The sequence below is a fragment of the Eschrichtius robustus genome, chromosome 16, assembly GCF_028021215.1.
Source record: "Eschrichtius robustus isolate mEscRob2 chromosome 16, mEscRob2.pri, whole genome shotgun sequence".
Classification (NCBI taxonomy): Eukaryota; Metazoa; Chordata; class Mammalia; order Artiodactyla; family Eschrichtiidae; genus Eschrichtius; species Eschrichtius robustus.
The window spans coordinates 4,867,027-4,988,922 of NC_090839.1; the positions used below are offsets into that span (position 1 = coordinate 4,867,027).

The 121,896-nt window shown below is 47.4% G+C and overlaps 2 protein-coding genes across 2 annotated transcripts; one reads left to right on the forward strand and one right to left on the reverse strand.

Moving 5' to 3' along the window:
• The first annotated feature begins 6,969 nt into the window (after positions 1–6,969).
• Positions 6,970–56,579, forward strand: APCDD1L (APC down-regulated 1 like). The gene is made up of 5 exons (XM_068566069.1): positions 6,970–7,044; positions 47,949–48,087; positions 50,857–51,409; positions 55,487–56,232; positions 56,402–56,579. The coding sequence occupies exons 1-5, from the start codon at positions 6,996–6,998 to the stop codon at positions 56,577–56,579; spliced, it is 1,665 nt and encodes a 554-aa protein (XP_068422170.1). The 5' UTR covers positions 6,970–6,995.
• An 8,586-nt stretch (positions 56,580–65,165) lies between these two features.
• VAPB (VAMP associated protein B and C) lies at positions 65,166–120,671 on the reverse strand. Its single transcript, XM_068565481.1, has 6 exons — positions 120,418–120,671; positions 93,694–93,846; positions 80,391–80,494; positions 76,749–76,829; positions 74,620–74,796; positions 65,166–72,335 (listed from the first exon to the last, which is right to left on the reverse strand). Exons 1-6 carry the CDS (start codon positions 120,473–120,475, stop codon positions 72,177–72,179), a joined length of 732 nt encoding a protein of 243 aa, XP_068421582.1. The 5' UTR covers positions 120,476–120,671; the 3' UTR covers positions 65,166–72,176.
• Between the last annotated feature and the right edge of the window lie 1,225 nt (positions 120,672–121,896).

The following is a 121,896-nucleotide window of genomic DNA, read 5'->3' on the forward strand; positions in this document are numbered from 1 at the left end:
GCAGGGGGGGAGGCTGGCAGCTGAGGACAGGTGAGACCCTTCTCCAGGCAGCTCTTCTGCAAACACCTGCAGGAAGGAGAAGTTAGCACCCGCGCGGCGCCCCGGGGTCTAGGCAGAGAGAAGCGGAGGGAAGGACCACCTGGGTGATGTCTCCTGCCCTCGCTGGGCCTCAGCTGCAGGAAGGGGGGGTCCATGTTTTCCTCTCTCTTTTGCTCATCTTACCTTTTGGAGTCTGAGCATAAAGTTGCAATCACGTTACTGAGTTCATGGTGGGCTAATAACCCGGGTCTGTGTGAGGCCCCTCCTTTGTTGTATTTTGTCATTTTTCCCTCCCCCGCCCCATCTCCATGCCCACTTCCCTCCTCTCCCGCCTAAAGGCAGCCTCTTGCCTTAGATACACACACACGAAAACCTGTGGATGCGGGTCTGTGTTCAGAGCTTCCATGAATAAGCCCTTCTGCTTCCTACCTCTTTCCCGAGACACTACGTTTTCTAGATCTCTCTGTATGGTTGTGTGTATCTGGTTGGTTTCTCCGACAGCATCAAGGACCCCCAGTGCAGTCCCCATGTTGGACAGACATCTAGGGGGCCGCCACTTCCCTTCCCGACAAAGACACTAGGATGAAGCTAAGACAGCCTTGGCCGGGGAGGAACGGGAGCTCAGAGCCCTGCACCTGCCCCCTTCCCATCTCCTCTGCCCAAGGAGGCCCCCACGGGACCATTTGAAAGCCAGTGAGCTGTCCCTCTCCTGAGGCCCTCCCAGCTCCAGCGCCCTGAGTACTGTGCCCTGCGTGGGGTCTCGGGCATGCAGGAGTCACCCACAAATGGAAATGGCCACCATCTTACCAAGGACCACAACCCACCAGGCCCCACGCTGACAGCTTACTTGCATCACCTCCGGAATCACCTCTCAGAGGATTCTCAGTTTTTAGATGATCAGAAAGGCTCAGAGAGGTTGCCCAAGCTCACACACCTCATGCATGGCAGCGCCAAGACATGAACTCTGTCCAACATCAAAGGAAAATACAAATGGAGAAGAAAATCATACATCCAATGTCAGCCAGGCTTGTCCTCGTGTGGTCAGATTCCGAGTGACTGTCATTTTTATTCTTTCTACTTTGTATTTTCCAAAAAGTATATGAGGAAGAGTGTTCATGTTATACTAGGAGAGAAATAATCAACTTTGTGCCAACCATGAACAGCCGTGGCATCAGTTAGAGATGCTGGTTGGGCTGGGGACCCAGAGATTTCAAAAGAAAACCGACCACAAACTTCCCAGGCAAGCGAGCCTGGTGACATGAGAACAAGTGTTTGCTCTTCACTCAGGCAAGAGTTGAAGCATCTGCCCACTATGCTGGGCTCTGCGGCTGCTCATGGGGGAACATATGGCCCCACTTTGGTGAATGAGCACACGTTGAATGCAGGAACTATGACGTATCTCCACAGTGTGGGGACCAGCAACCCAAGGGCGAGTTAGTGGATTAGTGAATTATTACTAACAAATTAATAAATGAGAAGATAAAATCAACAAACCGTTCAGCTTGGGTACCACCCAGAACAACAATCATGACAACTGTAATGGTAGGTCATTCTACCCATCAATCCATCCACCCATCCAACTATCCACCCACCCACCCACCCAACCACCCACCCATCCACCCATCCACCCAACCACCCATCCACCCACCCATCCACCCATCCATCCACCCATCCATCCATCCACCACCCAGCCACCCATCCATCCATCCATCCACCCACCCATCCATCCATCCATCCATCCATCCATCCATCCATCCATCCATCCATTCACCCATCCACCCATCCACCCATCCACCCATCCATCCATCCATCCATCCATCCATCCATCCATCCATCCATCCATCCACCCACCCATCCACCCATCCATCCATCCACCCATCCAGCCATCCAAAATGTGTTCACTGAACACCTACGTGTCAGGTGCTGGGTTGAGCCCTCCAGTGCCCCCTTCCTCCCCACAACAGCCTGAGGGGGCAAGAAGACTGAGACAGGTGTGAGGGCTGGTGGGAGGAGCTTCTGGGCATCCCAGGGCATTCCCACAATCTGCCTCCCCCAGGGGCAGGTGAACCAGGAGTCATTTAGGACCCAGGCAGTTAAGGTCAGGCTGAGGAGCAGGACCTTAAGCCCCAGAGCAGGTCTCATCCAGGCTCCATCTCACACCAGCTGTGTGAACTTTGACTTCCCTCCAGGGAGTCTCAGGGCCTGAGAAGACTGGATCCTGCACCCAGTGCCCACTTGGGCACTGTCTTCTTAATCCTACAGGGTCGTGTGGGCATTATCCCCATTTTACAGAGGAGGAAACTGTGACAGGGTGAGTTGCAGGGCTGCGACCAGATGAGGCCAGGGAGGCACCCAGGGCTCAGAACGTAAGGAGGTGCTCGGCTTCAGGCACTCACCCTGCACCTGCAGAGCCTGACAGCGAGCACCCCTTCAGCTTTCGAGCCCTGGTCCCCTCACCCTGGCCGTAACCCTCGCGAGTTGCTAAGTGGTAGCATTAAGGTTTGCAGTCAAGTCTTCTGACATGACCCAGTGCTCACTCTGTGATAGTTTATTTGATCATTCATTCATTCATTCATTCAACAAAACGTAGTGAGCCCCCATCACACACAAGGCCTGTGCGAGGCATGGGGGGGCGTGCAGGCAGGGAGATGCACCAGTGCAATGGGGGCAAGACCGACACCACGGCAACTACCAGAGGCGACAAATGAGTGTCCGTTACCCTGGGACCATGGGCTTTCCCAGAGGACAAGAACAGTTTCCCCATCTGAGACACAGGGGCGGTAGTGAGGGTCTGGTTGACTCCAGGGCCAGCAAATGTGATGCTCTGTAGGCAGGAACGGTCACCAAGGGGGGGTCCAGCCTGCTCTGATCTGCCCCTCACTTCATCCAGAGCAGCCCCCGCCTGCCTTTCCCAGCCAGGGAAGCCGGCCTGGATGTTTATTTGGTTATTAGATAACCAGGCCGGGGCACCACTTCTTTGATCAGACACCCTTGATAACAAGCAGAGGAAACAGACCATTTTATAGCAAGATTTCGTGGGGTGATCTTATCTTCCCGTGGTGTTTTTAACAGGGACAAGGACGAGGGGGTAGGTGCTTGGCGGAGAGGGAAGAAGGAGGCCCATTCTGCAAAGCTCTCCTATCGGCCCGGCCCCGGACTTTGATCTGGGGGGAGGGTTGGGTGGGAGATAAACACAGAGCACAGAGGGCCGGCCTCCCGCCCACCCTGGACATCTGGCTCATGGCCCTCCCTCACACGGGTTGTGTTTGGCTCCAGCAAAGCCCGCCCTGTGTCCCCCACATACCCCCTGCCGCTCTGACCACTTGGGGAGGGCCCCTGCGGTTGACAACTCAGAAAAGCGCACCTCTGGAGGCCAAAACGCGATAATGCCCACGGACATGACTCACGGCCAGCAGAGTCCGGGCTCAAGAAATATTGGCTTCTCCCCCAAACAACCTTATAATTACTACCATTTCCAGTGTTCTCAGGTGATGGTCCTGTAGGTAAGAAAGGGGTCAGGAATCGAGCGAAAACCACCCTTTCTTCAGCAAAATGTGAGGTCTGGACAGTATAACTTTTTTGGTTAAAAATAAATATCTATGTTTGAAGCCAAATAAGTTTAGCTTCAGTTCCTTCTCTCTCTTTTGTTTGATCTCCTTGTGACCAGAGGGGAGTCTCGTTCAAACACTATTTGTTCATTTTCTTTTTCTGTTTCTTTCTTTTTTTTTTTTTTTTTTGGCCAGTGGTAATGGATATGTAAGGATATTGACAACAACATTGGGATAGCAGAGGAATTGAAAATGCTATACATTGATCAATGGGAAACTAGCTAAATTAATTATACTGCATATACACAATAAAATACCATGAAGAAAGCAAACACATATATAGTCTTTGGTTGAACCATATACCATTCTAAGTGCTCTACATTACATATACTATCTCACATAATTTCCCAACAATACTACTACTATCCCATTTTACATATGAGACAAGAAGTTAAGTAACATGCCCAAGATGACACACATATATATATATTTTTTTCTATGTCATAATATTGACATTCAGTCCAGTAATCCTCCACTGTAACAGCTCCTTTGCTATTTGTTCATTTTCTTTGCTTTTCTTTTTTTTGGAATAAAATCTGCGCTGAACAGGGAGCTTATCTGCCCTTGTGCTTCTGTTTTCTCACCTGTAAAACCAGGAGAGCAGCTCCAGTCGGCCTCGAAGGCCCTTTCCGGCTTCCCCCATCCTTCCAAGCACCACCCACCGGTAGTGTGGGGCTGGGCAGGCACGGGTACCACCTGGAACTCTCAATCTCAACAGATGAGTTTAGCTAAGACTTAGGCATCACTTTGCAATAGTGTTTCCCTGTCATTCCTAAGCCTCTTCGAAGAATGGCTGTTATTATAGAATGGGCTTTCTTGTTTAGGATCTCCAGATTCAGAATGAAGCCAAGAGCACGGTCAGACAGAGCATCCTGTGCAGACACAAGAGCATCCCAGACACAAGCAGGGACTCAGGAGTTCTGCCACCTTCCAGCTGTCTGGCCTTGGGACAGTGGCCCAACCTCTCTGAACTCAGTTTCCTCGTTCTGTGAAATGGGGCCAACAAGACTTTCTACTTCTCATCAGGTTGTCCGGATATAAAGTATACGCATCTAAAGCACCTGGCCCACACGAAGGTCGAAATAATTATCAGAAATTCCTCTTACTTATAAATAAGCCAGTACAACAATTACTACATAAGCACCAGGCTTTGCAGGGAAGTTCCCATTTCTAATAGCAGCACAATAGGTTCTGAAAGTACTGAATCATAACCCCACCTGAGACATCAATGTCACGCCTCCTCCCCGTGCCAAACCATTAATACTCAAAGCCCCATCAGCGACCTGGGACAGCAAAATGCCCGCATTCAGGAAGTCCAGAGAGTACAGCCTCAAACACTCACGGACAGAATAGCATGCAGTGTTTAAAACGATCCATAATTGTACATTTTGAAAATTTAAAGGCACATAATTGCCACAAATAATCACAATTATGCAATTATAAATAATCACCCCTCACAACTCTCCTCCCACCCATAAGTTACCCCTTTCACGGAAACTTAACATGTGGCGCGCGTGCGGCCACTGTCTGCCGGGGAGCTGGTGCCATCGCGGTTTCAGGAAGGCCACCTCGAGTCTCATGCTGTTCTCAGCAATTCACAGAGACCAGAAAAAAGTGTCATTTTCAGGAAGGGAATTGATCGTTTCTCTCACATTTCCATTTGTGTAAGATCACGCTGTGGCCTCATTCCTCTTTGCTATTCTGTTGCCTCCAGAGAAGAGGAAAGCTAAGGACAGCCCAGGGGTCCCCAGTCAGGGGTCCTTGGATTGAAGTTGAAATTGAAAGGCTCCAGAGGCCCCTGGGAGCCTCACCCAAGCTTCTGCTAAGGAATCAAAAGATGGGGTGCTGTCTACCAACCCCCAGGGCCAAGCAGCCCACAGATGTGGGCGGGTGGGTCTATGAGCCCTTTAGAGGGCAGGTCAACCGCCTGGACGTGCACTCTGGACACGGACCTGTCCCTACGTGCCCAAGTCCTCCCCAAGGGGACAATCTCCATCTCTCCTGTCTTATTCTCTCCCTCTCTTCCTCCTTCTTTCTCATTCTCTTATTCTTTCTCCCTTTTCCATTCTCCTTTCTGTCCATCTCTCTCTCCTCTCAGCCTTAATCCTTTGTCCCCGCCTTTCTCTCTTTGTCTCTCTCTCTCTGCCCTTTTCTCTCTTCCCCCTCTCCCTTTTTACTTTCTCTCCTTTCTTGGTTCTACCTTCTCTCTCTCTCTCTCTCTCTCTCTCTCTCTCTCTCTCCCTCTCCCAGTTAAGGACAACACAATGAAAACAGACACCTTGATCTATGCATCTCAGGCCTCCACCCCCATCCCCACACAGCTTTACTTCCGTTCTCCCGATGATCTGTGCACGTAGGAACAATCCAGTTACATTTCTCTAATCCACGTGATTCTCTGTCTCCTCTTCATTCATAAATCCAAGACCTTGGGAAGTCCTCCATCCCAGATGCTACTCCTGTTCTTCAAGGCTTGCCTGCCACGGGGGAGCTGCCTGGGGAGGCCCAGGGCCTGGGGTCGGGGGTCGGGGGGGAGGAGGTGACTGGTTTGGGGGCGTCCCGTCCATCCCCCTCCTCCTCCTCCCAGCTGCCTTGCCTCTGAGCTGCCACCCTCAGCTGACTCACTCAGATGGGAAATGGGGGGGGGAGGAGTGGGGGGGGGGGGAACCGCCCTGGTCTACTCCACACTGTTTGCCCAGATGCTCTTTGGAGCCGAGACGAGCTAATCACAGGGAGCGGCTGTGGGCTGCGGGGCGCCCCAGGTTGGCCACATTCACTGCGCTCCTGCACTCGCCGGCCTCCAAGTTGACGCAACTTTTCCAAGAGTATCTGTAAGGCCTGAATAGAAGCCTTGGGGGTCTGAGGGCCCAGAGGGCGTACAGGAGCTTCCCCTGACCCCCTCGCCCTTCTAGGAAACAGCCTGGATAGGGGTGCGCTTTGGCTGGAGGAGCGCACCGCACCGTCTGACTTGTCCCGGACAAGAGTTTGAGGGAGGCCTCCCTGCTCGCTGCAAAGACCTGGCGGGGAGGCAAGAACCCGGGCACGGAGGGGGGTCGACTGGGGGTTCTGAATGGCAGGAGGAGCTGCGCCAGAGGGCTGGGCGCGAGACGCTGCAGTGCGCGCAACGCCCGAGGCTGTCTCCACCTCTTCTGGCAGCTTGGACCTATGAGTGCGCAGCTCGACTTACAACCATCAACAGCCCGGGAGGTGAGCGCGTGCGAGCGCCGAGGGGGGCGCAGGACCCTCGCCACTTCCTCGCAGGACCCCAGCGGGCTGCCGGAGTCCGCTGCCACCGGACGACCGCGCGCCCACGCCTCCTCTCCCTGGGGGCCGTCCTGCCACCCCGACGGGATGCCCGCAGCCATGCTTCCCTACGCTTGCGTCCTGGTGCTTTTGGGAGGTAGGTGCCACCCTCCCCCCACCGGTTCGCCGCCTAAGGTCGGAAGGGAGGGAGCTGCCGTCTGAAGTTCCTTGGGGCTTCTTGGGGACTGCTGTATGCGCCTGTGAACCGGGCCGGCGATTCCGCGCTTTCCGCTCTCTTCTCCAGCCTCACCCGGCCAGCACCTGCCTCACCTCCAGGCTCTTCCTGGGCCCTGTGTGGGGTAAGCCGGTTCCGGCACCACATGCACTCCCGCTGCAGGCTGACTTCCAGGCACTCGGAGCAGCTCCTGGTGCCGGGCCCTGGGGTGGCTGGGACCTCCAAAAATATTCAGGAGGATCCCAGGCCCACTGAGACTCCCTCGGCAAGGTACAAGCTCCACGTCACTCAGACCAAGGCTACAGAATCTGGTCTTGCCCACTGAAGTCCTAGACCTGCTGGGACTCAGAGCTATGTCCTGCAGCAGAGCTGGGGAAGAAGTTAGGGGAGGGTACAGTGACCCTGGGCCCTCCCCTAACTTCTGGTGCCCAGCAGGCCTGGGCCGGGGAGGCAAGGGACCACAGGACCCCTGGTAGAGGAGACAAGTGCCATCTCCAGGACTAACTGCTGTCCCGCTGCCTCTTCTTAGGGCGTAGGAATGAACGAAAGTCTGCAAATGCCAGCTGCCCCTGGTGCGCCACCATTGGCAAAAATGACAATGATGACCACAGTGTGCCAGGCTCACCCCCAAGCACCCCCACCTTGTGACGGGTTAAGAATTCTGGCCCTGGAGTCAGACCACCTGGTTCCAAAGCCCAGATCAGCTTCATATCAACCTGTGTGGCCTTGGGCAGGCATGTCCATCAGCTCTCTTAGACTCAACTTTCTCATCTGTCAAATGGGCTCACCAGATCCTCACCTCTGTCTGGGATTACTGTGAGGATTTCAAGGAGAGCAGGAGAAGCACCTAGCACCTGCTTCCTGGCCCTGAGGCGTCAGGTCCTGCAGGAAGACACGCTGCGCAGGTACAGCCAAGCACGCTTTACTCCACTTACAGGCAAGGAGCAAAGTCAGGTCTCCCTGCAGGCGCTCTGCAATCAGCCCCGAATTTCTAAGCAAGATATTTGAAGAAGAGATGAACGGGGTCTGAAGGAAAGTGGAGGGAAGGTGTGTTAGCAGTTTGAAGAGCTGCAGATACATCCACCAAAAGGGGACATTTATCTCAGGGCTGTGGTGAGAGGTCACACAGCCGTCCACCGTCATGGAGTCCTCCCTCAGAGCAAAAATAGGCCACGGCAGCTCTGTGCCAGGACAGTAAGAGTGGAAGGAAGGGGGCGAGGAGAGGGTGGCTGACAAAAGAGCCTGTGTACTTTCCTTTTGGGCACGGAGCTGGGAAGGGGAGAAGGGGGATGCTGTGTCTTCATCTCTCCTCCACCTCCTCCCCGGCTGTTCCATCCCGTGGGAATGGGACAGTCCAGCGCAGTAGGATAGATTACCCCAGAAACCTGCAGTCTTGGTCATCACGCAGCGCTGTTGTCCTTGGCAAGCCCCGAGCTTCTGTCATGCCAATAAAATCACTGCAAGTGTAGCCTCGCGGCTCGTTCTCCGGAGTCCTGCTGCTTTGCTCCTTGGTGACCTTTCACCACCGCAAGTCAGACAGATTCCACAGGAGAGAAGCCAAGAGTACCCGGCGGGCCCAGGCGAGCGCAGGAGGCCGCTGTGGAGCCCGTGATTCAGACCCAGACGCTAGGAAGGGCGCCGGTCCCATGCGGGCTGCCTTCAAAGTTCCCTGCTCTAAGCCAGGAACCATTTTCCACTGAACCCTTTTTCAAAAGTCCTTTTCACCACTGGCTGTATCACCAGGCAAGAGGATCTTTGTGCTTTAGCGAAAGGAAACAGAACCCCGTTAATCCTTCAGATACTTAGATAATTTGGGTACCTGAGCTGAGGGAAGCCTGAACTTCACGTCTCCAGGTTCACAAACTTTAGGCACACCAACGGCCCCAGCGCGGGAACTCACCTTGACACACACACACACACACACACACACACACACACACGCACCCCAGGGTTTCTCAGCCTCGGCGCTGCTGATGTTGTGGTCCAGATCCTTCTCTGCTGGGCGCCGTCCCGTGCACTGCAGCATCCCTGGCTCCACCTACCACATGCCAGTAGCCACACCTCCCAGTTAGGACAACCAAAAATGTCCCCAAACACTGCCAGATGTCCCCTGGGGGCCACAGTTGTCCCCGGTTGAGACTCACTGGTATGGGCAGATCAAATTCAACTGGTAGCTTTTGAGATGAATCTGTCAAAATCACCGGGTCGGATGGATTTTGTTATTCTTGCTCTGAGCAATCAGGAAATCAAAGGCACAGTTGGCCCAAGAAAAACAACACAATCTAGGTAGTTTCTAATTTGGATGTTGATTTTTCCCATTTGTCCTCTCTCCCTCTTGTCTCTGAAAATGTCCTCCCTGGGGATAAGAGGAGCTAGGCTGTGGGTAAGCGTGGTTAGTTACCCGCTGGAGCAAACCCTCCTCAAAACCCTGCAACGCCAGATGTGTCTTGTGCCAGTGCAGTGGCTTCCAGCTTTGGTTCACTCCTCAGCAATTTCTGGCTTTTAAAAATCTCCTTACTCAACAATTTATGCTTGAGGGAGAAAATGAAAAACCACAGCTTCTTTTTTTTCTCTCATTTGTATTTTTTTTTTTCTAATTTCAGTCCTGCTTTTATCTCTAGCCATATACTTTGCAATGGCAAGTTATCATTTAGAGACAGATTAACTAGAACAAAATCACGGGCCATTCCATAATAAATTAGTTGTTGATATGGGGGCTCTGTTTCAAAACCAAGAGTAAAAACTGGGGAGAAAATTAACTTAAGTACACTCGTCTGAAAAATCAAAGGTGAAAAGAGGTCGGTAATTGTATTCATTATTTAAAACAAAGAATTTTGAACAGAATCTGCCCCTTGCTGCTTTGTGAGGCTCACGTTGTAGACAGATCATCATGGCCAGCTGTTTCACTTATGTTCTGACCGAGGCTGGAATCTCCAAATTCAAAACAACCAACTCAAGGCTAATAGAGCAGCTTCCTTGATTTCCAAACCATCTGGATGGCAAACTAGTAAGAAGCTACATGTGAAGAAGTACTTGGGAAATGTATTGGAAGTTCACTATGTTCATGAAAACTGTAAGCCAGAATGAGCCCCTGGTAAGACTTCCAAGATACAGTGCTTCACTGCCAAAGTCAGCCTCTGAACTTGAGGGCATCTGAGCTGAGCTGGGGGGACTGTAGGGAAGGAAATGAATTCTGAAGTTGGCGCCGGAGGTGGCCATGAGTTGTGGCCAGTGGTGGTGGTGTGACCGTCCCTCAAATCAGAATGGCTTTCAGAAGCCCTTTGTGCAGAGCCCGCCCCCGACCCTGGAGCTGGGAGTGCAGGTGTCCTGGTGAACAGGATGTCCCAGAGAATGTCAGGCCTCCCAGCGGGAAGGGCAACCAGTCCACTAGGCATTGGGACACCGGGGAGGCAGGGCTGGTGCCCACCCAGGACCTCCACCTGTGCAACGGGAGGTTGCCTGGTCTCGGCTGAATCTAACGCATGTCTTGTGTGCTACAGAGAGCTTGAGAGCAGCATCTTGGGAACTGAACAGACCTGGGTCCCATTTTAGCTTTGTCACCTATGTCCCCATCAGTGAGTTGAGAATGGTGATAGCTCCACCCTCAAGGGATGATCGAAGGGTTAAATGAGATGTCGTGTGGTCAGCACTGGACACCAAGAACCTTGTGACCCCTCCCTGCTGTTAGTGCTGAGAGCTGGACCCTGCACTCGACTCTCCAGACCCGGACAAGAAAGAGGCAGGTCAGGGCTCTCAGCCAGGCGCCAGTTCAACTTGAGCTTGGGTGCGTCACTTCCTGGCCATCTCTTTTTGGTGGGTGCTGTAATTTCTTCCCACTCTGATGTTCCGTGTGTCCTCAAGAACACCATGGCTAGTCTAATGATACCGACAACAGCAACAAAATTAGCAACTGTTCCTATTCAGCGAACCAGGGTCAGCCCTCCTTGTACACCATCTCCTATAACCCTCCTCCAGCCCCAGCTGTCAGCCTCAGTTTCCTGACCTGTGAAATGGGAAGGGTGGCCGCCCTCACTGCTGGGGTCAGACCTGTCTAGCAGAGAGGGGCCCAGGTGAGTTTCCGATCAGAGAATGCGTTTTGGGGGCCTTGCTGTGTATGCGCCACTCACTGGGGGGAGGTGCTGAGGACCGAGGAACAAATGGGGCAGCTCCTGCCCTTGTGGAAGTCGGAGTCAAACAGACAATGAAATCTCCAGCGAGCAAGTAATAACAATACGAGAGTGACGAGCACTGTACAGAGCAGGTCTGGGGCATCTAGCCTGGGCTGGGAGGTTAAGGAAGGCCTCCCTGAAAAGGCGAAAGAACTGAAACTTGAAAAAAAAGAGGGCTGTTTAACTAGAGGAGAAGGAGGAAGAGGAGGGACATCCAAGGAGAGGAACTAGCATGTGCCTGGATGCGAAAGAAAACAGCCACATGTTCAGGGACCAGAGAGAAGGCCGCTGAGGCCGGTGAGGAGGGAGTGAAGGTGCAGAGTGTGGGCGAGGTCAGAGGTTATCAGGGGCTCAATCGTCGAGGGCCATGGGGCCTCGGAAGGAGTCGGACATTATGTCAAGGGTGATGGAGGGTCCCCTGAAGGGCTTCCCGCAGGGTGCGGAGGGGCAGGGGATGCCTCACTGAGAAGTAGTGAGTTCCTCACCACTGGAGCCTTCCTAGAGCGAACGGGATGATGGTGGGTAGCACTGGCTAGGGAGTTGCCTGCATTTGCTTCTAGCCCCGAAAGCCTCTGATTCTAAGGAGTCCCACCAACCTCCTAGTACAGGACATGGGCTTTCAACTGTCATTTTGGCCCCCCATAGACCCCCCCCTCAAAATTGAGTGCCCAGTAAGGATACTGGTAATGGTGATAGGCTACACTCACCAGCATTCAAGGTGTCCAACCATCCCGGGCTCAGTGCCGCCCCTGCTTCAGCACTTGAGGCAGGCTCTGCCCTGGTCCCCATCTTACAGCATCCCCGGGAGGAGGAGCAGGGTGGGACGCACAGCCTCTCCCCAGACACCTCCTCTAGGTCATTACTCTGGCTCATTTTTCCTGGTCTCTTCTCCTCACCACGACCATTAGCATCTAATCAAGGCGGTCAGCCACCCTCAGGGGCATTTTGCGATTTAAAACACTTATATTCTATCAAGATGTAGGAGGTAAGAAAGTCCACCAACTAGAGTCACTTATGTTTTATGGGACTCAGTCCCAGCCAGAGCCTCCGTCCAGCTCAGTGGTGTTCACACCTCGGCCTCCTCCTTTGAGCCCCTGCTCCTTGGTCCCCATGTGACCCTCATCCCCACACACTTCACAGACAAGCTTTCTTCCTCCTCAGAGAAGATGTCACCAGCCACCTTCTGTGACCAGGACACAGTCACACTGTGTCCGCCTGTCCATCCAGCCACACCCCTTTCCACCACAGTCTCCACACACACACATGCTGTTCCTTCGGCTTAGAACGCCGTTCCCTGCCCCTAGCCTCCCCTAGCCTCCCCTTCCCCTGCAGATTTGGGTATAAATTCCTAGCCGTGGAACTGCTGCAGCAAAATGTGTGTGTCAAATTCTTCTACCAGCCTTCCTTCCGAACGGGTTGCACAGTCAACAACCCCCATGGATGGCCTATGAGAGCCCCCATTTCCCACATCCTTGCCAACCCTGGTCATGATCGTTCTTTAAAAATCTCACCAGTGGCAATGCTTGGTTGTTTAGACTCGCATTCCTTTAATTATGAGCAAAGAGGAACGTCTTATCTGTCTTACCCCTTTCATTGATTTTCCTGTGAGATGTCTGGTCGTATCCTTTGCCGATTTTTATATCAGACTTTAAAACAACTTTTCTTCTTATTGATTTGTCAGTGCTCTTTATGTAGAGAGGAGTAGCTGTCTCCTGTATATGTTGCAGTTTTTCCCAGCTTGCCGTTTGTCCACCGAAGCTTCCTAAAAGAGAATTTACTCATTGTTCCTCGTTTCTTTCATGTTTACTCCATTGAAACGTGCAGAGGCACATGGGTTTTAAGCTAAATGTGCATTTTTTTACCCAGGAGGAGAATAGATGGCCAGATATGCTTACCATAAATGACCATATATGGGGTCTGTGTGTGAGAGAGAAACTGACTTTCCTCAGAGGGAGAGACACAGCCCAAGCGCTGTGCTAAGCACAGCATCAGTGATACCCCGTTTGATTCTTGCAACCTCCCATGCCATGGGCACCATTTTACAGAAGACGAAAGCAAGACCACACACCCAAGGTCATCCAGCCGGCAAGCCCAGGGGCTGAGATTTGTGGGCCCCTCCTGGGGCAGTTCAGCTCGAAGTTCAGGCAAGGACCTCCCTGCCCTGCTGCCGGTTTGAAAGAACCAGGGTTTAGAGCCAAGTCTGGGCACCAGGAGATACAGGCTCTCGGAGGCATCTGGGCTGGTGGTTTACATAACACGACTTAATGGGGAAGATTGCAGCGCAGAGACCACAGGCATGCTAACAAGAGCAGCGTTTTAAATCCCCAATTAAATGTTAATCTGAGAGTTGTTGAAGAGGGAAGGATCCTAATGGTCCATCTGCAGAGACCGCAGAGCTGGCTGGGCTCTGGAATTCAACTTCCCATGTTCAAATTCCAGCTGCTCCACTGACTGCAAATTACTTAATCCTTCCGTGCCTCAGTTTCCTCCTTTGTGAAACGACGTCTACCCCAAGGGGTTGCTCTGAGAAATAGGTGTTACTGTCCATGTGAAAAGTTTAACACAGTGCTAGGCACACAACAAGGGCTTGGTGATGTCGCTCACATCGTTATTTTCTTCTATGTTTTTTAAATTAATCTATTTATTTATTTATTTATTTTTGGCTGCCTTGGGTCTTCGTTGCTGTGAGCGAGCTTTCTCTAGTTGCGGCGAGAGGGGGCTACTCTTCGTTGCAGTGGGCGGGCTTCTCATTGCGGTGGCTTCTCTTGTTGCAGAGCATGGGCTCTAGGCGCACGGGCTTCAGTAGTTGCGGCATGCGGGCTCAGTAGTTGTGGCTCGCGAGCTCTAGAGCGCAGGCTCAGTAGTTGTGGCACACGGGCTTAGTTGCTCCGCAGCATGTGGGATCCTCCCGGGCCAGGGATCGAACCCGTGTCCCCTGCATTGGCAGGCGGACTCTTAACCATTGCGCCACCAGGGAAGTCCCACTCACATCATTATTAAGGTGACAGGACACTGCCCTGCAGGGTCCAATCTTGGGATTATCCTATACTACCCTTCTTAGGGGTGGCTGCAAGGCATTCTGGGACATCAGGAGTGTGGCCGGAGAGGAAGGGTCAGAAAGGGTGGTGACACAGTCAGAGGAGGATGGGGGCGCAGAGTAAGAAAAGGGAGTCAGAAGCCCAAGTCCCTGCTTCCAAAGGCGTGCGGGAGCTTGGGTTGCCTTTGTCTGGTAATGTATCCAAAGTGCCCATCTGGTGGGTGGGTCAGTGTCATGCATTTCAGGAAGTCTGTATTTGTGTCCCAAGGCTACTACTGTACAAGGTACCACAAACTAGGTGCCTTAAAACAACAGAAACTTATTGTCTCACAGTTCCGGAAGTCTGAAATCCAGGTGTCAACAGGGCCATGCTTTCTCTGAAACCTGTAGAGGAGAATCCTTCCTTGCCTCTCGTAGCTTCTAGGGTTTGCTGACAGTCCTCGGCTTTCCTTGACTTTAAATGCATCACTGCGGTCTCTGCCCCTGTTGTCCCATGGCTATTCTCTCCTCTTCTTATAAGGAGACCAGGCATCTTGGGTTAGGGCCCGTTCTACCCCAATATGATCTCATCTTAACTATTTATATCTGTAACATTCCTATTTCTAAAAAAAAAAAGAAAAAAAAAAAGGTCACATTCTAAGGTACTGGGGGTTAGGACTTGAACATATCTTTTTGGAGGATGCAATTGAACCCATAACACCTACTGTTGTATCTGAAGGGCCCACCCTGCTGGGTGGGGTGGTACCAGGTGTTTCTGGGAAGAGGAGATTCGAGAAGTTATGGGATCAGCCTGTAATTGAGAGGTGAGTGGGACAGGACCAAGCCATACCCAGGGACCTGGGAGGGAAGGGAGGCCAGGAGACCAGAACCTAAATACTCCCCATTAGGCAGTGACTTAAATAAAATTTGAGGGAATTATGAACCCACAAAAAAATTATATATCTAAAAAACATTGAATGATGGGAAGATATTTTGGGCATAATGTTAGAACAGAAACCCAGTGTATGTGCATTTGATCTCAGTTATGTTTTCATGGTGGAGGGGGGCATCCTTACCTTTTAAAATACAGACAAAATCATATGAAATGGGTGGTTATTTCTGAGAGGTGGGATTATGGGTGATTTCTCCCTTTGTCTTTTTATGTTTTTTTCTGTACTTCCTATAGGATCCATTCCATCTGGGGCTGGGGAGTCCAAGGAAAGGGGCTGAGTTTGCCCCAAATCTCCCAGATTTGCACTCCCGCACAGTTGCTAGGATCTCAGCAGGAGAGGTTGGTTAGAGAAATGATGGAGGCTGGGGCCTGTGAAACCTGACCCAGCTGCAGGGCTGGGTCCTGGTATCAGAAGTGGGATCAGCCCCAATGGCACCATCTCTCCTGGGCAGTAGAGATGCTCTTAGGCAGGCAGGTGTCCTGGGTGCTGATGTGAGGAACAGCAGTGTCCCAACCATTCAGATATTTAGACAGGAACTTGTACCCTCCTTGCTGCAAGGAGAGGGGGATGCCAAGGTGCCCTGTGTCCAGTCAAACAGACAGGACTTCAGAAGAGGGAACTGGAGTCCTACTAGGGTGGCTGAGGCCAGACCATAGCTATGGATGGATCAATATCATCGACAGCCAACATCCACTGGGCACCTGCTCTTGTTCAGCACTGTGGGAGCATTGTATTATTTCTTCACGATTGCCTTGCGATTTGGGTACCGCTGTTATCACCATTTCACACCTGAGGAGATGGAGGCCACTGGACTAGGATGCTTCTGAAGGGGCAGAAGCCTGGAAAGACTGCAGCCCGGGGGGCTCTTGGTTGCTCAGGAACCGTCCACAGCATGTGAGATCCCAGCCCCAGTTAGCGCAGAACTCACGGCTCCCTGGTGGCCCTAAGGTACTGACAGTCTCTCCACACAGTGAGCCCAGGGCCAGGAGACCCACCACCCATCACACAGAGGAAGCAGGGAAGGTGGAGTCCAATGCCGGGGAGATTCATTGTGCTACCTGTTGGTCCCATGAAGTGGGACCAAAGTGGAGCCTTTGCCCCCCAACTGCTTCTCAAGTCCTCTTCTGCTTGAAGCCAAACTGCAGTGGACAAGTGCTGGGTTTGCCTGCCTAGGTTCCATGCTCCCTTTTTCTGCCAACAGCAAAGTTTCCCTTACTGGCTCTAATCCTGGAGGACTTGTCAATCAAAGTGCCTCCCCTCCACCTGGGGCATGAGTCTCAGGCCGGGCAAATAGCTATCCCCAGAGCTTAACGTGCACTACAATACTTGAGCTGCCCTCCTCAAGGCTTAATATTAAATTATACACAAAAAGGGAAGCAAAGCAATAGCTCACACCCAACCAATCTTTCCCAAAAATATGCATAAAAACAAAGCACAAGACATAGATGTGTTTAGTTTGGAATTACCAGTGACCACAGCAAAACGAAATTATTTGTTCTTTGAAATGTACAATTAGAGTTGTTTTAGCATGTGTTTTTGGTGGCTGGGTGTGGTTTCTAGATAGTTTGAAACTGAAGTCTACTGTTTGGCCCGTCAGCTTTAACCCAGTTCTGATGGGCTCCACTTTCCTTTTTTTTTTCTTTTTTTAAAATTTTATTTATTTATTTATTTATGGCTGTGTTGGGTCTTCGTTTCTGTGCGAGGGCTCTCTCTAGTTGTGGCAAGCGGGGGCCACTCTTCATCGCGGTGCGCGGGCCTCTCACTATCGCGGCCTCTCTTGTTGCGGAGCACAGGCTCCAGACGCGCAGGCTCAGTAATTGTAGCTCACGGGCTTAGCTGGCCTAGTTGCTCCGCGGCATGTGGGATCTTCCCAGACCAGGGCTCGAACCCGTGTCCCCTGCATTGGCAGGCAGATTCTCAACCACTGCGCCACCAGGGAAGCCCTCCACTTTCCTTAACAGCAAACCACAGGTACTGAAATGAAAACCAACTTGCCAGGGGGTGAGAGTGCCTGGGCTTTTACAACTGATGTTTGGACTTACTTTTTCTTCCACAGTCTTACAATACTTTTGCATTTCATCTGCCTTTTGCAGGGGAGGTCAACTTAAAGTAACCATTGAAATCTCAGAAAAGGTAATAACCTTGTGATTGAGCAACTCGCTGCATTTTCCTGTAAACCCCACCCCAAGCTTCCAGGGACTGCAAAATGCCTGTTTGGGGCAATTCCGAGATGTATCCATTTCTGCCATTGATGGTGATTAGGGGCAGCCTGACTTCCTGAAAAGTCAGAGTTCCAGGTTACGTGTAAAGAACTAAGCCCAGTCCCATTCCGGGCATGCATTATTGCCGTGGACAGGGGCCCGGGGAACAGAGATTAGGACCCTGAGCTTCCAGAATCCTGTAAGGGCTTCAGCGGAACATGGAATCACTTGGAATCTGCGTATTCGTCGCCAGAGAGCTTCTCAGTGTGTTTGAGGCCAGAGCTGCTGGAGTTCATTATTAAGAGGGTGAAACATATTCCCTGTCTACACAGATAATTTGCTCAGAAAGCTCTTTTCCTCTTTTTTTTTTATCCCACTTAAGTATTAATACAAAGACAAACTTCTCTCTCCTCCAAATTCTGATTTAGAAGAACTAAATGAATGAGCGTGCATTTACTATGTTTTTACATAACTTCCTATCATTTCAACTCAACGATGGAAATACTTCTTCATTCCAGTGTTCTTCAAGGGGCGTTCAGTGGGTGCCAACAATGTGCCAGGCACTGTTCCCCATACTGGGGACACAGTAAGGAACAAAAGGGGCCTGGCATGGCCCTCGTGGGGCTGGCATCTAATCGGGCGGGGGGTGGGTTGGGGGAGCACAGACAATAAATAAGAAAACAAACAAACAAACGAGAAAACGACTCAGGGCGATAGCGCTATGAAAAGAAGAAAAGATAGTGACTGGGAAGGTGGGGTTGCCAGATGAGGTGTCCCTGGAAGGCCCCTCCAAGGAGGTGACACTGAAGCTCGCTCCTAAAAGATGAAAAGGAGCAGCCGCGTGACGATCGGGACGAAAGGAACCTGAGTAGGGGCTCAGCAGGTGCAGAGACCCTAAGACAGAAGGCGCTTTGGCCCGTGTAAGAAACTGAAGGAAAATCAGAATGTCTGGGGCAGGAGAGAGCGATGGAGAGCCAGAGAGGTGGGCAGGCCGGCTCACGGGGCGCCTGAAGACCTCGGGGGAGGCTGTGGTCAAGCTGAAGTGCTTTGGGAAGCCAGGGGCAGGTCTGGGGATTCAAAAGGCTCTCTGGCTGCCGAGTGGAGGATGGGAGGCAGTGGTGAAGGCTGGGGTGCACTGGTGGAGATGGGGAGAGGTGGGACTATTTCCAGGTATGCGTGGAGGCAGGAGGGTCAGGACCTGTCCGTGGACTGGACGTGGGCACCTCAGGGGCTTCCTGGGGCTGCCACACAAAATACCACAAACTAGGGGCTTAAAACAACAGAAATCTATCCTTTCATAGTTCTGGAGGCCAGAAGTCCAAAGTCAGTATATCGGCAGAGCCATGCTCCCTCTGAAGGCTTAGGGGAGCCTCCTTCCTGCCCCTTCCAGCTTCTGGCGGCTCCCGGTGTCCTTGGCTTGTGGCCGCCTCCCTCCGGTCTCTGCCCCATCTGTACAGCATTCTTCCCTGTGTCTTCTGTGTCTGTGTCCAAATTTCTCTCTTCTTCTAAGGACACCAGTCACTGGATCTGGGCCCACCCTCAGCCAGGATGACCTCATTGATCGCCTCTGGGAAAACCCGATTTCCAATACCACATTCACAGGTACCGGGAGTTAGTTAGGACTTGATTGTATCTTTCGAGGGGGACACAATTCAACCCAAAACAGGGGATAAAGAGATGACTCCCGGATGTGTGGTCTGATATGAGGGGGATGAAGGGACCTGGGGAGGGGGGATGGAGACTGTGGTGGTCGGGGTGCCATGTACTGTTGCGGGGTTGTTCACTCTACAAGAAGGAAGTGCTGTCTGTGTCCCACAAGGCTGGGTAGGAGGCGGACAGCCGGACAAGGGCACGTAGCGGTGGCCTGCAGCCTGGCCCAGAGCTCGGGCTCCATCCTGAGGCCAGTGGGGAGCTTGGAGTCCAGCCCAGGAAGGACACACTCGGATCCACGTGACACCAATCTCCCTTTGACAGCCATCTTTATTTAAAAGACGTTACGTGTAACGTGTCCTAGCCTATCTATCCTATCCTTTTATTTAAAAGCTAAAATAGGGCTTCCCTGGTGGTGCAGTGGTTGAGAGTCTGCCTGCCAATGCAGGGGACACGGGTTCGAGCCCTGGTCTGGGAAGATCCCACATGCCGCGGAGCAACTGGGCCCGTGAGCCACAGTTACTGAGCCTGCGCGTCTGGAGCCTGTGCTCCGCAACAAGAGAGGCCGCGACAGTGAGAGGCCCGCGCACCGCGATGAAGAGTGGCCCCCGCTTGCCGCAACTGGAGAAAGCCCTCGCACAGAAACAAAGAGCCAACACAGCCATAAATAAATAAATAAACAAATACTTCAAAAAAAAAAAAAGCTAAAATATTAGATTTTTTAAAAAAAATCTTTGTGTGAGATGGAAATGCCTGGTCCAAAATAGGCGCACACACAGAATATTTGTTGAAAGAATGAATGGGAGAACGGAGCCTGTTGGTAATGTGAAGCCAAGGGGGCGGGAGAGGGAGTCGAGAAGGCTTAACTCTGTCTGAGGCCAGAGAAAGGAGGTCGAAGATCCCAGAGGAGAGAGGGGACGGAGCTTGGAAGAGGAGCTAGAGAGGGGGGTCTGGGCCAGGGGAAGGGGGGCTCTGGAGCACAGGAGGACCCCACACTCCCAGGTCACATGCTCTGAGGACGTGGGTTCTCGCTGTCTTGGGGATGGGGGTGGGAGCAGGGCTGTCACCCCCCGGAGCCGGAGAGGTAGGGTCCAGGCCAGCGAAGGCTCGGCAGGGCCACCAGGGGGCGGGAACAGAGCTGATTAAGAAGGAGCCACGGGTGTGTCCAGGGGCAGCGCTAGTCCCCGCGCACGTCTGGGTCTTTCCTCCAGCAGCTCTTGGGGTCAGTGAAGGTGGGTCCAGCAACTGAGCCTTAAGAAACCAAATGGCCGAGGTCACGGCTGCCAGAAGGCAGGCAGCACAGGAGCTGGGGAAAGCAGAGGGCGCTGGCTGATGTGGGAGAAAATCTCTCTTGGCGACGGCAGGCATGGCCAGGGCTGTGGTCTGTCGGTGGGGGGGGGGTCTCTCCCGATACCCATCCTCCCTCCTCTCTGTTCTAGAACCCTTATTTCCACTGGGCGCTTGGTCGTGCAGACGGCGCAGCCTTCTCCAGCCTCCCTGGCAGCTGGTGTGGCCACGGCTTGGGAGGAGAAGTGATGTGTGAGTAACAGGAAGGGCACGCCCGCCCCCTCTCTCCTCACCCTGGTAGAAACGCAGGCCTCCCAGGTGGACACGGGACGGATGTGCGACTCCAGAAAGTGGGCAGAGATGTGAGAGTGGGACCCAGGGCCTCAGTGAGGAAAGAGCAGTGGCCGGTGGCTGGAGATGACGTCCACCAGGAGGTGATGAGTGTCAGGGGAGCCCCCACGGACAAGCGGCTTTGCCCCTGAGGAAGGAGGAACCATGATCTAGAAGCAGCATGGGCTTAGGACCTGCCACCAGGAAGGCTGACATTCAGGTGGAGACCAAGGTTATCAGGCACGGGAGGAAAGGGTTTGGCACAGGACTTGGGTGGCCAGTTTAAACGGACACCCTTAAACTTCCTCCTTCACCCCTGCCGGCCCCTTAAAGCCCTCTTCCGGGTCAAGTGTGTCCCACCAGCTTCCACCTGACCAATGACCTTTCTTTTTGCCCAAGGGCCAATTCAGGATCACCGAGGATGTGAACGGAATCCTTTTTCCCTTCAAGAAATTACATCCCCGTTAGTCAGGAACGCAATATCTGAAGCTGCTCTTAAGCATCCTTTAACAGGTCCCCAGTTACCGAAGGGGTGCGTTGCGGAGGCTGAAATTTCAGCCGCATCACAGCCAGCCTACACCAGGCCTGATTATCGTGCTGCCCCCTGAACAAATTTCATTATTGAGCAACACACTTTCGAAGCTAGTTTACATTGTCTTTGCTTGGCTGACCTTGTAGGCTATTGAGTTGGAAAATGTGGTTTGTATTGTAAGGCCTCTTAATAATTTTTTTTTTTTTTGAAACGAGGGACTTTTCCATTGCAAATGAGACAAAGAACACCATATTTAGCACAAAGAACGCCTCCATCTATTTTGAAACATAATTTTCATTAGCTAAGTTTTTCACTGTAAAGGGGATTTAAATTTTATTCTAAAAACAGTCTGCCACCCACCCACCTACAACGCATATTTATGTATATTCCTCCATAAAAAAGGTCTGGAAAGATACTAATAATAATCGTTGCAGCTGGGAAGAGGGAAGGATGTTGAGGGGGACTAAGGGAATTCTGCTTCTCTGCCACACTTCTTAGTAATGCGGGGTGAGCCGGGGCAAGTGTTATGGGTTGAACTGTATCCCCGCCCCAGGATTCGTATAATGAAGTCCTAACCCCCAGTACCTCGGAATGTTACCTTCTTTGCAGAAAGGGCCTTTACTGAGTGATGGAGTTAAAATGAAGTCATTAGGGGGGACCCTGATCCAGTATGACCGGTGTCCTCGTAAAAAGGGGAAACGTGGATGAAGGCTCACTTACAGGGAAACGATGTGAGGACACAGGGGAAGACCGCTGTCCGCAAGCCAAGGAGAGGGGCCTCAGAAGGAACCGACCCTGCAACATCTGCTGTCCCTCCATCTGGGACGTCCAGCCTCCAGAGCGTGAGAGAATCCATTTCTGTCGCTTAAGCCCCCAGAGTGGGGGGCCGCGTGACACCACCGGGACCTAACACAGTAAGGCACGGCGGGTCCAGCGTCCTCCCCCGTGAAGTGGGGCGTCCAGGTTGCCCTGAGCTGGACACGGAGCCTCGGCGCCCCAACTGCCTCCACCAGCCTCCACCCAAGCCGCTCTCACGCCGGCCCCACCCCGCAGCCCGGAATCAGTCCCGCTGTCTGCACGCCACGCCAGGCGGTTTTGGAGGGACTGTGACCATCGGATCTCACGCTGGCCCGGCACCGTACCCCAGTTCCCCTGTTCTGTCCTCAAAAGGCCCCCTAGACCTCGGCACTGCTGGCCAGCCCTCCGGAGTCCCCACCGAGATCCTATAACCCCCCTCAGGGGCGTCCCCACACTGGCCCCCGCCCCCCTCATTCTCCAGGGCATCCAGGCCTCCGCGGGGCTCCTCCTGGGCGTGCGCTGCCCCAGGGCCCACCCCCCTCCCCTCCTCCCCCCTCGCCCCTCCCCTCCTCCCCTCCTCCCCCCTCGCCCCTCCCCTCCTCCCCTCCTCCCCCCTCGCCCCTCCCCTCCTCCCCTCCTCCCCCCTCCCCTCTCCCCTCCTTCCCTCCTCCCCCTCCCCCCTCGCCTCCTCCCCCCTCCCCCCTCCCCTCCTCCCCCTCCCTTCCTACCCTCCTCCCCCTCCCCTCTCCTAACCCCCTCCCCCTCCCCTCTTCCCCCTCCCCTCCTCCCCTCCTCCCCCCTCCCCCCGCCAGCTTCCTGGAGGCCCAGTGAACCCAGCCCCCAGGCCTGGCCCACCCAGCCTTCCCGCTCTGACACCCCTCCTTCCTCTCCAAATACCCCTCCTCTGTCTTTTCACAGGCTTCTGCCCCTCAAATCAGCACCAGCCACACAGGTAATTTTCAATTTTCTAGTAGCCACACTTTTAAAAGGTAAAAAGAATGAAGTGAAATTATATAATTATACATTTTGATTCATATTTAATGGTAAACTTATTTAACCCAAGAGATCCAAAATATGGCCACACGCAATCAATATTTTAAAATTACTGAGCGAGTTCGCATTATTTTTGAAATAATGTGCAATAATACTCGAAATCTGGTGTGACAGCACATCCCATTTTGGACACAAAATTTCCATCAGAAATACTCGAGACAGCCTTCCCTGGTGGCACAGTGGTTAAGAATCCACCTGCCAATGCAGGGGACACGGGTTCGATCCCTGGTCCGGGAAGATCCCACATGCCGCGGAGCAACTAAGCCCCTGCGCCACAGCCACTGAGCCCACGTGCCGCAACTAGTGAAGCCCGCGCACCTAGAGCCCGTGCTCCACAACAAGAGAAGCCACCACAATGAGAAGCCGCGCACCACAACACAGACCCAATGCAGCCAAACTTTTTTTTAAAGTATAAAAAAAAATACTCGCTATGTATTTAGGTTTTATAAAATTTACAGTTGAAAAAGACATGCACGCACTTACCCAAGTGGTTCCAAAACCCAAAAGTGTTCTAATAACTGAACTGAATTTTAGTTTTTAAATTTAATTTAAAATCATGTTTCTCAGAAAAGGGACATTAGGTAAAAACGAAGAAAATCCGAATCAAGTATGGACTTTAGTTAATAATGATGTACCAAGATTGGTTGCTTAATGTTATAAGTGTACTGCACTCATGTAAAATGCTAATAACGGGAATGGGGCTGGTGTAGACAGGGACTCTCTGTACTATCTTCCCAAATTTTCTGTAAATCTGAAACTCTCCTCAACTCTCCTCAAACTCTCTCCTGCCGTCCCATTCCTCAGAGGGCCCCCGTGACCAGATCTGTGAGTTCAGGCCTAGTAATACACACACGCAAGTTCACATAGTGACTTTTGTTTTTCACACGGTTTGCAGAGCCTACTTTTTTGCTTCACGCAACATTAGATCCGAGTCTTATTAACGACGCCTCCTCAGTGCCGCTCATAAGAAGCCCCTTCCCCCCCTCCCCGGCCGCCCACCCCATGCACGGCCTTGCCCATCCTTGCCCGGAGGGGTCTCCTGCTCCTCCACCCCTCTCTCCCCTGCAAGCCCTGTGTTCCCTCAGTTGCACCTGCTCGGGGCAACTCCAGGGCTTCTGTGCCTCGGGATATGGCCGCCCCTGCCCGAGCCCCAGGGCCTGCTCTGCCCAGACAGAGTCCCCCACCTGTGGACCCCACCCGCTCTGCAGGCAGAGCTGCTCTCTGTCTTCTCCTTGCCTGTCCTCAGGGCCTTTGCACGTGCCGCTCCCTTAGCCTCAACTTATTACCCACGTGTCACTTCCCAAAACTTCCCTGGACCCGCAGGCTGGGGGATCCCTCCTCGCTGGTTTTCCTCTTCATCCCCCGCACCATCGTGTCGGGGTTTTTTTTGTGACATTTCATCCCTGAAATGATGTGAACACCGTCTGTACCCACCCACCCACCCAGCACAGCACCCGCCCCCGTCCTGGGCACCCACCTCCACTCCCAGGCCAGGCAGTGAACCCCTCCGGGGCACAATCGGTTTTATTCTCTCCCACACCTGACCCGGGGTTTGGTGTAGATTCTTGCTAATTGCATACACTAAAATTTCTTTTCAGGATTCAGAAAATCAACCTGAACTCATTAACCTCAGGGAGAGTAGGACTGAATAGAAATGCCCCTTGCCCTCCTCTGCTCATAAAAATATTCATAAAGCGTGAGCGTGGCTACAGCCCGCCGCGGCAGGCCCAGCGCTCAGCTCTCCGCCATCCTGTCGTCTGTGCTCACGCCCCACGCCGTGAATGACTGATGCGGCTGCATTAGCCCCAGGCTGGGGAAGAGGAAACAGAGGTGCCCACGAACACGCAAGCAGGGACCCCAGGACTGGGGGTCCTGGCTCCTGCGGGGGCTGGTGGAAAACAAGTAGGCAGCGCCCTGCTCTGCAGGTGGCCCCGTCCGTGCCGAGGAGACTGGGGGACCCTTAGCCAGGGCGTCGCGTCACAGCCCGGCGTTTCGCGTTCTGCGTTGCAACAAGAATCACACACGTGGACTGAGACTTTCCTACGTGTCAGACACCTGAAGTAAACACTTCACCTGTGTTACCTCTTTCTGCATGGCAAGCCTCTGAACAGATGAGGAAACCGAGCGTCTGGAGGTGAAGCACCAGCCTCTCACCCAAAGCCACCTAACCCGGATTCCAGCCTGGATCTGTCTGGTCCAGCCTGGGCTCCAGCCACGGGGCACGCCGGCCATGGTCCCTGCCTTTAAGGAGCCTCGGCACAGGGGGCTGAAGAACAGGTGTGTGCTGGGGGTGGAGAAGCTCCCCCGGCAGAGGCCTTCAGCAGGAAAGTGACACACGTGCGTGGTTAGGTCACGCAATGTGACTCCAAGGCCCTGCATTGCCTTCCTAAGGCCACGGCCCTTTAACACACTGATCTGCAAGAGGGTGTGGCTGTGGGCATTCACACAGGGACCCATGCGGGCTGTAGTGCTCTGCTCTCGCTGTCTTGAAATTCTTAATGCTTTCTGAACAAGGGCCCTGCTTTTTCCGTATGCACTGGGCCCCGCAGTTTATGGAGCTGGTCCTGGTGGTCAGTGTTTGTGCATGAGTCTGGCAGGTGTGGCACCAGGCCCAGCAGAGGTGTCCCAGCCCTCCCTGAGCTCACAGTCAGCTGATGAGGCCTGTGATCCCCAAGTGCCCTGATCTGCACTAACAGCGGTCAGTGCTGGGAAGGTAGTGACCAGACCCCCACTGTTCCCTGTGGAGGCAGTGAAGGGGGGCAGCAGGCCCTGGGGGGCACTGGAGGGCCCCACTTGCAACAAGGTCACAGGGAAGTTCTCACTAAAGAGGTGACATTTGAGCTGAAGGATGAGAATGAGCTGGAAGGTCCCAAAAGAGCATTCCTGGGCCAGGGAACTGCCAGTGCAAAGGCCCCGGGGTGAGTACAAGCTGGGCATCTTAGTCATTTCAGGCTGCTGTAACGAACACCACAGCCTGGGTGGCTTAAACCACAGACATGTCTTTCTCTCAGTTCTGGAGCCTGGGAGGCCCAAGATCAAGGTGCCAGCAAATTCCGTGTCTGCTGAGGGCCCTCTTCCTGGTGTGCCTTCTTGCTGTGTCCTCACAGCACCAAGAAAGAGGGGGCTCAAGACTTCCTCTTCTTATGAGATCACTAATCCCATCCTGGGGGCTCCACCCTCATGACTTCATCTAAAACTAATGTCTCCAAAGGCCCCCACCTCCAAAAGCCATTGCACTGGGGAGCAGGGCTTCAATGTTTGAATTTGGGGCAGGCACAAACATTCAGTCGTAGCACTGGGTGTGACAAAAAGTTGACAGTAAGTCAGTGTGTGTGGTGTGCCAAATGCTGGCAGAAAAGAAGAGAGAGCAATCTTAGGCAAAGACTGGATTTGTAGGACTTGGAAATGGGAAGGGTTTTAAACAGGAGGGTGACTTGCTCCCATGTACCTTCTTATTACATAATATTTGATAACTATGAAAATATATGTACTCTGAAGTATAACATAAAATGGACCCCTGTGAACCCATCTCTTCCACCAAGAACCAGAACACTGCCAGTGTCTTTATCCACCTATATCTCTTCCCTTCCTAAATTCTGTGGTTATCTGTTCCTTGCTTTTTTCAGGGTGTGTGCACCCTGAATGTATTTTTTGGTGCTTGCTCTTGAGCTATATAAGTTATTATGTGCTGTATGTGTTTTTCTGCACTTTTGTCACTCCATATTAGGTTTCTAAGTTGTGTGTGTGTGTTGTTCTATGTGGCTGCACGTCATGCATTTTTCACTGCTGTGTAATATTCCAATATGTAGAATGCTGCAGGTTATCTTTCTGTTCTTTGGTCTATTCCATCTGTTTTCAATTTGGGGCTATTATAAGCAAGGCTGTTACAAACATTCTTGTACTTGTTGCGGGTACACATGTGCAAGAGTTATAAAATCTGAGTAATGATCTATTAATGGGTTAGGAAATCACACTAGAGGACCCCAATCTGTGTGTTTTCCTAAATGCTTTCTTTTGTTATTGTTAGAGAAATATTGATTTTAATTCAACATAATAAGGCAAACTCTAGCATCCATCCATCATCTTTCAGCCTAAAAATTAGCAAAGCTATTGAAACAAGGCACGATTTTTTCCCATACTTGTTACATGGCTCTAGTTACCAAAAGAAAAATTAAGAAAATGTTAAAACCTGAAAAGAGAAGCCTGAGATTATTTTTTAAAGTGTATAAAACAACTGCCACAAAACCTGTCAACCTTGTTACTTATTCTACAAAATAGCACCAGTAAAAAGGGCGTGGATGTCTCATAGTGAGAACCAATACTGTTTCCCGAATCCTCCATTTCCATAATTTGCATGTGCAAGTGCACATGTGTGCATGCTCGTGCATGCATACATACTGGGTGTTGATGTAAAACAGATTTCTGACTGTGAGTCACAGAAAATGTAAGCCACTGATCTCATGTTGTAAACTTTTTTTTTTTAAGTATCATTTTAACTTTATTTTTTGGCTGCGTTGGGTCTTCGTTGCTGTGCGTGGGCTTTCTCTAGTTGCGGCGAGCGGGGGCTACTCTTCGTTGTGGTGTGCGGGCTTCTCATTGCGGTGGCTTCTCTTGTTGTGGAGCACGGGCTCTAGGCACACGGGCTTCAGTAGTTGTGGCATGCGGGCTCAGTAGTTGTGGCTCGCGGGCTCTAGAGCACAGGCTCAGTAGTTATGGCGCACAGGGCTTAGTTGCTCCGTGACATGTGGGATCTTCCCCAACCAGGGCTCAAACCCGTGTCCCCTGCATTGTCAGGCGGATTCTTAACCACTGCATGACCAGGGAAGTCCCTATAAACTTTTATAATGTTCATTTACAAGAGTGGTTTTACAAAGCAGCAGCCTTCCCACTAATCTTCACCTACACTTGCTATTTTTGGAATTCATAATTTTTGCTTATCTCATGAGTGTAAAATGTTACTTCACTGGGCCTTACTTTCCATGGCCCTGACAATTAATGGGCTTGAATGTCTCTACCTAGCTTTATTTACCATTCTGTTTCCTCTTCTGTAAGATACTGGCTTGTGTCTTGTGCCTATTTTTCTATTGTGTTGTCTTTAAGATGTTTGGGACTTCTTTACATAGTCTGTACATTAATCATTTGTTTGTTCTGTGTGTAGTAGGTATCTCCTCCTGGTTTGTGGTTTTCCTTTCATTCCCTTTGTGGTGTCTTTCCAGTAACAGAAGTTCCTAATTTTAATGTATTTATTAGCTTGTCTCCCAGTGGTAACACTTTTTGCATCTTGTTTGAGAAATCCTTCCCTATCCTGAGGTCAAAAAGATATTCTTCCACATTCTCTTCTAAAAGTTTTAGCACTTTGAAATTTACATTTAAGTCTTTTATCCATTGGAAATTGATTTGGGGGGGTTGGTGTGAGGAAGGGGTAGAGTTTCTTTTTGTTTTCCCTGTGGATAACCAAGCAGTCCTGTCATATATCAAGCTTACAAATTTCGCGGTCAGTATCTGAGCTCTCTACTCTATTCTTTTGGTCAATTTGTTTACCTCTTCACAGAATATACAATGTTACAATTACTCTAGTTTTCCATAAATCTTGATCTCTGATACAACACTCCCCCATCCCTTATTTTTCTTCACTTTCTGACACCTATGCTCTTTCATATAAATTTTATAACCATCTTGTCAAGATCCTAAAAGAATAAAATAAAATAAAAAGTAAAATAAAATAACCTGTTGGGATTCTGACCGGAATCCACCGTACCTATGGATCAGTTTGTAGAGAAAAGACATCTCTTGATATTTCCTACCCATGAATATATCACTTCATTTATTTCTATCTTCTGGAATGTCTTTCAATACATTTTTATAATGTTCTCCAAATATGTCTTGCTTATTTTTACGAGATGTAGTCCTAGGTACCTTATACGTTTTACTACTACTGTAAATGGTATCTTTTCCCCTCCATCTGTTTGTTGCTGTTATAGAATGTAATCTACTTTCTTACATTGATTTATTTTATCCAGACATCTTGCTAAACACTCTTATTGTTTCCAATAACTTTTCTGTAGATTTTGACTTCTCTTTGAAGGTAATCATATCATCTACAAATAGTGACCATGTTATTTCTTTTCTAATCCTTAAGCCTTTTATTTCTTTTTCTTATCTTACCCGCTAGGACCTTCAGTAAATGTTGAGAGTAATTGGCATCCACTGTGATAAGCATCTCTTATTTCTGATCCCAACAGTTTAGTATTTCACTATTAAGAAATATCATTTAATGTAGGGATTTTGGTAATGCCCTTAATCAGCATAAGGATATTTAAAACTATTTCTCTTTTGATAAGATTTTTTAAAAATTGTGAACGGGTGTGGATTTTATCAAAAGTTTTTTCTGCATCTATGAGTCATACATTACATGGTGTTTCTCACCATATGTGAACGTGGTGAATGACATTTATAGATTTTTCTAATATTAAACACGTTCGCATTATTGTGATAGACCCAATGTGGACATAATGCATGACCTTCTTATATACTATGTATTCCATTTGCAATATTTAAAAAAAATTTTTTTTATTGGAGTATAGTTGATTTACAATGTTGTGTAAGTTTCAGGTGTACAGCAAAGTGAATCAGTTATATATATACATATATGTATATACATATACTTATATCCACTCTTTTCTTTTTTCAGATTCTTTTCCCATGTACTCATACAGAGTATTGAGTAGAGTTCCCTGTGCTATACGGCAGGTTCTTACTAGTTATCTATTTTATATATTTGCTAATATTTTATTTAGGATTTTTGCAACCGTGTCCATAAAATGAGGTTGTCCTGTAATTCCCCTTCCTCACACTGTCCTCAAAAGGCTTCAGGGTCTCTCTCTTGTGAGGGCCCTTTCCAAAACCGGGAGGAGGGGCAGGACCCTAGCAAGGTCTTCACGTGGACATCCATTTTTGTAAACATTGGAAATGTAAGCTATGTTAACATTAGTCATTTAGGAGACAGTCTCTTCCCATTCTTTCGCTGGTCCTTTTCCCTCTGACTACCTTCTATCACTGCCTCTTGCTGTGAAGTGTTGGAATGACCACGGGCATTCAGGGATCCAGCTTAAGGAGAAGGTGAGCTGGGAATTCTTTTATTTAGTGAGATGTGTTCTTGTGTCTCGAAGCCACTTCCCTGTGTTGTTAAGTTATCACTGGCTGAGCAGGTGGGTGGCTGGCTTCCAGGAAGACTCTAGCCTCTCACTGGACTCCCTTCCCACTGTCAGGACATGAAGGCACATGTCCTGAAGGTACATGAATTTGTCCTCTGGCACCAGTCACCAGAACCACAAGGGTAGAGAAGAGACAAGACATGAGCTGCCCAGAGCTGGAGCTAATGCAGGAAATGTTGTTTCACATCTCATAGCTTACAGGTGAAAGAAACTTAACAGAGGTTTTCCAAAGCTTGATTACAACCCGAAAAATGTATGACATTATAAGGAGCTGTGGAGCTAAAAAGAAACATTTCTAAATTATCAAAAGCCAAAAATACATTCAATCAACAAAGGCGAAAGAAAGACTGAATGGCCTTTCCGTTCTTGCCATAGAAAAAGAAAATACAAAGTCTTTGTCTTATAAAGAGGCCACTGAAGCCTATACAACCCAAAAGATGCAGGAAGAAACTGCTGTAGAAGATTCAAGCTGTTGATTAATAAAAATAGTATGTTCTGGATTTTGTAATGTGTGTAATATTTGTCGACTGTATAAAATTTGTAATTTCATATGATTTTTTCCCATTCTCAATCAATATGTACTTTTATGCTAATTTTGAATTTTTGTATAAATTTGCACCCTTTTTCTTCGGAGGGTCTCACAAGTTGAATAACCTTCAGGCTCCACAAAACCTGGATCTGCCCTGGGTGACAAAGGACTCACAGAGGAGCTGGAGGGGAGGGGGCCCTCTCCTCTTGCTCTTTGGAGGAATTTATGTAAAATTGGAATGATCTGTTTCTTTAGACTTTAGTGGAACTCCTCTGTAAAAACACCCCGGCCTGGGGTTTTTATTTGTTTGTTTTTTGTTTATTTGGGGGAGTGACAGTGGTAAATTACTGTTTGATTTCTCAGTTATAGAACTATTCTTGTATGTATGCAGGATCTGTAGTTATGTCCCCTTTTCATTCCCAATATTACTACTCTCCCTCTCTTCTCTTCTCTCCCCATCCACCCACTGTGCCGCTCCGTTCTTTCTTTTTTCTGATCAGTCTTACCAGAGGTGGATCCAATTTATTGGATGAACTTGGGCCTTGTTGATTCTGTCTTTCGAAGCTTTGTTTTCTACTTTATTAATGTCTGCTTTTTTTTTTCTTATTATCTCTTTCCTTTTACTTTCTTTAGGCTTATGCTGTTTCTCTTGCTCTAACTTTTTAAGTTGGATAAGTATCTTGAATGTTCAGACTTTATTCTTTTAAATGTAAGCCTATGAGCGTTCCTCAAAGTCTTGCTTTCTTCACATTTCACGTGTTTTCATAGGTACTATTTTCACTTTGGCTTAGCTCTAATTTCTGTTTTTTATTTTATTTTATTTTGATTTCTTCATTGAGTGGTTCAGAAGTATTTTAAATTTCCAAACACAGGATTTTTAAAATTGTTTTTTATTTCTGACTTTTAATTTAGTTGCAGAAGTATCACCTGTATGATACCAATTCTTTGAATTTGTTGAGATTTATTCTATGGCCTCATATAGAGTCAGTTTTTGTAAATGTTGCATGTGTGCTCAAAAAAATGTGCATTCTCTAATTGTTGGGCACAGTAATCTATTTATATATAATTGTGTATATACTTACACAACACACATACAGATGTACACACATACAGGTATATGTGCACACATGTGTATAAAATGAATTACGTCTATTCACTATTTTTTAAGTCTTCTGTATCATTGCTAATCTTTTGTCTGCTTGACCTATAAATAATTGAAAGGGTTGTGCTAAAATCTCTCATTATGATGATGGATTTTTCAATATCTCCCTATATGGCAATTTTTGCTTTGTATATTTTGATGCTATGTGATGGTCACGTCTTCCTGGCAGATTGGAGCTTTTATGGAGAGACCTCTATCCTTAATAATGCTTTTTATAGTAAATCCTATTTTATCTGGTTTCAGTTTTCTTTTATTTTGTATTTGGTAAGGATTTTCAATCCTTTTACTCTGACCTTTCTGTGTCTTTAAGCTTCAAGTATAAAAGTAACATATAGGAGGAGTTTTAAAAATCCAATTTGATAATGTCTGTTAACTGGCAAGTAAATGAGATTGTTTTTATCATATTTTTGTTTTCTACAAATTGTGCTTTTTATGCTTTTTTCCTACTTTCTTGTCTTTTTTTAAAATAAGGTGTTTTTTTTTTAAAATAAGGTTGGGTTGTACTTATTCCTATTACTTTTTTTTTCTTTCTTTCTTCGGATTTAGAAGTTATATGATACTTCTATTATTTTAGTGGCTACTTCTGAAATTATACCATCTTAATATCTTAATCCTTTTCCTGATAGTTCAAGGAGTTTAGAACATTAACCTAATCATTCCTCTTCCAAATTACATGCTACCGTTTTCCAGTATTTTAGTTGATGTCCTTTTTTTTTAAAAACTCCACAAAATTATAGATCATCAGTTTATTCACTTTTTTTGATTAAATTTTCAAGTTCTTTGCTCATTATGCCTTCTTAAAAATCAGACCTTCCTTCATCACAAATTCCTTTGCATAAAATATCATTTCATATAGTGGTAAACACTCTCAGTATTGCTTATCTGAAAATGTCTTTGTTTCATCCTTGATCTTGAAAGGTTGTTTGGCTGGGTACAAAAAAAGTCTAGCTTGATGGCTCTTTTCTCTTCTTTTTCTCTTTGGTGCTCTGAAGATTCAAGTGTTGATTTATTTTTACTAATCCTGCTTGGTACTCACTGTCCTTGCTGGTACCAATATTTGGTGTCTTTTATCACTTCTGGAAAATTATCAGACAATTTTTCTTCACCTATTGCTTCTCCTATAACTTTATTTTCTCTCCTTCCAGAAGACATTCCTTAGGCTTTCTCACTGTAGCTGCTATGTCTCTTAACCCCTTTTTTAGTTTTCAGCCCCCTCTCTTTCCTGAATTTTGGGTAATTTCTTTACATCTATTTTCCAGTCCACTAATTCCCTTTTCAACAGTATCTAATCTACCCCATGATCTAAGCACTAAGTTTTTATATAAACAATTATTTTTTTTATTTCTTAAAGTTCCATTGATTCTTTTTTCAAATCTGTTTGGTCATTTTTATAGGTTCATGTCTGTTGTTCATTTTTTTTAAATTCCATATTTTATTTCATTAAACATTTCATACATACTTTTCTTTATTTTGTGATAGTAACTGCAATATCTGATGCTCTTGGGATGTAAGCTTTTTATTTCTGCGAACTCTTACTCCATAGTGGGTTGTTTACTTGTGTATTTGGTGATCTTTAATTGGAAACTCATGGAAAACTTTGGAACCTAAAATGTTCATGCTTTTCTCAAGAGAACATTCATATTTGCTTCTCCCAGGAGTCAAGGGGCACTAGCAACCCCCTAAATCCTGGTTCCCCACAGCCTCAATGCTGACACTGACTTTTGCTCTCAGGAGAGTCTCCACAGATCCCACTTCAGCTCATTTTGGGGACCAGGGAACTCAGAGGCTTCCCTACTTTCTGGAAAATTATGCTTTACATCAAATCTAGTTGTGCATAGGGAGGGTGTCCCTCAGAATATTCAGACTCACACTGCAGAATCAGGATGCCAGTTTACATTTTCTAAAGATCACACTTGCTGCTCCATGGAGAATGGATTACAGGGGGCAGAGTGGATTCTGGAGAAACAGAGAGGGACCAAGGTCAGTCTTTCAGGTGAGAAATGATGGCTTTACCCAGAGTGGTGGCAGTGAAAATGAGCAAAAGGGTATGAATCCAAGTGGAGTATCTGCTTAATAACTTGTGCCTCTTTATTTATAGGTATTTCACAATCACACACAAAAATGTGTGTTTGGCCACAAACTTTCATCAGCTTGTAATTTCTCTTCCATTGTTCATATGTTAGATTTGCAAAAAGTGAAAAGTTTGATAATATCCAGTGTGGTCAAATGTGTAAGGACATAGATACTTTCCTATACCATTGGTGGACGGTAAATTGAAACAGCATTTTTGGAGGGCAATTAGGTCAAATCCATCAAGATGTTAAATGCACATACAATTTCTTTGTATGACACCCACAAAACTTATACCAAGCTACATTAAAAGGATGTCCAACATATTGTTGTATGTTTAAAAATTGACCACAATCTAAATGACCATCTACAGAGGATTGGTTAACTAAATCAAGATTCATCTGTATAATGGAATACTATTTTGTCTTTTCCACAAAGGGATAAGTCTAAGATGGAAAGATATCCGTGATAATTTAAGTGTAAAAAGCAAAATGCAGAACGATGTGTATAGAAAGATTGCATTCATAAAAAAATTTTAATAGCCAAATAAAAAACATATACAAAACATATGCAGAGTTCGGCATGAATGCATTTTCTGGGAGGATGCACAAGAAACTTAAAATGATTCACTTCGGAGGGAGCAACCAGGGCTTCAGGGTAAAAAGCAACTTTTGCTTTTCATTTCACAACTTTTTTATACATTTTGAAAATTCCACTGCAAGCCACATATTGCTTTTGTTTGAAGAGATTAGCCTGTTTTTATTGGACTCTTCTTGATTAGAGCACCTGCTTTCCCTGGTTATTACATCTCCTGTTTGTGCCACTTCATCATTTCCTCGGGTTCTTCCTTCAAAGACCGTGAATATGTCTTAGTCCCTCCAGTCCTAAAAGGCCAACCTTCCTCAAAGATTTCCAAAATCCATTATTAAGTTAAAAACATAGATTTCCTATAATATACATAGGACAGTCCCATTTTTGTTTAAAAAAATTGAATAAATGCAGGTATGTGTGTGTGAAAAGAAAAGAAGTCTAGAAAGATTTATTCATTCATTCAGCAAAAATTTATTGTGTGCCTGCCATGGGTCAGATATTGTTGTGGAGATGGAGGTTCAAAGGGGACCAGGGTCCCTGTGCTCGGGCTCTCTTGACAACCCAGACTCTAGAATCCAGAGGGTAACATGTACCAGCAGGTTAATGGCAAGGCACTTTGCATGAGGCAATGGGCGTGAGCTTTTATATCACCTTCATGCTTTTCTGTATCTTCTGATTCTTTTTTTTGCCCTCTGTATGGCATGAAAGAACTTATATAAAAATAATAATTAAGCCATAAAACACAATCTATCGCTTTGGTCTTGTCTCTCTTCTCCAAACCCCTATCTCATCTGTGCAATCGTTGAGACACTGATACTAAAACATTTTTCATTGTGTATCTGGATATCAAATTTAAGTGGGCATCTTGTGTTGTATCTGCCACCCTACTTATGTACAACCTGCCCCCTGGCACTTCTGCATCTCCCGGGGTGGTCCTCCTTGGCCCCTGCCTGGCCCTTCCCGTGGGGCTGCTTTCCTTGGGATTCTGCCTCTGGCTGACTTTACCCTCTGTCCTCGCCGTGCGTGTGCCTTGTAGACAGATGTGTGGCCCCAGCCAGCTCCTCATGACTGGCTCTTCCTGGATGGCCTGTCAGCTCCTCAAATCGCACACCCCCAAAACGCAACTCTCCCCAGGTCTCCATCTCAGGAATAGCACCACCAGCCCCCCCAGTTTCCTGGCTGAGAACCCGCATAGCCACGACACCTCCCTCCCTGCCTTCACCCCACGTCTCAGCAGCCCCAGGCTGGCTTTCCCATCTCCAGTACCTACTGCTCAGCACCCCACTTCCCCAGCCTCGCCTCCACACCTGGGATTTGAGGTGGTCTCCCACGGGTCACCTTAAGCCCCACCTTCCCCTCCGCGACATCCACTAGGTCATCCTTAACACAAGCCAGCAGGGCCTTAGCGCCTTGGTCCCCAGCCACCCGTCATTGTGTGCCACCAACAGCAATTTGGCCACATCTGATTGCTACTGTCCTATAATTGGGTCAACGTTTCTCTCCAAATCAACGAACTCGTTTTCACTTATTTTTAAAGATAACCTATCCTTGTATGTTTTAGCCTCATGCTAACAAAATCCCAGGCTGGATGTGTCAGTTATCCAGCTGAGTCGAAACAGACATGTAACTATTCAGATGTAAACTGTCCATCACCTACGCCTGCAATCACCGGCAGTGCCACCCAGGTAAGCACGGGGCCCCTGGGAAAGCACTGCCTTTCAAAACGTCCACCTGCTCTCCGCCCCCGCACCGCACCGCGGCGCTCCCTCTGCTTGAAGCACACTCCCAGCTCCCCCGTTGGTGCGAGCAGGCCTCCCCTGCAGCTCCTGCCGCTAATGACCTCTGGCTCAGCCCGGCTGCTGGTTCACACCTCCCTGCTGCCTCCTCAGCCTCTGCCCGAGCGCCCATTACGGCTCTCTCCACCTGTAAAGCAGCTCCTAGTTCCTATGACTCTCAAGGAGCCCGAGGGCGGCAAGGCTCCTCCTGGCGGCCCCCTCCATGTCCCTCCCTTCAGCAAGCCGGACCAGAACACCTCCACTAATCCACTGGGTCCTCACACCGAGCCCTCGGGGTTGCCCTGGCTCAGAGCATCAGGCCCTGAGCCCTTGTAGAAGCATCTTTGCCACCCCCGTGGTCAGGCACACGGTAGGTGCTCTGTCGTGCAGAGACCAGGGGCTGTGTGTGCCTTTGGAAGGAGAGTGGAGTTTCCAGGTAACAGGGCTGGTTTGCAGTTTGGGCCTTTCCACCGACCGATGTGCGCGATGGAAGATAGACACTCTGAGAGACTCCTTTTCGGAGCCTCTGTTTGCTCGTCCGTAAAATGGGGGGACAATCTCAATACCAACCCCAAAGGCTCGATGTGAGGACCCAGTGGATAAGTAATCGTGGGCTTTGCAGACTCTAGAGCTTCACAGAAATGTGCGCCTTATTATTAGGATGGTGACAAGATGCCCGATGACTAATCCACTGTGCTCATCCAATTAGCACTGCTGCCGTCCCCTCGGTGAGCGGCGTGCTTTCTCCCCAGGATAAGAACGCAGCCATCCAGGGTCGCAAGGGAGGGCAAGAATTACAAGCCTGTTTATTTACCGTTTAGGAAGCCGGCGCATTTTCCTGTACCTTGTCTGCGACACTTAAGCCAATATTTGCGTCTTTGGGAATTCTATTTGTATGGTAATTTAAAAATAGGGTTCGGACTTACAGCCGACCTTTCTCCCGAAACTCCAAAAGCACATTAATTTTCTAGACAGTAAAATAATGCCGTAATTAAATATTACCATTGCTTTTAAAATAAAATCCGGTAACTCCCAACAAAACGGGTTTTTCGAAACATGATGTAGGTTTTCCCTCAAAATCGCACTCTAGGGAAATTCCTTATTTCGAATGTATGGAAGAGACCACGAACTTAATCTCAACACAGTGTAAGAAAAAATGACTTGTTAAATTACAATAATTTCCTCGCATTTCAAACCTCCGTGCCTTCTGTCATGGCTGACCCAAAGGCCCCCCTGCATGCGTGTTTGGGGAAAGGCCCCAAGGAGCCAAGATGGTTGGTTTCACTGTCGATGAAGCTTCCCAGATGCCCTTTCTTGTGGTTCCAACCGGAGTGTTTGTTCTGCGTTGCAAACTTCTTCGAAAGAAGAAGGAAAGGAGGCGAGGCTAGGTGAGCCCGTGACCCTCGCCCTTCGGTCTCCAAATACGTCCTCTGTGCAAGCGGAACCCAAGACCGCCCACGTGGAAGGAAGCATGCGCCCCGGCGCTGGCCTTCCAGGGGCTCCCTCTTCGCCAAAGCCAAGGTGAACGGAGGGAGCCCGGAGGCCCTCGGCTGGAGGCCGGGTCTGGAGGAGGTGGTGCCGGGTTTCACCCGGGGCCGCCCAACCGCCCCAGCCAAAGCTCAAGAGGGCCCCCTTGTGGAAACTCCCGAGAACAGCCCCGTAAGTGATGCACTTCCCCCAGCGCTGGGGCTGCTCCCCGGACCCCCGCCCCTCCCCCCCCCCCCCCCCCACACACACACATCTCTGCGCAGCTCTCAGACCCAAAGGCACTCAATGGAGACCGACAGACTCCATTCCTGCTCTCTTCGAAGCCTGAATACTTCTGTGAGACAAGAAGGCTCTTGGCCCCTCCGGGGAAGACGTGGTGGAGAACCAGTTCCTAAGGCCCCATGAAGAGTTAAGCTCCTCAAGCTGGCGCCCCAGGATCCCTACTCCTGCGCCCTTTTCCGGGAGTCTTCACCGCGATTACACAAACGTCTTGTTCTTCTTGAATGTGTCAAAACCTTGGGATTACCTCTGCCAAATTCCTGCTCTGTAGAACAATGGGAGCTTCAGTCTTCTGCCAAGAGAGCGAAGAAGGATTCAGTCCAACGGGAGACTTCTAGACACACGTTCTGTTTAGCAAACACTGACTTGTAACTACATCCCTCAGGGCAGGCACCAGAATGTTCCGCGAGACCCAGCCAGGTTCAGAAGCCCGGAGAGATCTCACACTCTTATCTCTCCAGACCCCAACTCCCCCTCGCCGCACCCCTCGAAGCACAGGGCTGAACGTTGGTATCCATGGAGAGCACTGACCAAATTTGGTATAAATTAGGAACATCTAAGGGGCCAACATGCAGATCTGGGAACACAGGCACTAAAGCTGAGCGAAGGAGGCCTTGTCTCCAAGACACCAGAACATCTGGGTGAAAAGGGAAACACTTCCATCAATCACCCTGATGCCTCGGCTATTTGGAAACAGCTGGGCTTTGGCTGGAATTTTCCAGTTTTCATCTGGGTGGAAGCCCCAGCCAGAGTGAGGAATAATTAGCATTATCATGGGGCTGAGGGAGTTTTGATGTGAACGGTTTTTGTACTGGAACAATCCTAAACAAACAAACAAACAAACAAAAACTGGCTTATGAGCCAGGCCTGGTGGGCTAGACTTTTTGTCTTCCAAATCCCCCATTCCTTTCCCATCCCGTGAGCTGTGCGTTTCCACTTCCATTAGCAGGAAATGCTCAACACAGGCCGCGGGGAGATAGCTACGCGGTCAGCCACTCCCCTTGACAAAATGTTTTCAATTTTGGAAACACAAACATAAAACAGTCCCCTTCTCCAAGTGGGACCAATTAGGTCCACCTTTTCCACCGACCCCCCCTGGTCCAGCCCAAGCTGGGACTTTTAACCCAGAACGGGGGAAACAGTGACAAACCAAGCTATGTCCCTTCAGTAGCCTTTCAACACACTGACATCCGAGTCTGAGGCCCTCCTGCGCCTCAACGGCTCCGAATCTGTTTTTCCGGGCACATGGTCCCTCCAGAATTCCTCAGGGCAACTTTAAACTCTGAGCTCACCAAGCAAAAGAGGGCACATGTCACAGCCCTGGGATGCTGCAGGGCTGGGAAGTGGTGTGCACTTTTTTCTAGAGCACACCATTTCTGAGTTTCCCAAGAATGCAAAGTCCATCCTGCCTCAGGCCCACGCCCCAGCCTTGAAGGCAAAGACTCTCAGATTAGATGGATAATGAGATTCAATTATGGCCAAATGAGGGACATATGAGGAATGTGAAGGCCAGCCATCCACACCAGAGGGGACGCTTAGGCTCCTTAGAATTCAAAGTTTGTCTTCATATTTCTGTGATTTGCTGGTACTGTCATAGCGTGCCAATCTGTAACCCTCTCCAGGGAGTTTAAACGGAGACTCTGCGTGCCTTTTGTGCAATGGCTTCGTTGGAAAGCACATCTTTTGCTGTAGCAACACAGTGACAGCTGCCATTTCAACAGCCGGTTTCTGAAGCTTGTTGGCGAAACATTCTCTGTGCGCTGTTGCACGCCAGCCCATCTTGATTTGTAAAAGGCGGCCGCCTCTAATCAAGAGAGGTTATTTTTTTGGGTGGGGATTTTTATTTAAATGTGCATAAGCTTCCAAGTACAAACATTCTAGGTGAATACCTCAAGCTAAGGATTTTGAAACAAACCAGAGGGTTTCAGACTTTTTTTTTTTTTTAAGCAAGAGAACCCTTTTTTCAAAGCAGATCCTAATTAGCCCCCCAGTACATAAACCAGAGCAAATGGCGGAGGCTGCGGGGGCTAAAGCAGAAGGCGGGAGGCCAGAGTCCCACTCACTGGGTCTCCCCTTGTCTCCTGAAAAAAACACCTGTGGGCTTCAGAAACCTCTGATGCAGCGAAATTTGACACACACACATCCCATTCTTGAGCTGGAGCTATGCTTCCAATACAGCAGCCGCCAGCCACATATGGCCCCTGAGGCCCTGAAATGTGACCCATCTAAATTGAGTTGTGCTGTGAGTGTAAATATATGCCCGATTTCGAAGACTTGTATTTGAAAAGGCATATAAAATATCTCATTACTAGTTTTCGTATCTATTACATGTTGAATTTATACATGTTGAATGTATTACATATACTATTGGGGGCTGGATAAAAATATCGTTAAAATTAATTTCACCTGCTATTTTTTAGCCTTGTTAATGTGTGACCCACAGTCTCTGTTTATTGAACAGTGCCGTGGAGCTAGATGGAGCCTTCCTTGGGGGTGTAGAACCATATCAGGGTCCTGGTTTGGCTGGGGCAGGTCCCAAGGGTCAAAAAGGCTATAAGGCCAAGGACCCAGCATCAGGTTCTTATGCCAGATCCGGCCCATCCTCAAAACTCTCGGCAGGACTTGATGCTCAGACTTAAATCTCCCTTTGCCTACTTCTCTTTCCTCTCTACCTGCTTGGATCAATCAGGGTCCCCAGCCTGCTGGGAACTCCCTTACTGACTACCCTTTCACCCTCAGCCAGATTCTTAGTGATCCCAACAGCTACAAGCCTTCTCTTTCTCCACTTCCATTTCAAGCCTGACCCTAATAGCCACACACATGATGGAAATCACCAGCCAATTTTTAGGAGGAGAAACCTCAAGGGGGTGGGAGAAATGTCAACAAGGAATTCATGTGCATTGGTCTTATGGAGCACAAGTCATTCATTCATCCATTCAACTAAAAGTAGCAATCACAACTAGCACTTACTGAGTGTCTACTATGTGAAGGCGCTGTTCTAAGTGCTCTCCATGTATTGACACAACAAATATTTATTTAGCATCCATTGGGCACTGTGCTAGGGGCTGGGAATCAGCAGGGAGCAAGAGAGATAAGGGCCTGTCCTCGTGGAAAGGAAAGGAAAGGAAAGGAAAGGAAAGAAAGGAAAAGGAAAGAAAGGAAAGGAAGAAGAAAAGGGGAAATGAAGGAAGGAAGGAAGAGAGAGAGAGAAAGAAAAGAGGGAAGGAAGGAAAGAAGGAAGAGCGGAAGGAAGGAAGAAGTTGAGGCACCTCGGGTGACACCTCAGTAGCAGTGAGCACCCAGCACCTACATCTTGGTTTCTAAATACTATTCTCCAATGAAAGGAACCAGGACTCCTTGGAGAAATGGCTGATTCCAGGGCTGGGTCAGGAAAAGTACAAAATGAGCTTGGAAGATCTTCTAGTGCCAGAAAATGAGGACATGCTCAAAAAAAAAAAAAAAAAAAAAAAACCAAAATGACAAGTGCACGTAAAAAGGACCCAGGAGCTAAGTCGATGGAGCTCCCAATGGCCAAATCAGGGACAATTTGAGCCACAAAGTAAATAATGACAGCAATGGATTGTAGGCTATAAAATAAATATCCCTGAGTTCATACTAAGACAAATAATAATTGAATAAAGAGATAAACAGGGAGAAGGGACAGTGCTTCCTTACAGCAAAATTCCAATCAATAAATCGAGAAAGTTATAGATAAAACAATAAAAAATAAATAAATCCAGAAAGAATGATGGAACTAGAAAATGACCATTTGGAAAACACCACAGTAATAACTGTTGTAAGTAAGAATCGTCAATGTTCGTCAATAGATGCTAAAATTAGTGGGGGGAGTATAATGGAAAACAAGATATTTGCATGAGCTCTAAGTATATCCCCATAAGATAATTATTAATTACAAAGAGGAAAGGAGTAATTTAACAGTGGAGAAACCTGGCAGACACCTCCTTAAGCAAGTGGTCGAAGTTAACATCACCAGCGTTGGGACAAATTGACATCTCGGTACCTCCTGAAGCAATGACTGAGAGGGGCAAAACATTGCTTCCTTGGGGTTCCTGCCAAAACTGCCCAAGCTGAATTTAATCATGAATAAACATCGGAAACCCCCAAACCGAAGAACACACTTCAAAATAATTGGCCAGTACTCTTCAAAAGTGTCAAGGTTGTGCAAGACATAAACCAAAGAAGCATCTCTGATTGAAGGATGCTAAAGAGACGTGACAACTAAGTGTGATGTGTGATTCTGGATTGGATCCTGGACCAGCAAGGAGACGTTACTGGGACAACTGGTGAAATCTGCATAGGATTTGTAGACTAATTCTAACATGGGATCAGTGTTAATTTCCTGGTTTTGATCATTGTACTATATATCTTTGCAAGATGTTAACCTTTGGGGAAACCAGGTATACTAGAGCTCTTTCTACTGCTTTGGCAAAATTTCTGTAGGTCTGAAATGATATCAACTTGAAAAGTCAAAAAATAAAAGTAAATAAAAAACAGCAAGCAGGTAAGTGAGAGAGGTGATGAGTGCCGCACAGGCGAGATGGGAAGGGGAAAATAGCAGAAGGGAATGTTTGATGTCAGCCTGCCAGGAAACACCGATTATGCTGAGACCCCAGTGAGTGGGAAGCACCCAGCTCAAAGCAGAGGGAGAGGTGCTCTGGCCGAGGAACAGCACTGCAACGGCCCTGAGGCAGGAAAGAGTTTGCTATTCATCCCTAGGAACACACAATAGAGAATTATGGGGGGATCTGATGTATGGCCCTGGAAAGACAGGAAGACAACCGATGTTGAAGGGCCCTGGAGAGCATAAGGAAAAGCATGGAATGTTACTCCAAGTGTGTTAGGAAGTTTTTGGCCATTGTGTAAATTTCCTTTGAGACACTTACACGATTCTTTGAAATTATAATCCATAGTGGGACTATTTGATTAATGCCAGCCTCTCCGAGAGAACAGGAACTCCAGCCATCATGTGCCGCTTTACAAAGGCATGTGACAGCCATGCAAGGTTCATGTGGGGGAGGAGTAGACGGACAAAGGTTAGGGTGCTGGGAGACCTGGGTGGCCCTTGGTACTGGTTGTGAATTGAATTGCGTCCCCAAAAAGATATGTTCAAATCCTAACCCCTGGTACCTGTGAATGTGACCGTATTTGGAAATAAGGTCTTTAACAGATGTAGATGCAGTCATATTGGATCAGGGTGGACCTGAATCCAGTGACTGGTATCTGTATAAGGGAAAGAGAGGGAGGTTTGGATACAGAGCTGCAGACACACAGAGAAGAAAGATGGCCCTGTGACAACAGAGGCAGAGATTGAAGGGATGCAGCTATAAGCCAAGGATGCTTGGAGCCCCCAGAACCTGGAAGAGGCAGGAAGGACCCTCCCCCAGGGTCTCAGGACAGAACGCGGCCCTGCCCACCCCTTGATTTCAGACTTCTGGTCTCCAGACTGTGAGAGAATAATGTCCTGCTGTTTTCGGTCCCCCAGTTTGCTGTCCTTTGTGGTGGTGGCTCCAGAACGCACAGCCATGAGGGGAAGTGAGGAGTTAACCTCTGTCTCTCCCTCTTCGTTCTGTGCACCCCCCTCAGGCTATTGACCACATTTACTTATTAAATAGTTACTTATTAAATATTATTTACTTAAAGTATTACTTAATTTTTAAAAATCCAGTTCAGACCAAGCCCCTTTTAAAACTCAGTCTTGTCCTTGGCAATGTGGGCTGTGAGAGCACAATTTTGCTACGGTAACTGCAGCTGCTTTTTAACACCCTCTAAAATCGATGCATAACCACTGGAATAAGAAACGCTCACCACTGCACCTAAAATCACCTGGCACACCTCCCAGAACCTCAGAACAAGCCAATTAGGATAGGGGGGGGAAAACCCCCAAAAAACAGTGCTTTTCTTTTGCTTTTTGCCCCTAAAAGAAAGGTATCTGAAGACCTGATTATTTCTCCATCTGCTCTGGCTACAAACCCCATGTCCTTTCTCCACCCCTCCCACCCCACTGCCATTGATTCAGACCTACGCTTTTCATGTTCTTTGAAGAAAACACGGATGGTGGACCTGGGTGTAAATCTTCTCCCAAGGCTCCATTTTTCACCTGGAAAATGAAGATAATCACGTCCATCTAATAGAAGTGTTGTGAACAGCAGATAAGAAAAGTAGATAAGAAAAGGGAAGTAGATAAGAAAAGGGCAGATATTTTTTATTCCACTTATACAAAATATCCAGGATAGGCAAATCCATAGAGACAGAAAGCAGATTACTGGCTGCTAGGGTTTGAGAGGAGAGAGGCGTAGAGAGTGACTGCTAATGGGTATGGAGTTTCCTTTTGGGGTGATGAAAAATTCTGGAACTAGACAGAGCTGATGTGTGCATAGCCTGGTGAACATCTTAAATGCCACCGAATTTTAATTGTATGCTTTAAGATGGTTAAAATGGTGACTTTTATGTTAGGTGTATTTTACCATATTTTATTTGTTAATTGGATAAGAAGCATCTGCCTGGGGTAGGGTGGCCAAGTCTCTCCACCCTCTGAACCTCAGTTTCTTCATCTGCAAAATGGGGGCATTGACTGAACCTGGACCATGGACAGTTGTGCAGATGACACCTGCTGGTCCATAGGTATGGCCGGCACCTGGAGGCACTCCATCAGTGCACTGACAGGCTGCCTTCCCTGGGATTCCTGGGTGAGACAACCTCCGCTCAAGACAGACTCCAAGGTCTCCCTCCCCCCTAAGACCCCAGGCAGGTTCCACACGATGTTTGCCATGTAGCCTGCTCCTGGCATTCTAACTCATGATCATACAACAGGCTGGAGCAGATCATATTTTAAACCCCAGTAGCCTGGTCTGAGCAATTCGACGCTCTGGATTTAATTCTGCAGGTAATTTGAACGATGCGATCTAATTTCAAATGTCCTGCTCTTATGAGTGCCAAAGCAGCATAATTTTTAATTAGTGGGTAAACAGTAAATAATGGATGGCGGTAAGTGGACACCACTGTTAATTAAAAATCCATGGTTGATAAAAATCAATTTGGCCCACGCATTAAACTCAGTCTATCAGGTCCCCAGGAAAAGTTGTGCAAGCCGGCCCACGGCATCATCTGCTTTCAGCTGTGGCTCCCTGAGCTCCGACTTTTCTAGGGGAGAAAAGAGGGAGAGAAAGGAAAGAAAATCTGTAAGGTACCTCCAAAGCTGGGACTGGAAACATTTCATGTGTTCATTTCTAATCGGTTGGCTTCATTTTTGCAACCTTGAAGTTGAAGCTTCAGCCGAGAGGCAGTGTCACGCTCCGCTCGGGTTTTTACAAAGAAGGGCTCCAGTTGTGTTTTGTGTTTTGCATGTACATGTTCTGAATATGGTGAGATTTCACCGTATCTCTTTGTCTCCTGACTTAATTAAATCCCAATTTCTCGCAGAAAAGCAAGACAAACTAAAACACACTTAGCGGGAACATACTATCTCAGGATTCGTGTCAAAAGCTAACGTCGTGAAGGCGACATCTCTTCGAGGTGCCTTCAGAGGGAGTACCGGGGGGAAAGGCTCGTTTCCTTTTGAACAGAAAACATTTCCTCAAGAAACCAAGCTTTGTGGAAACAGCGCCAATGTCATATTCGGGGCCTGTTCACGGTTTTGCTCTGAGACATAAGCTTGATTTTCCTACCAGGCAAATAACACACACCCCCTTTTGACCTTTTTCTTCCCTTTGCTCCCATCCATTCCCCAAATCGACACTGTTTTATTGTCAAGCTTCACTGACAACCAGTGATGTTCAAATTAACCCGCAGAATTGGATCCAGGGGACCCAGACGGTCTGGGTGACGTTTATTTCAGGAGCACAAGAAGGCGGGAGCCGTGGGCGCGGATGCATGTATGTCCCAGCTCAGGATTCCCGACGGGGCCATGCTGGGCGTTTGGCCCAACGTGGATGCCCACTTGTCCACCCCAACATCCTGGCTCTGGTCCCCAAAAGGCTAGATGAGCCCGAGTTAACACAGAACCACTCTTTCAAGCCTCCCCTTGGCGTGGTCTCACTGCAGAATGGCCCTGAGAGCCCTTGGGGCAGCCCAAGTGCCCAATGTCCGTGGGGACACCACAGCCCTGGTACATTGGTTGTTTATTTTCATCTCTCTTATTTGGCTGTTTAAAGCCTATAAATCAGGTGTAGGATACAGCAGGAATATACAGGGACCCAGTGCTACACAGGATTTTTACTCATTCCTTCATTCAGCCCCTTCCCCTGCCTGCAATGCAAAAGGAGCCATGGCTAAGCCGTCGGGCCAGAGCCGATGGCCTGGCTCGAAGCCCGGCTCTGTCACCTGGGGCAGCCTGGGCCCCAGGCCAGCTAAGCCCGGCTCGCCCAGCCCGTGGCTCTACCCATCAGAGGCAGCGGATGCTAACACCATCTCCTGGGGTCACTGCAACGGTGAGCTAACGTATACAAATCTCAGATAATATAATAAAAATGCACGGAGCCGGTCCTGAGTGAACAGGAGCCACTGATGCCGCATCGTGGTCCCCGTCGGTGTCACTCCAGTTTTCGCAGCTGGTCCCTGGGGACCCCGAGAGTCTCCCGGTGAGACCCCAGACCTCCAGGAAAGTGAGGAATCCACTGTGAGAGGCCGAGGCGGGCAGAGAGTTTGGGGGCCACGGGCCCCATCAGACGGCTTCCAAGGGGCAGGGCGGGGACCCCAGCCTCCCTGGCCGAACTGCCCTTCCTGACCCGGACGGGACCACGTGACTGTGTGCTGGGGGGTGGGCGGCAGGGGGCATCATTCGTTCACTCCTCACTCAGCCCACACGCCCTCCTGGGCCTCCTGGCCCGGCCCAGCCGGCCTCTCCAGCTGCCCGCCATCTCCGCCAGGCCCCCGTGCCCCCCGACCCACGTCAGCCACAGGCGTGGTGGGAAGAAGCGCCCTGGGAAGGCCTGCTGCAGGAGCGGGGCCGGCGGGTCGAGGCGGCCGCCCCTGGGCGCAGCCTGTTGCCGTAACATTTGGATGCTGCCCGTGTTCACCGAGCTTCCCATACGTCCCGCCATCTGGGCTGCGTCAAGCCCGACTCGCTGAGCGCGGATGACAGTTTCTAGGGGAACCGCTGCTCTTTAGCAGCTGAAGGCCCTGGTGGTCTCACCTCTGAGCCGCTCCTAGAAGTGAAGATCCCACGGCCAGGCCTGGCTTGTCTCCACGAGACGAGCCCATCTGGAGGGGGCGGGGACCCCGGGCCTGCCCCACCGCTCACAGCCTCCTCCCCGAGGCCTCCGAGCCCTCCCCGGCCCCGCTGCTGGCCTCACGCCTCTGCCTGACCCCACCACACGCTTCCCGAGCGAGCACCACGGTGAGCCGGCGCCGGCCAGGTCCCACTCGTGGGGATGGACGACACCCGGGCCTGGCACCAGGGGGGGACCATGAAGGGAGTGGCCACGAGCGGCGGGTGCAGGTCTGGCTGCTCCAGGGGCAGAGGTCAAGCAGAGCCTGGGCTCCTGCTGGGAGGGGGTGCAAGTCCCACCGTCCGGCTCCTCTGAGTCCAGGCTGCCTCCCGTCCCGGGTGCAGGGCCCGGCGGCACTCGGCCACGGCAGGCAGGCGCGCAGAAGGCAGATGAGTCCCGAGGCTGACTCGAGGCGCCCCGATCTGGGGAGCCCGTTACTGGCCGGGCAGGTGAAGAACCAGGGTGTGCTGGGATCGCTGACCCGGGTCCGTCTGCTTTGCAGCCCACTCTGCAGAGGCAGCCGGGATGGCAGGGGGTAGCCGCCTGCGCTGGGGACCACACTGCCAGCAGCTCCTGCCCAACAGAGCGCCCGTCACCGCACTACTGCCCCCACGCCTGGACGGACCCTGGATCTCCACTGGGTAAGACCCTGCTGAGGTCACGCTGACCACAGGCCCCTGGGCTTGGAGGCTTCACCCACCCTGAGCCTCAGTGTCCCATATCTGTGAAATGGGCACAATTCGTCCAACTGTCCAGAGGCCTGCCAAGCACGTGCTTGCTTGTCGCCCTCCCCAGAGTGAGCCTGGCGGGTCGGGACTGTGTCGGGCATCCTGCCCCAGCCACAGACAGCAAGTGGATGAAATGCACTTGTTCCACACGTTGAGCACCTGCTGTGCAAACACTTACTGAGGAGCTACTATGAGCTGGGTGCAGGGGGAGCTGCGGTGGAGACAAGCCCTAAACACAGAAATAAGTGACATAAACTTTTGAGATGGTGACAGACATAAAATGGAGGATGTGAGAATGAGTGGCCTGGGAGGGCTCTTTCGAGGGTGGTCACCGAAGGCTTCTCGGAGGTGGTGACATTCGGTCGAGATCTGAAAGGAGGAAGGAGTCAGCCATCCAGGGAGCCAGGGGCAGAGCCAGGCAGAGGCAGCAGCTGGTACAAAGGTCCTGAGGCCGGAAGGAGTAGGCCAGAGAGGGCCCAGGGGTCCTGCCTGCCCATCGAATTCTCCTTCTAACCTGACAGGCTCACCTGACCTTTCAGAGGCCCCAGTGCTGCTCTGGGGCGATAGGCGTGCTCTGCCCTCATCTGTGGGGCAGCCAGCTGGGTCCTCACTCCCAGGGTCAGGGAGAAGGAAGGCAGTGTCCTCCTCCACACCCAGTACATCCCCTCCTCCCCGGCCAGCCCCTTGGGCCAGTCCCATTCTGGGGTCAGGGGCTGGACTTTCCATGTCCTCCACGCACCTCCCGAGGTCAGGGAGAAATCCAACTGCCAAACATCTGCTAGCGCACTGGGGGAGGAAGGGGACTTGAGTTCTGCAAAGATGCTCTGGATGCATTCCCAGGCTCTGCCCCCTCCTTGACTCCACAGGCCAGGTGGGATTCATGCACCACTGGCCGGGGTCACTCTGAGACAGAACTGAGACATGGGGAGGATGGGGACTGGCTGCAGGCTGTTCCTGCCCCAAGACAACAGCATTCCAGATAGTTCTAGAAACTTCCAACATTTTCTTCCCAGAAAGTCCCCCATTGTACCCTTCAGACAGGCTTTGCTGTTTTCTGGGAGTAGTGCAGGGAAAGACCCAGAGTCTGGGAACCACCGAGCTGTCTGGTGTGACCTGCTGCATTCCTCTAGGCAAATCTTCCCACCCTCGGGCATGTGAGTCACCTCTCTCCATTTGTAACTACTGCCTGTACTGGTATTTCCTTACGATTTTTCTTTAAACCAACTTGCTTTTGTTGGTGTAAATATATTCATGCATTTTTTACAGCTTTATTGGGGGATAATTGGCATACTGTACACATTTACAGCACTATGATTATTTTTAAAGGAAGTGTAACATCACTATGGCTATGGGGAGCTGAGCCACTTGCCATAAATAGGAGGTAACCATAAAAAGAAAGTCAATGAAAGCAAAACAACATCATTAAATTTTCACCTGATTCGCTGCCTGCCTAAGGCCCTGAGTCTGTTCACTTTGGGAGAAAAGGGAGATTGGTGTTAAAGACACATGAACTCCAACCGAGACTCTCTCCTTAATATAACCAGAAAGACTGAAAGAAAAGGGTGAGCGAGAACATATTTCTCCTGCTCCTGCAGCGCTGGTATGAAACATTTCCCTGGTTAGCGTAACACTGTGCAGGGGGTGCCTGCCTGCTCTTCTTCCCCGGGAGCTTGTCCACCATCCACCCCAGCGGAGCCCCGATGGGAGAGTCCCAGAGGCTTCCTGCCCCCCAGCCCAGGGTGTGACTGGGGGTCTAGGAGTCACGGTTTCATCACCAGCAGAATAGGGCCTGGGGGGTCAGGGCCAGCCTGACTCCTGGCTTTGCAGATAAAGTTTTATTGGCACACAACCACGCCCACCAGGTACATACTGTCTCTGGCTACTTTAGCTCCAGAACCACGATCTTGAGTAACTGCCACAAAGACAGAAACACTCATTATCTGACCCTTCACTGGAAAAGTTCGCTGGTTTAGATCAACAAGCCCGTCACAGATGTGGGTGAAATGTGGTGGCAGGGGGCCCATCCGCTTAGCCAGGGGGGAGACAATGTAAGCACCCATCATTCACGATTCACTCAGCGAGGACCAGGGTTGGGGGGTCCAGTGTGTGCCAGGCCCTGGACCAGGTGCCAGGAATCCAACGGGGAGAGAACAGGCAGGACCCTTCCCCCGGGAGCTCAGAGCACAGGGCCCCCCAAATGGTGCGAAGGAGCCCCCGTCTCTTAAGCTCCTCCCAGGTGCCACCACTGTGCTGGCTGCTTCCCGGAAACCCTGACTGTGGATCCTGGGCCTCCGAGTCCCAGAGGAAGGAGCCAGGCGTTATCCAGGCTCACATTCCTCAGGAGGGACGGAAATGGGATTTGAACCCGGGTCTTCTGGCTGCAAAGCCTGTGTGTTTCTTGGGCCAAGGGGGATCCATGGGACCCACGGGGAGCCGGGCCAGGAGGGGGGATGTCCGCTGAAAAAGGCATTTGGGATGGCGTGGAAGGAAAGCTTCTGCTGAGGCCACAAGGCAAGTGTGGAAGGCCCCCAGCCCCCAAAGTGGGGCTGAGATCAGTTGGGGAAACTGAGGCTGCAGGCTCCCAGCCCTGAGCTGAGGCCTGAAACAGAGGCTGTAGGAGGGGGATCCCGGGGCAAGGCTGGGGGACTCACTGCTCTGCCCAACTCCCCTCTGCCCCCGCAGCTGCGAGGTGCGCCCAGGACCCGAGTTCCTCACCCGCTCCTACACCTTCTACCCCAACCGCCTCTTCCGCGCCTACCACTTCTACTACAGGGACCCCTCGTGCCGGGAGCCCGCCCACTCACTGCTCATCAAGGGCAAGGTGCGCCTGCGCCGCGCCTCCTGGGTCACCCGGGGCGCCACCGAGGCCGACTACTACCTGCACAAGGTGGGCGTCGTCTTCCACAGCCGCCGCGCCCTGCTCGACGTGGCCGGGCGCCTGGACCAGAGCCCGGCCGGCCGGGCCTGCGCGCGCCGCCTGCCCGCCGCCCGGGCCTGGCTGCCGGGGGCCCTGTACGAGCTGCTGGGCGCCGGGGCTGAGCGGGACTGCGCGGCCGCCCTGGGCTTCACCATGCACGAGCTCAGCCTGGTCCGCGTGCAGCGCCGCCTGCAGCCCGAGCCCCGGGCCGCGCCCCGGCTGGTGGAGGAGCTCTACCTGGGGGACATCCACACCGACCGGGCCGAGCGGCGGCACTACCGGCCCACCGGCTACCAGCGCCCGCTGCAGAGCGCCCTGGTGAGTCTGGGGCACCGGGAGGGTGAGCTCTGAGAGCCTGTGGGATCTGTCCCTGCCTAGGGCCCTCTCTGCACAACCCCCCTCCACCCCCCCCACCACCGCGACCCGCACTGGTCTGCTTGCCTCAGGACCTTTGCACATGCTCTTCCCTCCGCTCGAAACATCTTTTCTCAGGTCTGGGCAGAAGGAACTCCTGGGGAGTCTTCTGGAGTGTGGTCCTCCTGACATCCTCCTCGTGCACCCGGCAGGGTCCCTTCCTGCCCCTGCTATGCACGGGCAGGTCCCCCCTCCCTCAGTCCCCGGCTCAGATGTTCCCTCCCATCCCCACTCTGCACGGTTCCCAGCACTCGGCACACTCTGGGCTGCACTGTCTGTTTACTGGCTGACTGCCTTCTCCCAATAGCACCCGTGGTGGGGGGAGGCCCTGTGCCCCTCCGTGTCCCCACACCTGGCCCAGGGGCTGGCACACGGGCTGGGCCAGTAAATGTTGGTGAATGAACTAGGCGGGCAGCTCCTCCAGAGCTCTGCCAGGCGGCCGCACAGCCCTCGGAAGGCCCCTCTCGAAAGCTCCATGTGGACCCACTGTTACCCTGGAGCCGGCGGCACTGGGTGCTCCCCGTCATACTAACATCAGGCGGAGCAGCGCTTTCTCAGACTCTGATTGTTCTCAAGATGCCGGCACCTGGGCATCTTCTTAGAAAGCACAGTCACGTTCGCGGTCTGGCCTGGGATTTTGCATTTCTAACAAGCTCCCAGGTGGTCCATGGACCACCCTCTGGGCAGGAGGCTGCAGTCTAAAGGGAGATGCCCTCTCTTTGAGATGTGCCCACCCCAGAGTGAATTTCACGGAAGTCAATTAACCTAGACTTTAACTTAAAGACATCACAAACATGCTGTCCTGATTTGGGGAAGATCTAATAGCCCTGTTTTGTCCGATGAGCACACAGGCAAAAAGAAACTAAACCTCATGTGTGTAAAGTTCTCCTGGCACATAGCACAGAGCCTGGTGGGCAAGACTAGGGCCTCGTGACCACTCCAGTGAGTCTGGTGAAACCCCAGGACCCCTCCTCAGAAAAATATTTGTAAAAGCATAAAATAAAAGACATGGGATTTAAACAGAAACCAATTCTATTAAAAGAGTTACCCAAGTCTTAAAACACTCTGAGGTGGGAATACTATGAATGGGAATTCTTTATTCTCCCTATTGCAACGTAGCAATGAGTGTAAAGAGTGTTCCTAGTATCTGCAACACTGTTAATATGAGACCGGCCACAAAGCAGAAGGTTCCACCGAAGCTACAGGGGTTTGTTGCCCACATTCACAATGAGAAGAAACTTTTGATTTTAGGATGAGGTTTGTAAAAATGAAGTCGAGGTTAGGACTCTGGGTCTAGGCTGGTCTGACGTCCATCCTTCTTGGAGCGGAGAAGGCACTGGTGGTGGGGTGATTACCGGCACCCACCACCTCATTAGGAGGGCAAACTGCTCTGAATGCAGAGAGAACGGACCCCAGGGCACAGAGGATGACAATGTCACGTGTCCCCAGGCCAGGCTCTGGGGCTGCAGACTCCTGCCCTCCCGCTGCCTGACCAGCCAGGGTGGCCCATGCAACCTGCAGTGCAATTGCCAAGCAGAACATACAGGACCAGCAGGGCCAGATGTACGGATGTTAAATTACATGTTCACTCACCAACTGCCCGCCTCCGCATGAAAAAAAGAAAAAGGAAGATAATTTCACAGAAGGATACGGTGCAGATAAACCCCCCAAGTAACGAATTAGTCATTACCTTATGCTCTCCGGAGCCCAAGCCTTGCCCACAACCCAAAACCAGATGGTAAACGTGAACATTTTTAGAAGTTAATTAATTTAAAATCAATTTGATCCCCAGATTCATTGCCTGGATATAGAATCCTAATCAATCAGCTAACGCTCGACCAAAATCATCGAAGCCTGGTGTCACCTCTGGGGGTTCATTAGAAACTGTATGTGCTGTTGGTATAACTTTATATAACAGGTTTAAACCAGTAAGAGTTTGGCTTGCACACAAGTGTGAATTCTGCTGGCTGGGGCCTTGTTTATTGACACGTGCAACTCCGGACCTGTGCACAACGATGCCCGGAAGGTTTTTGATAGAGACAGGTGCTTTCTTCCATCCCCTTCCAGAGCGTCAGAGAAGGAAACGCTTTCTCTCTCCCTCTCTCACCTTCAAGTCTTGCTAGTTCTCCGTTTGTTTCTGCCATGCAGAAAACTGCTCGCCCCAAATTACCAACCAGCATCCCCAGATGTCCTGTCTGCAAAAGATATCTCTTTTGAGGGAGAAAGGCAGCCCTGAGATTACTGTGATGTAATGCACTATGTCCTGTCAATACACATTAGTGTAACAACAGTTGGAATGTGGGTTAAAATGCCTAAATTAGAGGAGACTCTTACCAGCCAACATTCCAATTAATTACCTGCACTCCAGCTAACTACCCAGCTTTCTTGCTTCTTTCCGTCACAAACCTTTCTGTAGCCATTTATTAGCATTTCCAAGTGCCTTCTAGTCCTCTGGGTCAAAATCCCCCAACCAAAAATAATATCGTTTTCTGTATTATGGAAAAAAAGGCCACTTTAGGTTCATCATAGAAATAAATAAGAAGAGCTTATAATGTAGCAATCCAAAATAGAAAAAAAAAAAAAAAAAGTCTGTTCTCAATCGTCCAATATTTTCTTTCTAAACTAGAACTCCCAAATGCCCCCTTGTTTGGCAAGAAACTCATCCAGCAGCAATCTGTGGAAATCTTTTGTTTTTTGAACAAAAAAAAGTTGGAGCTGTTTTCCCAGCTGGGGCTTCAAGATGCCTTTCCCCTTCCCTGTCCTGTGTGCACCCGTGGCCCTGGGTGTCCTTCTGGAACCGCAAACGCTGGGGATGCCTGCTTTGACAAGTGGCTGTTCCAGGACATTTACCTCTCAGAATGATGCTCTGAACTAAATTCTGGGCAGCAGCTCCCTTAAAAAAAAAAAAAAAAAGTCTGTATCTGGTTTCTTTTTGGCCTGGACTGAGCTTTTTCACTCCAAAATGCAGACTGACTACTCCCACGCAGTTTGGTTTAGCATCTGCTTCCTGTTGACGTGTTTTACTGTAAACCCAGCTCATGAGAATTTATAAGACAGGGGCAACTGTAAATAAGGCCAAAGCGAGAGGAAAACAGCCTCGGGCAACTGAGGACTGTGCCCGCACCTGACAGTGCAGAGGGGGCTGGGTTTCCGATTATAAATAACACAAGCATGAACATCTTTGTGCCGAATCTCTTTGCAACTTTTCAGCCACGCCTCAGCACAGACGCTCAGCAAGGGGGTGCCAAGGGCATGAGAATTTTAGTGGCTGTAAGGCAACAGTGCATGAAAAGTGCTCAGCGCGGCTCCTGGTCCTTACGAAGCACCTAAAAAAGAATGAGTTGGGGGTGGGGGAAGTAACAACAGGCAGGAGAAAGACAGTGAACATTAACGGTCGAATTTTGGGACCAAGCAGGCCGGGTGTGGGAAAGGACAACTTCTTTCAAATCCCAGGACACAAGTTCCATCTCTCCTTCCTTCGTTTGCCCAATACACCTGCTGCGAGCAGGTACTGTGCTAGGCCCTGGGGATGGAGCAGCCACAGAGAGACAGCCTGGGCTTCCTGGAGCTTACTCTCCAATGAAGGGGGAGGAGTGGAGCGCAGAGGAAATGGGGAATGACACGTCCCTGAGCACTAGAAGGGGCTGAGGCCCACCGCACAAGGGGTGGTCGGAAAAGGTCGCTCTAAGGCCTCTGAGCTGAGACTGAGAGGTCGGGAAGGAGGCAGCCAGGCTACGTGCCGGGGGGGGGGGGGGGGGGGGGGGGGGGAGTTCCAGGTAGAAGCAGCAGCAGGTGCAAAGGCCCAGAGGATGGAGGAGCCGCCTGAGGTCCACGAAGAGTGAAGTGGCCGTCCGGGCTGGAGGGGGGGGGGGGAGTGAAGGGGTGACGGGCGGCCGGGGGCGGGACCCCGAGCCAGCCCGCCGCAGGTGCACCCTGGCTTCCCCGCCTCGGACGTCACCGCCTTCCCTTTGTCTCTGCCAGCACCACGCCCGCCCCTGCCCGGCCTGCAGCCTCATCGCCCGCTCCGACGAGCACCACCCGCCCGTGCTGCCCCGCCAGGCGGCCCTGCCCCTGCGCCTGGGCGGCCGCTGGGTCAGCCCCGGGTGCGAGGTGCGCCCCGCCGTGCTCTTCCTCACCAGGTTCTTCACCTTCCACGCGCACAACCGCTCCTGGGAAGGGTATTACCACCACTTCTCGGACCCCACCTGCCGGCAGCCCACCTTCACCGTTTACGCCGCCGGCCGCTACACCAAGGGCACGCCGTCGGCCAAGGTTCGTGGCGGCACCGAGCTGGCGTTCCAGGTCACGCGAGCCCGCGTCACCCCCATGGACCGGGTCACCACGGCCATGCTCAACTTCTCCGAGCCGAGCAGCTGTGGCGGCCCGGGGGCCTGGTACCTGGGAGCCGAGCGGGACGTCACGGCCACCAACGGGTGCCTGCCGCTGGGCATCAGGCTGCCCCACGTGGAGTACGAGCTCTTCAGGATGGAGCAGAACCCCCTCGGGCAAAGCCTGCTCTTCATCGGACAGAGGCCCACTGACGGCTCCAGTCCCGACACCCCGGAGAAGAGGCCCACGTCCTACCAAGCACCCCTGGTGCTCTGTGACAGGGTGGCCTGGGGCTCCTCCAGGCCTCTGCTGCAGACGCCCGTCGGCGGTGGGGGGCTGGGTCCCCCAGCGGCCCCGCTCCCCTTCCTGCTCCTGGTTGTCGGGCTGGCCTTCCTCCAGTGGCTATGAAATTGGTCTCTGACTTCCAGACGGTGCCTCAGGACACTCGTCCGACCCCGTGGACTCCCTGCTGGCACAGACCCCTCCACCCGTGACTGCCCTGGACAGTTACACAGCCCGGCCTGCGTCCTAAGTGGCTCAGCACCTGAGTTTCGACAGCACCTGCAGAGTCTACACCGTGGCCAGCAACTCGAATCACGACCACAAACTCGGGCATCGCAGCAACGTCAACGGCTCCGAGTTCCTAAGTGCTCGCTCCCGACTCTCCTGGGCAGCGCGCGGGCCGGCGCCGGGGAGTGGACCTCACCCGTCTCCCTGCCCGACGGCACCCCAGTTCCCTCCCTGAGCCCCTGAGATTCAGTGAAATGGAAACACGGTTCTGCACGCGCGGGCTGCCACTGCTCTGCTGAGTCTGTGGGTTGTTGTTTAAGGATTATTAAGTCGGATTTAGCCATACAAACTGAAACCCGAGCCATGAATTACAGATGCTGCTTCGGGCTCTCAGCACGTCTCAGCTCGCTGGCGGGGGGCTCGTCTCTGTGGGGGCAGCTCGGCTTTCTTGAGTCGTGACTGCTGGCGTTCTGTCTGCGCCTGCCTATGCTCCTGCGAGTCAGGCCTCGAGCTGTCAACACCGCGAGCGGCTAAATCCAGCCCTCCCGGGGCCAGCAAGCAAATAAAGGCGGCCCCATCCACACCAAACCCCAGCGTGTGGGGCTGGCGGCCGGGGTCAGGTCTTTGGAGGGAAGCAGCGTTTCCAGCCTTCGGAAAGTAATTAATGCTAATGACAGCGGTGACACTAATGTGCTCTGTAATTAGCCCTGCACAGGCGTCCTCTGTTTTCAAGATTCCCTGTGCTTGGCTGACAAGGAGGGAGAGAAACCTCCGACACGTCTTTGGGACCATCCTAGGGTCAGCGGGCTACCCGGCCACATGTGGAGGAGGAGGGAGAAGAGGGCCACACCTCACCCAGCCGGCTCGCTGCAGTGCTGATGTGCTGACGTTCCCTGCTCAGGGGGGGGCTGTCCCCGAGGTGGGGACAGGCTGTGCCTCTCCAGGGACCCTGCCTGTGTTCCCAGGGCCTCGTCTGTACACTGTGAAATTACCTGGCATCCTGGTGGGCTCAAGGGTTTCTGGGATGCTGTGCCGACGATTCACGCCCTCCTTCCTCTGCCCGAACCCTGTCTCTGGCTCTTATCACCGATGTTGAACAACAGTTGCCTGTGAAGCTAATGGTGCTTTCAGAGGGAAGCCCTTGTCCTCTGTTCGGCTGTGTGGGGTTCAATCAGCCCGCTGAAATTGCCCTAACTTATCTACACAGCCTTCTTAAAACAAAACAAAACAAAACAAAAAACCCACCGAGTTAATATTCTCTGTAGGTCTCCGAGAGCTATGAGTGTTCGTGGCATATTTACCAAAGTACAAGAAATAATTAGATTATTTACAGTCTCAGACTGCATCGGGGTGGGCGGTGTGGCAGTGTTCCTGGTGGGGATGAGGGTGGGTGGCGGGAACACGTCCACGGCTGAGCAAGTCTTGTATCCAAGGCTTGAGGCAGCCATACCACCATTTATCATCAAATTTGAATCTTTTAATAAAATTAAACAGCCTGAAAAATGTTCCTGCTGGTTATTAAAGTCAACCAAGGGGATTATGGTTCTAAAGAAAGGAAGTGAAGTGTCTTGAGAGAACGTGTGAAAGAGAATAAAACAAGTGGAGGTAAACCCCAGCTCTCTCTGTTATGCACCTTCACTTCACGCCACTGCCCTGTCCTAATTAAAGCTCTCTGGGGGCTTCCAGTGCACACAGAATAAAATCCCAGGTCTGGCGATAACCTCCCCTTGCCCTGGCTGCACTGGGGTTCCTTCTGTTTCTTGATCACACCAAGCTGTTTCCTGCCTCAGGACCTTTGCATGTGCCACGGCCGCTGCCCAGCACCTCTCCCCCCGGATCTGCAGAGGCTCAGCTCCTCTCATTCAAGTCTCAGACCACATGTCACCTCCTCAGGGAAGCCACCATGAGCATCCCCGCACCCCCACCCCGAAAAGCAGCCTCCTTTTGCCGGCTGTCCTATCTATCCATCCCATCACTCTGCTTTATGTTCTTTATAATGCTTACTGATCACTGTCTGATTTATTCATGCTTATTCTCTGCCTCAAGGGAAGGACTGAGTCAGTCACTGGGATCTTTTCCAGCAGCTTCAGCTGTACCTGGCCCACGGCAGAACTTCAGTGAATACAGTTGGCTAAACCAGGTCGTTGGTGATCCTGGTTAACCCTTGCCAGCGAAGAAGTCACTGCCACGTGCCCGGCATGCCTCCCTCACAGGATGCCCCCCAGTGCAGGGTGTGACTCTGCAACTTGCAGAGAGAATGCAGGCTCGGAGCAGACAGGGACCAGCCCGAGGCCTCCGAAGCCAGGCCCCAGAGCCTGAGAGCTGAGCCTCCATCTCGGGGTGTCCCTCTGGGGCTCTGGTCCCTGGCAGGGGTGGGATTCGTGACTGTATTTGGGGAAAGCAGTCCAGAGCTGCTTTGTGGGACTGGCTGAGCCTCCCCTAATTAGGAGGCCCGTGCTCAGGAAGAGAGAATGCTCCTGGCCCCACTGACTGGACTGAGGCACCCTCCCATCCCCGGCTTCTCGGTTCTGGAGCATTTGGTGCTGACAGAAAATCCCAGGCTCTTTTCTCCTGGGCAAGAAGCCATGCTTCCCAGACTCTAGGCTCCAGGGAGGGGTGGGTTTGGGGTCCGAGGGCTGAGGGGACTCTCCCAGGGATGGGGACCCACCTTACTGTTAAGTCTGGACCCTCCACATAGAACCCAAGATAGCTTTAAGCAGAAGAGGGGAAAGTAAAACCCACAGTTCTAGTTCAAAACAAAACAAATGTTCTCCATTGTATGTTCAGTCACGTTTAAAAGGAAAACAAAAACAAACACAGAAACAAAGCCATGCCGTTTGTAATTTCATAGCACAGGCTCCCAGGAGGGTAAATGAGTATTTTTTTTGGTTTTTGTTTGTTTTTAATAAAAAGTTTAAATTGTATACAGCTCTCAGAGGCCCATTAACAGATGCTGGTTATCAAAAGAAGTTATTTCTTTGCTTTCTGTAAGCGAATGTGTTTCACCTCCCAGTGGTGCTGCTGGCCCGATCGACGGCTCACGGTGACGCGGGCTATGCCACACTGCCCTGGTCCCTGGGGCCGGTGACTCAGGCGGGAGCCGGGAGGGGCGGCGCTTCCTGCTGCAGGAGGGGCCGTGGCCCAGGGGGGGAGGGGGTGGACCTGGGCAGCAGCATGTGACCCCCAGTCTGCCCCTGATGGCCTTAAGTGACAGCCAGCCAGTTCCTTGTCACCCATAACCCCCATCAGACGGATGTGAGCATGGAGTCAATTACCTGCCAATACTCCTGAGGACTCAACCTTCTCAGCTTCCAGGCCAACCCTCCTGCGACCCCCGGATTCCCCGGATCCCCCTTTTGCCACCTCCATCCTCCCTCAGCCCCAACCAGGTGGCCTCCCTGCTCTCTGGAACTCGGTCCCCCTCAGGCTCGTTGCCTCGGCTCCCCCCTCTCCCTGGAGTGCTCTGCCCACCAGGGCACCCTTTTAATTCCACCACAGCAATTTTCAGGGTCTCTAGTACCCTATTTGTTGGTTTCCTTCTTTCCGGTCAGCCTCCCTCATCTACAGCACGAGTTCCTCGACAGCCAGCCCTTGTCTGCCTGGATCCCCGGTGTGCCCCCCGTGTGTGGAACGGAGCCTGGCACAGAGTAGGGGCTCAATAAACACCGATTACTTGAAGGAATGCTCTGAGACCTGGCTGGAAGTACTCTGAATTCAAGCATCAAGATGATAGCCACATACTTTAAATAGCAGCTTGGAATTTTGATTTTTTTTTTTTTTTTTTAATAAGATGGACAGAGCACACCTCTGTGATCTTGAGGATACCTGTTTTCTGCTAGCCAGGCTCTCTCTAGGAAGGACATTAGGGACTGCTGTCCCAGCATAGGGGGAAACACGGCCTGACACGGGGTCCCCCGAGAGTCCACCTCAGGTTTCTCGCACTTAACAGAGGTCAGGGAGACTGGGGCCCCTCAGCCTCACAGACACACCTAAGACTCTCCTTCTCGCTGCTTCAGTTTCCCCACCAGCAAAATGAGTTGAAACCTGGTAATTCCTGGAGCCACCCAGCCTCAACACCCAGAAAGCCCATAGCTGGCAAGTGAATCCAGAGGAATCAATGATATATATTCTAGGAGAAATGGCTTTAAACCAGGAAACTCTCAGTGAGGATGGGTCTTTTCTCAGTGATGTCATATTTATTTCCTAAGGGCTATTAATTAACAACTTACTACTCTTCCGCTTACATTTGGTATTTTTTTAATCCTTCAGGAGAAAAAAAGTTAACACACAACTCAGGTGGTTATTGCTTCTGTTAAAATCAGCCATGTCAGTTTAATAAGACCTACATATATTGACTTAGCACCTACCATGAGCCAAAGACTACACTGGGTGCCTTGGAAGGACGGTCTTCCAAACTTCTGGCTAAAGTGGTCAGGTAGAACACATGCTTTTCCCTCCAATTCCTTCTGAAGTCCCAATAAATTACAGGAAAAGAATTAAAAGTCACAAAATCACGCAGATAAACAAAAAAAGGAAAAGACAAAACAGCCAACAAGAGATGTCAGCAAAATTCTGGCATCTGGAAAGCTGATGGGCCACTTATCATGGACAGCAGGCTACAGAAAGCAAAAGAAAAGGGCTGGCAGGTTGGTCAGAGGGGTAGAGCTCAGAAGCATGTCTACTCATGCTCTGAAGGCTTAGGAATTGGTGGCCCAAGGCACCTCAGAGGCGGGAGAGCAGTGGGGCTGAAAACAGGAGGACCACTTGCAAGTCTGTAAAAGGAGTTTTGCCCCCAGATTCTCTCCCTAACCCCTCTAACAACCAGCAGTTTAATCAGGGGATCTTGGTACGTGGAGACCACCCAGGGCAAGGTCAGGTATGAAGCTGAAAATAGAGGTAGTAAAGACAACTCTACACATGAAACAGTGAGGTTGTACAGTCTCTTCCTTCTTAAGAGATGACGGCCGGACTAGTGCTGCCAGGAAGGAGACTGTAAGATTCCTCTTTAGAGAAATGAGCCCAAGGTAAACCAACTACAGATACTGACAGCTAGACATTCCCCAAAAAGGTGTCTGTTAGGTCCCTACCCAGTTAGCTTTCATAGAAACCCACCATTCAACAAATCCCACCTTCCCCCATGCAGCTTCCCGTCAGCTTTTTAGTGCTTCACTAATAAATACCTAAGGATGGTCAAGGATAACCAGGCATTTGAGAAAACCTCCAAAATGACAGAGACACAAACCTAGTCCAAAGTGAGTAGTAAGTAGTAGATAATGCAGGAGATAGAACAACAAAAACTATACTTTCCTCGGTGAAAAGAATGTTAACCTTTTAAAGACCACAACCATTTTTTAGTCCCTCATATAGAACATCAAAATGAAAGCTTCTAGAACAACAAAAGAATGATAATATCCGCAGTGAAAAGAAAATTATATATGTATCTAGCAAGAGCAGGGTGCTATAAACAAATAATAGTAAGTGGAAAAGAAAGAATTCTTGAAAATGATAAATACGTTAGCAGAAAAAAAAAAAAAAATCAAAAGAAAGTTGGAAATTAAAGTTGAAGAATTTCCCCAGAAATAGAAAAAGGATCAGGAATTAAAATGGCCTTAGACTTCTTATGGGCAACACTGGAAACTGGCAATCAGTGAACAATGCTTCAAAATCCTCTGCATGATTGCCAACCTTGATTTTTATACCCAGTACAGCTATCAACCAAGTGGGAGGGCAGAATGGAACACTTCCAGAAATGCAAAGTTCTCAGAAAAATGATCTCCCACGTACTCCTCCGTCAGAAACCTGCTAAAGGATGTGCTCCACCAAAAGGAGGTAGTAAAAGAAGAGAAAGCTAGAGATCCAGAAAACAAGAAATCCAACCCAGAAGAGAACAAAGGGAGTTCCCAAGATGAAAGAGAGGGAAGAGCCCTCCTGGGATGAGAGCTGTGCAGCAAGCCTAGGAAGCCGTCAGCCCAGAGAGTAGCAAGAGAATGCAGAGCTCCAAGGAGGGACCTTTCTAAGAAAAACATCACAGACTACCCGATGTGCAAATGTACTAAAGAGAGTTATACTTCTGCCAGAGTCTGGGGCTGAATTTATCATAGAAACTAAGCAAACAAAGCACCGAGATTTAGTTACTCCAGGGGGAAAAGGACTGTGGATAAAAGGGAAATATAATCATAGAACATACAAGGCAGAGCTGTGAACAATACTTTAAGTAGTCTTAATCATGCAAAAGGATACCGGCACAGCCAGAAATGATGACGTAACACTCTGAGAGGGACAGGGAAGGAGGCTCTGCTTCAGACAGGGATGGAGAGAAAGGTTAATGGAGCTAAATCCTTATCTTCCTGAGAAGGAAATCAATAGATAGTATCTAGACATGAAAAATCAAGAAAAAGTAATACAGGCACACTATTCAGAAATATAGAGGTTGATACCCAGAAGAAATTAGTGCTAAAACGGCTGCCTCTAGGCGATGGAAGCTGGGAGTGATGGGGGTGTGCTGGTGTTCATTATGAGCCTATTACAACTATTTGGCTTTTTACACCATGTACACAAAATGCTTCGGTTAAAAAACAAAATTAAAAATACCACACGACCAAATCCAATGACAAAACCTAGAACATCCCTTCAAATTGCTCTTAATCCAGTGAAGGGACAGAGAGTTGCGGGGGCAGGGGTGGTGGGGTACGGAGGGTGCCGTAGAGCAGGCAGTGCCAGATGATGAGAGAAGATAACATCTTCAGTCTGCAAAGTGGGCTTATCCTCAATGTCTGATACTGAAGGGAAATACCCAAAGTATGACAGGGCCACAGGGACTGGATAGCTATTCTTTGATGGTTTTATCTTTACTAATGGACGATACTCCTATGTTTTGGAATCACGTTTAGGACTGGCAACGTGACTGCAAGGAGGGGCTTAAAATATAACAGTAGGTCTTGGTTTGACTTTAAAGAGTCCTGCCTTGCATACACATTTTCCTAACATTTTCTTAAATAGCATAAAAGTACATTTTTCCAAAAGTCCGTAACACTAATTTTGTATTTCTCCAAAGTTTTGCTATTTCTCTGCTTCTTTGACGTGACCTTAGCAGTTAAACGTTGCTAAGAAACAGAAGTTCTACTTGAAAAAAAAAGGAAGTCTAGACTCCGAGTACAATTTCCGAGGGTATTCTCAGTTTCTGACGGGGCATGCCACTCCCGTTACAGGACCCTGGCAGATTCTCAGGGAGATTTGTCTTCTAATGCACTAACGAAAGCTCATGGCAAACTGGTGTGGTTATTTCCTCAGAATGGCACCTTTTGTGGTTAAAAAGGCCTCTATTTCACAGCTTGGATTTTAACCCTTTAAGGATTACCACCATTTTCAGTCCCTCTTACAGAAGCTCCCTAGGGACTGGGAGGCTGAAACATCCCACCTCATTCGCATCCTCTGTGGACTCCATAGTCAAAGGACCCCAGGAAGGTGACATGAGATGTCTGGACTGGTGCAGTAGTGAGGCTGCTAATGCAGGTCAACAGTCCAAGCTCAACTTGTTGGCCACAAAGGGTGATCTCCTCCCCCTGCCCAATCCACTTCTATACCCTTTGCTGCACGTGATTTTCCTATTAGTAAAATCATGTATAGATTCCTGTTTGCACATTCATAAATGTGTGTCCTCAGAATCTTCATTTCTGCTGTTCTGTCATCAGCCCTTTGTGTGGCCTTTTAATGTCCCTGCAGATCCTTTACCGTATGAGAAGCTGCTCAGCCTCACGTAAAGAAACCACAAATTAAAGCTGGGAAACCAAGTGCGCTTTTCAGATGAGCAAAGGTCAACAAGGTGGACGATGCAACGCGCTGGTGAAGGGACAGGGAAGGAGGCGGTGCTGGGACCACGTGCTGCCACGTCCTCTGGAAGACGAGGTGGAGTCACATGGCCAATGTTACGTGCAGGCGCCCTTTCCTGTTTCTCTTCCAGGAACTGTCTCATTTACAGGGGAGTCTGCTGTAGCTGTGTTTGCAGCAGCGAGACTAGAAACGACCTGAGTGCACCTCATAGAGGGCTGGTTAAGGAAATGATGGGCACATCACCCAGAGGAGAACTACAGAACCATTCAGATGTGTAACATGTGGCCGTGAAATGATCTCCAAGATGCATCACAAAGTCCACAAGCAGCACTCAGAATGGGGCAGGGCGTGTGTGCTGCCGCGTGTGTGCAAGAAAACACGAGGGCTCTGTGTACACAGGCACACAGGGAGAGGCTCTCTGGAGAAAGTCCAACAAGAAGGGGGCACAGGAGCCCCTGGAGAGGGGAGCGGGCTTGGGCCTGGGGGGCACTGACTTGGAGCTGTCTATCCTTTGGTCTTGTACGAAGTCTTACTGTTTACACGTGTAACTTTCCCCAAAGAGGTTAAAATGTTTTCAGTAATGTTTTAACAAGATAACATCAGAAGATGGAGCCTATCAGCCACGGCTGAAAGACCAGCACCACCACCCCACCTTGCAGGCTTGGAGGCAACTTAACACCAGTGAGCAATCAGTAAATCCATGACAAACGCCTCCCTCAACAGGAAAACACGGGGATGCAGGCGTGGCCCCCATGCTGAAGCTCTCTGGGCAAAAGTTTCCTCATCAGTAAAATGAGAAGCTTGACCTAAGTCATCCCATAAGTCTGTTTTTGGGCACAAAATATCTGATTGTTCACGTAAACCAATTTCATGTTCCTAAGAAGTGGTGAGAGAGGCCTGTACTGTCTTCTCTAAAGCACAGCTAAATTGCTCATAGGCCATCCATTCAAAATAATTGTACACTGAAGCATCCTTTAAACATATTCAGAGCACAGAATTTATTGAACATAATATGGAGATGGCTAGTACAAAAGTTCATGCCTCAGCAGGGCAGGTTTCGTCAGGCTGACACGGAACACGTGAGAACATGCTGTGAACGGCTCCTTCGAGCTGGACACTGCAGAAATACACCTCCTTCCCTCCGGGAAACAGAAAATTAGCCATAAAACCGTGAATTTATTACATATCAGATAACCAACACGTACGATGGTGAAGAGTCCTTTCCTACACCAACTTTTTAAATGAATTCCATGTCAAAACAGGGCATACAACTTAAAATATATAAAAGAAAAATTATGAAAACGAAAGCATTCTAAGACATCTCTTAAAATACTCAATTCCCAAAATGTTAACATATACTGAAGTCAGAATAAAATCCCCGATCACAAGCCACAGAGATCTTTTCTCAGGACAGGGAGTGAGATACAGAGCATGGAAAGAACAGCACGTGTGACTGAAACTACTTCTTTACTCAAAAAAGTTGAGAGGAGGTGAAGGGAACATTTAAATAAAAATAGATCATTTTGAGTCTCTATAAGAAGTTCCAAATGGCAGCAGTTTATAAATTGTCTTTAAAAAAAACGAAACACTAGCAAAAGAAAGAGAACCAAATGTATTTTGCGTTTTTCTATGTAGCAGCGTGAGTCACCTTACTGAGGCTGCTTACGAATGAAAAACACAAAAACACAATCTTTCCCACTGAGTAATTTCTCAGCATCTCATTCAGGATCAGACACAGAGAAGGTAAATCGATCAACGTTTGCTGACTGAGGGAGTGGTGAAAAGCAAGAAGCAGTTCTTGTACACGTGGTCTCAGTAGGACAGACAGTAAACTCTGACCTTTAGAATCCAAAGAAAATTGTCAAGGGGAAAAAAGTATTTTTAAATGAATGCTGCACTAGAGGTTAACAGCTGAATTTAAGTTACTTCTAAAATACAAAAGACAGATGGGAATGCAGGCAGCCAGTTCATAAAAAGAACCAGACCTCTTCGTATTCCATGGAAAACCGTCGAGTCGATGTGAGAAACATGCACGCTAATTTATCATCCTAAATCACAAAAAGCTATGCATTCTTGTTAGCACTAAGCCTTCACGAAATCGGGTTAAGATATCTGATTTGTCTCCCCTAGTTGGCAGTTGCTGAAGGAAACAAACAAACAAAAAGTAACCTGTTCTGTTTCGGCCAGACTGGGCACTGGGTATCAGCGAAAGGAAACCCTGCGGGACGGCAGCTGCACCTCCCGGAGGGAGCCGGGCGGATCTCCTGCCGCTCAGGACGCAGAAGTGAGCAGGACAGGGAGCGAGCATCAGTCCTGCACCCACCCTCCCTGAGCCAGATGGTTAAATACACATCAACCCTGCGGTGTAAGACAGTAACTCTAATAGGGTATTGTCACAGGATCAACGTTTCCTGGTTTAAAAACAAACATGAGAGTTTACTTAGCAGAAAACTATTATCCCACGGTACTGTTTTATTCAACTGACATCTTTTAATCAAAGCGATCCATATTGTGGCAACATTCCAAGGTATCGTAATTGCAAAATGTATATGGCACGTTAGATAACAGCTATGTTTTCGTTGCTAGTTCTTTCTTCCTTTCCTACTGATCGGATGCAGACATTTTCTAGTGAATTATTTCCACTAAGAAGAAAACCTGAAGTAATTATATGGAGACAACCTCTCATCCACCTCTACTGGTTTCACTTTTAACTCTTACACACAACTGTTTGTGTGTGCTCATGCCTTCTAAATTTTTCAGAATACCTCTGTAATGACAATAAAAAGGACACCTCGCTTTTCAGTGGAGGGGCCGTAGCTAACAGGGTGGGGTCCGTGTCCGTCGGCACGGGGGTGTAGGGCCTTGTGCACCCCAACTCCTGTTCCTGGAGGCCAAGCCTCGTGTGCTAGGTACGCGGCTGGCGAGATTCGGGCGCGGGAGGAAAAGGGTCCGTGAACCTCGCTGGAGATCCATTTTCACAGCATGCCCAGCCTGCCTGTCCGCTGATGGCTCCTCACCGGGGTCCGCTATTACTGGCTCCCTCCGGCGATTTCCCGGAGAAGCACAGCGCTAACTCGGGGAGAGGTCTGAGACCAGCGGCTCAGCTGCTGTAAACCTCAGCAGGCCACTTCTGTGATACCAATTTTAATGAACTGCCTTCGCTTCCCATTTAATATACAAGTTTTGTAAAGCCTCCCTAGAAAGCCTTCTCATCATCACCTCGCTGAGACAAGCTAGTAATTTTCTTTCTCAAGCTCCCAAATTCATTGCCCAGGAGCATCATGCAGAGATCTTCAGGCAGTGAGAAAATGGAAAACACACATTGCTTCACTGTCTGAAGTGTGTTCAGTTTCAAAATGCAAAATAAAAAGCATTTGAAGGAGAGTCCTGATTCTGTCTACTTTATCTTTAAAATAACCGCAGAAGGGACGAAGGCAAACACCTGAAAAGGTGTACGAAGGTCAGCGCTGCTGAGATCAGCCCCCGTTAATTCACCGAGGCCTTTCTCGCTGCTCCTCTGAGTGGTTTTTGCGGTTGAAACAGCGTCTTGGCGATTTAGGCCCTCGCAGCAGGCTTCCCAGAGACTGACTTCATTCCAAATGAGAGGTTCTAAAAAGCTGCCCAGTTTAACCTCCTGGAGGCTTCATTTCCTCATGTGCAAAACCAGAGCCCTCATGCCCCCACCCCCATCACAGTCGTCGTGAGCATTAAGTCAGTGAGTGAACCTATCGGACGCTCTGCGCGGGGTGGGAGGGCGTCCTAACAACAGCGACTTTCTCTGAGAGGTTACTGTCAAAGCAGCTCTGGCTGAGGAAGGCTTTCAAAAAGACTAGTAAGTTTTCTCCGAACCCAATCGGGCCAGGAACCCTGAGGGACCCCGCTTCTCGTGGGGCACACGTGGTCCCTGGCTGCCCTTTCGGGTCTCATCGGATCCACGTGTCCTGAGCTGGAGTCCTCCGTCTACCGCGCAGGGGACCTTCTAAATACAACCCCATTCCCGCTCATCTCTCGGCAGCAGCAACCTCGGCCCAAGCTTCACGGAGCCAGGCCTCCTCAAGAGTGGGAACTCTGATAATCCCATGTATTATTTAAAGCTCCTCCTCCTCTAGCCCGACCGTCTCAACAGGAAGAGGCCGCTCCCGCCCCAGGGCCCCAGCGAGACGCGAGTCAGCGAACTGCCATCGCCAGCAGGGGAGCAGCGGCCTCTCCACCCGCCAAGGTCTCGGAGGTTAAATGTCACTCAAGTGTTCAAGGTGGCTTCCGAGCCCAAGTCCCACCTCGCTCGTTTTTTTTTTTTTTTTCTTTTAATCAAGAATTTCACAAACAACCCACAACCAGAAACTTGTAATTGGGCCAGTTCTTTGGAGAAGGAACTGAAAATGACAAAAGGCATTCTATTTTGGCATGGATTCTGAGTTTGCAAATATAAAGATTTTTGTGTGCAAAAAATATAGGCACCATTTGAAAAATGTTAAGCTACTTACATATGGTACATATGCTATATATATACACACACACACCGCTTGTTCTCAAATTAATCTGAACGGCTATTTAGCTCAGAGCTATCACCTCATTCAGTTATATCTGACTCAACACAGCCTGCAAGTCCAGTACTGATATCTTCCGATAGCAATTCTGTTCCTGGGATTTGTTTGAAAGCTTTTAGGTTTTCACGGATCACTGGAGGTTCTTCATTTTTTTCCCCCTTCTGTGTTATGTAGGTATAAGCCGTCTCTCTAGGCATAAACTGTCCACTGGTAAAAATCAATTTTGATTTTATCAGTATTTATTAGCCCTGGTGCCAGCCAGCAGTTTAGAAGACTAGAGAAGGAAAACATGCAAACTAGGAGGAGAAAAAAAATTAAAGCCGGGTCCTCATACCTACAAATAACATAGTCTGCTGGTCTTTCAGGTATTTTGTAAGCTGCCGAGGGAGCTTAAATTATCAATTTTTAAATTCAATCAATAAACATTTACAGGACTCTGTTACTGCTTGCATCTCTCCCGTATCTGCGAGCCCGGTGGCGGGTATTTCTAAAACAAGGGCACCATTCTCCGAGGTGCCGTGAGCCAGTAACCAGGGCAGCAGGCACCGGGGCAGCCTGACTGCGCCCGCCCAGGCTCCCTTCCCGGCCAGCACCCTAACCAGCTTCAGCCTGGCTCGCTCTAAGCCAGTTTATTCCAGTGACTTGACTCTCACCCTCTCAGGACAGAACAGACCACGGGGCAGGACCGCACATCCATCTACCTGCCTTACTCTCATTTTCCAGAAGAGACACCCAAAATGTGCATGCTTGGGACTTCCCTGGTGGCGCAGTGGTTAAGGATCCGCCTGCCAATGCAGGGGACACGGGTTCGAGCCCTGGTCCAGGAAGATCCCACATGCCGCGGAGCAACTAAACCCCTGCGCCACAACTACTGAGCCCACAAGCCGTTAACTATTGAGGCCCACACGCCTAGAGCCCGTGCTCTGCAACTAGAGAAGCCACCGCAATGAGAAGCAGCACACGCACCGCAACGAAGAGTAGCCCCCACTCGCCGCAACTAAAAAAAGCCTGCGCGTAGCAACGAAGACCCAAAACATTCAAAAATCAATAAATAAAATAAATAAAATTAAAAAAAAAAAAAAAAAAACGTGCATGCTTCTCCAGGTTCGAGATCTTGAGTGTTTATGGCTCTTAAAATGGTCCCTGAACCAGAGCGGCCCCTGCTCCACACACATTCTCCTCTCCTGGCACACTCTTCACTGACCAGGGTCACTGGCATGGTGTCCGGTCTTCCCATCACCACCCTCCTCCTCTCCCTGGGGCAGGGGGGAGATGTTCCCTTCTTCCACTCAGTCAAAAAGTTCAACAGGCGCTCACCAAGTCCTAGCCCCTAAAACAGAAAGAGGTTTCACAGGATGATTAGTTTTAAGAGACAACTTTGGATTTTAGATTTTGATTTTTAGCTACACACAAAATGCCACCATCCTCGGAGAAGCTGAATTCCTTCTAGATGTACACGAAACACTAAGTCACTTCCAAAGACCTAAAACACAAGTGTCCCAGGTACTCTTTTTGAGAACTTAGTCACTCGACTACAGGCGCCAGCAAACTCCAGTCTCACGGGCAAATCCCAGCAGCTGTTCTTGTGAATGAAGTTTTAATGGCACACACAGCAACATCCTTTAAGAAAATGTTTACCAACTCCTGCTCTAGAGGAATGGGAGTGTACTGCACCCCCAGGCACTATTTGAGGCGCCCCCCACCCCCAATCACTCTCCTTTCAAGATCATGAGGTATTAGAAGCTACATGAAGAGTAATCTGTTGCAACTCCTACACTCAGATAGATTTTACTCCACTTAGAGAAAACAGCAGAAAGCACATGCTTCCCAGCTCAGTCTTCTCAACTCCCTTTCCTAAGTACCTGGGTCCACACGGAACAGAGGCTGGAGACTAATTTACAACCGGGCAGCCAGCCTTCCACAGCTTCACGCCATGGGTGTGTGGTCGAGAACTAGGTCTGTTCAACATTCACCGTGAGTTCTCAGGATGTACAGTAAACATGTTATTTCTCTTCGATAGGGTTCATTTTTAAATCAACCTTCCAATGACAAAATAATAATGATAAAAATAATGTCTCCCTCCCCCCGCCATTTAGCAAAAGTGACAAAATGACAAAAGAACTCTTAATTTGGGGGCTTTATTTTAATTTTTTTTTTCTTTTTAAGATGCTACATAGTCAAACAGAATTGGATTGGTCTTTTATGGCATAAAATTAATTCACAAACTCTCAATCACTACTTGATGGATTATCTGACGTTTCTCTCCCAGCCCCTCCCAACCCCCCCCCCCCCCGCCCCCGAGCCGGTTCCCTGTCTCCTCACCCCTCCGCCACCTGACTCACCTGCCCTGGTCCCCAGCTAAGGCCACACGGGGAAGGTCAGGGCCACACTGGGGCACGTGTGCGGAAGCGTGAGTGGTGGCTGGGGAGCAGAGAAGGAAGAACAGCACAGAGACCGGCTACCCTTCCCCACAGAAAGCGTAACCTAGAGTTGACTGCCACTACGAAGCACGTCCCTCCCTATGAGAGCTGTTATTTATTTGCACAGAAAACCACTTCCTGGCAGCTGTTCTCCAACATTCCGATGAGCCGCACCTCCGTATGTGTGTACAGCCCAGAAGCTCCAGCAGCAATGCCAGCTTCACCCAGCAGTGTTAGGTAGCACAGGTGATTTTAGGCCACAGAGTTAATCATGATCTTGTGACAAGAAAACATGAGATGAGATACATTAAATAAGTTAAATATGCATTAAACATCTCTGAATAACAATTCAATCTCACGACATGAACCAATGGCTATCTAGCTTGGTCCCTTTAAGAGAACAAAGCCTTCATTGACTTTTATTTCCAGAGTATTGGGTCACTCAGGCAACGTACACCTCCCACACGTGACGAGCAAAGCCGATGCTGCCATGGCGCCGTTCTTCTCGGCCTCAGACTCTGTCCATCAGTCCCAGGGAACTGACGGCCGGGGCGGACACGGAGGGGCAGCCCGGAGGGAGTGAGCCGCGTGGGGAGGACGCCTTGGGGGGGGGACGCGCTCCCCACCGCGCTGGGCTCCAGCTCCCCGAGGGCCAGCACCAACAGGCAAGGAAGAGTGTCGTGTTGGAAGAGAGGTGATCGGCAACGTGGACCAAGGCTACAAGTGTTTAAAATGACACGTACAACATGCCAGTCTCGTTTAATCACGGTTTCCCTTGTCATTAATAAGGATCATTCTTTTCCCCCAATCATTTACTATACGTGTTAAACTTTCTACAAGATTGTTATTTTATGTTCTATGTGTGTGTGTGTGCACGCGTGCGGCAGCACACACGCGCAGGGAGGGGTAATTTAAAGGCAAGACCTGTGAGATGTCATCATACATTAACTTCTTTTTACACACGGTTATGATACATTTAAATCCCATGATATGGCGGAGCCATCAATCCAATTTACCATCCTTTGCCTGCTGCCTCTACAAGGCGATCTTCCCTATGATTACACCAACGATAAAGAACAAAACCACCAGCGCGAGTAGCCGGGTGCTGAGGCCCTCCTCCTTCCCAGCCGCGGCTAACGCAGGAACGGGGCTGTTGCTCTGAGCTGCCTTTCTCATCCGAAGTCCATCTTCTTCCTGCGGGAGCAAACACACGTTTCAAAGACCGTCCAAGGCACCAGAGCAGCAGTCAGCTGTACAGCTTGGGGGACGCGGGGGGGAGGGGGGCAGTGATGCCCAGACTCGATCACGTGATAAGGTCCAACCTCCTCATTTTGCAAATGGAGAAACAAGCCTACAGAGAAGAAGAGACTGGCTTGAGGCCACCAGGAAAATACTGCCAGGAGCCCCTCCTTTTCTCCCATCCATCCTACACAATGCTGCTGGGTACCTTTTTATACCACACATCTAAGCAGGGGACTCCCTGGTTCCCCATGATTTACAGAAAAAAACCCTTAAGAGAAAAGAATCACAAGAAACGACCAAGTGGGGGACCTGGAAGCTTTCGAAGATAGAGCTCTGTATATAGCTGAAATCTGATGAGTTACAGGTAGACTGCTGATCAAAACGGTGACGTGTGTTAATATCAAGATGTAACTGAGCTTGATACGTGCATCTCAAATATTTTCTACTTAACGCACGGAATTCCCACCAAAGAAGTGACGCTCTTTCTCATACACATGAAGATAACGTGGCCATTTTCCCCCGCACACACAGACCTGTAAGAACAGAAACTTTCTCCTTCTCCACGTCCCCAAACGGGGCGCACACCAAGGCTAGTCACCCCTCGACTCATCCCTGACGCCCACACAGCAGCTGCACTTTCTCTTCTTCTCCTTCAGTTCGTTAACATTCACCAAGTGCCTAGCAGGTCTTGAAGACAACAGGCATCCCACCCATCGAGCAGACTTTCCGTGACACTCATGGCCATCTCGGTGGCACCACTCATCACACTGGTTATCAGTACTCGTGTCAGGGCCTCCCCGGCTACCCTGGTTAACAGGAAGCTTATCTTAAGGGCAGGGACTGCCCGTGTCTGTAGCCACAGAGCGGGGTACGCGGTAGGGCCTCAGGAAATGTGCTGGCCAAACGGAAGGATGAAACAACACAAAACAAGAAATCAGCGTTTGACAAGATAAAGAATCTTCTAATGTCAAGATTGGTCTGATAATATTTTAAAGACACTCTGCTCATGGGGCGTGGCCACTACGACTGCACGGTGATAAATGACTGGTGCTATTCGATTAACTTCAAAAAAAAAATGGGCACAGCAGTACAGCATTTATTTTATTGGGTTTATATACAAGCTATTTCTACCTATTTATCACTTTAAATGGCACAGAAGTCTGTTTCTGAAGAGCAATACATTCAAGGAGAAGCTTTAGGCGTATCTTAGATTAGCTTTAGGCGTATCTTAGATTTTTATCTTAGATTTTTAGTAGTGTGTCAGCTTCATAATTTACTCCTTACTAAAAGAAGTCACTGAATGAGGCAAATCAAGATTACTGCAAAGAAAGAAGATGATGCCATTTCCCAAACTCTGTCAGCCCTCCTGTATCTACTACCTTGTCAGAATTAAGAGAAGGAAAAGTCAACTGCCACGAATTTATGACGTGTACCTGGTGCTATGCAGTGAAAGAGTGAAAAAGCCTATCATGTGGTTGGGGGACATGATCACGAAGAAGAGAACAGATCGGCCTCGAGATTTAAGCTGCAACAAAAGACCCTATGATCAGACGTTCAGAAATGCTCTCTTTAATACTGTGTATGAAACAGACAGACTTTTAACACTGGAAGGGGCCTTAAAGGGGTTTTATGAACAGAGGCCTGGGAGCCACCGTGACTAACAAAGATTCACAGCGAGTCCAAGTTTGGCTGGTCGTTTCCACAACACCGCAGGCCTCCAAGGCCAAGAGAAGTGCACCTGCCTCTCTCCAATGCCAATGCCAACCACCGGGTCAATGGCCACAAGCTGGAGACTCTGGTTCCCGGCAATTTCCACCCATGTACGGCGACAGCTTCCCATCTCCAGTCTCCTCACCGTGTTAACAGCAGGATGAGACCCTACTGCCTAGACCTATTTAGGATCCTCATGAATCAGAATTACGCCTGTGTTAAAACACAGTACAGGTCAGTATTTACCCACTTAAAAAAGATTCCCATCCAGTGGGGATGGAGTGGGGTTTGAACATGTGAATTCAAGATAACTACTGCTGTTCTATTTTTAGTCTCAGAACTGAATTTCAATTTACACGAATGGATTGTTTGTTTGTTGTTTTTTTTGTTTACGAGGTGACAAGAGTTTATATTGTGCAAATATAAAACAGCTCTACAAATTCAGGGGTCCATCAACTTCCCCACCCAAGATCCCAGTGAAAAAGCCCCTGTTCCCTGCAGATGATCAGAAATAAAACGCTGTTACCTTGAACTGCCTGTTCTCTTCCCGCAGCCTCTGAACTTCACTCTGCAGCCGCTTACATTCTTCCATCACCTTCTTAACTTCAGTGTCATCCAAAGAAGAACTCAGAGCTTTAGACACTGTTGGTGTTTCTGTCTTTGATGCAGTTGTGGATATAATTTTATTTATTTCTACATCATGCTGTTCAGAAATAAATGAAAGCCCAAGTGTCACCAACTATGTAATAAAGGACTTTTTTATGCAAAGTAAAGTAGTTCTCAGCAAACACCACACGTGGCAGCGTTTCATCCACACTGTAAAATGTGACATTTACTTTTAAAATGGATCACTTTATCTAGTATCTTAATAATCTAAAGCAACTGCGCTCCAGAAATTATGGATTAGGGCAAATAATGAAGTTCAGCTGACACTAACACTTCAAAGAAAGAGAGAAGGGGCCGTGCATACTGCACTATCAAATTCCCGCCATGCAAAAATTAGCATACTGTAACTGTGCAAGCTCAGGAACTATCAGCCACAAATTACTGTCACCACGAAGATCTGAACACCCCCAGGACTGGCTGAGCGGGGGTGGAAGAAGGCCAGAGGGCGATTTATTTCATGAACTTAGAAAACTTTGAAGATGGAATGAAGGTGCAGTAAGCTCAGTGTCTACAATATTTCAGTCTGGGGAAGCACCACATTCCTCCATTTCCTCGGCCAAGACTCTGCTGTGACACACTCTGGAGACCGGCTGGGGATGAATCAGTAAGTGGGGGGAGGGCATGGAAGCACTCAGGTGTGTCGGGAAAATAAAATAACTGGGGATCGTTGCCCTGGGGGTTCCATGCAGCAAACTGAAAACTAGGAGCTCTACCCTTCGTCTCCCAAGTGAGAAGAGCGAGGCCCTGAAAGGCAAGGCCCCAACATACAGAGCTAATCACCTAGCACAGAGCTAGGGCCAGAATACAGAGCTCACAGCGTCCACAACTGACCTTCCCAGGACAGAACGTGTGACGGGAAGGGGGAAGGAAAAAAAGAAAAAAAGACCAGTGCCATTCAAACCAACAGGATAATGATAGTGGTCAATTACTGAGTAGAAAGAAAATGCTACGTGGTTTTGACACAAAGCATCAGCATTCCTGGAGATGGCTATGGATAATGTCGAGAAGGTGAGCATTTCTATTTCCCACCTCCAGCTGTTAACAGCCAGGGTGGTTGAATGTTCTGCATGTGTTTTAAACTGTGTTTTTAATACAATTTATTGTAAGTTTTTTGACTAGGTTGAAGGGAGGTCCACAGTAGCATTACCGATACAGTCTTCTCTCTCCAACTGGTCACAAGCCAGGGCCACGACAGGCTTATCCCTTGGGTTTCACACAGAGAAAAGTGAGCTGACAGCTTGGAGGAAGTCGCTCCTTGCCCTCACCAGCTCGGAAAGCAAAGGGGGTGATTCTCAACAGGGGATGATTTTGCCCCAGCAAGGGCACATTCGGCAATATCCGGAGACATTTTTGGTTGTCACAACTAGGGGGTGCTACTGGTACCTAGTGGGCAGAGGTCAAGGATACCGCTACACATCCTACATGGCACAGGACTGCCCCAACGGCAAAGAATTATCCCGCCCAAGTGTTAACAGTGCTGAGGTTGAGAAATCCTAATCTAAAAGCATATTTTGACTGAAGAGGTGGGTGGGGTTCAAGGGGTAGAGAGGTGGTGCTGAGGGAAAGTGTAGATGGGGAAGCCTACAGGCGGCACTTTGTGAAACAACAGAACCTCAGAGCTCACCACCACCTGCCCACCAAGCACCCTGATAAACGGCAAATTATTCCGTTTTGGTCTTACCCACTGTTAAATAGCAACCTATAACTTTGCCAAGTCAAAGAAGCTCTTTGGAAATTATGACATTTCAACAGCCAACAGGTTGCACTTTTCAAAGGGAAAAAATGTTTCAATTAGCTGTCTTTCTCCAAGTCTCTCAAAGGCAGATTTCATGAAGGCCCACTTATTTGTTAACTTCAGCTTATTTTTTTCTTCATACATCAGAAGAAGGAAAATAATTTGCCAACTTAAATCTTGGTTTTGCGGGAGATGGTATGCAAATAAGCATCAGCTTGCAACATTCAATTACTGTTAACTATAAACATACTTACTGGTTTATCATTTTCTGCTGGCAATTCAAACACACATCTAAGTTTTGAATCCATAAGGTCTTCCGGTTTTGCCTCCTTCCACTAAAACAATTTAAATTTAATAATCAGGATATTATAAAGCTGCTGGAAGAATAATTTTCTTCCTATAACTGACAATTCCAGAAAAATACTCTTAATGAGAAAGCCCTGGTGTATATCAAATAAAGAATTTAAGTCTGCTGAGATTTCAGTATCTTTAACATGACAAGATTAAATACACTAGCTCTCCCGAATACTTATCACTCTTCACAAACCCCAGTCCTGCCTCCTGACTCCGCAAAGTCCACCAGGGCTCCTCCTGTCGCCCGCCTACGGAAAGCACGCGGGACAGAGAAGACCACCGCTGAACCAAGAGGAGTCTTCTAAACTGCAACTGGATGGCCTAAGGACATCTGGGCTCTCCTTAAGAAAACACAACTTACTTCGCAGGGGCACGTCCTTCTTAAGAGACAGTAAGCACGCGCTATCTGGGAGTGTTTTTAGAACACTGCCAACTACCAACAGGGCACAAGACCTGGCAGGCCACTCTCTGTGATCACCGCTGTCTGGGCTGACCCCCACTGCCCCAGCCTGCTGGTAGTAACATCTTTCTGACTAAATCCATGTTCTGGGATGAGGCACTTCCGGCTTACTCCTCCTCCCCTTGGCAGGGGAGGACAGGAATTCCAGGTGTTCTGATAATTATAGACCAGCAGAGCAGGGAGGCTGCAATACAGAAAAAGGAACGAACTCCCCCACCCTCACCCCAGAACCATGCAGGAGGCAGCGAGAGCAACACAGTACCAAGAGCCAAAAATGGGAAACAGTCTTTATGTCGAACAATAGGGAACCACCAAATAAACCATGGCAGGTACAGTCAATGCAATAGCATGCCATTCAAGGGATACTGAGGAGGGTTTAATTACATGGGGAAAATTCGCAGGATATTAAGTGGAGAAACTACAAGCAATATTTTAAGTCTGTTCCTCTGCGCGCGCACGCGCGCACACACACACAGAGTGTACGTGTGCCTGCGTGCGTGTGTCAAAAGAACATCGGGCAAGGATCATCTCTGGGCGCCAAAAATCACCACGTGAAAGACTGCTTGCCGGCAAGCAGGATGTTCATGTGGTCTCCAAGTACCTGATTCCTCTGGGTATCACAGATTACCTATTAACCACAAGGGGAAAATGTGCTTTGATACTGGGGAGAGTTGGCATTCACCATCTTAACCAAGTAATCAAACTTAGTGTCACCAAAGGAGGGACAACACAGCATTAAATGCCTTCTGATATGATGCATCATACATGACACCACCTAGGGAATATTCTTGCCAAAAAAAAAAAGAAAACAAAACCATTTAACCTGAATTTAATCATGAGGAAATAACTGGACAAACCCAGAATGTGGGACATTCTACACGTCAGCTGGCCTGGACTGTAAGAAGGCTGAGGGTGCTCTAGGAGAAGAAAAACTAAAGGCCGTTTCTGGAACAACTGGAAAATGGTGAACATGGGTATGGGTTTCTCTGTTAAACATTACTGAGTTAACGTTAAGCTTCTTAGCTGTGATAATAGGACTGTGGCTATGTAAGAGACTGTCCTTGCCTGAAGCAGTTAGGTGGTGAAGTGTCATGAAGTCTGTGTCTTACAGTCAAGTAGTTCAGCGAAAAAGGAAGTTTATGACAGCAACGAAGCAAACGTGGCAAAATGTTAAACGGTGCATCTTAGTAAAGGTTAGGTGAGTAGGCACTACTATTTTTTCAACTTTCTGTATATCAAAATATAAAGAAAAATATTTTAAAGTAAAGAAAAAGCACAAGGCTCTCATTAACAGTGGTCGGGTTTAGTATAAACAAATTACAGGTCACTTAGTTTTATTTTTGTTCATTTGTATATTTCCAAAATTTCCAACAATGTACATTTCATACAAAAAAATTTTAACTGTTATAAAAGTTATCATGGAAGTAAAATTCGCCTTTATTGTATATAGAGTGCCTGGCCTATAACAGTGCCCAGATAAAACAGCTGCCAGATGCCAGACACTATGCCAAGTGTTCTACATACACAGCACATTTAATCCCACAACAGCCATGTGAACTAGGTTTTCATCCCCATTTTACACGTGACCAAACCCTCAAGAGAGTTAATGGACATCGCCCAAGGCCACAATGTTAGTGAAAGGCAGAACTCAGCTTCACACCCAAGGCACCCAAGCCCATGCTCTTTTCACCAAGCCATGCAGCAAAAGCCAAACAGAATATATTCTTGGATATCCCATATTTTGCATTTGCCATACATTTCCTTGATCGCACAAAGTAACATGAAGTGACACATCATGTTCCAGGAAATAAAAGTAGTGAATGTCTCAACAGTCATTCCTATTCAAAGGAATCTTAAAGGAAGACTACTCTCACTGATCTCTCTGAAACCCCCAAATAGCTAGCTTACCCTTCATTTCCTACCCAGAAGTTAAACATGCATGAAGGTGGTCAGTTATGCTTTTCCAAGATGAAAAGCAGCAGCTGTGTGGTGGCACGGGGACATGAAGGTAGGCTGTGCATGAAACAGCGCTTAGTATAAAACTTTGAAAGAAAAGAAGCAGTACAGTGTGACTCCTAGCTAACTCAAATTTGCAGGCATTCCTCGGATGACTTCAGTCTCTTAGTTTCAGTTGGCAAACTGCAAAGTGGTGAAAATGTTGAGGCAGTCCTGCCCTTCTTTTCCAAACTGTGAGGGCTAGACAGTCTGTTCTCACTGGTGCTGTGGATTTTAAGGTTTATCAGTATATTGTGATTCACACTCACAGCACCAGGATGCCTGCTGATTTATTCAAGTGAAACCTTGGGGAAGAACTACCATTATAATCTTCTTCTAGAAAAATCAGTACGAGGGATTGATTGCAGGGCCCCGCCCCCATGGCTACCAAAATCTCAAGACCCTCACATAAAATGCTAGGACCGTTGGCCCTCCATATCCACAGATGCAGAACCCACAGAAATGAAGGGCCAACTGTAATATATCAATTATTTATTTTACGAAAATGAAGCCATCTTATTTTTACCAAAATTAAGAGACGGAGTTAAACATGTATTTAAGCGGGGGGGGGGGGGGGGGGGGGCGGAAAAAAATGAAGGAATCTTGCGGAAAACAACAACAACAAAAAACCCAGAATCATGCTTACCAGAACCAAGCATGAAAAAAAAATGCCTAAAGGGTTGAAGGATATTTAGTATTCAACTCTCTCCCATCCCTCTGGGTTCTGGAGGATGGGGAAGATGTGGTAGGAAGGTTCTCTATAATGAAAACTGTCCTTTTCTGTGGGGGGATGGGAGGGGGCTGAAGGGAGAGAATCCTCAGACCATTCAAGACACAATCCACCAGAACAAGGAACTGCTGAAGGAAACCAGATACAAAAGTCAGAAAAGAAGTGTTCTAAAAAGTTACATGAAATGTTAAAATCAAAGTTTTAGAAAAACCATAAAGGCAGTCAAAGCACAAACCTTGAAGGCACCATTCCCCTTTAAAATCAATTTTGACACATTTTGAAATGCATGCACCCACAATTCTGCACCTAATCATTTCTTTTAATTACTGAAAAAAGTAAGAAGCATTCAGTACTTACTACTGCTTCCATATCAGAAGTGTCAGTTGGAGCAAACATAGACTGAACCATAAACTTGTGTTTACTTTTCTCATTGGGATCATAATCGAAAGGCTGTAACATCACTAAGAAAGAAAATATTTCATTAGGAGGGTCAGAGCTTGGTTACCAGCACCCATTTGTTACGTTAATTACTTGTAGTTTGGCTGTAAAGCAGTTTACCAGGATCCTCTCATCTGAGCCTTAAGAAGCCCCAGGTGAAGCGAGCAGGTCAAGATGACCAGCCTCTTCCCCCACTTTGCAGGTCTCAAACCCGAGGTCCAGGAACGTGAAGGGACTTGCCCCAGGTCCGACAGCAGGTCGTGGCAGAGCTAGGACTGGGGCTTAGGACCCAGGTCTTCTGATCCCCAGTCCACTCATCTGCCGCTAGGGCACACCTGACCAGACATCTGCTACGGGCCTTACATCCAGGTCAACCAGGTAGAAACACCTGTGCCTGTTTCGCTCAAGAAGACACATGCAAATGGTCTCTTCAGGAACTAAAACAGAGTAATCCAAGACATCTACGGAACTGTTTTAGCTTCTCTCTGTCCCATTTCCCACGTCAAGGTCATCAAAGTAACGCTTCAAATGCAATTTTGCCAAGAATGTCTGAGAATTTTCACAACCAGCACCCTCAGAGCATGGAGAAGACACCACCAGCTTACGCCCTTTTTCTCCCTACGAACCTAGGGGAGTCTCACCTAAGGGCCCCCTTGACTGAGCACACCCACTGCGCTGAGGGAGGTGCCGTCCTGTTCCGACCGGCTGCCCTAGGACCTACCGCCCTACCCCATTAAATGACAGCTGCTTTAAAATACAGGTTTTGCTACAAGCCTCTGACGAAACCACACATCTCGTTAAGTTCCCTGAAAACTAACTTTTTCATACACAGGAAAAGCCCGCTGTAGCCCTGACCTTGATAAAAGAGCTCCCCGGGACTGACCGTCTCCCTTGGGCCAGAAGCTCAGCTCTGCACTTCAGCTTTATCATTACCTCAAAGGCAGGTAATGTTGTGGAAGTTATTTTGATGGCTGTTTTTCAGACGAAAAAACTGAAGCACAGAAAGGTTAGCTAACCTGCCCAAGGTCACACCGTGGAGGAGTGGACACTCCGACGCAGGTGGTCTGACTGGAAAGCCAGTGCTCGTGGGCACCACGAGGGGCTGGCCCTCTGTCCTCTGACAGTGCAAGTCCTGTCCTTCTCCACCAGCACCTCTGCTGCTGGGCACTCAGCAGTGTTCTCTTGCCCTTGAACACCACTTGGAACTTCCCAGGTGCTTAAAGCCTCACAATCAACCACCCCCTGCAGCAGAGGAAGGGCACCTACCCTAAGCCCTAGCTTATAAAGGAATCTGGGACTCGACAAAGTGAAGGGACCTGCTCAAGGTCACTGTGCTGGGAAGCAGCAAAACTTCCACAAGCAGCCACGTGCCGTCAGCACCCCTTCAGCCACCATGGACACTCCAATTCGAGACGGGGTCACATCCCGCACCCCAGACCCACCACCACATATCTCACAGAACCACACATGATGAGGAAGAGAAATACAAACATCCCCCTCCGTCTCAGAGATGCATGGGTCCTTTCTCTCCTGGGGACAGAGAAAGTCTATCAATATGTTCAGGTCTGAGGACCCCAAAGCCAAAGTGTGACCACAAGCAGAGAGAACAAAAGGTTGCTTAAAACACAGGACCACTCCACTTGAAATTTTATTCTTGCAGATGTAAAGGCACAGTTCCATCCTGGAAAAGCAGTCCTTGCTGGTGGCCTGGGACCTGGCACGGAGACAACTCTGCCTCTGGCATCACTGAGCTAGCAGGAGCTCTCCTGTGGACAGGCCTGGAACATCACTACACACCTGGGCTTGACATTTAACCTCAGGGACAAATGACCAGATGAGCAGGCCAAAACCATGGACTCTTATTCTGAAGCTAAATTCCCATTGCGTTTTTTCCACCTGCAAGACTGCAGTAAGGAAGAGGCATGTGATAAGAAAGAAGCCAGTGTCCCACATGCACTGTGTCCTCCCCGGACAGGAACTGTCACCTTTTTTTGGAGTTGGTCACAGTCTTCAAACTACTATCAGATTAATATTGATTTTAAAAAATTAAAGTGAATTAGGTTTTAAGGATTTCAGATCTCACCTGGCTGTGACAAAATCACGCTCTAGGATTTTTTAGAATTGGAAAGAAAAGAACTTTGTCCTAGACTACACTTAGATTTTCAGTAGGGCACAGCTCTAGTAGAAAAACTGCCTCGGGCTTCCCTGGTGGTGCAGTGGTTGAGAATCTGCCTGCCAATGCAGGGGACACGGGTTCGTGCCCTGGTCTGGGAAGATCCCACATGCCGCGGAGCAACTGGGCCCGTGAGCCGCAACTACTGAGCCTGCGCGTCTGGAGCCTGTGCTCCTCAACGGGAGAGGCCGCGATAGTGAGTGGCCCCCGCTTGCCACAACTAGAGAAAGCCCTCGCACAGAAACGAAGACCTAACACAGCCATAAATAAATAAAAGTAAATTTAAAAAAAACAAAAAAAACAAAAAAAAAACTGCCTCATCCTTGAGGCTCTGCTTTCCCAGCTGTGAAGCATGGAGGGCTCTGAGGCTGAACGAGGATTCTCTGTAAAGAGCCCAATGCCCAGCAGATGAGAGCAATCAGAGACACTGCTAATTTTCAGAGAAGTTGGCTCTTTAGCTCCAATGACACTGGATCACACACAGAGAATGGATGGGTCCAGAGACCCTAAGACAACCCCACATAAAGAGCCCCAGGAAGACCTGCTGTTCCCTTTCCACTCTTCTCCCCCTTCCTCCAGGAGGTACAAGCCAAAAAGAAGGGCTTGGGTTGCAGGCACGTCCTAAAGCAAACTGACCCTTCCTTTTTCTCTCTCTACCTCGCCCCAAGCTCCCATCCCCAATGCCATCAATGTCCCGAGAAAGGAAAATAACTTTTACTAGGGCCTAGTACAGACTAGGCACCAAAGAAGGAATATGTTCCTTAGTTCTCCCATCAGTCCTCACAACAGTCATAAAGATGGCCATGTCTTTATGTTCTAGATGAGAAGACAGGGCTTGGAAAGGCTAAGTGGCCTCCCTCGGGCCCCACGGACAGCGTATTAACTGATGGAACCAGAGCTCCGCACTGGCTTTGCGTCCACAGTCCAACTTCCACACCACAGGTTCTCGAAGCGTTACTCGCAGACCTCGAGACCCACCCCTCAGGTGGTCCATAAAGTCAAAACTGCTCATAATAATACCAAGACGTTACATATTACATGCCTTTTCCACTGCATTGACATTCGAAGTGATGATCGGCACAAAAGCAACGGTGGGTGAAACTGCTAGTGCCTGAGCGCAGACTTTACTAAATTCCAACCCTTGACAATGCATCTTAGCACTCTGTACAATGAAATGACAAGTACACATCAAGCATTTCTGCTGCCTTGGGAAAAGCACCTGTGCAACTGTTCAGGTTGTGAGCTCAACTGGACGCTTTCTCATGGAACCATTTACTTGAAAGAACAACCGACAGAAAAACTATGGTTATTCACACCTGGGTATATGGCAGATATTTTCCTGAGAAATGAATGAAGTGAGCCTGTCACTTTAAGGAAAACAACTTATAGTTGTTGCCAGTGATAAAAACCAGGCATTCAAACAAAAGTTAGAATACTGGAAAACCTCTCTCTGCCACCAAGAGCTTCACAGTTTCCTAAAGATTTAAGGACTTTTCCAATGAGATCAGTGGGAATAGTAACGAATGTACTTTTTTGATACTGTATAGTGAAATGTCAACAGTTGGAAGATCTGTATAACTCAGCTAGCATAATATTACCAAAGCCATCAAGTGCAAGAGAAACCAATACATTTTAGTGAAACAAAGTTCAAACGGTTCACTGACAGGGTGTCAGATTCTACACTGTACTAAACTTTAAGAAAGTATCATTTGTCAAGTTTCGGTATAGTATCAAAGAATAATGTCTATAATTACCTGAAAAGGCTATTAAAAATACTCTTTCCTTTTCCAATACATATCTGTGGTAAAGGTGGTTTTACTTCATATATATTCACCAAAACAACACATTATAACAGACTGAAATGCAAACGCCAATTGAGAGAATCCAGCCTGTCTTCTATTTGGCCAGAAATCAAGGAGATTTGCAAAACATACTGAAGAAAGCCATAATTTTTTTGAAAAGTTATTTTCCACTAAAAATGTTACTGTTTGCATAACTGTATTTATTAAAGTTGTTACTAAAGAATACTTTTTAAATTTCTCAGTTTAATTTGCAATACAATAAATATTGATATAACCCACAAATCAAAAAAAGCTCTTTTGGTCATTTATTTCTAAGAGTGTAAAGTGGCCCTGAGACCAAAAGGTCTGACCACCGTTATTCTACATCAAGCTGTCTCGCAGGCCTCTCGAGGAGGAAAATGCTCTGGTTACTCATTCAAGTGAAGGCACTGGTGGCTTTGTGTAGTCCCCTTCTTGCGAGAACGTGCAGTTTGAAAGAGAAAGCAGCCTCACACAAACCAAGTCTTGAGTCCCGTATGTACCCAGGCCTCGGGTGGAGACAGAAGCACACGCGCACGTGCACGTGTCCCTTACAGGGAGGGGACTGGGGTTCCCTGGGCTCCGCTAACCAAACCACCCTGCAACCTCTTGCTCCACCTCTGGAGAAGGGCGCTGTCTGAGACCCCCTGCCACCCTCGGACCTTGCAGGTGGCATCAGCCCAACTCCAGGCCTAGAGCACGCTGCCTGCCGAGTTGCCAGAGTGCAGAGCTAGAAGACCCTCAAGAGGATGTAACTGACATTTAGACCTCCGAGCTCAACAAGAACGTAAGCACACAAAGAAGTGGGTACTGGTGGTAACTAATCACCTTACAGGAGCACTGGACACAGCAGAGGTGGCAGGTCAAACACCCCTTCTGCAAAGGCAGGGACTCATGAAATAGAAACACAGATGCCCGATGCACTGGTGAGACTGGCAAGGTGAAATCTTTAGGCTGAGTGAAAATGGTGGCCGCTGGTGAACTTCAGGAAGCGCGGGGTGTGAGACGGGTGCTCGGCCCCTCCCCTCTGCAGCAACTCTCCTTCCACCTAGAGCAGTAGGTGGAAAGAAGGCGTTTGCCACCCACCATCGCTCCTTCCCTGTGGGCTCCCCAATCAGCGTGCAAGAGGGAGGAGGTCAAGTGGCACCGAGACTTTGTGAAATTTCATAAACCCTCGCTGGGCCTCAGCAGCTGCACCCTGCTGAACTAACACAGCCCCCAACTCATGTCCAAAAGTTTGTATTTCTCAGCTACGATCATCTCGTGTCGAATTCAATTTGTTATACCCTATTAGCTGGAACTTTACGAGAACATGACAGAATAAATGTTGTTAAACGTTTGTTCTTTCAGCTGCATACATGCAAATTGTGACAGAAATTATGTACTTTTTTCCATGACAGGCTATAAAAGAGTGTCCCATTAACTTAATTTATTTCACTTGAATACCAGAGACACTGATGATAAAACCCTCTTAATTGAACCATCTATCCTACTTTTAAAATGTATTGCTGATACTACACTAAAAAGAAGCCTGTTACCAGGAGACGGCCTGGAGACCAGGTCACCACTCACCAGCATTAACGCTTTGTGATACAATGTCTGCTATACTGCAGACTGCGAAAGTGGGATCCTGTTAGGAAAGGGTGTTCATGGTCATAAAACACTGGATCAATAAGATCAGACTTTCTTCAGAAGAAATGCATAATATATGCTGCTTAACACACACACACACACACACACACACACACACACACACACACACTCTCTCTCTCTCTCTCTCTCTCTCTCTCTCTCTCAGAGAAATGACTTGATTAAATGCGGCATAAAAGCTTATGAGAACCCGAGCAAGTCACAGATCATTTTCATCTGCAGCATAATGGCAACAGAGCAAATGAATAAAAGTCTAACAAGCACCTCGACACACGCTTTATTATTTTTTTAATCTCAGAATTCTATCTTTAAAATGTCCCTCTCCTTGTTCACATGACCGCGATCTCAGCTCAGTCCCACCCCCAACATCTAAGTTTCTCCAGCTAGATGTCCACGCCTCCTCCCGGTCTCTCTCTCAGACAAGCTGCCCTGCATAGCCCTGTAACGCTACAAATTTAATCTCCCCCTAAACACCCTACTCACCATCACGATATTCCTCTGACCAAAAACCCGCTACAAAAAAGCCTATTTCCCAAGTGAAAAACAATCAATTCAAGTCCACAGCCTGGTTCTCTCAGTTTACTGATATGATCCAACAATAGGCTTCCCTGCTGGTCCAACAGGTGTGCACATGGTGCTGGCCACACCCCCGCACGCAGGTATTCTCCTGTCGTTACCCAAGTCTCCTCTTGTCATGTTGGGCCTAGGAGGCTGGCACATCCCTCTCGGTCCCCCTGCCCTACTCACATCTCAGTATGTCACACCTCCCCGGCTTCCTCTGACTCTGAACCTGCCACTAGTCCGACTCTGTCATGAGGGGGTCTCCAGCTTCAGCGTGCATCAGACCCACCTGGAGTGCTTGTTAAAACACAGGTGGCAGGGTCCCACCTCCAGTTTCTGATTCAACAGGTGGGGCTGAGAACACGTATTTCTAACCTGTTCCCAGCTGCTGCGGCTGGGCCAGGCGCCCTACCTGGAGAACACGTGCTGCGTGACGCCTCCTCACGCCACAGCTCCTGCTGGAATGCTATTTCACTCTCTCATTCTTCCTGGGGATCGTATTCTATCAGCGGACACTACTGATACAGAGCTCTCCCCACATGTTCGCCTCTTCTACCCAATTAAGCTGAGACCAGGACTTCATGCTTTGCTACCTCACATTCTGGGAACTAACCTGCAGCTTTCCACTGGTTGAAGAGTATGCCCCTTCTTCCCTTCCAACATTCAAAGCCCTCCAGAATCACGCTCCCTCCAGAAATCTCCCTGAGCAGCACAGAGAGAGGAAACCCTCTTTAATCCTCAACCAGCTGTCTTCTCTTCCGCCCCACTTCCCAGAGCCACTCACTCTTCATCTCGTGGTTTAAGACAGTGGTTTCCAATCCTCTCATCACCACTGCACTCTCTCAACTCTCTGTCTTTGCTTTCATGCCTCTGTCAGAAGACTGTTCTCTACTAAACTGCATTTACAATGCCACTGCTCCACTTTTTTGAAACTAATCAGAGAGAAACCAGAGCTCTGCCATCAGCTTATGATAACCAGTATTCCACAGTGAGGTGACAGAATTCTAGCCTAAAGCAAAGCGGACATTTTAGTTAGACTGGGTGCCCTTATCATGAGTAAATTTATTATTTCCTTTAGGATGCTCAAAATGTTGAAAACATGACTACTTTCCTGGACCTCTGCCTATTCAGGGACCCATGGATGGAACTAAGAGTCTAGAGGGTAAATAATTAATTGTATCTATTTATAAATTAGTTGACATTGAATTGTCTTCGTGTTCTCTACAGGATGTTCCAGTTCAGTATAGCCCATCTTAGATAACAAACTCCTCAGAGTCTCATTAATTTATTTGTGCAGAGTTTACAGTACAAATGTACCCCAGTATCACTGGAAAATGAGGTGTGCCATATACAAGCACTGGCCAAAGAACATGGCTGACTCACTCTTTTTTGTAAATATCTTTTAAAATGCACATCTTTTTTCAAAGCTCCAACACACTTTCCTATCTCCATTAACTCTTTATACTGGAATACTACACAGCCTTTCCTGAGTACGCTCGTGATTATCAACATCCATTACACGCTACCTTAATATGACCCACAAGCGAGGTCTCTTGGGACTGATCCACTGCACAGGGAGAATGGTCTGCCCTGAGGCTTAGGCAATTCCAGATCCCTACTGTTCTCTCTCCCGTCCTTGTTCTTTGAGGTGTTCCTGTCCAGGCCTTCACTGTGGCCACCGCTCGCGGCCCTCGCCCTTCACTCTGGTCTGTGACGGGCTGGACATCAGGACAGGGTTAACAGAGAGTCTAAGGTAAGAGTATAAACAGGAGAGTCAAGACTAGGGAGCCTAAGTGTATAAATGTGCAAGGTGCCGTAACCAGGGAAAGGAACGTGACTTCTGGCTGCTCCGAAGTCACGCTTGGTTTTTGCTCCTCAGCCACGCTGCAGGAGCTGAAGCTACCTTCAGCTGAGTGAGGGGTACTGAATGTTCTTGGATAAGTCCTCTTGCTCATGATCTTTGAAAAATGTAAAGAATAAGGAAATTGTGTTACACTCATAAAAAGTGAAACATAGGGTTCTCCTTAAGAAACTTAAATATTACAGTAAACTTTAAAAAAAATCTTTAAAAGCACGATTAAGCTTAATTACTGTTGGGAATTTCCCCCTTTTTTTTAAAACCAGAATCTCATCTGGTGAAAAAGATTAAAGACATCTTTTAAGTATGAATGTGAGTTGTTCTTATCTGAGAGTCATAAAGCTGGTTCACGAAAACCACTTATAAAAAGGTTCTGTTTATCAGAGACTTCCAAAGCAAACGATCAAACGAAGAAGAATGTGGCTGTTAAGATGCCCAAACCTCCAAATTTAGCTCCCACTATCAGCACTTGGCGGATGAATCCCCGACTTCCTTCTCTAAGGGCGGTGCACTTATACTCGGACGCTAATCACCTAAAAGCTGCAACCCAAGGCTGGCTGGTCCAGGGCAAGCAAGCAGCTCCTTTAAACTCAGTCAGCAAAATCTTAAAGGGATTAATTATCAACTGCAGTACTACCCAATTACATTAATTGACCAATGTTTCCATCCAAGAAGAGTTGCTGATATTCATTCTCTGTCCTCGGGATTTTACTGGAAGAACTTTATGCTTTAAATGTGATTGAAATAAGTGCTGAAAAGGGCTATATGTCAGGAATAAACACTGCTCCTTAATTCTCTGAATTTTCATTTAAAACACAGATTCAGACACTAGAAGATTTGTGTTTGTTTGTCGTTAATCCATTTTCAATTCCCAGGGTACACGTAGTAAAGTGTATCTGTACCTAAATACTGGTATCTTTAATGACTCTTTCCAATGCCCCCCCCCCAAACAGATATTTTGCATTTCTAATTTCCTTGGTACAAAGGCAACCAATATGCATAACTGAACTGCAAATGGAAGCGTGCTTGCTACTTTAGTGAAATTAGAATTCAGTGAAGGTTATAAAAATATTAAACTTAATATCATATTACAGGAAGCGTAAGTATTTTTGATAGGCCCATAATTTTACCACTTCACCTGCTGTATCCGCTGGCAAACATGGTTTGGAATATTAATGGAAAACTCCCTCATTATTAAACTGCAGTATTAAAAAAAAAAATCCACAACCACTAACAGCTTACCACAAAGACATTTTCAGAAATTATCTACCTTCAAAGTATTTTCCCACCAGACAGTTCAGAAAACAGATTTAATTTTGTAAAGCTAGAACAAATGGAGAGACCCCCCGCTGCTTCAAACAATTCATTAATTCAAAAAGTTCTATTTTCCTTGCATCTAAAATCTCTAGAGGAAAAAATCCAATCTCCTCTTCTCCAATCTCCATTTAAGTGTGCCTATTTTGCTGAGGTCCAGATTTGAATAATTCAAAACCGTCTCTAGCAGATGGTGTGTATCAAGGGGCAAGGGGCCAAAACCATGGCATTCTGGGCCAATTAATGCAAACACAAAGCAGCCAGCACCCTCCCACCTACTGCCTGCCTCATCCAATAGGCACAGATCCCAGAAGGGGCTGTCAGAAAGAAATGCAAGGAGCACCTACCTAAAGGACAAAGAAAAGGAGTCAATCAGAGACCCGAGCGACCGGATCCCAAAACACCCCTCTGCGAAGTCCACATGTTTTCACCTACCGACACAAGAAGTTTAGGTTATACCTGTTTCCAACTGTAACTTTACCACCTGAGTTTATAAAAGAGTTGTTGTGTTTTTTTTTAAGGACCCAATGAGTGATGTGCCATCTTCTGAAGAAAATACATGACAGGTCAGCGTCTGGACTTTTGATGCATAATGTAAGGTCCTGTGAATATCAGATTAAGCTGACAGCTGAGAAGAGTTTCACAGGGTGTGTCTGAACGACATCTGACAGCTACAAAGTGTCAATCCCTCATCAAAACCATGATTTGTGTGCCTTCAAACCTCAGTCTCTCTTGCCAGCTCCATGGGTAGATACCATCCTCCTCCTCCTCCTCCTTCCCTTCCTCCTTGCCCCCCTCTCTCAAAGAATGATTTATAACCTTTCCTATCAGCTAGCACATCCCAAGGGTTTTCAGAAATGGGAAAAAAATAATGTACTAGTCATGTCCTTTTCAGGTATGCTGTGACATTCTGTGTGGTAGGCAGGGCAATGCTGGTAGTAGTTTCAGTTGATTTGATGACCTCCTTTTTATAGATTGTATTTGAAAATTTACTAGTGACTTTTCACTATAAAACAAATGCGTATTATAGAAAGAAGAAAAACAAAAATCCCTCCTTAAATTAGAATTAGAAAAATTTCATAAGTTAGTAAAATGTATAGAACTGATTTATTTCTAAAAAGGCAATTCAAATATGTACGATCCACCTTCAACAGAAACTAGCCAGTTTTTGTCAAAGCTAGTGGAAGAAAAATGCAATCCCACTCTTGTACCACACTTCCCGTTAAAATTCTTCAGCACTGGTAAATACTCTGTGAGGCGGATACCATTCTCTCCACCTTACAAATGAGAAAACTAGAACCTAGAGTGGTCAGAGTATTGGCAAAGATCAGCCGACAGGTGAAACAGCAGGGTTGGGCTTCCTGTTCGGGTTTCCGAACCCCAGATCTAATGATCTGAGTAGAGTGGGTGCAACCAAGCTCGGCCACTCTCGCAGGCGGGAGAAGGGAAGGCTGGCCTCTGAGCCCTCTGCACTGCGCGTCTGCTGGGCTCCTCCCTCCCCTGAGGACAGTCTCTCTCTCACCCGCAGGAACCCGGGAACTCCACGTCCTCACCTAGATGCCATCACGTGGCTGCATTTTAGCAGGACCCTTGGAAAAGTGCAGTGCTCTTACCCCAAGACATGAGTGTCTAATGATACAGTGGCCCCTGAGCACAGAAAACGACAGCCAGTGGAGGCTGGCCTCCTCTGCCGACTGATGAGGCTGTCCCGAAAACGCAGTACAACCCGGCTCTACCCAGGTGCGCCCCAAGCACTGAGACCCGTACACAGCAAATAAAAACAAAGGAGCCCTTTCTCACGCGTAAACATAATCTTGTCTCGTTAGGAGGAAGGCCTGCAGACGTATGGACATTTTGTTATTCAGTGGCTTCTTTCCCCAAGTACGTGACATTTTGAGAGCCAAGGTATTTTGTTCTACATTCATTTGTAAGTGGGGCCATCCCCTAACACTGCTGAGGCGGTTTAGTGTCACCAAAGAGCCACTGGATCAGGACAGACACCTGGCTTCAAATACTAGCTCGGCCACTAATCACCCATGTGCCTGTAGGTGTTCACGCCCACTCTCTGAACCTTACCTTCTTATCTGCAAAAGGAAGGCCACAACCACAAAATCTTGGTCTTCCTTAAGGAGGCAAACATAAATCGAGACAAATGCCCAGGGTTAGTTATTACTTTAAAAAAACATTCCTCTGATGGGGGAGGGGTGAATCTTTCTGAAAGAGATACACATATACTCACACACGTTTATACTTCATATTGGAAAGCACACCTACACTGTACAACTGCCTGTTGAGACTATTCAGAAAACGATGTGGCTGCCCCATGTTCACTGTGAAAACTTCTACGTCTCATCTACTGACAACCTTACTCAAATTTGACATGGGCAAGGAAATCAAGAGGTACAAAAGAAGTCAATTTAAAAAAGGGAATAAAAGATACCAGCTGCCCTTGATTTCAGCGGAAAAACTGAAACCATATGGATCCAAGGAACACCGAAATGCCAACATCCTGGGCCCCTTCCTTTACCAGCATGCTGCAGTTCAGAGAGTCTGGGCATCAGAGCCAAACAGGATGGTCCACATCTTGCCTCTATCACTGGCCAGCTTTGTGAGCCTGTGGCCACCGGCCTCCTTCTTAGTACAATGGGGTAACAGTGCATTCTGCACAGGGCAGATAACAGAAATTACATGAGATAACATGTGTGCAGGCCCAGCACAGAGGAGACCCTCAGTAAATGCTGGCTGCCACCCTCCTGATTTCTCCTGGACAATAACCCGATGCGAGAGTCCAAATCAGGTCTTGCAGCCTCAGAGACAAACACACAAGGGGACAGCTGGTGTGGGCGCACCATAATGAGAGAGACCAATGGATGCAGGGAACAAGAGTTTGCAGAAATGATCAGATAATGAAACACCTCATATCTCTTTCCAAAGAGGTGAGTCATTTTCTTTCAGGTGTCAAATGAATAGCCAAATGTATCACAATCAAAATCTGTCATGAAAAAAGCCAGCCAGGTACCCATTTCAAATGAGTAGTAGCTTCTAACGATGCAGAACCTTCTGTGACAGTCTCCTGATACTTAAAGGATTAACACACACTCCCCCAGAGCTCCTCCACAAATACAAAAAAAGCACTGCTGGATCCAGAAGTTCTAATGAGCTAAAAGTTTATTCCATTTCTAAAATACATTTAAACTCAAACCCATCACTTACATCTCCTTAATTCTGAAATCCAATTCTCAATTTGGGCACTCTACCAGCATCTTTTCAAAATTTGGACTTTGGAAAATATATGCCCTCTCAGACAGAAGGGGAAAAAACCCATCAGACATGCACAAAACTTGCACCCTTGAATATATTCCAATTTCCTCAGCCTTCATCTCCCTTACCCTTTCACAATCAGTAAAGTGCAGCTACCAATCACTGGAAATGACATGAGCTTAATGTCAGAAATCATTTAGCTTAAATAAGAAAATAACTCCATTTAGCTTTCTCCCACAAAGTAAAATTAAGTTTGTTTAGCCCTTTTTTATTTACTGCCAAAGGGCAGATTTAATCTCAAGGGAGTGAAAACCAAACTTATTCTGAAGCAAAGTCTGAAGTTACCCCTTTAATTTTGCTCTATTGAGGCACGAAGGCCGTAAGCATTAAACTAAAGAGACTGTAATTATGGAAGAACAACAGGTGAGTGGGACCCACAGAGCTTTTTAATCAGAGGGCGGGGGCTTGTGGGGGAGAAAACGACCATATTATTTTGCTATACTGCACATACAAGCTTTAAGAGATCCCACTACTTCTAGGGGGCCTTTTTAGCCCACCCTGTTGGCCTTCATTCTCAGAACTTACCAGATACGTTAATAGAGGCCCCTGCATCAATGATCCCACTGTTGGGCCTCACGCAGTACCTACGTGGTGCCGTGGTCTTCACTTTAAAACACACATTCCGGTCTGTCGGGTTGCCAAGCTTTAGGTTGGTGGTGACAACGTCGGTGAAGGGACCTGTGGAATGAGACAAGAGACTGATTGGGGATCTCAGGAGGATCGTTTAGAAGAAAGACTGATTTATGGTCTGGGGTCGGGAGGGATGTGGAATATGGTTAATCCAAAACCATCTCATGATGATGGATAGGAGAGACCGGCTGAGGCTGACGCACCGACAGTAAGAGCTAACATTCACCAGGTTCTCGCCACGCCACCAGGCACCTGGCCTAGTGCGTGTTCTAGCATACAGTATCTCCGTGACACCTCCCAACTTCATGATTACTGCCAGAGGAGAAAACTGAGGCTCGGGAGGACACACTACTTGTCTAAAGTTTTCATGCTAGTCAGTGGTAGCTCGGATCTGTAACCAGGCAGCCTGAATCCAAGGCCAGTTCTTAACCTATGCTGAACACTGATTTCCGCAATAACAAGATGAAATCTAACAGGGAGAATGTAAAGGACTAGACCTGGGTCCAAAACGATTATCAAAGGCAGAGTGTGCCAATAGTGGTAGAGATGCAAGAAACATGTTGAGGTGTTAATGGTCTATCCACACAAACTGCCCCCACAGCAATACAGTGTCGCTGCGGAAAAGCTAACATCATCTTCGGTTACAGCAAGCTCAGCGTCCTGCTGGGCAGCCCACACCTGAAACATCACGTTCAGTTTTAACTACCCAGGGTACCAGGAAGATTGAAACAAAGTGCCCTGAGGGTATTTTTTATGATTATTATTTATTCATTTTCTACTTTATTAGATTTTTTAATTAAAAAAGTAAAACATGCTTCTTAAAACAAGCCAAATAATAAAAGATGTATAAAGAGGAAGTTAATAAGCTTTCCCTTGTCCCCTGAGGTAACTAATATTCACAATATGGGAGATCTTTCCACATCATGTATGCTTACACAAGCAGTACACACATACATGAGTGAGGAGGGGGATTAACAAAAATGGGATCATACCATTTACATTACTCTGAAACTTCTCCAACACCTGACCACTAGGGTTTATCAAGAAGTCGGGGGGGGGGGGGTGGTGAACTACAAGGTCTCTTAGGTCCTCTTCAACCCCTTTTCAAATTCACATCTTTTCACTATGTAAATCAATGATGTCTTCGTGTTTCCTCCAGGCAAGCTCTTTACCCCATCTCTACATTCACAAGGAAGTAAGAGGTGGGGTAGGGAGGTGTGTGTGCGCCTGTGTTCACAAACTAAGGCACACACGAAGTTGGTTCATGTGCTCCCTAAGAAGATCCACAACCAAGACGTTTAAATCTGCGCCTTGAAAATTTTTCAATGAGACTCTAAGCTCCTGAGGACAAGAATGATACCTTACCAGTTTCTATGTCTCCAGCACTGTGCCTGGCATGTGGTAAAGGGGTGTGTGTGGAGAGAGGGAGCGGGGAGAGAGACAGAGACAGAGACAGAGAGAGAGACTGACTGAGAGTCACTCACCAAGGAGGAAAGTACCTCGTGGATTACCACTAGCAAAATTAAAATCTCAGGCTGCTTTCTCGCCTCTGGAGGCGCTCTGGGCATGAAAAATCAATCTGATATGGGCTTAACAAATATAAATTAAGAAATCAATAACGGTGAAAAGAAAGAAAGGAAAAGGGACTCAATTCCAATAAAATAAACTACAGCCAGTTCTGCTAGAAAGCTTATTTTGAAAACGTGAATCTGTTTCAATGTGATTGATGTGCATATTATGGGGACAATCTGAGCATAAAATGAATTTCACATTTGCTTATGTGTGATTTTGTCTGCAAGAAACGCTAAGTGATCACAGAAAACTGCACCCACCTGCACCGAGTGGCACAGAAATACACAAAATACACAACTACACACACCTCAATCACCCACCAGCACCTCCGTTCACCGTGTGGGACAGGGGCCACACCCATCCTCACCTGGTGTCACCTTCCCTGTGATTTCAGGTGACCCTCCTTCCTCCATCTCAGTACCTCACAAACTGCAAGTCTTCCAACGCCCACTTCCACAGGCAAACTTCAGGTCTTTTTCAAGGTAAAGTGCCATATTTATTACAGTATGTATGTATTTCCGAGCCATTTAACGTGTGCAAAACTATGCTTCTGCTTGTATTAGGTTCCTGTCTTTGTGTGTGCATGACCAACAAAGTTTTTGAGTGTTATGCACCTAATCTCATTTCCTCCTCTTAAGTCCTATGGTTTTTACTGTGCTATTTTGTATAGGATGGCGATTTTTAGGAACGCATATGCTGCATTACAGCAGGACTGATTATACTACTAGATTATCTATTGTTTTGTAGTTTCTTATACTAAAAGCTATTCCCATTCTTTGAGCAATGACACCTTCAAGAATGAAATGCCTAGGGAACTCCCCGGTGGTCCAGCGGTTAGGACCCCACGCTTTCACTGCCAAGGGCAAGGGTTCAATCCCAGGTTGGGGAACTGAGGACCCACAAGCCACGTGGCAGAGCCCCCCCCCTCCCCGCCCCCCCCAAAAAAAAGAATGAAACGCCTAGACAGAATTTCTCCATTTGCTTACCTTTCCAATAAGCCCTGCCTTTGGCCCCGTGGCAGTCAAGCTGGACGCCACAAGAGGGAGGCACATTGTAGGTCCAACTGTGGCCAGGCATGGGGAAAGGCAAGGCCTCTGCTGTCTCGTCCCGCCTACTGACTCCATCACACATAAGCCTCTCTTGAAATGCTAAGTCATCTCCTTACTGAGAACTAAAAGCTCACGCAGGAGGGTGGGCACCCTGTGGCCCAAGAGGATTTTCAGCCACAGAGATGGACAGCCAGATGCTGACCACGCTCTATCCTTGTATCAAATTTTTGGCCTCCAGGGAGGAAAAAGACACTTGGTGCTGAGGCAGTCTTTTCGGGATTATGGAGGCAGCAGCTCTCCATGACTCTACCCTTCTCCACTCTCCAACACATGCAGTCTGGCTCAGAATGAAGATGGAGAAAGTCTGATCTCCCATTAAGTCTCTTTGCTTGAAGTGGGTATCACTTCAGCAATGGTAAAAGAAAAAAAGAACAACTAAACACAACTCCAGTTTTCTGGAGTCAAAGAAAGCAATTAAACAAACACACAAACACAAGCTCAGACAGACCTACACGGGCACAGTCACGATGTACATATATTCCTTGGCCCTCACGTAAAAGGTGCCAATCACAAGGACTTACATGCCAATCATACAGGCAGAGCTCCAGCTCAAATGACCCCACAGTGCTGGGGGGAAAGGAGAAGGAAACAGACAAAAACCGTGAGACACCTGAAAAGGGGTGTGCTTTCAAATATAAGGCCTACGGGGGAAAACAGCACTCTCACTGACAATCTGAAGGCGCTTCATAAACCAACAGGCCTTAAAGCTTTCCAGATATAAGCTTAAAGTTATTTGTTTCAACAAAATTCTGCCTCAAGAACATGGAAACATCATCAGATCAGAATGCCAAGAATTCATAAGGGCCCACAAACACATCCAAAAAGATAGAGGATTTTCTAAGGTGGTTTGAAGTATACTAAGCAGAAAATAGGGATGTTGGCAAGATTTCACTGTGATGAAATTAAGAGTGCTTACTTGTTTCCAGCCCAGTTTCTCCTGTCTCTTCCTCCTCACCCTGCCGCATCAGAGGGGGGAGTTTAAGTGTGTTTATCCTTTACAATGACCTTTCCTTCTAGGTATTCCACAAAAATAAAGCAAATTTAACTGTAAACACTAATCTGCTTTTGGAAATTCCACCAGTTAACCCATTACACAGCAATCTAAATAATATTTCAGCCTATAAGATTCTCCTAAAAAGTAGTCTAATTTATTGAAAGACAAACGATATTTGTGTAATAAGCAGAATAAAATAAATATCCCAGATCTCTCCCTCAACACTCAATCCTGAGCCATTAAGTGCTAGAGATTTCTTGGGCTTAAGTAGGTTTTATTTTTAAAAATCTGGAGGAAACTATACTAAAAATATATGCAAGTGAACAACATCACTGATAACATAGCAAAGTCTCATGTGTAAAAATCACGACATTTTGTAAAAACAGGCCAACCCTTCTCTCCTCACCCTGGGCAATTTACTCTAAGAATTTTATTGAAAACAAATTCTATTCGATTTGAGTAATTATAGGAAATAAACCATGTTAGTGTTCTCCTTTCCCCTGTATTAATGAATTACAATACACAAAAATCTCAATAAAAATGATGTAATAAGGGCTTATGAGAATCATTCATATTTTTACTAGTCATTTTCATTTCATAAAACTGCCATTTCCATTAAAGCATTATGTAAAAAATGGGATTTTACTATACCAACATGCATATTTATCACCAATGAACTTAAACATTGCTTATACAGTACAGACTCAATTTACAAATGAAATCTTCAAAAATTAGACTTTTTTCTTTTAAAAGATAAAAAAATGATTTGGGATCTCTAGTACTGCAGCACCTCCTTTTAAGCATTTTTCTTCTAATCTTCTAGTCCTTATTTCAGATAGTTATACAGATATTTAAGAATTAACATCTAATGTGAAAAAGGAGATCCAAAAAAATGAAGCAACATGAATTTGGGAGAAATTAGGAATATTCCTTAAAGATTTAATTTTTCTTCTTTCTAACAATTTGAATAATGTTCTTCATGCCCTGTATTATGCATATTCATCTGTGAAAATTCTTGTGAGTTTGATAGCTGCTCATGAATAGCATTAACTAACGTGAATATGAATTCCGTGACATGCTCTAAAACATACTAAGATAAAACTAAGCACAGTATAAACTATTTCCTCCACCCAGGTTTGGCTTATTGTCATTTTAAAGTGTGTATTTTAAGACAGTAAGAAGATCTAGAATTGGCCTTAGAAAGTAAATAATACAATGTCAGCAGAAATATGCATAGCATTAAAAGTAAAAGCAGGAACAGTTAATTTTTCAGTCTTACTTACAAAAATGGAGTCTCAGAATTATAAAGCGCTGGTTTTAAAGGTCAAAGAAAGAAGGTCATAATCCAGCAAACGAGATTCTCAACAGTAAGACCTCAGGTTGCAGGTATGGACAATTTCATCAAAAATGGCTAGATAAACTTATCAGTCAAGAAACACAAGAGCATTCTGTGGAAAAAGTATTCCATTAAATTTTTAAACATTTTAGCAATCTATGCACGGTTCAAGAGTACTTCCTTCTTGTAATCGTTCATTCCAAGATCCATGGAAGAAGACTATAACAAAACTCTTCCTTTCAGAAAATGCAAATAACCATTTTCACAAAAGAATAACTTAAGCATTCAGGTCCCAATGACTGTAAAAGATGACAGTGAAACTCCAAGTGAACTCAAAACTCAATCTTGACCTTACTTCTCTGTGTAACCTTAAGCATATCGTATCACCCCATATGTAAAGCGCAGGGCAGAATTTAAGGGGTATTATTTTTACTTTGCAATTCAACTAGAAAACAAAGATAGATATACACACACACACACACACACACACACAACTATAAAACGCCTAGATGATAACATAAGAAAATCCAGATAACCTTGGGTTTGGCAATGACTTTTCAGATACAATATGGAAGGCACAAACCATGAAAGAAATAATCGATAAGCTAGACTTCATTAAAATTAAAGATGTTTGTTCTGCAATGGATACTGTTAAGGAGAATGAGAAGCCAAGTAAGTCACAGACTGGGAGAAAATATGTGCAAAATATTAAAAGTATTTAATAAAGGGCTGTCACCCAAAATACATAAAGAACTCTTAAAACTCAACAATAAGAAAATGAACAACCGAACTTAAAAAAAAATGGGCGAAAGATCTGAACAGACACCTCAGTAAAGAAGATATACAGATGGAAAAAATATACAAGTGAAAAGATGTTCAACATATGTCATTAGGAAATTGCAAATTAAAACAACAAATGAGATACCAATACACACGTATTAGAATGGCCAAAATTTAAAACACTGACAGTATAAAAAGGCTGGCAAGGATGTGGAGCAACAGTTCTCATTCCTCACTGCTGCGAATTCAAAATGGTATGGAACTTTGGCGGACAGTGTGGCTGTTTCTTAACAAACCCAACATACTCTCTTGCCACAATCCAGCAATCACACTCCCTGGTATTTACCCAAAGGAGCTGGAAACTCACGTCCACACAAAAATGTGCACACAGATGTTTATAGCAACTTTATTAATACTGCCAAAACTTGAAAGCAACCAAGATGTCCTTTAGTAGATAAATAAACTGTGGTAAATATAGACAATGGAGTATCATTCCACACTAAGATGAGCTATCACACCATGAAAATTCAGACACAGACGAATCTTAAACGCATATTACTAAGTTAAAGAAGCCAATCTAAAAAGTCTATAACCTGTATAATTCCAACTATATAACATTAAGAAAAAGGCAAAACTATGAAGAGAGTGGTTGCCAGGGGTTACGAGGGAAGGGAGGGATAAAGAGACTGAGTACAGAGGATTATTAGGGCAGTGAAACTATTCTGTATGATACTATAATGGTGGATACATGTTATTATACACTTATCAAAACCCACAGGATGTACTATACCAAGACTGAACCCTGATGCAGACTACGGACTTTGGGTGACAATGACGTGTCAATGCAGCTTTATCAACTGTAACGCACGTACTACTCTAGTGCTGGACGTTGACAGTGGAGGAAACTGTGCATTTGTGCGGCCGGGGCAACTCTCTGTACTTTCTGCTCAATTTTGCTGTGAACCTAAAACCGCTCTAAAAAAAATAAAGCTTTTTCTTTTCCCCCAAAAAAAGAAGGAAAAAAAAAAGTATTTGGTCTTTATATTAATTCACTTTTGGTGGCACCCCCGAAGTTTCAGATAGTAAATATTACTGATTTTAATATATTGTGTATGTATAATTGAATAAATAAATAAATGAATAAAGATGCTTTGTTTTGCTTTTCTTCCATTTTCTGGAGTTCATGAAATTCTGGTGTTGCAAGTACATATCCTTCCTTTGTAATATGTGTCCTGATGTAGCCACAATACTTTGGAACTCAAACTATGTGTTACCAAGCAAGTTATATGCCAATTTGATATATAATCTATCAGCTCTCAGCTTTCCAGGTATAAATTTAAAGTTATTAGCTCCATAACAGTTTTTTCCACTCTGCATAAAAAGAGCTATATTATTTTATACTCTTTTATAAACACAATTTAGGTACAATATCTCTCTTTTCTTCAACACTTCCAAAAAACAAGTTACCATATTTCATTTCAACTCTGAAAAGATTACCTTCTGGGAAGGTAATAATCTGTCTCCAGAAGCCCAGGACTGATGATGGATTTTGTTAAGACAATGAAATTATGCTTGAGGTTTCAATACAATAGACTCTGATACACAGAGTCTATTGTAAAAGTATATTATGATGGGAGAAATGGACACTGTAAAGTGAAAATCTGTTGGATATCTTTATAGACGTCTTTAAAATTTATCCTTTGACAGTCTATTTTCATTAAAGGTATCCTATTGCTTCCTACTTTCCCTAACCATCTGCAATGCACCAATCCTCACATTATTTTTGTTTATGTAAGGCTTCCACTTTCAGAATGTAAACTCCAAAAACACAGAGACTTTCCTGTCCCTCCTGCTCACCACTGATCATCAGTTTCCAGACACAGCGCACATGCGCAACAACTATGCTGAACAAATGGGTAAAACGGCCATGCCACACTTCTACCTACTCTCAACAATGCTTCCGGTCTTCCCGCGCCCTCCCTCCTGGAAGCACCGCCGGCTCCGGGGGAACGCGAGCCGAGCTGGCTACGGCTCCCTCCACAGCATCATCCCCCTTTCCGCCTTCTACATAAGACTCACCACTGACGGACAGCTCATGGGTTCCTCTCCTGCCTGTTTCCCGCCTGGAGTGAACCTCCACATGATTCAGCACTGGAAGGTCTGAGCCTAGAACAGCGCAACACACTGTTGCATTAAAGGGCTCAGTAAGTGTGTGCAGCACAAACGAACACCAGACTTCCTCAGAGGCGATTCAACTCTGATTCTGACACGTTTCCTATAAACGAACGCCTAGTCCATAACTCTGATCTGAAATCATGATATATTTTTGTTCATACACAGGTTGAAGGTACTAAAAATGTTCACTTGTGTCAATAATGCCTTCGTCATTATTATTCTATGATAATTTTGTTTAAAGTTGCCCCCTCTAAAAAAATGAAAAGCAGATTTCATAGTAACAGCTATTCAAAGACGGTAAGCTCTTAAATAACCATGAATTCAAGAGTAAGGACACTGGGAGATAATTTTTTTAAATCTATTTTCTTGATTTAATTCTTAGCTCACACATTAATTCAAAGCTTTAGAAACAAAAATAAAGCTTTGCAACCAGTGTGCCTTTAATGGCAGACAGTGGATTCCAATATTTCAGCAGAAAGCCTAATTATGTATCTCTTATTTTGAAAGAACCACACATAAAGAACCCTACACATACACATAACTTTCCCAAAGAAATCTCAGAATGCAAAGTGTTCTAAATTAATAAAGTAACCTACCTGATATCCTCGGAGAAGGCCAGCTACTAAGAAACATCACACTCATTATTATAGCAAGAAAAATCAAAACCCAAGAATACCCACTAATGACGCCATCAAAGGCACACTAGACGCCAGCTTGACTGAGATAGACTATACCAACCTTTAAGGCTGCTTATTCAACTCACTAGTTTCCTAGCTCCTTTGGAGCAAAAAGAAATAAAACTCAGTCTCCCATCAACTCCATGGGTGGGAAAAACTAGACCAAAAGGCACCCTACTGTAGTGTAAGAATCTAATGGATAAAGTACTATGGAAGTGTAAGATCAAACTGAGGAAAGCTACCTGCAAAAGACATAAAGCTGGACAGCAAGGAACACCTTAGGAAACTGAAGGATATTTGGAGCTTATGTTAACAGATAAGCAATTACTATTAGAATATACAAAAAACTCTTATTAAGAACAAATGTGTTGGGACTTCCCTGGTGACACAGTGGTTAAGAATCTGCCTGTCAATGCAGGCAACACGAGTTATGATCCCTGGCCTGGGAAGATCCCACATACCGCGGAGCAACTAAGCCTGTGTGCCACAACTACTGAGCCTGTGCTCTAGAGCCCGTGTGCCGCAACTACTGAAGCCCGCGGGCCTAGAGCCTATGCACCGCAACAAAGAGTAGCCCCTGCTCGTTGCAACTAGAGAAAGCCTGCACACAGCAATGAAGACCCAACACAGACCAAAAAAATATATATATATGTATATATATATATAAAACAAACGTGCTAAATTCTTATGAAGGAATACTATACAGCAATTAAAATGAACTAGATCTGTATTTCAACAATAGATGGGTCTCAAAAAACATGTTAAGTGATACATACACCACAATACCACATTAGGTGATACAGAAAAAAAATGGAAATAGTTCACACTAAATTCCTCTGGAAAGTGAAGAAGAGATCTGGAGCATGAATGGGCAGATGTGGAGGACAGACATGTCTTCAAATTCTTGGTGAAGGTTTATTTATTAAAGAAAAACTTTACAACAAGTCTAACAAATTATTAACATTTAATTATTCTGTATTTGGGTGTTTATTAAATTATATGTATTTTTGTGTACTTACATTTTTTTTCCACAGGAAAAAAGCAATAGTTTAAGATCCAGACAATGTTCTGAGAGAATTTTCTTCTTGTCCAGAATGCTTTGTATACATAAAAATACTAGAATCCTGAATTGTGGAGTTGTTGAAAACCAATACACATACATCAATAGCCATTCTTGTGTAATTTTTATAAAAATCAAGGTTATTATTTAAAACACGTTTAGAGTTGAAGTGGTCTCATTAATTCAAGACAAAGACCCAAACCCAAAATTCTGACAAAATCTATTGTAAAAACTTTGAAGACTAGAAGCCTTTACCCATCTAGAGATAAATTCTTTTTTTTTTTTTCCTGAAATTTATTTATTTTATTTATTTATTTTTGGCTGTGTTGGGTCTTCGTTGCTGCGCGTGGGCTTTCTCTAGTTGCGGTGAGCGGGGCTACTCTTCATTGTAGTGCGCAGGCGTCTCATTGCAGTGGCATCTCTCGGTGCAGAGCACAGGCTCTAGGCGCGTGGGCTTCAGTAGTTGCGGCACGTGGGCTCAGTAGTTGTGACTCACGGGCTCTAGAGCACAGGCTCAGTAGTTGTGGCGCACGGGCTTAGCTGCTCCGCGGCATGTGGGATCTTCCCGGACCAGGGCTCGAACTCGTGTCCCCTGCGTTGGCAGGCGGATTCTCAACCACTGTGCCACCAGGGAAGCCCTAGAGATAAATTCTATGACTACTTTCGTTAATGCAACATTTCTTTTCTAAATAGAAAAATGGCTAAAAGTATTATATAAGAGCTGAAGTTTCGTACATTCTACCTATATCCAGCACTAAAACAGATTATTTTAGGTAATGGGACACCTGTCTAGTGTGAATTTTATATCAGTTCTAAAAGTATCTTAGACTCAGTTTTTTTCCAATGCATAATCTTTGACCCACTGACTAACAAACATCTAGTAATTTTTCTTTATTTAGGAGACCAAATTTGTGATTAGGGTGATCATGAAATTAAACAAAAAGATAAGCAATATTCTACTTCCATTAAAATTCTACCTGTAAAGGAGAGTGGCAAAACATGACATTTTTTTTCACACAAAGCAGGAAGAATCAAGACAGATATTATGCCCAAATGAGTTATATGCATGATTAGAGAGCAAGGGGCCCCAATTTCTCATGGTCATGGTTGTGGCTGGAACTTGACTGAGCTATAAATTAACAGTTCAAGTCAAGTGCCTAGAGTCAGTATCAGCAGAAGTAAAAACTTCCCCAAAGTGTTCAACCTTCAGTGGAGATGACAACACATGAAAAACCTCCACACCAAAATCAACACGTCCCAATTCACAGCAGACACAGAGGAGTGAAGCAAAAACACACTTAGCATTCTGCACCTCTATGGTCCAAGTCGAATTTTCAATTTGTGAACAATGAGAAATAGCAGAATGTGGTTTATCAGTTAGTATGTAATCTGCTCTGGTTTCCTTTTCAATAGGGAACCTAAGTGGCTACACAAGTGAAAAGAGATTATCAACCAGGTCAGCAGCTTCTTAAACAAATTCAACAAGAGGCCAGGGAAAAAGGCTGTGACACTTGGATGTAAAATATCTTCTATTTTCCCCTTTCTCTGACTTTGGAAATCATACTCATTCTTCAAAGTTTTGCTCACATGTCCTCTCTTTTGGAAAGGCTTACCTCATCTCTCAGTTGGAAAAAATTATTCCTCCCTATACTGTGTTCTAACGATAAGCTGAGAATTGCCAAATTTATATCCACAGCCTGACCCTCTCCCCTGATGTCCACTTACAGCTGTACTAAGCATCTCAAGTTTATCATGGCCAAAGAGCAGACTCCCATTCCCCACCCCCAAACCCACTGCTTCCCATCTCAGGAAAAGAAACCACCATTCACCAAAATGCTTGAGCCAAAAGCAGTTACCCTGGTTTCTTCTCTTCCACTCCTGCTCCATATTTAACCTTTCAGCCAGCTCTACCTTCAAAAGAGATTTGGAATCTGAGCACTTCTCATCCCATTCTCTCCACTGCCACCACCCTGGTCCAAGCCACAGTCTCTTGGCCTGGGTTATGGATAACTGTATGGATTATGGATGGATAGATGGATTATGGACAACTGTGTGGATTATGGATGGGTGGATGGACTACGGATAACTGTATGGATGACGGATGGGTGGATGGATGACAGATGGGTGGATGGATTACGGATAACTGTATAGATGACGGATGGGTGGATGGATTACGTATAACTGTATGGATGACGGATGGGTGGACGGGTTATGGACAACTGTGTGGATTATGGATGGGTGGATGGGTTACGGATAACTGTATAGATGATGGATGGGTGGATGGATTATGTATAACTGTATGGATTATGGATGGGTGGATGGATGACGGATGGGTGGATGGATTATGGATGGGTGGATGGATTACGGATAACTGTATGGATGACGGCTGGGTGGATGGATGACAGATGGGTGGACGGATTACGGATAACTGTATAGATGACGGATGGGTGGATGGATTACGTGTAACTGTATGGATAATGGATGGGTGGACGGGTTACGGATAACTGTATAGATGATGGATGGGTGGATGGATGACGGATGGGTGGATGGATTACAGATAACTGTATAGATGATGGATGGGTGGATGGATTACGTATAACTGTATGGATGACGGATGGGTGGATGGATGACGGATGGGTGGATGGATTATGGATAACTGTATGGATGACGGATGGGTGGATGGATTATGGATAACTGTATGGATGACGGATGGGTGGATGGATTACGGATAACTGTATGGATGACGGATGGGTGGATGGATGATGGATAACTGTATGCACGACGGATGGGTGGATGGATTACGGATAACTGTATGGATGATGGATGGGTGGATGGATGACGGAAAACTGTATGGATGATGGATGGGTGGATGGATGACGGATGGGTGGATGGATGATGGATGGGTGGATGGATGACGGATGGGTGGATGGATTACGGAAAACTGTATGGATGATGGATGGGTGGATGGATGACGGATAACTGTATGGATGATGGATGGGTGGATGGATGACGGATGGGTGGATGGATTATGGATGGGTGGATGGATGACGGATGGGTGGATGGATGACGGATAACTGTATGGATGACGGATGGGTGGACGGGTTACAGGTAACTGTAGCAGCCTCATGGCTTCCACACATACCACCATCCACACATCTCCCATAGCCTACTTTCCCCACACCGGCCATGGTCTTTTAAAAAGACTCCTGGTCAGAATCCTCCATGCCTTCCCACATCACAACAAAATCCTAAGTCCTTCCCGTGGCCTGTCTACCAAGAGCTCCTCCTTCCTCTCTGAGCCCATCTCCTACTGCACCACTCCATCATTCCACCGCAGGCAAAGTGACTGTGCTGCTCCTTGAACACACCAAGCCCATCACCATCCGAGGGCCATGCACTTGCCGTCCCCTCTCTCTCTAATGCTCTTCCCCCAGCTTGCACACTCATTTTACACAGGTCTCAGTTCAAACATCACCTTCTCGGAAACTCAGCCTTCCCCAGTTACCCTCTTTAAAACAGAACCCACTCCCAACCAAACCCCTTTATCCTGCGTCCACCCCGACCCCCCATTCAGCACCTACCATTATCTGCTACCATATTATATGTATTTCCCATCCTTTTATGTAATGCCCATCTTCCCCACTAGAAGGTTTTGTCAGTTTTTTCATCTCGGTGCCTCAAGTAGCCGGGACAATATTTAGCACATTGCAGGCATTCAGTAAGTAACTGACGACTGCAGAGTCCAGGTACTGTGCTAGGCTCTCAAGCTAGAGAGATGGCACTGCTGCTCCCGGCCAGAACCCTGAAAAGACAGAGTAAACACACTTGGAGAACCATCCCAGGACCCATCCAGAACTAATGAATAAGAATCTCTAGGGTTGAGGCTCTGGAATGATGTATCTTGAAAAAAAAATTATCAAACAATAGTAACATTAGTTAATACTTAACAGGTCTATTCTAAGCACTTTACATGTGCTAATTCACTAATCCTCCTAACATACCACAAAGTGAAGAATCTGAGGCACAGAAGTTAAATACTTTATCCCAGGTCATATAACTTTTAGCTGGTAGATCCAGGATTCACATCCAAGCATTTTAGCCCCAGAGTTCACACTCTTAACTGCTGGGCTGTACACTACCTCTCATGGCACTGAATACCATGTGAAAGATAATGTATAAAGTTTTGTGTAAACACAGGAGGGTGGGGAGTTGAACACTGAGGGGAAGTCCCAGAGTTTGAAAAGATGAAGGAACGTACATTCTGAGTCGGAGGAAAAGCCCTGGTGTAAGCACAGTGTGGTGTGATCAAAGTGCAAGAGGCCTTTGTAAGGGAGACCATATGGCTGCAGAAGAAGGGGTTTGAGGGAAGGGAATGAACTGAGAACCCGGGGCGGGGGGGCGGGAAATCATGTCTGCTTATGCTTTTTAAAAGCTTATAGTTTAAGTAAAAATAAGCTGTAAAACCGTAAGCTTACACAAGTCTGGTAATGAGCTCTGTGGAAGGAAATGAAAGGAAGAATATTAAAAATGACTCTAGGAAGGCAGGTATGAGGAAGGAAAATGGGTTTCCTTCTCCTCATGGGTTCTGAAAAGTATTCACCGCCTCTGCCAGCATTCAGGAGAAACCAGATATAAGAGGAGATGTACTCACACATCTGTGTGTGTGTGAGTGTTTAAATATTTTAGTTGTTTAAAATGGAGAATAAAAGCCGAGATTGTTTTAAAAATAAAGAAGTGTGACCCAGTTTTGAAAGGCTGTGATGCTGGCCTAAGAATTTTGAACACTAACCTGTAGGATTGAGGGAGCCAACGAAAATAAAGAAATGACATGATCAATTTCAATTTTTAGAAAATAACTCTGAAAAGTGTATCCAGGATAGCTTGAAGGGTGAGGGAAGTAGGGAGTAAATTAGAAACAGGGAGTTGGGACATGGGGCAATAATACTGAGGAGAGAGGGCCTACACTCAGGCTATGGCAGTGGGCAGAAACAGAAGCAAAGGGGTGCAGGAGACGCTGTTGATGAAAATGGACTGACTAGATGTGAGCAGCGTGGGATAAGGGCAGGGAAAGACGAGGTGAGGATTTCTGGCTTACCCCTCTGGGTGCAAGGGCCATTCCCAAGATATGGCAGACACGATCAACGGGGAACGAGAGCATAAACCATGAATGCAGCGTGGAATATGGCAAGTCCTGAGGTGTTTTCATGACCACCAGATAGGCAGGAATGACGGGTAGGCAGATAGCCTAGAGATCAAAAGATCTGCTTGGAGATGGAGATTTGGAAGTTTTCTGCGTAGAAGTGAGAGCTGAAGGGATTATTAATGAGACAACACAGAGAACGCTTAAATGGAGAAAACTGAGGAGAGAAGTTTGGGGAATGTCAACGTCCAGTAAAAGATGATAAACGGCTGGGCAGTTCACCAGAAAAGTCAAAGACAAAAGTCACAAAGAGAAACCTGGTGAACTGAGAAGGGCTTCAGTGGAGGGGTAAGGAATGAGAATTGAAAGGAAAGTGAAGACGTAAACCAGTCACTGAGATTCACTGCTTCCAAAAATGTACCTGTGATGTACGGACCAGGCATTTGCTTAAGTGGGGGAAGATCTGGAGGAAGGTGATTTCTTTTTAGGAAGGGGAAACTTAAGCATGTTTGTAGGCACCGGGAAAGCATCAAGTAGAACAGAAAGTTGAGACACCAGAAATAGAGAGGCTGACTAATGGAGCAAGATACCACAAGTGATGGAAAAGGAATGGGGTAAAGCACACTAGGTGAACAGGTGGTGGAGGTGGTGCTGAGTCTCTGAAACAGGAGGGGAGGATGGTGAGAACGTAAGTTTGCAGAAGAGAGAAAAGTGACCAATACTTGGTAGAATATCTTTATTTTCTGAGTGAAAGGCACTATGTCCACATCGATCAGCGGCACACAGCAGGCCTTGTTGATGGGTTTCACCATTCCTTTCCACAGAAAGTTTTCTTTTCTTCTTCCCTTCTCACATTTCTCAACCTGGACATTAACTCCCTGAGAACGTGCCTCGTGCCACGCATTACGCTAAGCACTGGGATCAGGGATAAAAGACATAGTCCAGAAAAGGCAAAGGCCTTGTTGATTAACAGGGAAGGCAGGCAAGTAACCAAACACAACTCACCACGGTAAGTGCAGGGGCACAGGGGACAGGCACAATGTGAGTGGAATGTCAGGAAATGACCTCAAAGTGCAGGGGGGAGCAGTGCGACAGGAGGAGGAATGAACTCACCTTGAGTGATGGAAACAACACATGCAAAAGCTCTACAACCAGGGAGGACCAAAGGCCAGAGCACAAGCATGAGGAAAGGTGATGCTGAAGAGGTCAAGGGCACAAATGATTTTCCAGGTCTTGTTAAAGAATTTAAAAGTTATTCTTTTGGCAATGGGTAGACATTTAAAAGTTTTAAGAAAGCAAGAGAACTAACAAGAACCTGCTGTATAAAAAATAAACAAAATAAAATTCAAAACTTCAAAAAAAAAAAAAAAGCAAGAGGTAAGCTGAGATTCGCACATTTGAAAGTGCCATCAATATGGAGAGAAGAAAGAGGACTCAGACAGGAAAACCAGGTAAGAAACTATTACAGTCATCCAGGAGAAAAATGAGGCAGCCATAGAGGGGACAAGGAAGAAGGGACAGAGCTGAGTCATGCGCTTTCTCAGTGTGAGTCGCTCCACTGTGTGGATGTGGGTACCATTCAAGGAGGTATGTGTAAGAAGAGGAGATTTGGAGAAAAAAGGAAAAGGGAGTGGGGAAGAATACACTTTGGGGCATGCTGCATTTGAAGTATCTGCAGCCCTACATATGGGCTTGGGTCAGGCCTAGGATCATTTGTAAATGCTGTTAGAAGCCAAGGGTACTGGCAGAAGAGCTCCCGGACGGGGAAAAAGGAAGACGGGTGGGGACACTGAGAGACAAAGAGAAGAGGAGCAAGAAGAGGGGGGGAAGGAAAACCTGTACCCCTCAGCCTCATCCACAGGACTCCATAAGGAGTGGGTAAAAATGGCCAAATGGGTGGAAGAAAGCCAAAAGAGGGTGATTAAGGAGGTGAAGGGAAGAGTGTCCAGTAGCCCAACGGCAACAGGTGTCAAATGCTACAGAGGGTACACAGGAGGTAAAGAATAAAAATACAACAACAGATGCAGTAATGAAGCAATAAAGTTCCCAGGCAATGACTTTGGGAGTGAATGGGTGGTGAGAAAACGGTGATTAAGACTATTTGCAGAAGCTTGCTAGGATAAGCTACTTCCAGAAGGGAGCAGCTAGGGAGAGCAAATGAGACAGAAAGCAGTTATTCTTTTTTAAAGGCAGGCAGGACAGCACTCAGACATTTACTGAAGAGGACTAATTGCCAAAGCGCTGTGCTCAAAGTTAGGCACGTAGAGAAAAAAAAAGAAGCAATCTTACTAGGAAGGGCAAAGGCAACAAAGGCGTTCATTTAAAAATTTTTTGGAAGAATAAGAGACCCAAATAAACTGACCAAGTTTTCTCTGGATTTCTCCAGATGACCTCTCATGTTTCTTCCACCTCCGCCTTCTCAGCAAGATTAGAGGTCAACTAGGCACCCACAGTAAACTGTGATCCTCCTGTCCCCAAGTTACATGAGAAGTTCTGAATGAGTGTATCTGCAGATCTTCCAAGGAGTGATTCATGGTTTTTCTTCATCCAATTAGTAAAGCAGTGTCTGACTTAGAAAAGGTCAAAAAGCACGGATTTAGATTTTCAGAGCAGTCCATCAGGATACACTTATATGCCAACAAATCAATTCAACCAACAGAATGAGAATTCAAATAAGCCTCCACAAGGACAAACTTTTGGTTTTTCAGCAAATCCCTCTTTTTATTCATGTGTATGCTTCTATTTCAAATGGTCAAACCAAACACTGAAAAGATGACCAAGTCCAACTTCTTTGGGGTTACTAGCAGAAGAAAACAATTAAGAAAAGAATATATTCTATTAGTTACCACTAGGGAAAACTAAAGAAACAAAACCTATAGGAGCTTGCATTCTATAGCATGGAAGACAAAGTAATCAGTAAATAAAGCACAAGGAGAGGATAACATAAACAAAACATGCAGTGGTACACAATTTGTACAGTTTGAGGTGATGCAGAAAACACTGGAACTGGATAAGAATATCCAAGAATACTCAAGAAAGGTTACTAGAATATAGTGAGCTTTGCAACAGGAACAAGAGGGCTCATTAATTAAAGATTTGAGAGCCCACTAGTGCAAAGCAATGGTAGGTTCTAAGAGAAATACAAACTCCAGTTTCTGCCCTCATGGGCTTTCCATCTTTCCTCTTCAGCGAAAATAAATTTTAATCACATGTTTTCAAGACTAGCGCTGGCAGGAACACCAAGCGGCACTGAGTTCAAGCTTCCTCATCCAACAGAAGAGGAAATCAAAGCTGGGTAGGGAGGTGAGCTGAGCGCCTCTAAGTGACGGCCAGAGTAGGAACGGAAGCCTCCCTTTGTAATACAAAGCACACAAGCCAGTAGAGGCTTGAAAGCCTGAGGTGCAAATTATGCATTCCACCAAGTGCTGGGCCCAGCTTCTCTCATTTTTAAAATGGAGATGATGATAATACTGGCTGTTTACCTAGATTTGAACTGCTTGTGATGTGGCTTGGAACACTTAGTTCCTTGGGTTCTCTAAAGGCTGGAGGGGGCTCCGAGAATGGAGAGGAAGAGAACACTGACCTAGGTACCATTCCTTTCCTTCCCTTTTTTCTACTATACTGCAAATGTTGCTGAGTGATGTAATTAAAAGGCAAAATAGTACCCAATCAACCTGCACTGTTTGTGATGACAGACACTGAGGTAATAAAGGACTTGGAGTGGGGAGTGGGTGGTAGAAGGAAAGGTGTGGTGATAACATTAGCACATAATTTTCAACATTAATACATGAATGACACAATCAGAAGTGATCAAGTTAGAACAAAAGTTCTTAGGGGAAAACAGAATTAGTACAAAGATTTTTTTAATCAGTCGCTTTAACGTTCCAGAACAACTCTGCACTTTGTGGAAGCAGTGACAAAGAAGCCATTACTAGATTACAATGACAATTAAGCACCTTTCCTTCCTTTTTATATCTCGTTTCTCTTTCACGCCTCCTTCTCAATTCCCACTGTCCTATTTCCAGTCCTCCTTTCATCTTCCTAACAACATAATAAATAAGAAAATCCCGGGCCTTCCTAGTGAGCCACACTCCCACTAACTTTTTAAAGGGAGCAATACAGCCAACGTAATGATGAACAACATGGGCTTTGCAGTCAGACAGATCTTGGTTCCAACCCCAGTTCTACCTCTAGTTCAGGTTATGAACCTGAGGACCATAACCATCTACTTCCTAGACCTGTTTTAAGAATAAATGAGCACTTACAGAAAAACGCCTAGCGCACGTCACAGATCCCAAACCCCACCTTTCCTGTGAGGCTCAAACCCCAAAGCAGAATTAACAGTTTTTTCTAAGCTCCCAGGGAGGGACAGCCCATAAGTGTCCCTTTTCCACGTTCTCCTCCATCCCCCCACCACCTGGAGGCTGGAAACTCTAAGGGCCGGGACTCCTCTCCAGTCCCCACTCCGGTGCCTGGGCCACAGGAAGCTTTCAGGATGCGGTGACCAAACCAACCCTGAGTCACAGGTATGCTATACTCCGTCAGACAAGAGGGGGGTCATCTGTTCATGAAGTAAACCTCAAAGGATGAGCTGTGGAAAAGGAAGAAACCCCAAATACTCCCAATCGGACAATCATCTATTACACACACAATCATCATACCCATGCATGTCTCTAAACCCTCTCCAATCTGATTCATATGCATGGATGTCATCATTTGGGGGAATGATGACTTCCCAAAGCATACCTCCTACAGAATAAAACAGCACTTTCTGATATTCACCTTGAGTTTTTCTCTTTCAACATCTGAGAAATCTCTGTTATATGTTAATTCACACTTATTTGTTTCTCTGCCTTTGTAGTCCCACTTGTAAGGTTTAAGGTAGCACCTATGAAGGTCACTTATTTCAGACCTTCCTATCTTAATAAGCACCCTTTTGAACTCTAAATTCCCACTTTACAAATGTGCAAACCTGTGAAATCTCTACCTATAAGTTTCACCCTACCTTCCAAAGACTTCAGAGCAGATCTGCAAATTACTCGAAAGTTAAATGTGTTCTAAATATACAGAATCATTAAACACCAACAATATCTGTTATAAAAAGTGAATATTCACAAGGTAAATCAAAGAATGCTTTGGAGTCACCAGCATGAACTTTTTAAAAAGTATGCTGAGAAATCCCTCCTAAACATTCCACAAATAATAATTCTTAATTAATTAATGTTCTTAAGAAATTATCCTGACAGCTCCTAACACTTCCTTAATGGTTAAAAATTCTCTGCCTCCCTCCCTCCAAAACGAAGCCCTTTATGAGTTCATTCTAGAGTCGATGTGAAAGAAATGGGCTTTGACGCCAGACAAACCTGCGTTGCATCCTTGCACCACTGTTTACCACAGTGGCCTCATCCAGGAGCCGGCTCCCTAACCACTGAGTAACTCACATCACAGGACTGTGTTGTAGATTAACTAATAAGATGAAGAACTAAAGCATCTACCACAGTCCCTAGACTTTGTGGTCTACCTTCTGGAAATTAAGCATTTATCTTCTAGAAATGTTCATTCTTCCCTTACCTTTTCTTTCCTCTCATATTGCAAAATGAATGTCAGCTCCACTATGGCCACTGCTTTTAACTCCAGACCCACCCTACTGCGGGGTCTACTAAGTGGTGCACCTCCACCACTTAGCCCCTTACAAATATGCCCTCTGCTCCCAGCTCCCTTGGCACGGGGTTCTGTGCCTCTCCAATCCTTGAGGACCCTCCAGCCTTTAAAGACAGCCCAAGGAACTTACAGTCATAAAGGTTACAAGCCACATCACACGCAATTCAAATCTAGGTAAACGGTCCAGGGGGCCATAACATTGTCTTCAGGTACAATCCAAAAGACAAAACAGTCTCAATCTCTTTCTCCCCCAAAATATTTATTTCCCTAACACCCCTCCCAAATAGGCTAAGGTTGTAAGATCCTACTGAAATGCCAACTGGATACTAATTCAAACACATCATGGGTACCTGTGAGAATGTGTGCACACCAGCAACATTTTAGGTGCCCACATGGGCGTGCACACACAAACACAGCCAAAAGCCTGACTGAAGACACTACTTGACACAGATGAAAAGAAACAGTAACCTGCTAGTCAAAAACTGATAATAACCCCTCTGAAAGGATGAAGGAAAACTCTAGGAAGGTATTTCTATACCCTTACAGTTTTGTGCCATTAATGCTAAATTATTAAAAGAAAGCACTTCAAGATTTTTCCCTTGGGACTATGGCATTTTCTCAACGATTTTTTTTTTTTCCATGCAAGGGGAAAAAATCCAAAAACACATTAAGGCATTGTTTCTAGACATCAACAGCTTTTGTTAAGACAACATATTTAACATTTTGAAAAACAGATATTCTAGAGATACTATTTTGCCACACTGGTATTTTTAAAAATAGTCTTAAAATGACTGTCAAGTTCAGTAATTTTGTTCCCATAATGAAGTTCTTTAAACAACTGTTGTTTTTGTAAAGCTAGCAGCCTAGGTCTGTCAGGTAAAAACTTCAAAGAATGTGCACATCCACCGAGCAAGGGCCAAAGCAATCCTGGATATGCTATGCTGATGACAGCCTGAGAGGGGCCTAGAATGATAGAAAAGGAGGAAGCAAGCCTGGAAACCATAATGCAACTTTGTTTTTAACACAATCCCCAGTGCAAAATAACTGCTCAGAAGGCTTTTATTTTATTAAAGACACTCAATGGCAACCTTGTCTTGACTAATGGAACTCAGCACTCTTTGTGTTCGTCTTTCTTGTCATCTTGCTGAAAGCTTTGCTCATTTGTTCCAAATCATGGTCATCCTTCAGATGGCAAATTTTTCAAATACAAGTGGGAGATATATGATGCAATCTTGGAGATAATTCCTTATGTCAAAATTCAAGTTTCAGGTTCTAAAAATCAAGGCTAAGGGTAGTATTTGAGTATAACCAATATAGTTTACTCCCTTGATTCCTCCCCTAATTTTCAGCTACTTAGTGGTAATATTACAGGGTCAAAGTTCTCAGTATTTTGCCTTCAGCACTGGAAGGAAAGATGCTATATAATTTTAATAAATAAAAGATAGTGTTAATAATGTTTAAGAGTTCACCTCTTTAATAAGCATCAATTCAGACTAATTATTTTAATAAATCCACACTTGGATGCAAAGCTACCAGGTTTATTATGAAGAAAACTGTGTTCACGTTACAACCGCAAACAACAAGGAACTATCATCATATAAGCACATAGCCGAGAACTATCCATTTCTTCCTTAAGGAGTTAACTGTGAAGAAGAGAAGTAAATAAGTGGGTAAAAGTAAGTTAACTTCTACTTCACATTCTTCTCCCAGGAACAAAAACTCAGAAGTAAATAACACAATCTATGAAGATTTAAGTTTGACTAAAGGTTGGTAAGTTTAATGCCACTTGCTTCTGATAAGCAAGCTGGTTAATAATTAAATAAATGAAGATAATCTATTCAGGATGGATTTAAGCCACTACCATAAAGAATCTTAAGCACACTGCTGACATTTTGTTGTGCTGTAAAACACAGTCTCCTCTACGTGATCATGAAACGTTAAGGAAATCAGTGCTATGCTAAAACTAGAGAATTAATGCTGTAATTAGCATCTGAAAGATAATTACTGCATTGAACAGACTATATCTACAAGGTGTTATATTTTTTAGCTTCCTGAATACTAAACTTCACGTTAACTTAAGAGGGTGAACTAATGATTCTAAGCACACTTTCCTTATACAAAAGAGACTGTCCCTAACCTATCTACCCAAGTTCCTATTTCCTCCCCAAAGTGGTAATCAACCACACCAATCCAGTGGTGCTACCCCACCTGTGACCCACACTGACCAACAGCAGGACTACCTGAGACTTCTAGAAGGCCACTGGTTTAGTCACACAACAAAGCAAAAGTAATGGGTCCACAGCAGGTTTAAATCTTAACTAATCAGCTCATGAGGACAGTTAACTGACCATTCTCATGTGACAGTATCACGAGATGGGGGAGAATGCTAGGATGTGAAGAAGGATTAAGAGTCCTGGGCAATGACCAAGAAAATACAAGACATACTACTTACCATGGATGGAATCACTGGAAGGGGGAGGGGAGGAGAAAGAAAAGAGATACAAAATGCCCTGAGAGTGACTCATTCAAAAAGCTCTCATTGAGGGGCTTCCCTGGTGGCGCAGTGGTTGAGAATCTGCCTGCCAATGCAGGGGACACGGGTTCGAGCCCTGCTCTGGGAAGATCCCACATGCCGCGGAGCAACTAAGCCCGTGCGCCACAATTACTGAGCCTGCGCGTCTGGAGCCTGTGCTCCGCAACAGGAGAGGCCGCGATAGTGAGAGGCCCGCACACCGCGATGAAGAGTGGCCCCCGCTCTCCGCAACTGGAGAAAGCCCTCGCACAGAAACGAAGACCCAACACAGCCATAAATAAATAAATAAATAAATAAAAATGGAAAAAAAAAAAAAAAAAGCTCTCATTGAGCTGGGCAACAAGTGGGACCTCAGAGTGAAAAAGAAAATGATTTGGCCTTGGAAGAGGTAAGAGCAACAGAAAGGGCAACAATGCAAAGCACACACTTCACAGGTTTTTAAAGCCCTTAACTCTTTCAGAAAGGTGTCCCCAATCCAAAGAGATCCTACTGTTTCACCAAGGCAAATGTCACAGTGTCATGCTTCTTTCAGGAGGCCAGGAATCTTTCTCCTTTTGACACTTAACACAACGCAGCATGGCACTTTCTATAAGACTGAACGAGGTCCTGTAAGTCTTTGTCCTCTTTTCTTCTGCAACATCCTTAACTTCAAAAGAATCACACAAAATGCCCAAGACGAAAAAGAATCCAACATATACAACCCCATATCATTTTAGGCTGCACTTAAAAGATGACTAATTTTTTCCCTCTGGATGACAGGCATGTTAATTATTATCTTCTTAAGAAAGGTCAGCTTACAAGTTTGATTCACCTAAGTGAACCGTCTGAAGTCAGAATCATCACCCCAAGTAATCTGGAAGACACCAGTTAAATGTGCCAGTTCTCATCCTGAAACGAAGGCTGTCTATACAGCAAAACAGGGTATTGAGCCTCTATTCTGGTTTCACAATCTTAGTCCTCAGTTTAAAACTAACCAACAAATAGATCATAAAGTGGTTTACATATGCCTGCAGATGCCTCTTCTGAAGCCACAAGCCAACAGCCTTCAACAATTTGACACCGTAACTTTCCTGGATCACTTCCCTAGCAAAAATATCCAGTGACTTTGGCCATCATTACTTTGGTCAACCCAGGGCCAGAGACAGATCACTCTTCTTTGCCATACCTTTCAGGTAAAGAAGTTGAAATGATGAAACCAGTGGTGTAAATACAACCAATCTCTGCATAATATTACATATTTACAAAGCAGCTGAACAGCCATAATACCAACAAAACTTTCTACACGAGGCAAGGGAGATATGAGCGCCATTCCCATGGAGTAAAGAGTAATCCCAGGCTTTGGGGAGCAAAGTGGCCAGCCCAAGGTCAAACATCACCAAGTAAAAGAAATGGGACAAAAACTTTAATTTTCTCCAATTAGTGCCTCTTTCTATAACATCACATTAGAGGAGAGTGTATGTACTAGGGGTGGGGTTAAGGCTGCAGGGGATCCATCAAGGAAGAACTAGCCGAGGAGACACGACACAATATGAGCTTGGACACTGGCTGTGTCTGTGCACAGAGGCCTTCGAAGACCTGGTTCCTGTCTACTAGCCAGCCTCATCTCCTCCTCTGCCTCGGACCCCAACAAATGCTCTTTGTCACTGTCATTCCGAAATACTACTGGCATCCCAAAGGAGCCCAATCATCTCAGTCTTCGTGCCTCTGTACATGCAATTTCCTCCACCTGACATGCTCCCCAACCATTTCTTCTTTTCACCTGCTTCCATTCGACCTTTAAACCCTGCTCAAATGACACCTCCTTCAGGAGCTGACCTCCTTAGAGCTCTCAGAGTACTCTGGATTACCTTGTATCACTGCACTGTTCTGGCTGATTCTGTCATCTGCTCTCTTCCCTAGACCTAAGTTCTGGGGTGGGGGGTTGAGGGAGAGCAGGGGCCTACATGTGACGTGACTCGTCTTCTCCTGGTACCTGACACATGCAGCAGGCACTGAAATGCCTGTGGACTAAAGGAATGAACGTGCCAGTCCCCAGGAGTAGCTAAGCCAGGCTTCCAGGGTAGAGAACTTCAGACAACTCAAGTGGAAACCATCACCCTCCACGTTCACCTGAGTTACCTGGATTCCTTTCTCAGGCGGGCTGCTCTAGAAGGCCATGAGAACATCACATAAGCTACAGCACGGTTGTGGAATTATAATCCATGTTAAGTTTTTGGGGTGTTTGTTTTAACTGGGAAACCTTCAGTTGTTTACACATTTGGAGTCACTTCCAAATGTGACAAACTGGAGATTGTTAACCTGGGACGCCAAGTGACAGCCACAGCACTGGAGTATTTCCCAGGGGTCGGACAGCATAACCGTTAAACAGCGTCAACTATGAAGTCTGGGTTCAAGTGTGCCATTTGCTAACTGAGTAACTTTGGGTCAGTTACCGGACACTACCTCCTGCCGGTACATTTAAAGAGGGGTGCCTTGTGGCCAGCAGGCATTCCAATGCCACAGACATCCATCGAGCGGCTACCCTGGGCCAAGTGCTGGCGACACAGTGGCGACCTGGCCGTCCAACGCAAGCATAGTCTCACCATGCCAGCCTGTCTTATTTCCTGCACAGCACTTATTACCACTACCTGAAACACTCTCGTGTGCTGGCTTGTCGCCCCTCCCTACAAGGTCAGCTTCACAAGAGCAGGGGTCTTGTCTGTCTTGTCCATTCCTATCTCTCAAGGGCCAAGCGATGTCTGCTACACAGTTACTCAGTCCCTTTGGAAAGAAGGAATGGCCAAGTCAGATGAAATCCCCCGGCGCTGATATTTTGCTGGAGAAAGTAGGGGGAAAAGTTTAAAAATAAAGGTACACATTTCCAGAGGCTCTGGCTCGCCACAAACACATGTGGCCCCCTGGGCTTCCTCGGGCTCCAGTCCCAGGCGGCTCCGGGGAGGAAAAAGATCTCGCCACCCTGACAGCCCCGCACGACTGCAGAGACGTGAGCAACGGGCACGAGGAAGGCAGGAGAAGGAAAGCTGGGCCACACGTCCCGTCGGAACGTCTGCGGACGTTCCTTTCGTTCATTTGCTCAACAGGTACTTGTTAGGCTCCTAAGGCGTGCGGGGCATAAAGCAGAGACGTGACAAAGTCCTGCCCTCATGGAGCTTCCCTTCTATCATACAGACACGGTACATAAGTGCGTAAAGTGGTCCTTTCAAGGAGTGGTAAAGTGCCGAGCTGCCACGAGCAGTTACGCGACAGGGGACGGCCGGTCAGCGAGAGGCGACCTCTGACCCGGGACCTGAGCCTCCTCCGCACAGGCGGCCGCCGGGGCCCACACTCAGTGAGGAGGCCGCATACGGGACAGGAACGGCCACAGCGGCAACGAGGCGACTGTCTCGAGGGCGAGGCGCGGGAGGCTGCGGAGGAGCAGGCCCTGGACTCCCGCGCCGGACGCCGGGCCCTCGGGGCCCGGGGAGCGCGGGCGCGCGGGCGGGCGGGCGCCGCGGCCGGGAGGCCGACGTCACCACCGCGCCGCCGGGCCCTCCGGAGCGCGGGCCGGAGCGGGGGCGCGGGGCGGCGGGCCTCCGGGCTTACCTCGGAATTTGAGCTCGTGCTGCGGCTCGAGGCTCAGGACCTGCTCCACCTTCGCCATGTTCCTCGGCGGCGGGACACCTCGGGCGGGGAGACCCCTGAGAGGTCACCTGAGGCGGCAGGCGTGAATGCTGCGCCCACTTTAAATTTGGAAAGGGGCGGGGGCCGGCCGGGGCGCGGGCGGGGGTCGCCTACGGGGTGCGCGCGGGGGGGGGGGGCCGGCCTACGCGGTGCAGGCGCAGGGGCGGAGGGCGAGGGCGAGGCCGCGGTGCCCAGCGAGCGCACGGCACGCACGCACGCACGCACGCAGCGACGCACGCACGCACGCAGCAGGCCGGCCGCCACGGCCCGGCGCGCGCTCGGGCGGTGGAGAGCTGAGCGCGCCGAGCCCCCTATCGGGCAGTGCGCAGGCGCGGCGCTTGCCGCGGGGGTGGGGCTGCCGGACGGCAGGGGGTGGGGCGTTGCGCAGGTCCGGGGGAGGGGCGGGTGCGGGACGCCCAGAATTGAGGACCGTCCCCCTGAAGATTATTTTTTCAGCGCCTGTGGGGGCCAGGCTTTGTGTTAAGTGCTTTACTCAATAATAATAAGAATGAACTTCCACTTTCCCCTGCTAATGTGGTGCCAGGCATTTAGAGATTTTGAATAATAATGAAAGTACTATTTATTCTTATTATAAATATGACGTTTATGGGTGAATGATGTGTGCTAGGCACGATGATGTATGGTAAACAATAAATATAAATTTAGTAAGCTACCAATTATTGCTTGCTTATTTTGTGCCACTCTGCTGAACGCTTTGGATAACAACAGCATCAATTATAATAAATAAAAGCTACTCTACATTAAATGTTTACTATGTAACAAGCACTGTGCTGAATCCTGTGCTACTAAATGCAGCAAATATTTAGAAATACAATGATCAGAAATATTGACCTGGTTCCTACCCTCTCACTAGAGCCCATAGGAGAGGCAACCCTTGAATAAATAACTGCACAAAAAAAGTACACGATTAAAAATTACTGAGACCCCTGGACTTCCCTGGTGCTACAGTGGTTAAGAATTCGCCTACCAATGCAGGGGACATGGGTTGGAGCCCTGGTCCGGGAAGATCCCACATGCCACAGAGCAACTAAGCTGGTGAGCCACAGCTACTGAGCCAGTGCTCTAGAGCCCACAAACCACAACTACTGACCCTTTGTGCCTAGAGCCCCTGCTCTGCAACAAGAGAAGCCACTGCAGTGAGAAGCCCACGCACTGCAACGAAGAGTAGCCCCTGCTCGCAGCAAGCAACAAAGACCCAACAGAGCCATAAATAAATAAATAAATTGTTTTTTAAAAAAAGAAAATTTGTGAGACCCCATATCTGCTTGGCCTCAAAAGTGAGCACTCTACCTCATTATTGACATTTAAATTTTACTTCGTTATGTAATGTTTACTACATAAAATATGTATTAATATTCTCCTTTTCAGATATAGACGAAA

What these genes read in the sequence shown, in the direction of transcription:
- APCDD1L (XM_068566069.1), top strand. Translation starts at nt 6,996, where the DNA reads ATGCCCGCAGCCATGCTTCCCTACGCTTGCGTCCTGGTGCTTTTGGGA. An exon ending in GGACCCTGGATCTCCACTGG is followed by an intron (nt 48,088 to 50,856) that starts GTAAGACCCTGC and finishes CTGCCCCCGCAG; the next exon opens with CTGCGAGGTGCGCCCAGGAC. An exon ending in GCCCGCTGCAGAGCGCCCTG is followed by an intron (nt 51,410 to 55,486) that starts GTGAGTCTGGGG and finishes TGTCTCTGCCAG; the next exon opens with CACCACGCCCGCCCCTGCCC.
- VAPB (XM_068565481.1), bottom strand. Translation starts at nt 120,475, where the DNA reads ATGGCGAAGGTGGAGCAGGTCCTGAGCCTCGAGCCGCAGCACGAGCTC. An exon ending in GGCCTCTATTAACGTATCTG is followed by an intron (nt 80,495 to 93,693) that starts GTAAGTTCTGAG and finishes TTTCTTTCTTAG; the next exon opens with TGATGTTACAGCCTTTCGAT. An exon ending in CTTCTGATATGGAAGCAGTA is followed by an intron (nt 76,830 to 80,390) that starts GTAAGTACTGAA and finishes AAATTGTTTTAG; the next exon opens with TGGAAGGAGGCAAAACCGGA.